This window comes from Cornus florida, unplaced genomic scaffold (genome assembly GCF_030987335.1).
Source record: "Cornus florida cultivar Cherokee Brave unplaced genomic scaffold, ASM3098733v1 CherokeeBrave_3.0.0_Hap2_Chr02, whole genome shotgun sequence".
NCBI classification, from domain to species: Eukaryota; Viridiplantae; Streptophyta; class Magnoliopsida; order Cornales; family Cornaceae; genus Cornus; species Cornus florida.
Window position 1 is genome coordinate 3,509,229 of NW_026775572.1, and position 144,179 is coordinate 3,653,407.

At 34.4% G+C, this 144,179-nt stretch overlaps 12 protein-coding genes across 16 annotated transcripts; 4 read left to right on the forward strand and 8 right to left on the reverse strand.

The window, feature by feature from the left end:
- Positions 1-16,309: 16,309 nt before the first annotated feature.
- On the reverse strand, positions 16,310-16,669 carry LOC132289203 (uncharacterized). Its single transcript, XM_059789931.1, has one exon. It carries the CDS (start codon positions 16,667-16,669, stop codon positions 16,310-16,312), a length of 360 nt encoding a protein of 119 aa, XP_059645914.1.
- A 928-nt stretch (positions 16,670-17,597) lies between these two features.
- On the reverse strand, positions 17,598-33,666 carry LOC132293156 (protein RRP6-like 2). The gene is made up of 14 exons (XM_059790503.1): positions 32,788-33,666; positions 31,336-31,491; positions 29,954-30,112; positions 29,795-29,878; positions 26,955-27,034; positions 26,800-26,850; positions 24,160-24,268; positions 21,247-21,329; positions 21,030-21,075; positions 20,614-20,701; positions 20,288-20,457; positions 18,848-19,186; positions 18,664-18,765; positions 17,598-18,391 (listed from the first exon to the last, which is right to left on the reverse strand). Exons 1-14 carry the CDS (start codon positions 33,463-33,465, stop codon positions 17,762-17,764), a joined length of 2,775 nt encoding a protein of 924 aa, XP_059646486.1. The 5' UTR covers positions 33,466-33,666; the 3' UTR covers positions 17,598-17,761.
- Positions 33,667-40,322: 6,656 nt separating this feature from the next.
- LOC132289214 (uncharacterized) lies at positions 40,323-48,279 on the reverse strand. The gene is made up of 10 exons (XM_059789941.1): positions 48,218-48,279; positions 47,810-48,038; positions 45,146-45,250; positions 44,743-44,912; positions 43,892-44,025; positions 43,584-43,761; positions 42,178-42,736; positions 41,509-41,621; positions 41,130-41,373; positions 40,323-40,822 (listed from the first exon to the last, which is right to left on the reverse strand). Exons 1-10 carry the CDS (start codon positions 48,277-48,279, stop codon positions 40,595-40,597), a joined length of 2,022 nt encoding a protein of 673 aa, XP_059645924.1. The 3' UTR covers positions 40,323-40,594.
- A 9,365-nt stretch (positions 48,280-57,644) lies between these two features.
- Positions 57,645-63,769, forward strand: LOC132293157 (5-methyltetrahydropteroyltriglutamate--homocysteine methyltransferase). Its single transcript, XM_059790504.1, has 12 exons — positions 57,645-57,779; positions 59,229-59,582; positions 59,672-59,759; positions 60,683-60,810; positions 60,887-61,278; positions 61,365-61,528; positions 61,690-61,770; positions 61,872-62,038; positions 62,126-62,231; positions 62,381-62,631; positions 62,741-62,942; positions 63,050-63,769. Exons 2-12 carry the CDS (start codon positions 59,233-59,235, stop codon positions 63,416-63,418), a joined length of 2,298 nt encoding a protein of 765 aa, XP_059646487.1. The 5' UTR covers positions 57,645-57,779; positions 59,229-59,232; the 3' UTR covers positions 63,419-63,769.
- Positions 63,770-64,967: 1,198 nt separating this feature from the next.
- LOC132293158 (uncharacterized) lies at positions 64,968-75,953 on the reverse strand. The gene is made up of 14 exons (XM_059790505.1): positions 75,816-75,953; positions 75,303-75,331; positions 75,104-75,204; positions 74,069-74,996; positions 73,906-73,973; positions 73,523-73,605; positions 71,223-71,322; positions 70,483-70,568; positions 70,026-70,108; positions 69,143-69,270; positions 68,960-69,061; positions 66,441-66,734; positions 66,233-66,355; positions 64,968-65,567 (listed from the first exon to the last, which is right to left on the reverse strand). Exons 2-14 carry the CDS (start codon positions 75,304-75,306, stop codon positions 65,184-65,186), a joined length of 2,484 nt encoding a protein of 827 aa, XP_059646488.1. The 5' UTR covers positions 75,307-75,331; positions 75,816-75,953; the 3' UTR covers positions 64,968-65,183.
- Positions 75,954-77,634: 1,681 nt separating this feature from the next.
- Positions 77,635-79,123, forward strand: LOC132284972 (blue copper protein 1a-like). Its single transcript, XM_059787121.1, has 2 exons — positions 77,635-77,924; positions 78,331-79,123. The coding sequence occupies exons 1-2, from the start codon at positions 77,762-77,764 to the stop codon at positions 78,780-78,782; spliced, it is 615 nt and encodes a 204-aa protein (XP_059643104.1). The 5' UTR covers positions 77,635-77,761; the 3' UTR covers positions 78,783-79,123.
- A 236-nt stretch (positions 79,124-79,359) lies between these two features.
- Positions 79,360-92,481, reverse strand: LOC132293160 (nucleolin 2-like). The gene is made up of 12 exons (XM_059790506.1): positions 90,687-92,481; positions 87,018-87,107; positions 86,699-86,935; positions 86,137-86,358; positions 85,939-86,050; positions 85,583-85,741; positions 82,472-82,527; positions 82,309-82,388; positions 82,094-82,170; positions 81,974-82,014; positions 81,168-81,213; positions 79,360-79,722 (listed from the first exon to the last, which is right to left on the reverse strand). The coding sequence occupies exons 1-12, from the start codon at positions 92,217-92,219 to the stop codon at positions 79,715-79,717; spliced, it is 2,661 nt and encodes an 886-aa protein (XP_059646489.1). The 5' UTR covers positions 92,220-92,481; the 3' UTR covers positions 79,360-79,714.
- An 8,647-nt stretch (positions 92,482-101,128) lies between these two features.
- LOC132293162 (inactive protein RESTRICTED TEV MOVEMENT 2-like) lies at positions 101,129-102,400 on the reverse strand. Of its 2 annotated transcripts, none has more exons than XM_059790509.1 (2): positions 102,250-102,400; positions 101,129-101,749 (listed from the first exon to the last, which is right to left on the reverse strand). In XM_059790509.1, exons 1-2 carry the CDS (start codon positions 102,329-102,331, stop codon positions 101,280-101,282), a joined length of 552 nt encoding a protein of 183 aa, XP_059646492.1. In that variant the 5' UTR covers positions 102,332-102,400; the 3' UTR covers positions 101,129-101,279. The 2 variants fall into 2 exon arrangements, with proteins under 2 accessions (XP_059646492.1, XP_059646491.1); XM_059790508.1 differs by having other exon boundaries at positions 102,220-102,397.
- Positions 102,401-103,175: 775 nt separating this feature from the next.
- On the reverse strand, positions 103,176-104,917 carry LOC132293161 (uncharacterized). The gene is made up of 4 exons (XM_059790507.1): positions 104,400-104,917; positions 104,007-104,225; positions 103,785-103,874; positions 103,176-103,546 (listed from the first exon to the last, which is right to left on the reverse strand). Exons 1-4 carry the CDS (start codon positions 104,865-104,867, stop codon positions 103,325-103,327), a joined length of 999 nt encoding a protein of 332 aa, XP_059646490.1. The 5' UTR covers positions 104,868-104,917; the 3' UTR covers positions 103,176-103,324.
- Positions 104,918-109,643: 4,726 nt separating this feature from the next.
- LOC132289223 (L-type lectin-domain containing receptor kinase S.1-like) lies at positions 109,644-110,045 on the reverse strand. The gene has a single exon (XM_059789947.1). It carries the CDS (start codon positions 110,043-110,045, stop codon positions 109,644-109,646), a length of 402 nt encoding a protein of 133 aa, XP_059645930.1.
- A 1,093-nt stretch (positions 110,046-111,138) lies between these two features.
- Positions 111,139-117,602, forward strand: LOC132293163 (binding partner of ACD11 1). 2 transcript variants are annotated; one of them, XM_059790510.1, is made up of 8 exons: positions 111,139-111,302; positions 111,428-111,531; positions 111,701-111,776; positions 114,102-114,173; positions 114,254-114,316; positions 115,047-115,390; positions 116,403-116,526; positions 117,310-117,602. In XM_059790510.1, exons 1-8 carry the CDS (start codon positions 111,297-111,299, stop codon positions 117,328-117,330), a joined length of 810 nt encoding a protein of 269 aa, XP_059646493.1. In that variant the 5' UTR covers positions 111,139-111,296; the 3' UTR covers positions 117,331-117,602. The 2 variants fall into 2 exon arrangements, with proteins under 2 accessions (XP_059646493.1, XP_059646494.1); XM_059790511.1 differs by having other exon boundaries at positions 111,140-111,302; positions 115,050-115,390.
- A 2,799-nt stretch (positions 117,603-120,401) lies between these two features.
- Positions 120,402-132,037, forward strand: LOC132293164 (uncharacterized). Of its 3 annotated transcripts, none has more exons than XM_059790512.1 (11): positions 120,402-120,554; positions 121,931-122,708; positions 124,436-124,613; positions 124,778-125,003; positions 125,766-125,905; positions 126,221-126,510; positions 126,608-126,820; positions 126,910-127,401; positions 128,812-129,477; positions 130,167-130,694; positions 131,656-132,037. In XM_059790512.1, exons 2-11 carry the CDS (start codon positions 122,451-122,453, stop codon positions 131,878-131,880), a joined length of 3,216 nt encoding a protein of 1,071 aa, XP_059646495.1. In that variant the 5' UTR covers positions 120,402-120,554; positions 121,931-122,450; the 3' UTR covers positions 131,881-132,037. The 3 variants fall into 3 exon arrangements, with proteins under 3 accessions (XP_059646495.1, XP_059646497.1, XP_059646496.1); XM_059790514.1 differs by lacking the exon at positions 120,402-120,554 and adding an exon at positions 120,651-120,674; XM_059790513.1 differs by lacking the exon at positions 120,402-120,554 and adding an exon at positions 120,728-120,820.
- Positions 132,038-144,179: the final 12,142 nt, after the last annotated feature.

Below are 144,179 nucleotides of genomic sequence, written 5' to 3' on the forward strand. Positions count from 1 at the left end.
CATTAAAGGATACACGGATTCTGATTGGGTAGGTGATCAAACAACCAGAAGGTCCACGCTGGTTATTTTACTTTCGTAGAAGGTAATCTTGTCACTTGGAGAAGCAAGAAGCAGAAGGTCGTGGCAAGATCAAGTGCAGAAACTGAATTCCGAGGTATGGCTCATGGAGTATGCGAATTGTTGTAGATTAGGAGTGTTCTAAAAGATTTAGGGATTGAATATGCAAAACCTATGAATCTTCATTGTCATAATAAGGCAGCCATTGAGATTGCATAGAATCCTATACAACATGACCGCACCAAACATGTTGAAGTTTATCGTCATTTCTTCAAGGAAAACCTCTATCAAAAGATTATACAATTTCTATTTGTCCGTCCGAAAGCCAGTTAGCTGATATGCTCACAAAAGTAGTTTCAAGAATAGTGTTCCATGGTATAATCGACAAGTTGGACATGATAGACATCTATGCTCCAACTTGAGGGGGAGTGTCAGCATGAGCTGTATATGGGGTGTAATTATTAGATTGATTTTGTTATTAAGGATATGAATCTGGTTAGTTGACGAATCTTGTATTTAAATATAACCTTAGAATATGATTGTTTCCTTTTTTATAAGATGTAATTGTAGCTATATATTGCCTCTGGCTTAGAAAAGTTTTTTAATATAGAAGAATTATTCTTAGACACCATTGTCTTACACATATGCCATAAGGATGAGCATAAAAGAATCTTCTCGATAAACCTTCTAATAAAATAGTATTGTCAATGAGTCACGCAATGTAGATAGTTTCTATACATTGAACCTTTTGTGTGATTAAATTGCCAATCATAAGGTTGGATTACCTCCTTTGGTGACCTTTAAAGCTTAGGCCCATCCCCCTTGACATATCTAGGATTATATCCCAAAAAGACACTTAGTCTTTTTTTTATTTCTTTACTTTCCTCTTGGGTTTTCTTTCTTTCTCCTCACTTTTTCTTTTTCTCTCATTTATTCCTTTTTGCCATTTTTTTTCCCACCCCACCACTTCCTCTTATCAATTTCATCTCAATTTTTTTTTTTTTTTTCTTTCCTTTCCTCCTCAAAATTTTTTTCCTCTACAAAATAATTCATCACTGAATAATACCTCTTTAAAAAATTTTGGAGATAGATTGTTTGTTTGTTAGTCATTGTATCCGGATGCAATTGTTCGTTATAGTTGGTTGCAACATTGCGATCTTGTAAGTGGCATGAGAGAAAATGGAAGGACAAACACACACACCATATCGAATGAGAGAACACAAGCAACCTCGTGTGATCTCTTGCGGCAACACAAAAAAAAATTTATAAGTGTGACTGACCATACAAGCGCACATGCTATGGCGAAGGTCCAATTACAAAAGATTAAACATATAGATCTCACTTGTGCGGGTTTTTTTATTTTTTATTATTACTATTATTTTTTTTAATAGACTATTTACACCTACTACATTACAAATATACATTAATATGTATCACATATAGAGTGAAATACAAAGAGTCAATTTTATGAACCCACCGATACTTTGGGATTGTTGCTCTCTCTTGTTATAGAAGTATCCCACCATTTCTCTCTCAACGATCTTCCCTTTACTTCAATTCCCTCCAATATCTCCATTGTATTTTTCGCCAGTTTTGTGCTGTGTTGATCTCCTCATCCTCTGCTCTTTCTTATTACCAAAACAGAGATTTTCAAAGTTTGAATCTTCTATGTAAATGTTATACTCTTACTGTGAGTCTGCAACTACTTCACAACAAAGCCACCATTTGCAGCCTTCCCCAAAATAAAGGTCGTTATCAAGCTCATCCAACAATGCAACTTGGTTAAGTTTGTTTTACAAATTCCAGGATCAATATACCTTTTATTATTTTTATTTTTTGATAAAAACACTCTTTCAGAAATTTAAATCTAACGTCACTCTTATTTAACAAAATATAGTTATACTCCCTTAAATCACACAATCTTTCTCAACAGGTGTCGCTGTTACGCTCCAAGCGTGCTTCCGCTCTCACACTTCACGCACTTTCGCTCAAATTCTCACTGCTTATGACTTAATTCTGCCACTCTCAAGCTCCCGCTATCGAATTCACTCTTACTCTCGCTCTCGCTCCTGCTCCTAAATACTTCCTCCCTTCCAAAAAGAGTCTCTTTAAAAAAATAGTGACTTTCCCAAAAAAGAGGCTCGTTTTTGAGAGTATATTACAATGAAATACATTTAACTTTATCAAACTGGAATTTTTGAATTCAATCATCAGCAAATTCAGAATGACAACAATTAATTCTCTTAAGTATCATTAACTACATTTCTTTACACCTCAACACCACATGGCAAAAAACAATTAGGATTTATCCAACACAGGTGAATTGTTTTGTCTTATGTTTTTCTTGTTTTGAGCTAACCACGTTAAAAAGAGAGTTCTGAGTTATTTTTATAATAGCTAATTGGTTATTGCCATCGACTCTTTTCTCTTTAACCTGTCATTGCAATTTTTTATTTTTTTTCTTTTCTTTTCCTCATCATCATCAAGGCTCAGTCCTCAGTCGCCCGCCGTTCCCGCCAAGGTCATCTTATTGCACACGGTAAAAACAACCTTACTTCGCATCGGTTCTGTTCAATGCCGCCTACGCCTCGACATTGCTATTGTCGACCAGCCTTGCTCAACTCTTCATGGCCGGTTCATGTTCACTATCCGTTCTGGTCAATCGTTGAAGACTGTTGAAGAACAGAACGCGAGCGGAGGGACCGTGTGTCCAGGGCGCGTGTGCCCCCTGGAAAAACAAAAATTAGTATTATTATGTGTAATTTTTTTTAAAAGTTCAATTATGCCCACCCGTCAAAAACACATTTAATGATATATAGAGGGTGATTTAGTCATTTTACCTATGCTATTTTTTTATTATAATTTGCAAATGTTTATTTTGGTATTCTTTGTTCTTATATTTGCTAAGTATTTTAGCTATTCTTTTCGGTTCAATAAATCAATATTGGTATTGAATGATATTTTTGTTTGTTTTAAAAAATAAAAAATAAAAATAAAAATAAATAAATAAATAAATAATTGATGTTACTTAGATTTTTTTGATTTGTTTTCGTCAAATACGCTAAGCCCCCTAAAATTCAATCCCGGCTCCGCCCTTGACTGTCGGCAAGCTTGAACAGGCAAGAATGGATGATTGAATGGAACAACAGACGGTGGGTGTGAACGGGGAGGAAGAATAACTCCGTTTACACTACATAAATCACATAAAAAATAAAAATAAAAAGTTAGTATCGGGAATTTTGACAGGAGAATATGATACTGTAGAGAGGGCGATGTGAGAACCTGATACTGAATGCTAGTGTATTCTAGAAGTCGATGAGAATTATCGATCAATGGTGATAGTCATTGGATGATATTGTTTTTTTTAATCATTTTTTTATAATAATTAATTATCAGCTTTTGGTGAAAATGATATATGTCTACTCTGTATTTGATTTTTGATAGCAATGTCTTGGGTATTGCTACCTAATCACCACCATACTCTGTTCTGAAACCCATTTCGTCGGCTTCGCCGTCCTCTTCTTCGCAACAGCACAACCATCGGAAACGGTGTTCTTCATCGCCGGTCGATTGTTCCATTCAATCATCCATTCTTGCCGATTCATACCCACCGTCCGTCGTTCCATTCAATCATCCATTCTTGCCGGTTCAAACTTGCCGACAGTAGATCTGCCGCCGTTCAGTTCTTCAACAGTCTTCAACGATTGACCGGAACGGATGGTGGGCATGAACAGGCGATGAAGAGTTGAGCAGGGCTGGTCGGCAGTATCAATGTCGCGGCGTAGGCAGCATTGAATAGAACCAAGGAGAAGCAAGGTTGCTTTTATAGTGTGAAAGAACACCTTGGCAAGGACGGCGGGCGACTGTAGACTGAGCCTTGATGATGATGAGGAAAAGAAAAGAAAAAAATAAAAAATGGCAACGACCAAGAAAAGAGTTCGGTGACAATAACCGGTTAGCTATTTATAGGAGTAACTCATAACTCTCTTTTCAACGTGGTTCTCAAAATAAGAAAAACATAAAACAAGCGAGTGTGCTGGACCATTGAAATCGCTCGACTGAGGCGACTGTTGCTGGCAAACCTCAAAAACAACCGGTAGCTTAGTACCCAAATTCAGAAAATTATAGATTCAAACTATTGTATTATAAATGAGTTGTACCACATATGTGACTTAACTATAACACGCCACACAAAAGTAAAGCTTCGACAGAGAAAACATTAGAAAGTTTGGTCAAGTGAATTTTGAAGTATTCTCTCAGACTTCTTCCTAACAATAAGGTCCCAATTGAATCTGGAGACAAAAGGAGCTGGTAAGAATAATAGGATTCTAAAAATACAGAGGAGACTGCTAACGAAGCCTTTGGGTGTGATACTTTTACTACAAATAACATTTTTGTTCGACAAACACAAGGAGGTTAAACTCCAAGCAATTACAAGCAAAGACAGAGGAAGCCATTTAGATTGAAAGCTTAAAACGAATGAGTTTTCAATGTTACATCATCCAATATGGCTCTTCAAAGGAAGATACCAGACGTCCCCTGTAATAGCATGTGGCATGCAAAAGCTCCCCCCTACAAAGTGGCTTTCTTTCCTTGGATTACAGCATTAGAGGAAAAACTCCTGCCAATCCAAAGCAAAGGAATTATAAGTGGGGGGCCAACTAGTGTTGTAGATGTAGAGACTTTGACACAATTTCCCATCTTCACAAGGCAGCATTGCCCACCATAAGGAAGTTTTGACCCTACCATAATAACGAAGACACAAGCACATTAACATTCGAAAATAATATTTATTGTACAAAATATCTTCTCCAACCATTGGTAAGATTACTTCTGACCAAAATTAATGCCAAAAGCAACTACAGATTCCAGTTACACATGATCAGTCCCCAAACACAAACACAAACACAAAGAGAGAAAATAATAGCCAAAAGCATAAAAATCAGAAACAAGTCGTAGAGTTCAAGATTAAAAGTTCTATACCTAGAGAGCGAAGCAATTCTCGACTTCTCCGTCGTAGCCATCCACGTAATGGCGTTTCACAGACTCAACATGAGCAACAAAATAGGGCTCTCCTCCACCAGACAAAGGCTCGTGTCTCTGAACCGTGAATATAGTGCAAATGACAGTAATCATAGAAAACCAGAACAAGCAAAGTTTACCGCCTCCTATATGAATCAAATAGGTAGTAGAGGGGTAATTCTCATCATCAGGCGGCTGGAAACTATCCTTGCAGTCCCCAAAACCCCTAACTGGGGAGGTAAACAGTTTACGCTTCAACAAGTCACACGCATAGACATTGCAGCCGACGCAACAGTAAAGCACACCATTCACCGCCGTCCCAGACCAGTTATCACCAAATGATTCGCCGAACACGTCCCATGTCCTGGTGTCTATATTGTAAGAGACGATGTCCGTTGTATGCCTGGGATGAATCAGAATGTGCCTGTTGCCGCGATCATCAGAGAGAAGTGCATGCACAGGTTCTACAAAAAAATCGGACAGACCTATCTGCCTGTTCAAGCCCCCGAAGACGTAAATCTTACCAAGTGCCACAACAACTGACGCCTGAGCTCGGGCAGCGATCATGGAAGGTCCTTCTTTCCAACCCTGGTGGGGGTGAGCAGTATCATAATAGAAGACGCTAGCATGAAAGATTGCACCAAAAGTGGTAAGGCCACCAATGAGGTAGATTCTGGAGCCGAAGGCCACTGTAGTGAAAAAATTGGGAACTGCGGGAGGCATAGCACTGATAACTGGAGACAAAGTGGTGCAACACTCTGGAAAAGGATTACCCTCCTCCTTGCAGTCAAGGGTATACCATTTGAAGTCAAAAGATCTAGCATACCAATCATATTTACTCACTAAAAAATATAAAGACTTATTTGATTCATCATCCAGAGGAATCCATGACCATCCAGACGTGAAAGAAGATCCCAGCTTCTCTGCCCTCTTCATCTAACACATGGCTGCCTGAGCCGGGCAACTCAAAATCAGTTACACAAAACAATTTAAAGTGTTCAAAAAACTTCCTCCGTTCCTCTTCCTCTTCCTCTTCCTCTGGTGGCTCAATCTTGGACCCCCTTATCCCACTGGGCCCCTTGGTCTGCTTTGCTTGCCCTAATAATAATAATAAAAGAAGAAAAAGGGCTTCGTGTTTCGAAAAAACAATAAAATCAAATCAAAAAGGGGTTCATCAACAGAAACGCTTACGCTTCTTATGTGCTGCATCTGACGCAGTTGCATGCATAAGAGACATTTTTCCACTTGCCTCCCTCTCCTTTGTTTGCACAAACCACAAAAAAATAAATAAATTTAATTAAATTTTAAAAAATCAAATCAAATAATATAAATGGAGATGTGAACATACAAATCGATAAAGGAAAATTATATAAAGTACTAGAAAAAATTATAAATCTGATAAAACAACTTGAAATTCGCAGATCCATAAAATATATATATATATATATACACACACACACAAGTATATATAGATCTGTTTCACAAATATCTTGCTACCAAAAAATAATCTCCAAATAATTTAATTTTCCTACGATTATCATGTAAAAAAAAAACAGAAACTGACAATGGAAAAACGAGCGCACAGTCTGTGTTTGCGCGCGTGAGGAAGCGCTCTTAATTTGTGCGTGTCTGTATGTATATGTATGTGTGTAGAATCACCTGAACAAAAGTGAAGGAGATGATAGAAACCGTCGGAGGTATAGGCTTCTAGTGAGGTCCTGTCCTCTGTGCGAATTCAATTTTTACAATTCGCGAATTATGTTTTTGTAATTTGCGATTTTCATACTAAATTTGTTAGAGTCCCAATTATTTAGAATACCTATATTAATTTGTGCGTGTCTGTATGTATATGCATGGGCTTTGCTAACCACAGTCACGCAGCATTGCATGACTGTGGATTTACAGTCACTTGTCCAATTTGTGTAAGAATCAGATTTCATTTATGATTTGTTTAGGAATTAATTACCATTTATAACTTATCTAGGTGTAGAAACCTATTACCACTGTAACTTTTTTTACTTTATCTTACTGGCAAGTCACGTGAATTAGTTATCATTTATAACTTGTCTAGGTGTAGAAACCTATTCACGAGTTGCTTTTTTTTACTTGACCTTTTTTATAAAAAAATTTTGGCACCTTTTTTTATTTCATTATGTTATCAAGTACTATTATGTTCATTTTTTTATATAATATTTTTCACTTTAAATAAATATAAAAAATTTCACATTTAAAAAAAAAAATAAAGTAAATAATTAAATTTGTTGTATTGGTAGTGTTATTATATTTATGTAAAGTTTGTAATTGAAACAAAAATTTTAGGATTGATGAAGATTGAAGAGTAAATTTAAATGGTATCGATTTTATTTAACAATAAAATATATGACCCAAAAATAAACAAACGCAATCACGTAGACAAGTTATAAATGGTAACTAATTCCTAAACAAATCATAAATGGAATCTGATTCTTATACTACTAGGACAAGCGACTGTAAATCCACATGCGACTGTTGTTAGCAAAGCCTTATTATTTACACTATTACTCAATATATGTATTAATTACTTAAATTTTAGTGTGTTTCAGTTGTATGACGTTACTATACTACGATATATATATATATATATATATTTGAAAATATTTGAAAATCTTTCCAATTAGAGAATATTACAAATAAATCACTCCCGCACCGATACTCATTTCCGTTTTGTGTGACTTAGGTTAAGATGTTTATCTATATATCGAAACCTACTAATGTGATATTTTTACTACTAAAAAAAACTTTCCAATTAGAGAATATTACAAATAAATCACTCCGGCACGGATACTCATTTACGTTTCGTATGACTTAGGTTAAGATGCTTATCTATATATCGAAACCTACTAATGTGATATTTTTATTTTTATTTCAGGTAAATGACACTCACATCCTTTTAAATTTGCCAATATATACTAGTTTACTCAATTTTTTTACAATGACCACATCTCATCGAGTTTATTAACAAATATATTCTCAATTATCACCTACCAAATTGGACACATAGGGAATTGACGTAGTGGACATATTTTAATTATGAATCATCTTTTAATCCTTTACAAGTCAAAAGTCATAAGTCATTATATTGACCAAACTAACACTCATTTATTTTGTATAACATCTCAAAGGTTTGACCGGAATGAGAAGAAGTAAATAAAATGCATTAATTATAAAAGTCTGAAACTCCTCCCGTGTTCATAAACAAAATAAAAATTCCTTCCTCCTTCATAGTCATGCCCACTCTTTTCTTTTATTTTCTTTCCTTCCTAATGAATTAATAGAACCAGGCTTGAAATTAAATAGGCGCTATAGGTTGCTTTTATGCCCACTCGGTTTTCTTTTCTTTCCTTCCTAATGAATTAATAGAACCAGGCTTGAAATTAAATAGGCGCTATAGGTTGCTTCTTTTTTTTTTTTAAAGAGAACGTTGCAATTTACAAGGGTAAATTAAACAGATCTCCTTTATAATTTGTCACAATTGCAGGTATTTTTTTCTATAGTTTGGGAAATTACTCAGACCTCCACTAAAAAAAAACTAGGGTGCACTCACACCCCCTGAGGTTTGCTCTATTGACAACCAGATGAAAGTTAGCCTCTTTTTGAACAATAGCACCCCCTCAAATTTGATAAAGTTAACAAAGACCCCAATCCTCACCTGTAACATCTGACATGTGATGAAACGACCTATATGCCCTTTGACTTGTCAACAACAAGCTTTGAATTATGAAATGACTTAAATACCCTTCCAACTAATTTTAATCCCCTCTCTCATTATGTTATCAAATTCACAGCCCCAACAAAGTAATTACTATATATATATATAGTGTGTGTATAGGTTCAACGTCATTAGAGATTCAATATATAAGAGCATCAAATGGGAATGTCTCTCTCTAAGGACTCTCTTTCCATATATATATATATATATGGGGTAAGCGTAGAAAACACCCCTCAAATATACTCTGAGTAACATTTTTAACCCCTATTTAGAAAAGTGTGCAATAAACACCCCTAATCTTTTGAAATTGTACAAAATTACCCCTCTGTGCAATAAACACCCCTAAATTATTGTTGTAATACACATTTTGCCCTTTTAGTCTTCGGAAAATACCTAACCTTCTCTCTCTACTCTCTGCCGCTAGTTCCTCCCACAACTGTCTTCTTCTTCTTCTTCAACCACCACTTGACAGTACAACCTACTCCCCTTCCTCACACCATAATTCACCCATCAACTCCACCTATCAATCTCATCTACACACATACACACACGTATGTTTCTATCTATATATATATACACACACATCAATCTTATCCATTTATATATATATATATACACACACACACACATATATCTATATATATATATATATACACGGCGGCTGCGAATCAGGGTACCACCGGCTGTATCGATGGCTTGTGGGTTGTGGATTGGAGGTGGCGGTGGCCGGATCTCGATGCCAAGATTGCGAACCCAGGATCAATAGGTCTGTGAAAGGGAATCAAGATGCACTCTCTTCGCCTTCTACAATGGGTCTGTGAACTCAAAATTATCTCAAACCCAGAATTCAAACAACAAGCAATATCCACATTTTCCTTAGCCACCAACGTGCAATTTTCAGTTTGAAACTCTAGAACTACAATAAACTTGCAATTATGAATCAGTGTAAGCAATTAAAGCTTGAGAAACTGTAATTATAGGAACAATTAAGTAAAATTGGTCGTATTCAACGTTCAAAATCGTATTGAAGATACCCAATTCGGACGTGACGGCAAGCCGAAGAAGATGTCGGCGATGACTCAGAGCCCCGAAGAGCAGATTCGATGGCGACTACACAATCATAGATTCGACGGTGTTGAAGTTCGGCGTTTGATGCTTGCATTAGCAACTCATAGCTCTTGCAGAGAACTTAAAATCGAACAAGCTCTCGAGTCTCATCGGTGTTCATGGTCGTCGGAGTTACTTCGCCGATTGGGTCTCTCCCACTGTTTGCATATATTAAAGCTCACCACTTTTATCTAGGTTTGGTGAGATTTTTAGTTTCAGATTTGCAAATGGATTGGACTATGTTTTGATTGCAATTAGGTTAGTTGGTGCCTTTATCCATGGTTTTTCTTTGCCTCTGGCGGATGGGGTTGGGGAAAGGCAACGACAGCCGATCCCTCCATTGTTGAAACCCTTTCCTCCGTTGATCTCCTTCTCTCCAAGGGTCGCGATGCCTTCAATTCCTCAAACCATCACCCCCTCGAATTTTTTTAGTGTTAATGTATATTGTTAATTTTTCTCCAATGCTCTGCGCTCAACAAAGCTCAGTTCAAGCAATTGAGTCAATCCAATGTTATACCCATGTTCGCCACTCCTTCCTTTCACCACCGTCCTTACCGTCGTCGCAATGCCTCACCCAGACCGAATAGCAGAATGGGTGTTCAAAAGGAAGACTCACTGTTTATTATCCATTTTAGTCTTTTTACAAAATTTGGTATTTTTATATATTTTATAAAATTGTTGACTAAGGGTACTTTAGTCTAGTTTGGTTTTAAATGTGCCAGAGGGACTCGATTACATCAAATTGAAATCTAAAGGGTATTTTTTGCACAAGAAAGGTGTGATATGCACTATAAGCATAGTTGAGGGGTATCTTTTGTACTTGACCCATATATATATATATATATCTATATTGGTGCGTATATATAACATATATATGCAATATTGACTATATGAAACCTCAAGCTTCAAACAATGAAGCAAGCCAGAATTTAATGGCAAAACCCATAAATAAAAGTTGAGAAAAACATCAAAATAATAAACTGATTTTTTGAAAAACAATCTACATATAAAGTATAAATACAATGTTTACACACGCCAATTAAACTAATTCCATTGTTATTGTCAGGCATTTCCCAAAATATCAGCATAACGTGAAGTGAGATTAGAGAGTCAACAATGAGATTTGCAGAGGACTTATCACGATCCAAGGGTTAGGGAAAAGCCTAAGGTAATAGAAAGTTTGGTCTCGTACCCAACAAATCCACTCTTACCATTACTAAGCTGCAAGACCCATTCACAAACCCAAACCATAGCTGCACGATTCGAAAGCAACAACACTCATCGCCAACAATCCCTGGAATCTACGACAATCGTTACCCGAATCTTCCCAAGCTTTCGTCTTCATCAACTATCGTCGTCCTCGAAGTGTTTTCGCTGCTATATCATCGCCGGAATCTAATATTTCATCGTCGGAGTTATGCTTTACTGTTGTCACCAGCAACCATTGTCGCGTGTCGATTTAGTTGTCGCCGGAGCCTTTTGTCGGATCTTTGTTGTCAGAATCTTCATTAGAGCTTTTCCCTAGTAGCAAGATGTGGAAGAAGACACGGATCTGTTTTTCGGAAAGACCGGAGAGGTGAGAAAAAAATAAAAAGTCTATTAATATTTTATATATTTTATATTAAAATTTAATAAGATATTTATGGGTAAAGTAAACATTTCACATATTTTAAGACTTTGTTTGGATACAAAATCTGACGGGGTGTCATTGTTCGAAAAGAGACTAACTTTCATCTGATTGTTAATATGGCAATCTTCAAGGGGTGTGAGTGAAATTAACTCAAGAAACTAACTTACATGGACCTTCCTTCTGTTATAGTTAACGCTGACAGTTTTTGTTGATGTCTTCTATTAAATAAATATAAATTCTCATAATACCCTTCGTTGCAGTCAAAGACATTTTAACCTTAAAAGGTAAGAGAATTACCAAAATACCTCATTCCTACCAATATAACCATTGTTACATAGACATGCTCAAAAGACCTCGAAGTAATGAGCTTTAGTATATACCAAAACCGAAACAGCTTACTCAACCGAGCGCAGAGCTTGAAGTCTATGGAGACCATTCAAACCGAAAAGCCACGGGGTCAAATCGGTGTCACTGGTGAGCTTCATTCAACCATTGTTTCTGGTGAAATATAGCCCCAACTTCGGGGATTTGAACTGTAGCAGGCTTCGTTTTGTTTTGTATACATGTCTTTTTGGCAGGTTGTTTTTAATTGATATTGCAAGGGAAAAATTCATCTCTGGAAATTTCAAATTACTAAAGTCAATAAAATCATTATTAAAATAGTGTCGAGTATTAAGAAAGGGGGATTCAGTCACAAAACTACTTATTTCCATGGAAATCACTCTAATGTTTCAAACAAGAGTGAAGTTTTTTTTTTCACAAGAAAAGGTTCGTATATTTACGACAACGGGCAACCGTCAAGACAGTTCACCGTAATTTATCCTAAATAAAATATTAACTTTGAAAAAGTATCAATTTTTTTGTTTCCTCACATCCTAAACAATATATTTCAAAAAATACAAAATCCTAAGTTTTTGTAACGACTCAATCCCGGGTCCGAAATGGGTCTTTACCCGAACCCTAGGACATGCAAGGGTACTAGGGTTATTTTATAATAAATTTGGAAAGTATGAATTTTTAAGGGAATATGTGGGACATGCATTGTCTCCCTGAGAAGTTAACTTACTCTTCTAAGTTTTGAATATTCAAATTTGAAAATTTAAACTCCAAGGACATATATGGAAAGATGTAAAATATATTATTTTAAAAAAAAAAAGTGAACAATTATTTTGGAGCAGACCAAAAAGGAAAACATGACATTTTTTTGGGACAAATGAAGTAATATTTTAAGACCCAACAAGGGCAAAATAGTCTTTTAAATCAATTATAATGGTTTAAAACCCAAAAGGATAAACCATTCATTTACCAAGGACTTTCAATGACTAGGATGAAGTTCGGGAGTAATATAAGTCCAACATGCTGTTAGAACACAATAATTGCATTTTTTTTTTATGAGTCACATAGTAAATACTAGTAGTTATCTTTTTCATTTTTTTCACCTTTTTTTCTCTCCTCCCCTTTTTACTCTCTCTCTCTCTCTCTCTCTCTCTTCCCTCTCCTCCCTGTTTCTTTTCTTTTCTTTTCTTTTCTTTTTTCGCTGCTTTCTCTCACCTAGCTGGTTCTTTTCTTTTTTTCTTGCATTCTCTCTCCTGCTAGTCCTTTTCTTTTTTTCTTTTCTTCTTTTTTCTTTTTTTTTTTCTTTTCCCGCGATAACTCTCTCTCTTCCCTCTTCCTTCAAATTTTATTTTATTGTATAAAATAAATGGGCAACAATTAATTAAAACTCTTGCTCAAAACTCATTTTTTTAAATATATGTAATTAATATTGTTAAGTATGGTGACTTTTTCCAAAATAAATGAAAAAAAAAATTGTAACTCTTGAAATCAAAAAATTAATTAATATTGTTGATTAAGTTGTATAGTAGCTTTTCCCAAAGGAAAAAAGGAAAAAGAAATTTGTAATGCTTGCAATCAAAAAATTAATGTAAGTATTATTATTATTTTTAGCCTTGGATGGTAGGAAAGTAAAAATTTTGCAAAAGTATAAATAAATAAATAAATAAGGAGGGTTGTAATGGGTTAACACGTTTTGACCCGTTCATTTGACCCCTTATCCATTTATGATCCACTATTGATGGGTTAAGAATGAATTACTGACCTATTTATACCTAACCCATTCCAAACATACCCAATTGCCACCCTTAACTCAAACTTAACCCCATGCATATGATGAATGTATATAAGATACTCATGCTCCAATTTATTGAGAAATCAATCATTTAACTATTTACATGAAATAAGCATATTCTTAAATAGTAATTCATGGAATCATCTCAAGGGAGCATACACCAATAACCACAAGAGAAGTACATTGTAAATAGTCACACTCAACAACATACTTTTTCATCATTAACCAACATGAAAGTTCATTTACACAATTTAACAAATACTTAGCATGCTAGTAGTCCAGAAGGCTAATTTCTTACTATCATAAACACGATTCTTACAAATTTCTTCATTTCTTTTCCACCTTTATTCTTCGTTCCCCCTTTCTTGCCATGGAGACTGTATTTCCAGAAGGGATTTCCAGTAAGTAGTAAATTTATATTTTAAACAAAAAAAAAATTATGCCTTGGGCAAGTTGAACCGATTAACTAATACATATGGAATATTCATCTCTAAGCTGGCAAAAACTGAATAGGTCTGAGAATATTCATCAACCCAAACATTAAAACTCGAATATCTAATTAGATTATATGCGGCATTTTAATTATAATCCTGGAAACCTATAACTCACAAAAATTAGGACTTAAATCTCTTAATTCACAAAATCTCAGTCCATAGTGATACAAGTCTATGCCACCCGAGTTTGAATGAATTCTCCTTGTCTATTTATAGGCATTTTTAGTAGCTTCTATAACTGTACCACCTGCAATTTTTTTCTACAATTCTATAACTTTTTGCACTCTACAATTATTTACATAACTCTCCAACATTATAGAATGTTTCAACTCTCTCTATAATACTCTTACCATTCTCAAAGACTCAAAAATTTTAATATACTCTAGATCTGTGTCTCCTCAGCACATACTGAGGTGGAAATTCCACAAATTTATAGAAAATTTTAAATACAATCCATCAAGAATGCAACAATTTTATTAACACATGAGTCATAACATCAAGAACAAATCAGTGATGAATATTATTGAATTCACTAATATGGATTTGCAATGTCAATATTAAAGATACAACATTTGTAATTTAAAACAATGTCAGTCAATTATGATGTATGTATAATTGATGACATGTAAAATTTAACTAATATATATAATCTCAAGAGTAAAAATTAAGGAAAAAATAGCAAAGGTAAGAAAGTGTTGGTTTGATTGTGGAGACATATGTAAACACATTGACCTGATAGTCTGTGGTGCAAGTATTGACAAAATTAGTTAGCTGCAAAATATAATCTAATCAGCTCGCAGACAGTCTGTCTACCCACGGCCCAAGATTTAGATTCTGGGACTTTTTTTATTTATTGGGTCAGTCCAATAGAGTCTCCAAAAAATGGGTCCCATATTTTGGGTCGTGGAATGGGTCGCCAAAAACGGCGACCCTGTTAGCGATTGCAGGCTGCGGACGTGCGGGCCTGCCCATTTTTTTGTTTTTTAACTTTTGTGCCCAGCAACACTGTAGCCCAGAATACATCTAAGGGCGTGTTTGACTGTTAAAAAAATTTCGAAATCAGTGTTTTTGCATTTTTTGGCCTTTTTTTTTTCCTCAACATAATTGAACTAAAGGCTTTTTTGAGCCAAAAAAGTTTTTAAAAATTGAAAAAAAGTGATTTGTTTCCTTTTCAAAAATTTCAATGTTCCTATTGACATTATAGCCGTTTTAGGTACTGTTTGGTTGACCCAAATAGTACTTTAACGGCTATATTAGCTAACCAAACAACTTTTTTTAAAAAAAATTTCCCTAACAAATTGAAATTTATTTTAAAATATGATTTTTTTATTAAAAAAAAAGGTGTCTTTGTTTTCACCTCTATAAATTAATAAATCAAATGATATTAGATATTATATTGTTGACAATATTTCATACATATTGGCTAAATAATTTTATCCAGAAACAATTTAATTATTTATTTCAAAATAAAACATTACACAATAAATATTTCATTACATAAACTTCATAACAATTTAAAAATAAATAAATGCAACATAAATTAAACATTTTCTTCACCAAAACGGTTTCACAAATATTCAATTACATCCTTCCTCAACCGCGTATTTGTCTCTTTGTTACGAATTTGAACTTGGCAAGAGTAGTTGTGTGTTGCTGAGACCAATGGATTTTGAATTAAAGTGGGAATCAAGAATGTCTCCTTCGGTGGTGAAGTTCATCTTTCAACATTGACATGGTGCTCATCTTCAATGATCATGTTGTAAAGGATGATGCACATTTTCATTACAAGGCACAAGTCCCCTTTATCCCAAAAACGCACTGATCCTTGCGTTATTGACCACTTGATCTGCAAGACCCCAAAAGCTCGTTCCACGTCTTTCCTGCAGGCCCCCTGTCTCTGAGCAATAAGTTTTTCTTTTGCTGTAGTTGGGTGTGGGATGGTCTGCATCAAAGTTGCCCACTTAGGGTATATACTATCAGATAGGTAATATCCCATTCTATGATAATGGCCATTCACAATGAAATTAACCGGAGGAATTTGGGCAGTGACGATATTGTTGAATATCGGAGAATGATCCAGCACATTTATCATTATGTGAACCCGGCATTTCAAAGAATGCATGTTAGATCCACAAATCTTCTGAGGCAACCGCCTCCAATATGAGCGTAGGCGTATGATAGCTTCCGATGTGTGTGCCATGCCATGACACCGAACAATTCTTCCACTCCCAATGCGTATAGTCGATAGAAACAAGCATATAGTCGATAGAAACAAGCATACTCGAGAATCCTCTCTCCTCCCCTTCTCGAAGTAATCGTGCTATGTCAACTTCGTTGGGTGGTCGCATGTATTCTTCCCCATACACACCAACAACAGGCTTACAAAATGTCATCCTAATGGCAGTGCTCTCGCCGATTTTAATATACTCATCACAATGATCGGCTGCACAACCATATGTGAGTATACGTATTGCAATTGTCATCTTCTATATAGAAAACAACCCCAAACGACCTGTTGTATCCCTTTTTTGGATGAAGTAGTCATCATAAGATTTGACATCATTCAGAATACGAAGAAATAGTTCTCGTCGCATCATGAATCATCTGTGAAAGTACTCTGGTGGATATGTGCAATTCTCGCCAAAGTAGTCTTTCATTAGTTAACGGTGGCTTCCCACTCGATCACGATAAATGTACCGCCTCTTACGCGGTTTAAAGACTTGCTCTACTATCTCTGGGTTTATTGAATTCAAAATCGAACTAAAGACGTCTTGATTTTATTGAATCAACGTGTCAATAAGGTTATCTGATGAAGAGGATGATGAAGAAGATGAATTAGAGACTGACAAAGGAAAAAAGCGTGACGAGGAGGAAGCCATTGGAATTTTGAGATTGAAGGAGATGTGAAATGATACTTTGTTAGAATGATAAATATGAATGTAATGATGATGAGATGAACAAATAATTGTTTATATAAGATAAAAAATATAACCGTTAGAAAAAATTAATTTATTAAAAATTTAAAAAATATTAAAATATTAATATTTTTAGAAAGCGAAAATGCACAATTAGGCTAAAATTTGGAGACTCTAAAATGTTAGAGTCGGCTATGAAAAAGCTAACGTGGCTATGAAAAATTCTAACATGTCATTAAAAAATGCTAATGTTACAAAATCGTAAAGCCTATTTTGAAGACTCCATTAGAGATGCTCTAATGGTCGAATTGATTATCTACATTTTTATATGGGGAGATAGATGGACAGAAATTTGACGTGAGAATTTACCAATTTCGTTTTTACAGGTATTATGCTGTCTATATTTTTTTCACCAGTATTCTGCTATTGACTATTGACTATTGACTATTTACTTTAATCCTTTTCCTTCTTTTCCAAGAACACGAACACAGATCCATTGGCAGCTGAATGGTCAAAACTTCTTTAAAATGACAGCCGCATTGGAGCTCTTAAGGTGGATTACATGCAAGAAAAAATTTTAAAAATTTAAAATTCAAATTTATATTTATTTATCTCAACAATTAGGATTTCAAAGTACAACATTCCCCGTACCCACAAGATTCACCGAAAAGTCGCACTTCTGTTCCCAGATGCCGGAAATGCCTGACGCCTTCTACCCTGCGGAAAATCTCCAGCCCCTTCAGCTTTCTGAACCCTACCTGTAACTGAACTCTTCTTCTTCCTATCTCCTGCCTCATGCACCTCACTTTTACTTCTATCTTCCCCGAAATTAATCTGATTCCTTGCCGCTTCGTAATCAAATGGCTTCAATTGCAAAAAGCCATCTGGTTGTTGGGGCTTCTCAACTAGTCTGGCTTTTGCAGTTTGATTCATTGACTGGAAGCACTTCTGAAAGCTGGAGGATAGATCAGAAAGGGACATAGTCTCTTCATTATCATCAATTTCAAGAGACGACCCTAGAGTGTTGTCTTCCCTGTGTTCTAACTGTTCATTAGTCGTTTGTGATTCAATCTTTACTGGGTCATTAACATTTGCATCACCTTCCAATCTTATAATGTCTTCTGCATTGGAGCTAGCGGATGGTACAGCCACGGGTTCACAATCAGAAATTTCTAGTGTTCTTGTGGCCTCTTTTACAACCGGTTGCAATTGATCATCCCTTCCAGAAAATGAATGGAAGGGAAGGTTCACAGAAGACTTGATCTGCTCCAACTTGATCTCTTCCTTTTCCTAAGAGTCAAAAGACAAATAAATTGTTTTCTTTAGCGAAAAAATCTTGTTGCACTGAGTAATTCTAGCAAATTGGCTGCAAAAATCCGGTGAGTTTTCATAGAGCTGATCCAACTGCCAGTGAGTGACCAAAATTTTGACAACTTTCAAGATCGATAATGATAAGATCAAACTGCCAGTTGGTATGGCCAAGAACTCAGTTCAAAGACGGAAAAAAAAAATTAAAAAATAATAAAATAATAAAAAAAAATCAATGATTGCATAAAACTCACTTTTTTATTAGGATCAAACTTCCTCTTCAATGATGAATTACCCAAAAGCGACCCAAAAGCACGACTTGGCCTCTTTAGGACCTGAACAGTTGCTCCAGTAACCTTCAGAGATATAGATATTAGCTTTATTTCATTTCCCCAAGGGAAACCAAGACAATAAAATTTCAAAGGACCATTAACTCACTGATTGTGACACGCTAATATTGGCATTTGTATCCCTATGCTGCACAGAAATATTGATACCGTCTCTTGGAAGCCCACCACTACAGCTCTCTGTTTCAGTCCTGACATTCCCATTTTCTACGGAATGCTCGGCAAAGCCTCCCTGTTCACTTCTGCCAACTCCAGTACTGTTTTGGAGCTCCATAGACTCCTCTGTCGGTGGGTGACCAAACATACCGTTGTGTGCTGTGTTGCTGCCACTAGTTCTATCCATTCCTTCTGCATTTTTCAATCTTTCAGAAGCTTCAGAAGGAGGCAAGCCATCTGGTCCATCATAAACCACTAAGTTCTCTTCAGATGCCTGCATATTATAAAAACTATGTCATAAAAAAATGTTAATTATAATAAATATGAATCATCTTGAACTAAAGATAATTAATAAAATAAATACAAAGAATCTGAAGTACACAAGATATGACCCTACTACAAACTCAGAAACCAAGTGACGTGCAAGGACAGTTTACCAGTTGGTGATGACAAAAAATTGAAGAATCATTAACTGTTAGTTGATGAGAAGTTCAATATTTAAAGATTGTAAGCCTTTCAGACCGACCTAGTTTACATGATTTGTGAACTCACAGTTGTTAAATAGAAAACATAAACATGCTACATGACTGGTGGTATTTTCCCCACCTAACATGGTGAGGAAAGTAGAAAATACCCATATCATCGACTCTGAAATTTAAACACAATAGTAGGCCCAAACAACAGCAAATATGCCTTCAAAGATGCAAAGTTTGTAACCATTCTTAATTCAAGTGCCAGAAATTATTCAAAAGGTGAAGAGTATGAAATTCAATTCTCTTCCTTCCATTCAAATATCTATATACTCTGCATCCTTTAGCTCCTACAACTTTCTTAGAAAGACAAGAAGCACATCAGAAGGTTTTTTTATGCTATTCATTGCATATTGAGATGACCTATAAAGTGTAACAAAAAAGAAAAGGATAAAAACAGAAAACGGCACATATAAGATGACCAAGCCTGTTTTGGTTCAGTGCTAAGAATAGAACTTCTAGATAATGAAGCCAATAATCAAACCAATTCAATTTTCAGGCTGGACACTGAGGAACTAAGAAAATATATAATTCTCTATTGGTCCTTTTTTTGGTCTGCATAGAATGGGGACAAGGTTTTGAACTAGTAACTTGGAAAATAATAAATAAAAATAGAAAATTGTAGGATTTGTGTCTATTTTACCCATCTCTTACTTATCTGCATAAGATCGAAACAAATATTCAACTTTCATCTACTTGAACTATTTACCTTAAAAAATATATAAGAATTATCAGTCAATTTTAACAGCCTCATACTGCAATTTAGTAATCCATGCAAATTGAACAAGAAAATATGTAACATCCATAAAGCGGTATCAACCCTAACTCGTAAGTATGAGTCTTACAGTTTCCTTGCGCCCCTCCTTTAAATGTTCAGCAGCAGGCTCAAATGCAGCAGCATTTTGAATAGAATGCTTAATGATGCCAACAACAGAACCAAGATTACGCTCAACGTGTGGGTGCTTTGATTTCAACATTCGCCGCAACTTGCTGGGAGTGACAGGCATGTATTTGGCTTTTACCAAAAAAAAAAAAGAAAAAAAAGGAAGAATAAGAGCATTAACAAAAGTCAATGTCTCGTTTAAAGTACAATAAGAACAGGAAATACAATCACGTGACAAATTTGTGTAGAAACAAAAGAAACAAGATCACCAATTAAGTTTCCACATACCGATTTCAAGAAGAGTTTTGTTTGGCAATATATAACCAGTACTTTCATCCTCTGCACGGGCAACGACATCTCTCCACTCACATAGCCCCTGCAAAACATTCAAGACCAACATAGGAGGCAATTATACAGAGAGGGAAAAGGAAAAAGTAAAATACAAAGAATGATTGCTAATTAGTTCAAGTGTCAACTACAAAGACAATTATTTATACACAATGATTGGATCTATTCATGTACTGATCCAGCAATCCTTCCAGAGCAGAATAAAAGACCGGTCAATTTTTGGATGAAAATCCACATCGTGATAGAGAGAAAAATAAATAAATTAAATTGAAGTTATTCCTTTAGCCCAATTCTTGATTAGAAAATTTATGAAAAGGGAAGATGATACAAAAGAGGAAAACAAGAAAATGACTTACTGCAACAATCGCAAGCTGCTGAGCATCGAGATCAGCACCCGGCAACCTGTCAATATTGCAAAAGGTATGCATACAACTTATTTTCAGTTAAGTGGAAAAAGAAAGGCAAAAGCAAGGACAGAAAAACTAAAAGAGAAAAGGAGCACAATTAATACACATGATGTTTGGCAATTCATGCAATTAAGCACCTCACAAACAGAGACACCAAGCAACATACCCGTATATGTAGAGATATGAACTATCCGTCAAAATCTCTTTCTCATAAAGTTGCATACATATATCATAACTCCGCTTGTAGACCTGTAACCAAAGCTCCATTGATGAGTACAAATAATAATAGAAAATAATCAAACCCCAAGATACCACCAAATCTAATTTAAACCAAATAAAATGAATTTGTGCGTGTGTTCACACATTGAGTGCAAATATGGAACTTTGATAACAGTAACAAAAAAAAAAAACTGTCAAAAGCCATAAGGTTGATAAGTGCATGCCTTTAGTCTAGGAGCTCAAGTGTGGTCCCGCTATGAATGCTAGCCATACGAGAAGCAACATGTTCTTGGGCCAAAGGGGCTATTGGCAGTTAAGATGTGTGTACCTTACAAGGGATAGGCTTGAGCTCAGCCATGCTGAAAGGGTTCTTTGGCACGGACATTATGACATAAGGCAAAAAATATGCTAGGATGCCTCAAAAAGTTCATAATGGACAGTCTACACTGTGGTGTATCATTTGCAAGAATATAAGGGGAAGAAAGATGTGCCTTGGATGTCATCTAAATTGCAGCATACATGTACCTCAAAGCCATTAAGTTACAATTTGGTCCTCCATATTCACCCTGACCACCATGTTCAAAGAAATTCCCATATTGATTTACTTCATCCTATGCACACCAAAAATTGCAAAGACAGTCCTCGAAATAATGCAGACTTCCCATGTCCTACGAGGCCACACCCATAAGCTCCTCTAAAAACAATTTAGCGGAAAACTATAAATTTTATTTCACACTACTTAAAAATGAAAACGCAGAAAACTCGTAACTCCTAGGATATCATACTCCACTATAATATCGCACGATAAAGATTACTTAATGTGCAGATGAGTACTGAATACACCAAAAGATTGTTCTCGCACTTGAGGAACGAGCATATACCACATAATTAGACACCCAGATCTTATGATTTGAAGGTGGATTTCCTCTAAATTATAATATGTATGAATACCACTCAACCACAACAATATCATCATTTTATACTCTACCAGATCCACCCTAATCTCCATTTCTTAAATCTTGGCTTTCCTGCAAAAAAGGCCACATGATCACCTAAGGGTCAATTGAAAAAATGCAACCTACAAGCCTATGTAAAAAAATAGGCATCGCCCATGATATAACAAGCCTCAAGACTTAAAGTGAGTGATACACCGATTCAGCATTGAGTTCAGTAGATATTATCAACCTACTGAGGACAAGGTCATCAACAATCCAAGTTTTGTTCACTACTGCTGCCCATACAAAGAAGACCACAATGAAATATTTCAAAAGGACCCAACAGCAGATGAAACATTCTATTCTATCACAGGTAAGTAAAAAACATTTTACCATGAGAACCTGGAAACTTTGAGCATCCATCTCCTTCAGTCACTTTCAATATGACCATACAACAAACTTACAACTACTAACATATTCTCGGAATACACTGTTATCTTGTCCGTAGATTCCACCGAAAGGTTACTATACATTCACACTCCAATCTTACAAGAGAAACCCAATGAAGTTATAGTCTGATGCAAAGTCATAAACATCCCAAAAAAATATGGAGAAGGCGCGGGGGGAATGCAAGAGTCGCTCGTCATTGCGGCATCTAGGGAGGAATCTTAATCTTACCTCTGCATGCAGAGAGGTTGTTTCCTGTTTCGAACCCATGACCTCATCCATTCCCCTTCCAAAACACTATTCAAACCTAAATTTTGGATGGTGCATCATCTTATACACCGACAATTCATAACCCACAGCCAAAAGGAGACCCTCGATTCATTGGTTAGCCTTCTACCTCTATGACCAAATATATCACCTATTTAGAGTACAATGGCTTTCCTCCATAATAGCCACTTACACAATAATGCCTTCTAAAAGAACCAGAGGGTTTTGAACTCGAGATTGAAAACCTGTTTCAATCACATGTCCGGGATAGAACAAGTGATAGATAAATTTCACCTTCTCTCCATCCTAGGGGAAGAAAATGTAGTGACCTTCCACTTTTTAAATATATATATACATTTTTTATAGGTACACTTTTTTAATATACGACCCATAGATCCTAGTCATTGCTGTTAGACACAGACGAACAAGTATCCAACACTTAATTTATCTCACCAATGGACCAGTGGCCTAACGGTATCAGACCCCTACTTCCCAAAGGAAGGTCTTGGGTTCAAGCCTCAGTGGAGGCATGTGTGTGTGAATACTAACTAAGAAAAAAAAAAAAAAAATTACCTCTAATGAACTTACTTTCCGAAGCACTCCATTTTTTAGATATATTCTTCTATTTTCTTTCACTCCATATTACAAATCTAAGTATTAGAAAGTTAAGAATATCACCTCATATTAGAGATTTAAGTATCTTGCAGTGCACGATATAAAGAGATACATAAATACCAAAGAACACTTAGAGTAAGTTACATTCTAAGACATGATCTATACAATCCGGCAGTTTCAACACAGAATTTTCAAAAGAGACACAGATAATGATGACAAAGATGACAACAGCGACAACAAACCATGATGATGAAACTATTTAATATCAAGTTAAAATAGCTCAATTCTCTTCTACATCAAATGAAGATCTACGGAACCCACTATAAGCAGCTCCAGTGGATGTCATATGGATAGCACCAACGGAAACCCAAGAAGAAAATAAATTTTAAGCAATGACAAAGAAAAGTAAGGTAACATAAACTGCAAATTATAGAAATTCACATTAGCAGAAATAATCCACTAATCAGAAATGTAAAAGCAGTAAGTTAAGAACAGTCATAATGCAGATAAGCAAGTTTTCAAGAGGAGAAATGCATTTTGACTTCCAAATACATGGATTAAAAGCACAAAAGATACATGGCTTATAAGGACCATACCTCTTCCAGCAAAGCATCAGAATTTTCAGACTCAACAGATGATGAGAGCAAACTGATTCTCATTAAATCATAAATATACAACAGATAGTGTGTGTCTTCTCTCGCATATCTGTGAGCATTAAAATAAATAAATACATAAACAAATCTGAAGCTATTGGACGTTGAGCAACACTTGGCAGCATAGTAATTTGAAACAAGTAGATATAATCATGAGCAACATAATGCCTTCAACAAACGTGTACGAAGTGTATCCAAATAGGAGTTAAGTGCAAAGGAAGAAAGGGGGGTGGCAAATGAAGTTCTGAAATTTAATTTCTAGGGTTAACTCTTGTGTAGTCCTAACTCTAGAAGTCTCACACAGAATAATATTAATTATACAATATTTAAGAAAGTTTTGACATCTAAATTTTAGGGTTGAGGCCCATATCTATTGCAAAGAAGTTAAGAAAGAGGGAAGAAAGGGTTCAGTGAATGAGGTTGAAGACAATACTTAAGCTGCACGGAGCACTCGAACCAACCATCTGGTTTCAAGTAACATGTCAGACTATATCACTTCAAACAACCTAGTAATTAATAGTTAATTGAATATGCTTGAAAAACTAAGTACGAAAAGTAATTTGTTATATATTTGGTTATTTCTTCTACCTAATTTATTTCGTGAATAAATTAGGAATCACATTTCCAATCAAGCATACAGTTTGTGCAAGTTGGAAAATTCCCCTTCTAGGTGTCAGTAATTTCAACATAGCAATTGAGGTTGAGAACCATTGATCAATGCAAAAATTATAGCACATTTTAAGATCATTCGCACAATCAAACGCATAATTTTCACTGTTTTGTTACGACTGCGGGTTAATTGATCATTGGCGAGCAGTATCAACTCCATCATGCATGTCCTAAAGGACATCAATATTTTAATTCATACTGAAGAACCGTGTAATAAGCTTTTCTAAATTAACACCACAAAGAGGAGTTTCCTCTTCCCTTTGGAACTATCCATTATGGCAATTTCTAACCAAATTATTGATTGTCCGGGTTAACTGTAAAGCTTCATATAAGGTATGAATCCAATTAATGAAGAAGCTTCATACAAGGAGTTTTGATCAAAACTTTTGGAACCATACGTGAACCAAATATACTTGAAGTGTGATAATCACTTGCCAAGAACTCTAAAAACTGAAATATTCTTGGTTTCTAACCAAAACGTACTTCAAACTTTCAATCCATCACAGGAAAAGAATAAAAATGTGGCACAGAAATAATCAAATTACAGAAGGCAATGGGATAATATAAGAGATGTTAATCTACGTATCAAAGAATCAAGACGATTGGATTATATTGTAGTTTATTAGTTGACGTTTTTATTTTGTAGAATATTAGTAAATTATTCTGATTTATTGATGGAGATCAGTGGTAACAGCCTTTAAAGGTGTATAAAAAGTCGTGGAAAGGAGTGTTCCAAGACCCAAACCTTGATTTTCCATATGCTATACGATGTGGGGCCACAAGGAGTCTTAAATAAGTGCAGGTTTGGGTCAGGTTGCATCATTTATGAGTTTGGTGGGAAAAATGATGCAATTAACCTGGGATTTATTTACCTTTTTTATGTTATTAAGTCATCACTTGAGAATTTGGAGAGTTGGGGGTGTTAATGATTACCTCCATTATAATATAAGTCCAAAAGTCATGAGTGTCGAGGAGTCATGAGTTGAAATCCTGTGAAGGAATGGGATGTAATCTTGGTTGAAGCAGTAATGAATGAATAAAAAAATTTTTTATGGACTACCACTGTGAGTGATTCACAAATTATGTAGGTGTGATTCTTTAGGAGTGATGCCTGCAGTTATTGGTGTGGCGCCTACAGTAATTGGTGTAGGCTGTTGTTATTTCATATCCTTTCTCCTTGTTTATAGACATCTCTACTATCAAATCTCAAATTCCAGCCCTGATTCTTTGGATTTTCAGCCACTGAACTCTTAACTATTAGCTATTTGAAGTTCTACATCATTTATTTTCTTATGCTAAGTAGTATTCATGGATTTAAATGTCAAGCTTGATACTTACAGGGTAGTATACTGGTTAGCATGATCCAAAAAATAATCAATTGCATTTCGGATTTATGCCCATACAAGAACTTGTAATGGAGAGATAAGGATGACAGTGTTAATTAATTGCTTTAAAACATTTTGTCTTCTTTTCCTTGTAGATATAAAGACTCCCCAGTGTGTATTAAAGCCTCTACAAGTTCAAAATTTACCTTCTTCCTTCACTTCCCACGTTATAAATCAACCAGAAAAAGAGAAAACAATGATGATTGAAATAATCAAATATTTCCATTGTGTAATCCAAGGAAATCAATATACAGTGGTGCTTTAAACTTTTAGATTAGTGCTAATATCTCTCTTTTTGCAGAACACGCAAATATTAGCACGTCTATATATCAAGAAATAAAGATACCCCAATTTATGATCCTCATTTCTAATTGAATGCCTTTCTCCAATAAAGGTTTACCCACACCTTACTCAAAGAAGTTCAAATCAGAGAAAATATAAATAAATAAAAGATATAAAAAAGATTAAAAGAAGGGAAAGAATGCTTGAAAGCAGAAAATAAAGACTGAGGTTCCAACAGTCCATGTACCTGAGCATCTCATCAGGAAGAGGGCGTAACCTCCAATCTGCATTCTGGTATCTGCAGAGAGTTTGCTTGTCAATCATACTTAAATTTTCTTTTTCGCCCGCGGGGGGGCGGGGCTAAACAATGAACAGCACATATTGCGTACATATAGAACCTACTCTTTGTTAGCGGTAACTCCACAAAAGTGCTGCAGAAGATACTCCAGACTATTTCTCTCCAGTTTCAACATCCTTGAGGCCTATGGAATATCAAAAAAAAAAAGTTAACTCCATCCAACCTAAAAAAAATAAAATATCACAGCATTTATTTTACGAGTAATTAAAAAAATAATAATAAATGTAAAGCAACCAGAAGGGATTCCTACATATATGCTTCCACTGCCGATCTGGCAAATTATATTACAACATACAGGAAAAATATGTTCCATTGAGAACATAAATTCAACAAAATGAAAATTCTTCAAGAACCACTGGATCCATAATACTTGATATATAATGAAAAAGTTTCACCTTTTCAGTCAAATAAATAAATAGAAAAATGAAACCCAAATATATAATTGTAAAGAAATTCCAAAGCACAGATCAAAGTACTCGATATTATGTCACTAATGATATAAACCTTATGCAGTTTTATTCATTATTCCTTGCTATTTCTACAACACTTGAGAGTAATTTGTGGTACAAAATCTTAGAAGACAACAGGGAAGAGACGTGTGAATGCCTTGACTTGTAACAGTGCTGGCACTATATCTTTTTGGGTAAGGACTGGAGGCACTATGTTAGTCATGTGAAAAAATATACAATAATTATAACAAGTCAAAAATTCAGCCACTAGATAGAACACCACCCAAAAAGATGGCACCAGAAATCAGTGGGATCAGAAATGTAATTTCAACACTTCTAGGACATGTTCTAGAGACGTCAAGCCACAAGTAATATAGTGTTTCAGGATCATAGCGATAAACAATTGCATCTCTTGCAAATTTTTACAAATTAATACTCACGTTTTGAAGCATAAACACAACATTTCACAAGGTATTTTGATGGGGTTAGAAGAAGCATAGATTCTAAGGAGGACAGGAAGAAAAACAGCAGTCAGAAACCACATTTTGAAGCATAATATGTCCCAACATGCAAAAAATATATATATAAATAAAATAAATAAAAATCTTAAACATTTCCCGTGGACTTCATTGGATATTGAAGTATTTGAATCAACATATTGAGCTAATTTTGCTAATACCGATATTATGATAAAGAATAAAAATTTTGGTGGAATTAATCCTGTAATTCCCATGCTGACATGGCCACATATTATTACCCACATATGGTGAACCAATCAGGTTGACTCACCTGGAAGAGAAGATGACACGACTTTGTGGAGATAGATCTAGGTAGATGACTTAGTATTGGGGGGAGATGAAAGAAGATTTCCAGTCATCTCAGACATGGGAATGGGATGTGTCAGACACTTTTAGGCGGACATGTAGTTAAAAACCATATCTAATCATTCAATTATATTATATTATTAATTTTAAATAAGTTACATGCCTATGAACACTATATTAGATAAAAACATTACTTCACTCTAGAAAATAAAATAAAATGAATATTTGGCAGTGTCCATGTGTCCTGATTAGAGATCTGACACGTCCGATGCATGGATATACATACCCGTGTCCAACACACACACACACATACCCGAGTCCAAGTAACACATATATATATATACATAATTCCCAAAAAAAATCTGCCCGTCTAAGAAACAATGTGTTCCATAAAATGGTTAGGACCGAAACCCAGGGAAACAAATGGAAAAAGAAAAGGGGACAAAACTGTTTCCACGTGATCTCTTATCTCTTCTTCCTAGCATAATCACAAGAAAATTTGATTCTCTAAAAGATGCCATGTGCCAGATCTATGTGAATCATCCACACTCAAAAAAGAAAAGGAAAGAAAACCTGCTTCTAAATAATTGCTATGATTCCCGTATTGGTTTACTCCAGTTCCACATACAATGAACTTGGAACACAATCAAAATACCAGTACAAAATTATTTATTGCAACTCTAACCCTTTTTTTTTTTCCCAGAAAGTAACTCCAACCCAATTTTGTATTCATATTCTAACATCAGTTGGATGGTTATGGAATATGCTGATAAAGAAGAATGAAATTAAAGTGCAAATGTTGAGAAGGATGCGTAGTAAAATAAGAAAGGATAAATTTAGAATGAAAGCGTCCATAAGACTGAAAGTGGCAGCAATTGGAAATAGAAATGAAAGAAAATCTACTGATGTAGTGTGACAACATACAACGAAGACCAAATAACTTACACCAGTTAAAAAAAGAGTGAATGACCGCAGCTAGAGGAACGAAACTACCAAAATTAACATGAATCATGGGAGAGAAGGAAACTACATGATAGTATGTAGTTCAAGCAAATCTATGGCCTAAGAAAAAACAGAATTGCAAATAAAACCAACCCCAAATGATAGGACTGAGCTGATTTGAGTGTGTTTATCCCAACAGCTATAAATTGCAATTGCAATGCAACTCTATCCAACCCAAAAAGATGATTATGAAAGAATAAGGAAAGAGGCAGAAAGAATAGTTAAACCACAAGAAATAATAGTATGATAATTATTTCAGTCAAAACAGCCAAGAAACTAGTGAGTGTTGAACTGTTGCCAATACAATCTACTTGTTCTGAAAACGTACAAAAATTTGTTAGGCAGAGGAAGATGCAAATGAAAACTTGGGGGTAGAGGGGGAGAGAGACTCCATCCAACATAGAGAAGTTATACAGACATAACCAAGATTGACTGACACACTTAATCTGGTTCAGTCTGACTGGCCAGAAAACACATACATGGCCGGAAATCAAAATAAAGGATAAGTTACTCAGAGACCATACAATTCTTGCTCATAATAGCATAAATATGAAAATAAGTCTCAAGTGCAGTTCACAGTTCAAAAGAGTAGTGGTCTCAAAAGAAAACCTGCCCGGTGTCAAACAAATTGCAGATATATATGCCAAAGTCCCTTTGAAGCCATACTATATCCCGATCTGCTCCATGCATGACCTAATTAAGTAAAGTATCATCAAAATGAAATGAATCTGCCACCATGTCAAAAATGCACAACATCCAAGTAATTACCTTTTTCTTGGTAGGGTCCTTGAAGACTTCCCTTAAATAAGGACCAATGTGAATGCGAAGCTTTAGCGTGTCTACAACAAAATCCTCAGTTCTAGTAGATATTTGCATCAGGCAAGTCAATCCTTGAAAGGATCGATACTGATTATGTTCCAAATCGACCTAATCAATAGCAACACCAATTCAAAATAAATAAATAAGAAGAAGAAGAGGAAATTATGTGTACATAACTCCAAAAAAATATAGCACTAACACAAAATGTAATTTTAAACAAACTTTAGAACAATCAAAAGCCACTCGTCCTCCAAAGACATTGTATTCTTATTCAGAAGTCGAAAGGCATGCAAACTACATTCCAAAGAACTTTTTGAAGCCACTATAAACAGTCCATATAAGTGATAATAAAAATGCATCACGATTGGACATCTAAGAACAGAACAAGTGCTCAATAGCAATCAAAAGGAACACGAAGAAGACATACTTTGAAAAATAATCATTTTCCCTCTTCTCTCTCTCTCTCTCTACAGATCCTTGGACTCCTGACCTAAGGTTGACCACACAGGCCACCTCTCAAGCCAAAGAGGCACGAAGAGGACAGGTAAAGTTAATCATTTTCCAATATCCATATATTTGGCAATCTAAGCATACTGAACACAACTATCTCAAAATATTCACCAAAATAATAAATAAGTGGAGAATGGTTTCTTTGTCCAACTCCTCCATACCCTTGAACCATCTCCACGAAGCCCTTTGATATGCATCAAAGTTTGAATGCAATAAATAAACCTCTACATTATAAAATAAAACCTCTGTTTAGCCATCACATGATCCAAGAGAACCCAATAGAAATGAGTGTAGGGTAATCCAAAATCAATCCTCAAAAACTAATTCACCATGTGACTTGCGACATTCTTACTAACATCAGACACCCAACAATGTAAAATATCATTAATGAATCTTGATACTTTCACACCAAACATATAGAGATATACGTTTATGTGTGTGCATGGAGTTAGAGCGAGACTGTGTCCACAGATTTTCAGGTTTTCCCTTCATAAACTTCAAGAAATCATGCCATTTTCAGCTTTGAGATGAGTCTGCTGATTATAGAAGGGAGTGTTAAACTTAACAAAAAATTACAAGAAATGTAACTGGTCATCATTCGGATAAGTTGTAACAGTCCTTCCCAACCAATCTTTATATTTTCTTTTACGGGAAGAAAAAAGAAAAGAAACATTACACACTAAAATTCATACAAAAATCCCTGACAATAAAAAAATTCATACTAAAACTCGCATAATTAGCAACAAATATTTTTTTGAAGTATTGCATTTAAATAATTGGGAAAAATAATCCATTAAAAGAACACCACAGTCAACATTTACCGCAAATTCATTCACGCCACGCAACTTGGCAGCTAACTCCTTCAAGTCTTTGACATCTTCCACAAGCTTGAATGGGGTGGACTCCACCGGAGGTGGTTTTACAGGCTCAAAATCCCCAACATCTTTATCAACAAAATCCAGAACAGATAATTTCTCCTGCAATATATATACATATATCAACACAACAAATTTCCATTAATATTTGCAATCAATAAAAAAGAAAATGAATGGCACCAGATGAGCAGTTTGAGCAAGCACGAACAATGTTAATTGCAAGCCAAAACATATAATCAGAAAAGCATCGTCATTTGAACATGAATAATCTAAATTATGGAATAGTCATTCATCATACACATTTGCATTATGTGCCTTATAAACTCTACAAGGCAGTGAGGCACATAATGCAAATAGAGATGACATTGTGATATTGGGAGTCCTCACAATTTATCATGCATAATCAACTAGATGATATTGAGAAAAGCTATAGGCAAAGAAGAATTCTCACAAATAATAAGTAAATCATAGAGGCAAAAAGGAAAAACGAAATTGAGGCGATAAGTAATTTATTCTTTGCCTTGCTATAACTTCTTCAAAGGGGAATGGGGAAGAGAGAGGGAGGGAGGGGAAGAAGGGGGTTTGGGGGGGGAGGATTCAAATCCAAGGTGTCACCAATGTAAACAAGTTGGAGAGTCTATAATGGTCATCAAGATGTGATCGATTAAAAATAGACAAGCACTGCCATTTTGCTGCTGGCAAGAGCAAGAGCTACTAGTTAGGCCTCTGTGGCTGGAGTGAAGCATCTACCATGCTCAACAAGATGCTTTCCTAAATTCCCTGTTGATTCAAATTGCCAAAAGCAAATTTGGGGATTAAGTATATACAAGTGTCTGTGTTTCAAAGTACTGACACAGAACTCAAGTATATGTATGGCCATGACTTCTGTTACTTTCAATTCTCCGATGAGGTTAGCTATGTCATTCTAAGAGTTCATATATTCCAACTGCTAAAGAGGCTATTTCATTTTAGAGTTTCAAATTTAAACATTTTTCTTTCTCTGATGAATTGTACTCTAAACAGGGGACATAATAAGCCTTGTAGAAAATATAATTAGTACTTAGGAAAAAAAAATTATATGTAGAATTCTATGCACATACAAGCTTACTTAAACATAATATGCATATATGAATAACATCACTGCAAAGACCGGGTGAATATTAATTGCAAAACATAGCTTCAAACAAACCATCTCTGGATCTAAATTCTACTCCCCAACAAGAATGTAAAAAATACATTTAATAAAAAAAGAAATCGGACTGCGTGAACATAGAATCATTAGTGGATTCAATCAACTCACATCAAAGGAATTATATTCTCTCACACGCATGTGAGCGCACACTGATATATAACCTATAATCAACAATTCGATCAAGATCACGAAGAAAAGAAACTAACCAGGGGATGTATTAACCTGGAACCATCATCACTCCTCTGCAGCCAAACGTGTTCAAACGGCTGATTGGAATTATTAACCAATATCTTGAACTCGTCTTGTGGCCGAGGGATTGTCGGTATATGAAATGGCACCTTTGGCTTCGTCCCCGTCGTCTTTTTATCCCTAGAAGCCACCTTCACCGCTGAAGAACTCGATTCTTCAACCAGAGATTTCTCCACCACCTGACTTGCCCCCTTCTTCTTCTTCCCATAAACCAACTGAAACCCACTTTCAGAATCCACCGAACTCGTCATTCTCACACCGGTTTCCTCTTCTTTCTTCTGCATTCGCTGATACTCGTCCACGGACACATCAAACCTCTCCATAAACTCGTCGTTAACATTCACCAGCCAATCATATGCTTCTTCCAGATCTTCAGGGAATGTCATATCTTTCTCCCAAACGTGCGCCGAAGACCCGATTGTTTCAAGCATCGATTGCGATTTCTCAGCTATTTCTTTTATCGGAACTTTGAATTCATCGAAGTTGTAGTAGAAATGGAAGTCTTTATCGGAAGGTATACCCCTCGAAGAACCCGAAAGCTTCGCGATTGAAGACGATAAAGGCCCTTTTGTAAGACCCTGTAACGTCTCGGCCTTTTGCTTCAGGGACTGGCCTTGAGACGGATCGATCTCCATAACTTCGCTGCTCGTTCCGATCAAGAAGATGTTGTTGTGTTTCGATTCACAATTAACATTGAACTCGCAAGAGCTGTTTGAATCGTGTTTCTTGGGTTGTGAGGGTTTAGGGTTAGGGTTTTAGAGACCGTTGAAGAGGCCTAGAATGTCTGTAGTTCTATTTGTACATTTCAAGAAAGAGAGAAAGGGCATGAGTTTCGTACAAATAGTTAAAACAAATTAATAAATGTAATGAGGTGTCTGATTATGTATCACGTGTCAGGCGTGACACTGCACGTGTCAATATGAACCTGCAAAATGTAATAAAGGCATGAGTTTTGGGAATATCTCCATGTTCTACCGCAATCCAAACATGAAAGAAGTACAATTTTTTTTTTTTTTTTTTTAAAGGGTAAACATGAAATTTTATTTTGTTGAATTGGTGTTTAAAGTTTATAGTAAATTTATTCTTTTATAATTCTACTGAAGTTACTCTTTTCATAGAGCGAGCAAGCGAAAAAGAGTTGCTCGTTTGCATAAATAGTACAATTAAAACAGAAAAAACATTTTGGACACCACAAGGTGATTGGAACTTGCAACATTAGATCAAAGGCACTTGTTGTGCAATTATTGTTTTGCTTCACATATAATGATAGTATAATGTTGTTGGATAACTTGGATCTTTTGTTCACCCAATTGATATATTCTAAACATAGAGGTTTTTCATCAATTCCTTAACTGTTTTGCTTATTTACCTTTCAAAAATAAAATAAAAAACTGTTTTGCTTAAAGTGTACATTATTTGGTTCTTTTGATAGAGAGCACCTTCCTTATAAATATAATACTCCGTGATTTATGTTCTCTAATATTTTATCTCAAAGCCGAATTCACACCTTAAAAAACGTAAGACATCAATTGTGTAATTGCGTTATGATTTTTTACCCAATTTAATATAAACAAAATGATGAATTGGAAATGATGGAGGGAAAAAACGATAATATTTTAAAGGATTCATGTCTAATATAATAACCTTGCCATTATGAAATAAAAAATAAAAAATTGTGTTGTGTAATACATATCTCAAAGAGAATGAGAAAGGTTCTTGCCAATATATATATATATATATATATATATATCTTATGAAAGTGTATTTTATTTTTTTGTAATAATAATATATACTTTTCAAATAACTACTAACACCTTTTTTAAAAGTCACCTTTTATTATTTATATACAATTAAATCATTTAATTTATTTTAATAAATAAATGTGACTTTTCAAATAACTATTAACACCCATTCTAAAATTATCCTTTTAACTGCACTAACACCTCTTCTAAAAGTCACCTTTTAAGTGTAAACACATGTTTGTTTAACCATATAAAATATATATAATAACTACTAACACCTCTCGTAAAAGTCACCTTTTATTATTTATATATAATTAAATCATTTAATTTATTTTAATAAATAAATGTGACTTTTCAAATGACTACTAACACCTTTTCTAAAATTTACATTTTAACTACACTAACACCTCTTCTAAAAGTCATATTTTAACTTCAAACACTTGTTTGTTCAACCATATAAAATATATATATATGTATATATATATATATATATATTATATATATATATCTAACTTTCATATCACCCAATATCTCACTCCTCTCTATTTCTTTCCATCTCTCTTTGAAAATAATTTCTTCACAAAAAGTTTGTTACAGGTTTCTTCTTTCACAAACAATTTCAACGGTTTTGAGAGGAGACTCGTTTTTTGGTTCATGTACATCAAATTACACACTACAAGAAAAGTGTGCTTTTACGACCAGTATTTACGAGGTTTATTTATTTTACCTCGTAAAAACTGCATTTGACGAGGATCATAAGGTGTTCCTTGTAGTTGTCACATGCTTTCACGGGGTTGGAAGCAGAGTCCTCGTAAAAGAATGCTTTCACGAGGTGTTAAAAGTGCTCGTTAATATATGCATATATTAACGAGGCGATTCTCAACTTTAACGGGATATTAGTGGCTCGTTAATAAAGGTCAACTTTAACGGGATGTAAGCGCCTCGTGAATGAAGGTCAACTTTAACGGGATGTAAGCGCCTCGTTAATGAAAGTTAACTTTAACGGGATACAAACGCCTCGTTAATGAAAGTTAACTTTAACGGGATACAAGCGCCTCGTTAATGAAAGGGGCCACGGTTTAAAATTTCCCTCCCCTCCACTTTTTTCCTTCCTACCTTTTTTTTTTCGTTCCCCCCATTTTTTCCCTCCGCTGATTTATATACATTTTACTATTTGGGCCCTAAACTATGTCGTTTTTTTTGGGGCCAATTAACACGTATTGTAAAACACTTTCCTATTTCATTTCCCATTTCATTTAGCCCTAACGCTCTCTCTCTCCTTCAGCCACTCTCTCTCTTTCCATCACTGATCAGCCCGATCTTTGAATCCATTTGGTTTTCTATCGCAACTCTCACATTCCATCACCGGTCATCACAGCTCTCTCTCCTTCCATCAGTTTTGTTGTATTCAGCTTTCTGAAAAAACCCTAGTCTCTCTCTCTATCTCTATCTCTCTGTGTCTCACGCCGAGGCACCACCGCCATCAACCCACATCCTCACACCATCACCAAGCCCTCGCTCTCTGTTCGAACCCCATTGCCGCAAGCTTTTCCGGCCGAACCTCTTGGCCGCCGCTGCTGCTCTCTCTTCTCTTCTCGGTCTCGCTTTCTCTGGCCGATTCTAGGTCAAGGAGAAACCACATCTCGCCACCGGCCACCACAGTTCCAATTCCGGTCGTCTTCTCCAGCCAAAAATTTCAGGCCGAGTCTCTCTCTTTCTCGTTTTTCTCATTTTTCTCTCGGGTAAGCTTTCTTCAACCTGAAATTTGATTTTTAGACTTTGATTTTGGAATGGGAATTTAGAATTTCCTACATATATCTGTGGTTGTGTTTATTAGGGCTGTGGATGTATAAGTCTGTGATGTGAAAAAGGAGGATGGGCTATGGTAATGGAGAATGGACTAAAAAAAAAAATTATGTGAAGGGCTTGTCCCTGATTTTTGAAATTGAGGTAGATGATGAATTGAATTGGAAATTCTAAATTGAATTGAATTGAATTGTAACTTCTTGGGCCTTTAAATTTCAGATTATATATATATGGCCTTGTGTTGTATCAAAAATTCTGGATTGTACTTGAATTCATAAAAACTGTGAGATGATTTTGATATAAATACATCTCTGTGACTATGCTTTTGAACTGAAATGGGGCTGTGAAATTTAAACTGAAATGATGTATATATCTTATTGCCATGTTGAAAATTCTATGAAGCTTGAGACTATGTTTTGATATATACCCATACATTGTTTTGTGTTGAATGATCATTGGGGCTGAGGTTTTGAAACTGCTTGATATACATGTGTCCATTTATGTGTTTACAAAGCTTTTGGAAAATTGTGAATGCGCTACAGTATTTCGAATTTTCTAGTTAGAGCTATAATTGTGACTGAGATGGGTTATCTTGATTTTTCTGTTAAAACTCATGTATAAGAGAATTGATGAAGCTTTATATTTCAATTCGTCAATTACTCATCCTTAAATAAAATTTCTCACTATTGTTGGTGAAAGCTGCCAACTTTAAAGATATATATATTTCAAGAATTGTAAACTTTCAGAGAGTAAATAGGAATTGAAAGAGAATAGCATGACTAGATACCAAAGTGAGATTATAGTCTACATACCTTCAGGCCTTTTGGTTTCAACATTCGATCTCTCTTTATTTTCACTTTCTGGTTTTGGTGAAAGTGCAGCTCCTTCCATGGTCTGCTCAACTACATAAGTTGCAGTTTTTTTTTTTATTATTATTATTTGTCACAACTTCCTAAAATAAATTTCTCACTAATATATGTTGGTGAAAGCTGCCAATCTTAAAGTTATAATATGCTAAACTAAAAATAACAGGAAAAGAAAATACTGTATTTCAAGAAGTGAATACTTTTAGGGTGTAAATAGGAATGGAAAGAGAATAACATGGCTAGAAAACGAAGTGAGGTGAAAATCTACATACCTGTACTCTATCATGCATTTTGAATATTTAATCTTGTTGTGTTTAGCATTTTATAATTGAATTTTTTTTTTTCTTTTCATTTCAAGTACTTAAAACTTAGCATACTGATATTAAGACTTGTGTGATGCAGTTACCTACTTGGATTTTGTACCATAGACAACGAGGTGGAGGACGTGTCTTAAAAATTGAAAGTCAAGTTGTGCCGATGATTAAAGAACAATGTGAAGAATTACTTGTTGATGTGTTTTTGACAAACATTGGAATTTATTTTGCAATTTGGTACATTGAATCATGATGAATTGTCTTTTGATATTTTAATGGTGTATGGATTATTAAATTTTTTGATATGTTTAATGGTATATGAATTGTTGAATTGTAAAATTGTCTTTTGAAGTACTGTGTAGTTAAAATTGTGACCAATATACAAGTTATATGTGGATGATTGGGTAACATTAATTAAATGTGCTTTTATTAAATATAAATAAATAATTATGTTATTTACATGGTCTTCACAGCTTGTGAATAAAAGTCTTTACATTATTTACGTGGAGAGAATCTCTCCGTAAATGAATTATTAACGAATGGCTAGTGACATTGTAAATTAATTATTAATGAGTGGCTAGTGACATCGTAAATTAATTATTAACGAGTGGCTAGTGACACCGTAAATTAATTATTAACGAGTGGCTTTTTCCATTGTAAATTAGTTATTAACGAGACGCCTGGTGTCTGGTACTTTACTATTTTACGAGCACTGCAAGTCCCCGTAAAAAGTTAAGAGCATTTACAAGGGCATAATAGACGAGGGTGTCATTTGCGTTTTCACGAGGTGTTTGGGCACTCGTAAAAGACCTTTTTTTTTTTCTTGTAATGACAACTCAAAACCCTTTCAATTTTTTTTTTTTAAAGGTATGTTTTAATTTGAATTGAAAAACAATTTATATATTTTATCTTTCTATATAATCATATATATTTATATTGTTTCATACATAATTAGTACACAAGGAGTTATTATATTTTATATGATCTCCTAATAGTTCAGTGATATTCTTTTATTACGATGTAAAAGAAATATGCATAAATATTAAATTTGCTCTATTTTGAAAAATTACATGAATAAAATATATGAAATATTGTATTTTATATGCAATATATGTGTACAAGTATATATAAATAACTGACGCGTATAATCATTGATTGAAATGTGAGTTAATTATCATATAATTATTTCACGAATGAATCATTATATAGACAATACATAATTAGTACATGAGGGCTAAATGATAGACTAGATGATAGGGTTAAATGAACGACTTTGGGATTAAGTTTCTTAATTAATAGTATATACATTATTATTATTTTGAAAAGAGTTAAGTGCATTAAACCTCCATCAACTTTTTTTTCTTTCCCAATAAACATCGTAAATTGAGTGAAAGACACCTAACCCCTTAAACTATTTCAATTGTTGCAAATCATTAGTGGACCGTTTGAAATCTAACGTCCAAAGAAGCACATGACTGATTAGACTAATAAATCAGTTGTCTATTTAAAACTAACACATCTTCAAAATCACGTATTCTTATTTAAAAAAAAAAAAACAGGAACAAAAACAAATGACTTTAAAAAACATGCAACTTTTTGGTCAAATTAAACCAGTTTTCTATATAAAAACTAATACATCAATTGTTGACAAGTTACCTATTTAACAACTAATACTTGTTTGGAACGAGATAAACCAAAAAATAGTAATAATAATAACTTCAAAGTTTAGTTTTTAAGTTATTTATTATTGATTGTTTACGTAACTTATAAAATAAAAACTAAATTACTCAATGAATTACAATCTTAACAACAAACACAACTTTTAAAAGTCACCTCCTTTAGAAAATGAACACGTGCAATGTACGTAGAGAAAAATCTATATTGGATAAATAATTGGTATTTTATATATTATTTTATCTCAGAATAAAATAAAATTGACTTTAATTTTGAATCTTCCAAACCAAAAAATTAATTTAGATTTACGGAATAGATGTTAATTCAAATTAATATGATTTATATGAGGGTCTTAATCATCTTTCTGTTTCATTATTAAAATATTAGAAGTGTTTTGCATTAAGGAGATTACTTTTAAAAAGTGTGTTTGTTGTTAAGATTGTAACTCATTAGGTAGTTTTGTTTTTCTTTTATAAGTTACGTAAACAATCAATAATAAATAACTTAAAAAATAAAATTTTGAAGTGATAAAGAGTCATTATATGATTATTGATACAAGAATATTAGGATTTCAACAAAGTTTTGCATAAAGGAACTTTGAAAATGATGAAAAGTGTTGAAATGATTGACTTAGTGATTTTTAATCCTTATTTATCTTTGAGATTAATGGTCAATTACTTAGCACTTTTTTCTGCAAGTTACCGTCAATTATTTTTAATTTCATTTTAGATTTTTCTTTCTCCATTTGATTCACATGTGCTATTTTACTATCTCAAAATATGATTAAGTTATACTTACTTGCATTGCATGTGGTTCTCTCTAGTGTGTGTGTGTGTGTGTATATATATATATATATATATATATATCCTTACCATTAACATATGACCTGCTTAAATTTGATCATTAATTCAAAATATATAACTATACATGTCCCTACGTGAGGATGGAATTAATGCTTTAAATTTAGAATTAGAAAAAAAAATTAGTTAAAATTTTAAACTATATATTTTTTTCAATTATAATTTCAAAGCACATGCAGCATTTCAACGATTGTAACCTACGAGATTTATTGTGAAGCAGGTTTCTTGCAAGATGGTTCAAAACCATTTGACCACATAAATAAGAATCAATGTGCATCGTTTACAAGAAACAAGTGAAACCATAATGCCAACACTCATCTCCCTCACAGATGAAACAGGCACTCACTACTGCTAAAAATATATATATATATATATAGCATCACAGTATCAGAATGTTTATAGGATCAGATCAGACTCTCATACAAAGTATGTCTGAGCTCATACACCGTATCACCTCTTGAACTCTCTTTAATTCTCCAACCATAGTAACTACTTGCCCTAATTATGTAGGACTATCGGGTACCTTGTCCACAGTTTCAACAGGAACAACTGGAATTGAGTCCCACCATTCTCTTAACCGCCGATTCCCCTGTTCATTTTCAATATACTTCCCCAGCTTTGAAGTCATTATGAAACAATACACCGCGAGAGCCAAAAGGATGAACTTGAATGGAACCACAGCCAACAAGATTGCTAAGCCAGTCATTGACATCATCACCATATTGGCATGCTGTGATCAAGAACAAACAGTTGTGAAATATTTAACCAATTGTGGCAGAGCATGAGAGAGCTTTTTTTCATCTTAAGCAAAAGCCTGAAAAAGGTACGCTATATTCAACAAGAGTAATGTGTACTTTAACAAATAAAAGTCCGGCAAAATTCATGATGATCTCCGTTGGTTGCAAATTGGAACATTTTGCCCGTGTGTGGTTGCTCCTGTCAACTCTTTGGCAGTTCAATTACACTTTATTATGTTTTGCTCAATTGTTTCTACTACAAAATATTAGTGAGAGGTGTCAGTTAGTTAAGTGAAGTACCTTGGGTGCCCTCGAGATCAATATCGAATAGATTTTCAGTATCGTAATGTTCGCTATCTGCATCATGTCCTGTACAGTCCTTAATCCATGTTGTGCCGATACTATACTCTCCATTGTCGTCTTGTTCGAACCAGTGCACACAACTACCTTGTTCCACTTGTCATGCATCCTTCTTCGTCTTGCCTGAACCATCTTAAACACCACCCAGAGTAAGAAAACTGCCAATGCCTTGCCAACCCATTCCCTACATCACCAGCACAATGTTAATTATGCTCTAGAATTTGTGCATGAATTTGGCAATCAGCAGAGATAGGTAAGCAAATAAGTTTTTCTTCGAGTAGTGAGACAAAGTAAGAACAGATACAGCAAACAAACTTACTTGTAAAAAACTAACACAGTTGTGGCAACTGCAATGAGGGTGGTTGATGGTCTTTCCCATGTAAAGACTTCTTTAAACCAAGGTAATACATCTTTAAGTGGTCTTAGAAGTTCCTACAAAAAAAAAAGAAAAAGAAACAAAACAAAAAAAGAAAAGAAAAGGATTTAAGTGGAAAAAAGAAAAAGAAGTTATTGAATAAGAAGGGTGATGCCATGCAGCCTTAGAGCACAAGGCTCCCCCTATTGTGGGGTCTGGAGAGGGTCAAATGTACATAGCCTTACCTCCATATGGAGAGGCTGTTTTCGGTTTTTAATCCGTGACTTCTAGGTTACAATGGAGCAACCTTACCATTGCGCCAAGGCCACCCTATGTCCTCAAAGTTCATACAAACTCATTATGGCATGCCACATCACAGTAACAATGGCATGCCATCATTTTGCTTAGAATTAAGATAGTTTGAATTGATTATTTGTTAAATACTCCAGTAATATTGATAATAAAGCACTCGAGAACTCTAGTGTTTTTTTCCTTTTTCTTTCTTTTCTGGGAACGAGTATCATGATCAGATTCACCTTAGTACACCATTGGTGAATTGAGAATGAAAAATGAAAGACAGTACCATAAAATGGACCTTTTGGCCCAGGAACACGTTTTGTGTCAGCATCTTACCATAAGAACAGCGGCACTCTCACCAATTCCATCCTCTCTCAGCCTCTCGGCAGTAGCTCTGGCAACACCAAATTCTTTTGCTTCCTCTCTGGATTGATTAATAGCACTCTCCAGTGACGAGAGATTGTCAACTTGGCCTCCCACAGGTTTACTTTCCTCGTCCACTTCTTTTACTTCAATATTTGAAGCACATTGTTGGAGACTATTCAGAGACCTTAAAATTGAGCTAGCACTGCATGGATGTCCACTATTAACCTTCTTTAAACTCTCAGCAAGTTCCTCCAATACGTAATCCCCCTTTGGCAACTCATCAAACAAGGCAAAGATCAAGAAATTTTTTGGAATAGGCGGCGATATTCTAAGCATTTCTCTAGCGGCATGGAGCCTTACAATCCCCAGTATAGTCCTTGCATGCATCTCCCATGCTTGTATCTGAGATTTCACCTCAAACTTGGATAAGAATTTGTGCAATAATATAACCTCCTTGATAAGAGCAAGCCAATGATCACGTCTTGTAGAGCTTGTCATCTCCGGGAACTCCAATACAACAGGCTCTTGCCTAGAAAATTGAGCAAAAAGAGTCAATTATAAGCAAGACAGTTGCAAAAAAATGCTAAAGACAACCCATTCTTGATGTAGGTTTGTAGCAAATAGTTTGTCTAGACAAGGATGCCGACCAGGGCATGTTCTATTTAACTATTTATCACTCTTTAAGATTCAACGCTGCAAGTGCTAATCCAATAATTGCACCAAGCAACTGGAAGATGCCTTCACCTATCTGTTGAATTGTGCTCTTTTTACTCCTGTCCCAAAATAAGTGCTCCTCTTTCCATTATTGGGATGTTCCAAAATGCAATTAGTGTACTACTTTAATTTTGATGTAAAAAATTGAAACTTTCCTAGCGTATACTTGGATTTAAAAATCTTTTCCTAGTTAACAATGTGCATATTAAATTTAATCAAGAAGGCAAAGTTTTGAAAATTTTCAAAGAAATCTCCATAAAAAGTTGAAATCCACATAAGGAACAAATATTTTGGAATGCAAAAAGGTTGTTTCCTAGCACCACTGTAGCAATAATGGTTACCTCTCACCATGCACTGGCCTCTCACTTATTAAAGCATGCTAATTCATACTTTTGGTTCATAGGTAACCTACTTGTTGGTTTTTAGGATGGTTAGCGACATGTATATATATCCTGCACATTATCTGGGCAACATCAATGTAAGACCCCAATAAGTGAAAAGCCAATTGATGTCAAGCACAGACGCCCTTTGCCCTATAATGATGATGATGATGGGATGCCAATGACAATGATTATGATTCCACATGTAATTAGTACTATCCTCATATAGCAACAACAACAATAGCAATGATAATAATTCTACATATGAGCAAGTATTCTTACAACTCAGAGGACTCGTAGACTATAGCTTTGTCGAAAAGGGGAGCACCAAAAGGTCCCGTGGCTGCTGGTTTCACACTCTGCTCAATGTTCTTTGAAAGATCAAGCTTAAGTGCATCGTCATAAGATATGACTCCCGAAGCCTCAAAGTAGATGGCGTAATTGGTCAGTGTAAGCCTACCTAAAAATACCACCTTTACAATGAGGATAATCCCAAGGGTCAATCATTCGAAAGGATAGAAGTATGAAGAACTTCAATTTTTCATGAAGCTGAAGAGCATGTAGTTCAGTTGATAGTAGTAAAGACGAACCAGGCCAATTTGTTCCTCCAATATGACGCACTACTCTCTGTGTGCTTGCAGTTCCCTCCACGTGCAGTATAAACTCATCATCCGCGAACTCAACACCTTTTGGAGTTGCTTGCTTTTGCAGATGTTTTATGCATCTGTTCAGATATTAATAATAATAATAATAAACAATAATAAAATAAAAGGAAGAACTAATCAAAGAGCTCGTTCAAAATCATGCACAAAAGATGCAGTCTGATTTGTTTCTACGAGGCAATGATTGAGATGGCCAGGCAGATTTATTTCACTTGTATCAAAATATTGCCATTGACACGTTTGACACTGCCATGACATATCATTTCTAGGGGATAAGTAGGGAATTATATATTTATCTTTTTGCAATACTGGATCAAGTTATAAATTCAACACATGAGATAAAAGGGAAAAAAAAAAGAGGACAGGATGCCACAACTCATTGGTGAAGAGAAAGAGAGAGGGAAGGGGTCTCGAGTCTCTTTTGAGATACTATTGATGCTACCGCCATCTATTTGTCCAACCAACCAGCTGACTGCTCCAACTTCCAAAACAAAGGCTTGGATGAGAACTCTAGCATACCATTCAGCTTTAAATGGATCAATTCAACTGAATCCTTGTCCGACCACTTCCAAAATTGTGTCTGAAGTGCCCAAAACAATATTTTAGTCATTTTTCAGCTGCTAGGCTTTCACCACCTCTTTGACCTGAAACTAATTCTTTTTCCTTTGTAGATATCCCTACTTCATCCATTCAATAATTCATACCCTTTTCTACAGCATTATAATTGGTAAGAACGATTTTTTCAAAGATGGAAGTAAAAGTAAGACTAGATGAATTACTTGTCAATTTCTTTCAAGAATTTATCATAAGCAGGGAAATGGAGCCTGTAAGCTGTAGCTGCAGTAAGAGCTTCGAAAGTAAATCTTCCATTGACAACATCTGCAATTAATGGAACCAGTATTCCCAACCACACAAATGCATCTTCTCCAACACCTGGCTCGTGATCAACCTACCAACATAACATTACTTGTTACTGCACAAAAAATAAGTAAATAAAATAAAATAAAATGAGAATTAATGTGGAAGTCTTACAATCGATATCGAAAGCAGCAACAACATTATTTTGTGTCAGTTTTATCTTTTTTAAATTTACTAGTCTTTATGACATCACACTCAATAAATCCTAAAGGCTGATGTTCAGCTAGAGCATTGCCCAGATGGTTGGAAGAAATGGGAACTTACAAGGAGTGGCATGATATCTGAATAGAAAAGAGGGATCTCGTCTTGTTCTTGAGTTGCATTTGTAGGTGTCTTCTTCCTCTCCTCTTTCTCCTTTGCCACACTCTCCTGCAGATCAAAATAAGATATATATAGAAAATGATAATTTTAGAATCAAAGTAAAACATAAATAAAATTCAAAAAAGGACAACTCCAAATTATAGTGAAAAAGCAAGTACCTTATCACCATTCCTATGTCTTATTTAACAATAATGAAAGTCTTTTGTAGAAATGATACTAAATTACAACAAACTCCAAAAGAAACTACTACTTTCCCTGATTGTATAGCAGCTTGGGAATCCTATATGCGCCCCATTAAGTTATCCCAAATCAGGTGTGTAGAACAATCTCTCCTACATTGTACACCGTATGGGCCTCAAAATTTCCTAATATTACTGATATTAAGGCAAGTACAATCAAATAGACAAGTTGTTAGCTCTTCTGCAAAAGCAATTGAAGCCTAACGGAATCGTATTTGACAAATCACAAGCATTTATTTCCTCTTCCTTCCTCTCTCTTGCCAGCTTGTTCCTTCTACAAAGCTAATTCTCTAATTCTATGCAAGAGTAAAGTGTAGCACTGGATTAGTTGATATGTTTGTTATGAAGTGAATGCCTGCACAAACCTATGCCAAATACTATACATTTGTAGAGGAGAAAGCCAAATTTGGAAAAATAAGTTCCATCTAATTTTGATTTTCCATTGGTCCTATTTTATGATTTTCCAATGACAGAAAATAGCAAGGAAAAATGAGAAGAAAATAACAATCCGATGTTTCTTAACCATGGCATGCACCCAACAGTGAGAGAATTGCTTGAGCATGCCATCTACAATGAACTTCAATGGCAACAACAACATCAACAAAATTATTCAATACTTCATTTCTTACTCAAGTTACACTAGAATTCCCAGAAAAATATTTAAGCTTACCAAAAAAGGCCTTTAGTGCCTTTAGCAACCCTCTTGTCCCTTACTACTAAAGCTTCAGTATTATTTGAACTACCCAACGAGGAATTACGGCCATATCATGTTTTCTAATCATTTCCGCAACAGCTGCATCTTACTTTGTTACATCTTAAAGTCTTTACTAGCCTATTATAGGTTGGCAATATCCCGTGAATGCCTTGTTTCATTATTCAATCATCATGAGATTTTCGATTAGGTTCTCCCAATGCATCTTCCACCAAAGCTAGCGTCTTTTTTCTCTCAACAAGTTGTAAGCTTCTTACACAAACAAGTCATGATTCATGACCTGCTAAATAAAAAGATGGTATAACAGCAATCCATCAAACACCTTGCACTCAATCAAGTTCAGTGCAAAGCAACCCGGTTACTGTAATCAAGATGCCAAAAAGACAAAGGATCTTGTGCAACAATAAACTACAAAAGTGGGAAATTATAAAAAGTTAACCTGCAAATTTGTTCAACAGAGAACTATGTAGTTTGGCAGCTGCCCTATTTATATTCACAGGCAATCATACAAGACATTCCACCATGAAAATTTGATAAATTCATAACAAAGAAGAACCCTTTCTAAATATAGAAACACCCTACTACTGATCTGTAAACAATTTTGTCACCACTTCCATCATGATCTCGCAACAATTCATTTACTACCGATCTTATGTTCGCAGGAACAGTTAGAAAGAACCAAGAAATCAAGAGCTGGTACTCTAACCTGTGAAAGTGTAAAACAAGTGATGCTATCCAAAGCCTATCCCATCCCTCATTCCCACTCTGAACCTCTCTAGGGCAGCTAATGCACAAAAAAAAAAAAAAAAAAAAAATTAAAAATAAATAAATAAATAATTTGTTGAATCAAGTCAAAAGGTACTCTCATATATTAGTATTTAGTGTACGGTAACTAATATACTTGATCCATGCAATCTCAATGTCGGCCGATACGGCGAACTATGGCTCTAACAAGTGGTATGACAATCTACTACACTTTTCATGATCCGTCCTACACACATCTACTTCAATAAGTAATTTAAGAGACTATATTTCCCTAATTGCAAAAGATGAAAATTCACCCAAGGCATCCTAAGTATACCCATTCTTATTATGCTCCAAATATTTTATTTATTTATTTATTATTATTTTCATTTCGAAAGTTCAAGCAAGCGTGCACATGCACAATATTGACCTTAGAAGGATGGAACACTCAAACTTCCAACTTTCTAGGATCATATCATCCCGCTTAATGCCCATTGATAATGTGGACCCATATATTGTTATTACAAAATGTGTCTAATGTTTACGGTACATATACTCATATAGCTGCATTGTTACTCTTTATTGGATATGGGAATCCTATCACATAAATTTATTATCAACCTTAGTGGATTACCTGAATTTAGTTAAATCCTTGATTATGAGGCTAAAAAATGAACCCACTTTATAAATTATTTAAAAAACAACCCACCTTCAGAATTTATTGATCGACTTCCATTCAAATACAGTAGACATGGTTCTGGTGCTGTTTAATTGCGTGAAAAATAAAAATAAAAATAAAAATAAAAATTGTGACACTGACAGTGCATCAAAAGCAAACTCTAATTAAGCACCCATTTTTAACACACTAAAACATGGAAATAATAATAATACTAATAAGGGACAATTGTGCACCTGGTATGAGTGTTCATCATCAGAACTGGGCGTCTCCCAAGCGAGCATCATATCAAAGGTGAAACGACTAAAAGACCCATCATCAATGGTTTCGTTGATGCTACAACACATGTCATTAAGAGCCTTTGCGCAGCAATAATCCACCAATTTCCTCGAGTATTCACCATTTTTGGGTTTCCTTTCTCTCTCAAATTCCTCCACCAATGCATCAACACATGTATCTAGCTTCCTATCAAAATTTAAAAATACATTTTCTAAGACAAATTAATTTTGTTATGGTTAGTAAAACCTTTATAAATTACCAAAATTATATATACACGCGATTCATATCGAGATCATGAAAAACAACATAACATGCTATGTGCACACATATAAATATATATATATATATATATATATATTAATTACTGGGCACATCTCTGAAGAACGTCGTTAGCAAGGGTTGACAGATTTTTATTCTTATTCATCATAATCGCGTGATATGATTGAGAGAGTTGTGAGCAGAGTGGATGAGAGCTCCTTTTTGTACGAGGAATGCATCGGATGTGTTGCTCGCAAAGACTGCCACGTGGAGGCCATGCAACACTTTGGTGCATGCCCACGGATCGAGGTATTCCCGTTGGAGGCTGGCTGGGCTTTTTTTATATAAGCCGGCATAATTTGTTGCCGTTAAGTTTTTCACGGCGTCAAAACTTTAATATTCCAACATTTCATTAATGTAAAAAAAAAAAAAAATTCAAACTTTTAATTTTTATATTTATTTATATTTTCTTAGTGTACTCACACAAATATGTCTTTACTAAAGTTGGAACCCATAACCATTTTTTGAATAGTAAGAATCTACTATTGCTCGGGCACAGACCTGTTAATTTTTAAATTATTTTTAGCACAGTAATATGAATTATATGATTTTGAAAACATGCAAATTCTCAGTACAGGAGGTGATCCTAAGTCTTTATTAGAGAGTCTTCGAAATTGGGAGCAATTCCCCACCCATCACAGATCTGGTGCCGTGTATAAAAAAAATCTAGTCAATAATTGTAATTATGGTACGGTGTATAGAAAAGCTTGAAAGTTGTAGTTCCTAATTTCCTATATAAAAATGCAATTTTTTCTCACCATATACTGTTAGACAGTAATGATTTTATTAATCTATGTTTGTTATATAGACTCTTTAAAAACTGTTAAGTATTGACGTTTTCTTTAATTTTAGTGATGGCAAAGTCAAAATTTTGTAAATATGTAATAAAAAAAAATGCAAAATTAGTTGTAATAATAGCAAAAAGAAAAAAATTCAGTGGAATCAATTGCCCCACCCGTCACATATCCTGGTCAAGCAGTGAAGCTTTGTTTGGATGCTTAAGAGAGAAAAGAAAAAAAAAAAAATAGCATTAGTTATGAGAAATGATATATAGCAATTAATCTCTATTTATGTTTGGATTAAAATATAAAAAAAAAAGAAGAAGAAGAAGATAGTATTCCAGTTTGGATATGATAAAGGGAAGAAAAGAAGAGAAATAATAACAATCAAATTACTATCACATCCTTTAAAATAGATGAAATATGAGTGGAATAATAATTTTCTCTCTTTAATTGTTGAGGGTAGTTTTGAAATTATGAAAATCCTCCTTAAACACCATCCTTTCTCTCCTTATCTTTTCAATTTTTGAGAGATAGAAAATGAGGGATAAGGAGGGATAATAGCTTCCTATCCTTTCTTTTCTCTCATTTCAACCAACCCAAACACAATTTGTACTATCATTTCTTTTATTTTCCTCCAAATCTCTCAATCCAATCATACCCTTATTGCTCAAAAATTGATACAGGATACATGTGCGACATTTTTTTATTGAACATGTACTTTAAAGCACATTTAATTATTCAGTTATATTTTATTACTTCTTCTATTTTAAATAGAGTGTCATATTTGAGGAATAATGATTGTTGTGAGTTACAGTTCTCCAAATATGACAATTTTTTTTTACTTTAAAATAAATTAAATTCTATATTTAATATTTTATTACATAAAAATATTATTTTACTGTAAAAAAATAAAATAAATATTCGTGACACAAGTGCCCCAAGTCCATGTAATCTAAATTTTAATTTACGTCCATAATCGTAAAATGTTGCATATGCATATTAACATGATTGATAACATCTTTTATCATTACATCTTTGCCCTTATTTCATAGATGGTCGGTCAAATGATTTTTTATTTTATTTTATATATTTAAATTTTGTAAGCTAGGATCTCTTGTTGATTGAGTTTGTCAATTAATCAATTAATTATGCAAGTGTTAAAAAAAATTTAATTATGCGAGTGATATACGGTATATATTTATATTTTATCATATTATTTTTCCTTCACTTAAACAGAAACTCGCTTTATTCAATCACATTCAATCAATTTTCCTCACTTTTAAAGTACGAGTGGTCCTAGAACGATGAGACCATGTGAGTGTTGCTGTCAACGAATCGGCCAAAGATCCAAGCTCCAAGTATAAAAATTTACTTGTTTTCTCTCTCTCATTGATATTTTGACACTGCATCTCCTTTCCTCTTGCTTTGACTTGCCTAAATGCAACATTAAAATTCACACGAGCATAAAAATTTACTCCACTTTACAAAAAAAATTATCTTGCTATTTTTGTGTATATATATATATATGTATACTTCGTAATGGCGTTTAGGGACAATATTCAAACAAAAACCAAACCACAAATTTTTTTTTTTATTATTATTTTTTTTTTCTGGCTTAAGGATTGCTCGGCAACTTCCAAACATTCATTAAGCATAAGATAATTTTTGTTACGGATTTTGCACAAATATTATACTACTAAAAACATAATACATTGAATTTCATTCCTATAAATTCCTCCCAAAATTCATTATAGTGTATAGTAATGAGAGCATTAGCATTACATTTAAACAGAAAGGGTTGAGCCAAGGATTCAATTTCTAATATTGTTGACGGAAAAAATAAATAAATTGTTCCATTCTAAAAATTTTTAATATATAAATCAAATCATAGTTTTTGTTAAAAGCATATGTGTAGAGCGTGAAATACACAATGATGCTGATATTCAATCTATCTTTGTTTGTTAGTATTTGACACTCAACAGCCCATAAATACTGTAAATTTGCAAGGAGATATTAAGATGCCTAATAACTTTCATGGTCAAAAATATAAGAAAGAGAAGGACAAAATAGGTTTCAATCGTGGGGTTGGTAACGAAAGGCACATCAAGTCCCTTGGCATAAAAAGTCCAACTAAACTCATTAAGTCCCTTTTTTGGTGGTGGGGGGTTGGTGTAGTTATGGTGGAACCCTAGCCCATATGATAATCGATTTTTTTTAATATTTTTTTAAACTTACTGATGCACAACACTATTAGTTTAACTTAAAGTTCGATTTAATGAATTGCACAATGATTATTCCAAAGTTGCAAGCTTACAAATAACAACATTGTACCTCGATTTAGTTTGTAATTAGATGAAGCTAATATAGCTTAATAACAATTTTATTTCAATAGGTAAGAACCCTAACATAATTAAAAATAAAAAAATAAAATAAAAAGTCAAATCACAAGCATCAAAATCTTCTTCAATGCATTAACGATGTTTTGGATTTTAATAAAGACGCAACACCTTAAATTAAGTAAATAAAACTTATCATATTTAACATGATATCACAAACCAAATAAACACACGCAAGACATTTACTTGAAGGGCTTCAACACTTATATACTCCATTATACTATAAATGTAACTCTGTAAAATATATTTAAACAGTTGTTATTTTATTAATTTAAACTGAGTCATGTGAGACCCTGATGGGAGGGAACATTATTCGCTTGGATCAACTTGTCCGCTGTCTCCACCTTCCGAACCGATAAAAACATGCTGCCCATTTCCTATTTAATCAGACGACCCACATCGGTCACTGAAATGCACCATATCGTGCCCGTTCATCTCGTCGACACAAGCAGTGATTAAAAAAGTAAGCGGTTTGACTACACTGAGAGATTAAACCAAACCAAATCAAATTACAAAACAGCCCACATTCATAACCAAAGATTTTCTTAATCTCCTACTCTCCGAATTAGGATTAGCCCAAACAGAGATAGGGCACCTCTCTCTTTGTTCTCACCCTCCAAATTCTTAGGTCAACTGTATTTTTACTTCTATTTTTGTTTTTCAATTTTAAAACTCATAATCTAAATAAAATAAGGTATTTCTAACTTCATTGACCTGAATATCCCCTAAATTTAGAATAAGGTATTTCTAAACTGAGTCTCAACGCCTAGTATTTTTATATATTATTATAATGGAGTGATTATGTTAATAACAACTCTCAAAAAATAATTTAACTTCTGTTATTAATCACCTAATTGCGAGTTGCGACCATTATATTATATATATATTTTTATTATAATATTAATTATTATAAGGATACATCATACCTGAAACGCTTATTATCATTCATTGTCATTATAATAAATTTTTAATTTTTGGTAATTGGTGTAAAAAGATATGAGACAGGAGGGAGATTAAAAATAATATGAGGCGATTAAAAATGATTTTAAAATATTAAATATAGTAGATAAATAAGTATGTAATAGAAAAGTTAAAAAAGGCATAGTATTGAGAGAAGGATGATGATGTATAAAAAAAGGGATACCATTGTATATTCTCATATCGTATTTTGTTTTTGCGTGTGCGTATATAATTGTATATAGTGTCCCCATCTCACCTACTCACTCACCAGCCAGAAGGGCGTTTTAGGAAGTTTGATAACTATATAGAGATACTTAAAAAGTAATCCCCCAACTACAGTGTTTAGTTGTGCTCGGGCCTCGAGGCCGCCGGGCCCACTACCTGTTACCAACCAACTTTCACCAACTTTTTTTCGTTTTTTCTCCAGAATTTTATTTAATTTTTAAAGAAAAATTATCCCAAAGCTTGGGTGTTACTGTCAAGCGCTTATAATGCGCGTGAGAATAGCCTGAGAGGATCTGAGATTCTGAGCCCACACGTTTGTCACTAATCAGTAATCACTATATGCGTACAACTAAAATGGAAAAATAACTCTTTTTATTTTACTCCTTTTTCTTTTAAAAACATAAAAATGAAAGAATAATATTTGACTACTGATCGATGAATAAGAAATTTATACTTACCACGTATGTGATGCAAATTAACTAAGTGTTTTTATGTTTAAAATAATAAAATCAAATAATTTGATAATTATTCGGATTAAACCTAAATAAATTCAAATTAAATTCGGACTACATGACAAAACTAAGAAACAAAGACCATGTATTTTTCCAAAACTGTTTAATTCTTACAACATACATGCATTTTGATTGGCCATGATGGACAATGAATCAATGATTGATTAAATTTGCAATAATGAAATTTAAGACACCAGTAGAAATTAACCAAGAGAACATACTTAGTTACCTCAACACTTCTTGAATGTTTCTTCGTTGCTCCTTTGCATCTACTTTTCTTCTTCTTCTATTTCTCCAGAGACATGAGTTTCTCTCTAAAAATATGAGCGCAAGAGAGGGAGGAGGAATGAACGAATGAGATTAGGCTTCCATAGGATAGAAACGTGAGAAAGAGAGGAGGAGGAGAGAATTAGAATTTGATTCGAATTCTTATAGGTTTAACCAAGATAGCTATCAATTATTTATTATTTTTATTATTTTAAATATAAAGACACTTGTTAGTTTAGTCTTGCGCCACATACGTGGTGGGTATAGACTTCCTACTCACTGGTGAGTAGACAAGTATTGCCCAACATGAAATATCACTTGTCACCTTTATTAGTAGGGGAGGAAGAAAAAAAAAAAAAATCAATCATGTATGCTCTTTAACTAATTTCCTCCAAACAGATGTGCTAAAATTTTAATTGACAAAAAAAGAATTTAAGAAAAAAAAAACTTTATTTCAAATTCACGTTATATTTGATACATTAGGGTATTTTAATAAATATTTTTAACTACATTATTTCAATTGTATAGAGTTATTTTTTGTTCTTGAGATTTTTTTTTGTTTAAAATAAATTTAAGGTGACAAATTAAAAGATAATAGAAATAATTTATTTATTATTATTCATTGTATTTTAACATGTTGTGAGTAGTTTATTACTAGAGTGAATTTGAAATTATTTGTTATATATATGTTTTAGGAGTATTAATTTTGGCAATCGTTATATATATATATATATTTCTAAACAGGAATTAGTTACAAATAAAATTATTGGAAGTAGAGAGCGAAGTTTGCATTTTTACAAAAGACGGTAATTTAGTATAAAGATGTTCGCTATTTATAAAATACGTAATTATTTTAAAATATTTCTCACAAGTAAGAGGTTTTTGTATTATGAAAATTTTATAGGACTTGGCTGGTAATTAAACTTTATAATTAAAGCATGTAATGAGAGTAAAATGCGCAATAAATGAATGATTGAAGTATATAGTGAAAGTCAAAGATGCAATAAATTAAAGGGACAACGAAAGTTAAAAATTATACTCTGTCTGCCCAACAATGAGCGTATGAAGATTTACATTGTTTATTTGACAAGGCTTTCAAAATTTAAGGCTAACTAGGAAAATTTTTAATCCACCATTTATGCTTCTATTTGTAAATGCAAACTCCAAACTCTTTGCATTCATTTCTTGTATATGAAAAGAGTCAGAAAATTTTGTATCTGTAATCAACTTTTGAGATGTAATGTAAATTTATCTGCTTTTAAATATAGTGATTTGTCTTTTTTACTCTTTTATTCGGGAAGGCAACATAAATAACATTCGACAGATAGCTCAAATATATATATATATATATTGTTTTTTGTATCATCATTATCATTCTTATGCTTATTCCATATAAATTAATAGGTAACATAAATTATTTTTTTCATCATTTTCTATTATATGTCATATCTTCTACTAGATTGAATTTTTAAAATTATTTATTGTTATTTCAATACATTTATAGGTTGGCGTCGAATATGCATTGGCCTAGTCTCTAACTAATTCTTTGATTATAAAAAACCTATCTTCCCTAATTATTCCTAATATTAACGTCGGCATTTTCATTACATAGATTGTTGTTCATGTTTTGTTTTTAGAACCTAACATTCCACCCCATATAACATAGCCGGTCTAATTAGGAAAATGATATAGATGATGAATTCTATTATTCATGATCTGTATCATATGGCTGCTTATATGACAGGCACACACCAATCTAGATTTTTTATTTATAACGATGTAAGTAGTCACGTGTACATCAATAAATCAATTACTACTTCGAACCACAAAAGTAAAATCAATCTTTTATGAAGACAAATTAACGGATGGTGAAAGAAAACATGGAAGACTTGTACAAATATGAACTTTTGTAAATATGATTCTTTATTATTAGGTAAAGGTGCGAAATAATCCTTTGAACTTTCAATAAATGAGTAAAATATTTTTTGAATTAAAAAAGTGAGTAACTCACTCATAGTAGAAAGTGAGCAACTCACCAATAGGATCCATGGAACATGATTCTTTCCCAATCGTCATCTTCACAAAAATGTATCAATCTCTCCATAAACTCCAATACAGGAATGTGCAATAGAATTTTTTCGTCGCTGTAATAAGTTGATTTGTCTCCGCGGGGTTTCTCTTTTTTCGTCGTTGTAAACTGACCTGAGAGTGAGATAGCAGAGAGGAACGAAGGGGCTCAAAATGGGTTTCTTTTGGTGATAAACAAAAGCCAAAGGTCTATGTATAAAAACAGAGGGTATAATGGTCATCATGAGGGTAGTTTTGGAATTAAAATTTTAGATTCAGTCACGTGCAAAATCATGTGACCGAAAAGTAGTTCCGGCGGAGGGGTGAAATGCTCACTTTTGAAAGTACATTTGCTCACTTTTTTTTTTTTTTAGTTCAAAGAAGTTATTTTGCTAATTTGATGAGAGTTTAGTGGGGTATTTCGCACTTTTGCCCTTTATTAAAGTTGCAACCATGGACGGTGGATATTTTTCCCTTTATTTGTTTCTTTCTGGATTTTATAATTAGTATTATATCTATGTACATTTCAAATCTCTTTTTAGAATATCTTTAACATATATTTTAGAGTAAAGTATAAAAAAATTCTTGAATTATGTAGGAATTTGCAAATAAATCTTTTCAAATATATTTTGTTCATTAAATTTAGGGGTGGTTACGGATTGGATCGGATTAGTCATAATCCAATTCGCTCACAATGGATTGGAAAATTTTGAATCTACCACTAATCCGTTAGTCTACGTATCAGATCGGATCTATGAAATGACGGATCGCGGACTGAATTTTCCAAATTAGGTTTTGATTTGGTGAAGCAGACGACAGCAGCAGATCAGATTTGTATGTTTATAAAAGTCCTTCAAGGATTCTCCAGGCTTCAAGAAACAATACATGAAAAGGCAATCAATTCAAAGACGGATAAGAAAGATTTTTTTTTTTTTTTTTTTACAAAAAAAAAAAACAAAAAAAAAAAAACACCTAAAACAACATTCAAGTGCAAAATTCAAACAATGTAAACTGTTGTCCGCAAGTGCAAGCAAATTTCAATTCCTCGTGCAAGACCAGAGACCTTATGATGTAAAGATATTTACATACAATTCATGAATTGGAAATTAATATTTTTTTAATCCAATTCATATCTACAAAGAATAAAAGGAGGACCATAGGTGTTCTCCGAGAATCAAAAAGACCAAGACTTGCTCTGATTTGCTCTATCCGGGCCCGTTTTGATTAACAGATTAGAAGAACTGAAGAAGAGTAGTGAGGCGGCCGCTTTCTCTTTGGCTTTTTTCAGTCTTTGCTCTTCTTTAGCAAGGTTTAGGTTTTATGAAATGAAAAGTCGGTGGTATGTATAATACTTACAAAAAAAAAAAAAGAAAATAAAAAAGTAAGGTATGTCATTTTATATATATATATTAAAAACGGAAAAAGTAAAGATATAAGATATTACTATAAATTAATATTATATATATATATTACGGATTACTCAAGGATGGGCCACGAATCGTATTCACGAATCGGATCGGATTTTTGACAGCTTAATTTGTGTTCCGGTCCGTGAACTTCGGATTTTTGACAGCTTAATTTGTGATCCGGTCCGTGAACTATGGATTTAATTTTTTTGAATCCACCACCGATCCGTGAGTCTGATAATTCAATTTGATCCAATCAGATCGGATCGGATTCGCGAATTATTTGCCCACCTCTAATAAAATTTCCTGAACTATCACATCTAGTAGCAAAATGGGCCCTCGACTATATTTTATTAAATAACAATAACACTCCTTATTGAATTACACTTATTCTATTTTTTTTTTATTGAAATAATTTCTGAAAAAATTTCATACTACTCCATTTTAGTGCTATATTCTCAATTTCGTAGTATAACACTTTTCGATTCAAAAGTAATATTTTGTGACATGTAAAAGTGTCAAATGAGTGTTTACGGCGATGTGTTATGAATGTTCGTTCCTCCATGTCCGAATGTCCCATGCATCAGACAGAATTCTCATTCTATGTACTTTGTCTATGCATCATATATATATATATATACACACACCATACATATACATCAATTCTGCTCAACAATCATTTTGTATGTGGCACCTCACCTCCACATATATTTACCGAATACCGACTAATACACTCATTTATATAAAAAAAGAAAAAAAGAATAACACACCTCACCCCCACGCTATACAGTCGCGCGTTGGCCAATGATACTCCCACAATAATCAACAAACCATTGGGAAACGAGCATTTCCTCCCAGATCTAGCCACCAATTCTATAAATAACCACGTACATTGCATCTCCAACCTGTGTCGTTCTCTTCTCTCTACACACCCTCTCTCTCTCTCTAACTAAGAACCAGTCTCAGACCCCTCCGGTTCTACCTCTTCCTAGAGGTACGCTCACATTCCACGTTTCTAGCATAACTACTTGCTTCTATTGCTAAAAACCTAAATCTCTGTTTATCACTCTGTTTTTCTTCTTAATCTCTCCTCATTTTTCGATCTTTAATTCTTGTTGCTTAACTTGTGCTTGAAGATTGATTATACGCAAGAGATGACTTCGTATGGCTCTTGGCTCTTGCTTGATTCGATTCTAAAGATATATGATCTCGTGTTTTCCTGTTATAGTTTCTTGGATTTTCTTCACAAATCATATATGGATGTACTTATATGGTAGATCTAGTGGTGTCTTATGTTGTAATTTGTAGATCTGGTTTTAGATATTTACTCTTTAATAGATCTGATTCGGAAGGACCTTTGGAGTGGTTATGGATTCATTTAATTCTGTCGGTGTTGTGCGTCTCTTCCAAATTCCTCACACTTGCTCTGTTTTGCTTTTTAGATATGGATTCATATAATTCTGTCGGTGTTATGTGCATCGTCTACATTATGCACAATTGCTCTGTTTTGCTTTTTAGATCTGTATCTCATTTGTGTAGATCTAATCTTTAGTTACTTGTCTTTATTAGCTAAAGTTATTCACACGCACATATTAAAAACATTTATTAATCAGAAACTTATATACGTTATCTGCTTTTAATTATAGTGATCCTCTTGCTTTAATCAATCATACGCATTTTGGAAATCATTTCAATTTTTTTTGAGAAGCATAATTTATCTTTGCCTTTTTGCTCTAAAATGGCAATTATTTAAAACATGTTGAAAAAGTGCAGATGTGGCAGTGACATTTTTGATAATTAGTTTTATAAAATGAAAGGATGAAAACTCCTCATCCTGTCTCATAATGTGTGTAGGATAATACGTAGGTCTTCACTCAACAATTAGTTACTGAATAAAGACAGAGTGATTTTGTTTGATTTGGTGAACCAGAACAATGGCCTCTCACATTGTTGGATATCCTCGCATGGGGCCAAAGAGAGAGCTCAAGTTTGCTTTGGAATATGGCTAAAGTTATTCATATATGTATATATATATATGTATTTAAAAACATTTATTAATCATAAACTTATTATATATGTTCTCTACTTTTAATTATAGTAATCCTCTTATTTCAATCAATCATGCACATTTTGGAAATCATTTCAATGTTTTTGAGAAGCATAATTTATCTCTGCATTTTGCTCTAAAATGGCAATTATGTAAACCATGTTGAAAAAGTGCAAATCTGGCTGCTGTTGTGGTGAAAACTCTTCATCTTGTCTCATAACGTGTATAGAACCTACTTTCCTGTGTGATTTTCTATTATGATGCCTAATATTGTCTGATTTTAGTTATTTTTTATTCCATGTATGTTTATATATATAAATACACGTGTCTTGATTGTTAAATCAACAATTAGTTATCGAATAAAGGCAAATCCTTTTGTTTGATTTGGTGAGCCAGAACAATGGCCTCTCACATTGTTGGATATCCTCGTATGGGGCCAAAGAGAGAGCTCAAGTTTGCTCTGGAATCCTTCTGGGATGGGAAGAGCACTGCCGAGGATTTGCAAAAGGTGTCGGCTGATCTCAGGTCTTCCATCTGGAAGCAGATGTCTGATGCTGGCATCAAGTACATTCCTAGCAATACATTCTCTTACTATGATCAGGTGCTTGACACAACCGCAATGCTTGGGGCTGTTCCCCCCAGATATGGTTGGACTGGTGGTGAGATTGGATTTGACACTTACTTTTCAATGGCCAGAGGTAATGCCTCTGTACCTGCTATGGAAATGACGAAGTGGTTTGACACCAACTAGTAAGTGATTAATCAATCCTCAAGACATAATCATTACTGTGATACTGACTGTTGTATACTGATGAGTTATGGTCTGTACATTGATGCAGCCATTTCATTGTCCCTGAATTGGGACCTGAAGTGAAGTTTTCTTATGCTTCTCACAAGGCCGTAATTGAATACAAGGAGGCTAAGTCGGTAAGTTCTTTGGAACAGTTCTCCTTCCTTTTACTTTTGCATATCCGTTTCAACTAAGCAGTTTGCTAATTTATAAAATTTTGTGGAGTCCATTTATGGAGATTAGCAGCATAAAGGGTTGAAATGCTAAGAGGAATAGATGGTAATTTAGAATTTAGTGGCATATATTTGTCAGAGACAAAGTTGGAAAAGTTATACTACTTGAAAAATTGAATTTGTGTGATCTATGTAAGTTTTAGATTTTATAATGTACGTGATATGTCTTAATCTTCAATTCAATTTCAAACCTTGGACCTGTAAATATGCCACTGAAACATCTTGCTACATTCTTCCTCTAGTCAATTTCTTATTCACCAGGAGAAAAAAATAGTTCATATGTGGATTACATGATCCTTGTCGCCATCTATCCAATACTTCTAACTGTTCTCTATTCCTCTATGTTTGCACTGTGGGATGTGTTTTTGGTTCCTTGGGTGGACGGATGAGCTTTCGTTGCTGTTCAATCTGGTGTCATTTTTCTTTGTTGATCTCCTAATTTAATTTGGTTGGAGTGGCACTATTTGGAAGGAATATGAGAGAAAATCGATTAAAATGGTTTGGTCGGTTAGGAAAAATGAGGTCCTTGACTCCTAGTTAATGGTAACGTTTGGGGAAGGGGAAGACCAAAACTAATGTGGGTTGAGATAGTTTGGAAAGAAACGATAGCATGTAGTTTTTATGAGGCTATGATGTTATATAGAGCGGAATGGCAAAAGAAAATCCATGTTGCTAGTCTAATATGGTTGGGAAAAAGGCTTTGTTGAGTTTAGTTGAATATTTTTGCTAATTGCTATAATTTTTCTCATTGCTAATTGCTGTCAACTTTAGTAGCTCTAAACTGGTATAGTGTCTCTTTGCTAATTTGATTGGCCACTTCCATGCAGCTTGGAGTAGACACTGTTCCAGTTCTTGTTGGACCTGTCTCCTACTTGTTGCTTTCTAAGCCTGCAAAGGGTGTTGAGAAGAATTTTCCTCTTCTTTCCCTTCTAGAAAAAATCCTTCCCATCTACAAGTAAGAATTGTACTTTTGGTTCTGCATATATTTTGTGACCACTCCAAATTTGTTATAACAAAAAGTCCTTCCGCAGGGAAGTTGTAGCTGAGTTAAAGGCAGCTGGTGCATCCTGGATTCAGTTTGATGAACCCACACTTGTGAAGGATCTCGAGTCTCATCAATTGCAAGCATTCACTGGTGCCTACTCTGAGCTAGAGTCATCTCTATCTGGCTTGAATGTTATCATCGAGACCTACTTTGCTGATGTTCCTGCCGAGGCATACAAAACTCTCACTGCTCTGAAGGGTGTCTGTGGTTTTGGTTTTGATTTAATTCGTGGACCAAAGACTCTTGATTTGATCAAGAGCGGATTTCCGTCTGGGAAATACCTCTTTGCTGGAGTGGTTGATGGAAGGAACGTCTGGGCAAATGATCTTGCTGCATCTCTCAGCACCCTGCAGTCTCTTGAGGGCATTGTGGGAAAAGGTATCATTGTTCACTTCATTTTTTTCATGGTTTTCTATATTTAATCACCGTAGACAATTTTATCTATTTATAATTCTGTCATGTAGACAAGCTTGTGGTCTCTACATCCTGCTCGCTTCTCCACACTGCTGTTGATCTGGTTAACGAGACTAAGCTGGACAAAGAACTCAAATCATGGCTTGCATTTGCTGCTCAAAAAGTTGTTGAAGTGAATGCCCTGGCAAAAGCATTGGCTGGTCAAAAAGATCAGGTATTTGACTTTTTAAGCATCCATTGCTCTACATACATACTGTAAATATACGGGCAATTTGTTCCATTGTGTACTCAATCAAGATTGAAGATGGCAGTAATTTGTGCCTTTTAACGACATGATTGGCTGCATACTCATTGATGATATGGGTTCATTTTCAGGCATTCTTCTCTGAAAATGCTGCCGCTCTGGCCTCAAGAAAATGCTCTCCAAGGGTGACTAACGAGGCTGTTCAGAAGGCTGTAAGTGATTCTCTCAGTTTCCATTCTTCAGCCTTGTCAATTGGCTGCACTGCTGTCATTATTTTCGACTCAACAAAAACTTGCTCCCTTTGGCTTTTCAGGCTGCTGCTTTGAAGGGTTCTGACCACCGCCGTGCTACAAATGTTAGTGCCAGACTTGATACTCAGCAGAAGAAGCTTAATCTTCCAATCTTGCCAACAACCACCATTGGGTCTTTCCCTCAAACAATCGAGCTCAGAAGAGTTCGCCGTGAATATAAGGCTAAAAAGTGAGTGGTTTCAGCCAATTTTCCTTGTGTTATTCCATATACCATCCATTTCTCTGCACCATGTTCTGAAAATGCTACTGTCTTTAGGATTTCTGAGGCTGACTATGTTAAGGCCATAAAGGAGGAGATCAACAAGGTTGTCAAGCTACAGGAGGAGCTTGATATAGATGTCCTGGTTCATGGAGAACCCGAGGTTAGTTATGATTTATGCAGGGGCTAGTGAATAAAAGCAATAAGATACATCTCCTTTTGTCTTAAGGTTCAAATAAAATAATAATTTATGCATTATAAGTGCTTGAAGGATTCGTCTTCTGACTATTCAGTGGATTGTTCTTGTTGTAGAGGAATGATATGGTTGAGTATTTCGGAGAGCAGTTGTCTGGCTTTGCGTTCACTGTCAATGGGTGGGTTCAATCTTATGGATCTCGTTGTGTGAAACCACCCATCATTTATGGTGATGTGAGCCGCCCCAAGGCAATGACCGTCTTCTGGTCCTCAATGGCTCAGAGCATGACTGCCCGACCAATGAAGGGAATGCTTACTGGCCCTGTGACAATTCTTAACTGGTCTTTCGTCAGGAATGATCAGCCCAGGTACTGAAAGAACCCTGCAAAGGATGAGAAAATTTACAGAAAAGAAACTGGTCTCTTATTATTTAATATTATGTTATTAATCACTTTTAACATATTTGCCCATTTCCAGATTTGAAACTTGCTATCAGATTGCTTTGGCCATTAAGGATGAAGTAGAAGATCTTGAGAAAGCTGGCATCAATGTCATCCAAATTGATGAGGCTGCTTTGAGAGAAGGCTTGCCTCTTAGAAAATCAGAGGAATCTTTCTACTTGGACTGGGCTGTCCACTCCTTCAGGATCACTAACTGTGGCGTTCAAGACACCACACAGGTATTGCCCTCCACCCCATAATTTGTGCCTTGACTTGGGTTATTTGCTTTTTATTTCCTCAGTTCTCTTTTGGTTTTTTGATGGGCTCATCTCCTGCAAACTGACAGATTCACACGCACATGTGCTACTCTAACTTCAATGACATTATCCACTCAATCATCGACATGGATGCCGATGTGATTACCATTGAGAACTCTCGATCTGATGAGAAGCTCCTCTCAGTCTTCCGGGAGGGAGTGAAATACGGTGCTGGAATCGGGCCCGGTGTCTATGACATCCACTCCCCTAGAATACCATCAACAGAAGAAATTGCAGACAGAATTAACAAGATGCTTGCAGTGCTCGAAACCAACATCTTGTGGGTCAACCCTGACTGCGGGCTCAAGACTCGTAAGTACACCGAAGTGAAGCCAGCCCTCCTAAACATGGTTGCCGCTGCCAAGCTACTCCGCACCCAGCTTGCTAGCGCTAAGTGAGGTGTTTTGGAGCAAGTGATTGGAGTTAAAATCCTTCCAACTTATTATTTTCTTGATATTGACTGAGCAGAAGGAAAAGCCTCTATTGATTTAATAACTGTGCTTGGTGATGAAAATAGGCGTAGTCGGCCCTTTGGGCATTTTGTTTGATTTGTTTCTTTTTTAATATTCTGTTCTTTTGGGGTTCTTTTTGCCTTCAATTCATTTGTAAGGCACCATATTTTAATTAGGGCACGTTGGGAAGGAAATTTATGAAATGTCACCGCGGGTGTATGCGTTAATTTGTGTATTAATGTGTTGTATTACACTATCCCTTTATGATATGAAGAATGTGATTTTTATCCAAATAAATTTGGTCTTGAGCTTTGAACATTGATGTTTCTTTGATACACTTGGATTAAAAGTTTCAAGATATAGTTTAAAAGACTAAAATGAAACCAACACCGCTAATGATCCACTTTTGTCAATTCGAGTCATCAACCAGTGAGCAAAAATGGCTCCTAAAAGTACAAATATGGACCAACCAAACGTTGCATACATTTTATGTTGAACATGCACATTTAATGAGAATTTGATAAATGGTTGGTAGGCAGGCAGAGCCTTCAGGAGATGGCGATACAAGTTCTGAAGACGTGCCCCACTTAATTTTCTTTCAGTACTTACTGTACATAACGAGGCAGATGTGAGAAGTAGAAAAATATCGATGTGAGAAGTAGAAAAATATCACTACTTAATTTTCTTTCAGTACTTACTGTACATAACGAGTCAGATGTGAGAAGTAGAAAAATATCGATGTGAGAAGTAGAAAAATATCACTACTCTACTGCATTTGTGTGTTCTTTGTCGTCTTCTAGGAATAAAATATTCAGTGTCCACTGTGCACGGGCAAATCTCAACCGTTCTACACGCACTGGCACGTGGCTCAGATTAGTCACGTGCACACTGAATATTACTCGTGGAGGAATTCTTTATCTGGAAAAGTCCAAGTGGCTTTCACATGAGGTGCTGTATCACATGTTTAAAATACCAATGTACTAAAGTTATTTACAAAAGTGATGGGGGATGCGAGAGCTACAAACGTGCCTAGACGCTGATATATTATAAAATCAGTAACAAATCATTGTAAATTTTACAATAATCAGCTACCATTAATACATCGATTGGATATTATCAATTAGCTCAAATGACATGCGTGATACATAATGGTCTGATCAACTTAAACTTTAAAATATGAAACAAATAAATCATGACCTTGTCTGAAACCCAACATATGAAACATGTTTGACAGAAGGGTTGCTCAAGCTAGACTCGTCCAAACAAAAAATATAGTTGGGCGGGCACCTTCGAACAAACATGCTTGCAGAAATGGTAAGATAATGAGCACGAGAATACAGGATTTCCGTGAATCGATCATACCCATGGATTAGTTATACATCAATTATTCCCCTTATCAATACACTGGATAAGCAGGTGATAGCCTTTAATCTAACCAACTAGACTGTTAGCACATGCAGTCTGAAAGCCAAGTACACACCAACCAGTTGGTCTCTCAACTCTGAACGATCCAAAATGCGTATATTTCATTAGAAACTACCAATACCATAAACGAATATATTTTTGACCTCCATAGTATTTTTTAAAGATAATACCAAAGAGGAAGCTGAACAAGTAAGCACATCAGCACATGAATATCTACAATTACATGATTTAAATAAAAAAATTTGGATCACAAGTTACAGCACTGACTAGAATGTAACTATTAAACTCACATAACCACTCTTTTAAGATTATTGAGGGCTTTCTTTGCAACCTTGAACTTCTTTTCAAGGGATTCTTCACCACTCACAACATACTTTTTGATGAAAAACTCGATTCCACTTCTAAGTGATTCATACTCAGGAGTGACAGCTATACGCGTGAATATGTTCCAAATGAGACTATCAGAATGCTCAAAGATGGCCTCAAATAGCATGCGGAAATGCATAATTCTTTTGGGACTTAGCTGCATGGTGTCACCTAGTTCAATGACCTTCAAGAAAGAAATAGACAGGGTAAAAGAAGACACCATCTCTGCAACAAATTTTGATAGGTGCATTGATCTGATCAGCTGCATTGACTCTAGCTCTTTGAAGTGGTCCCATAGGCAATACTGTGAAATAAGATCAGCGAAAAAGAAAATAAAAATTTAAGCTAACAAGAAGAAAAAGCTCTCAGGAAATGCAAATTGACATCAATATATTAGCATTACGACACACACTTTGCCACATTTTATCAAAGCATAAAGGTTCAGCCACATGTTTGCCAATTCTACCCGAATTGTAAGATTTTACAAGCAGCATTTCATAAATAATTTTAATATAAAGCTGTAGGCATGCACATATAAGGTGTTTACTTCAGGAACTTTTTAGCATTGATTTTAAGTTGAGAGCTTCCAGGCTCAACTTAAGAATTGGCAATATTGCTCAACATAAATTGTTAATCCACTACAACAAAATTTATGGAAGTACCGCATCGGAATTAGGCACCTTATATGCAATATGTACACAGCTTATGTCAAAACTGTTTATGAAATGATGCAAGCACCTTCTCAAGTCATACAATTCAGATGAGAGCCCAGGAAAAACTCATTGTTATGTTTTAGATATGGTATGAGATCATATTCAAAACTTTGACCTTTCCTTTTCATTACGATTTTAATATCCCCTGTACTCTTCATTGTGATATACTTTTATTACAAGCTTACAAATTACACTGCATAAGATACCAAATAAAACTCTTCCGAAAAAAATTTAATCCTAAAATCGGAAGTAATACCTGTAAAGTGAACTTATGGTTTTTGTCATGGCTGCATAATTTAGTAGCCAGAACAGAGTAATACTTATTATACACTTTCTCTTGTAAACAGCACTCTACCAGAACTCGCATGATCTCTCTATCCTACAAACATAACATAAAGAATTAATACAAATCACGAAGAAAGATAATTGGCAAAGAGTTAAATTAAGCAAATAAGGATACCTACCTGTTTGCCTTGCAAATCCAACCTTAGAATTTTCTCAAATGCATCAATGTAGTCCTCCGCACTCATTATTACACAAAAGATTGCCTTTCTGGCATCTGTGTTCATCCTTTGTGCAGCAGCAAGCTGCAGCATTTTCTGGGCTTCAAGGGTCTCCCTGTCAATGGTGCTGGCAACCTCTTCAACATCGTCTGTCATGGAAGTAGTATCCCCAGATAACCACCATTGGCCCTTCTTGTCAGGATTTAGAAGCTTACTCCATTTGAGTCCTCGAATTAAAACATCTACCACTCTTAACTGCAAATAAAGGATTAACACAAAAAAATAGGATAAGCACACATGCCTGCGCGTGAGCATGCACAGATCCACACACCAAACACAATAACCAAATGCTAATACACAAGATCATATTACCCAATTCTAAACTTGCAATTGACTCAGAAATAATAAGGAACTACCTCGGATGCTACTTCTCAATCGTACACCTTAAAATACCCAATGTTGACCTTGTTATTCTTATAAAATGGCCATCCTCACATTCTCACTCCCGGCTGTGGTAACCTAGATTAAACCTAATAATATTCCTTCAGTTCCGTCAAAAAAAAAAAAAAAAATCCTTGGGTCAACAATATATTGCTTATTCTTCTTTTTCCTTCTATTCTCTTGATTCTTCCACTAACTATAGTTATAAAATTAATCTCGTTGTCTTAAGGTATTCCATTAACATTTAGCCAAGCAAGCTGAAAAATATAGCGGAGGAAGACACAAAGTGATAGCACCATGAAACTCAAGCTGATTTGATACCTGCTGTGGCCTGGTAGCACCAAAGGAACTAGGGAGTAGGGAAAGATGTAGCACAATTACAACAAGATTACAGGGAATTTCTGAACCAAGACAGGAAGGAAGGGAGAGGAGGGGGTGTGTGTGAACTATGTTAAAAAAAAAAAAACACAGCAGTAATAATATTCTATAATGATAACATGTCATATATGATAAAACAAGAAACTTTGCTTAATTCAACTATAAATTTTGTAGTCGCGATATATGGTCATCAATAGTAATATATTGTCCATAACAAGAGGAAGCACAACCGATATATGCGCAAAGCGTACAGGAGCAGAAGAACTAAAAGCTTTAATCAATTCCCCTACAAAACTACGAGAGTGAATAAAAGAATATGATAATCCTCAGATAACAAAAAATCAGAAGTGCTCAATATAATATTCTTAAACTTATGAACAAACAACTCCACACGGCTACATGAGACACAAAAGCACAACCTGCAATGTCAAATGACCTCTTTTGGAAACATAACCACCAATCAACAGCCAAGCCTCTCCATCACTAAATGAGGCATGACCCAACAGTCACCAAAAAGAATATACAAAATATATTACGTACACCTAACCACTGTTTAATGGAGAAAGAGATGACCTATATCATCCCGGTAATCTTGCAAGTACAGCACCAAATATGTAGAGTCAATATCTATAGCCAATATTGACTCTACATATTTTACAATAAAAAAAACAAAATTATGTTTTTCGATATAGTATCATATATTGTCCATATTTTATTATATATACGGTAAAAGAGGGAAAAAAATATACGATGAAAACAGTACAACTGTTAAATCCTTTTTCTAAGGATCAATTGCTATATCAGATTCTTTAAACGGAGTAAATGATGAAACAGAACATGGTGAGATGGACAGACAGAAAAAAAAAAAAAAAAAATAGATAACAACTGCCATCACAAAGACGAAAGCTAATTTAAAATTAATTAGATAGATGAAACTAAATTTAAATTATAGATATTTTAGTTTGAAACAAGATGTTGGACAATTAGCTCCTCCAAAACTCGTCCCGTTTCTTTTAAAAAAATGAAGTACCTAAGAGGGAATCAATTCACCCCCAATGTGAATAGGGTTTTTAATGAATGACGGGTTTGATAAACAAAATTTGTTACCAGGATTTATTAGGGTTTAAAGGCTGCAGAAGCTCGGACATAGAAGTTGAGAGAAAATATCAAATAAGGGTTCTAAAATCAACTGGACTTATAACCTAGCTCTTTCATTCAAAAAAAGACCTCAAACAATTTATATTTTTTGTAAGACAAATATAATCCTCCAGTTATGTGTGTCCCTAATGTTTCTGCCAACTATCCTGTGGCATCCCACACATATCCCAAATTAAATGATAAAATTTTCTACTGTTCAGTCATGTTTAATACTCTATCTAACATGGAGACAGCTCCTCTAGAGGAGTGTCCATGCTCCATAGATAGTACGCCATAGGCTGTGATTCCTTTTAACAAAGCACAAATCACGTAACACGTGGAATATTATAAGCCCAGGGTAGGTCAGAGATGCGACAGGAAAAGGTGGGTACGTGGCATCTCATCTGCCTGGAGTGGGTTAAGAATGCAACAAGATGAGGTGGAGTTCATGGGTCAATCCATTGTAACAAAATTCATAAATAAATTAATAAACAGAATAGCTAATAAAAATCAATTTGGAAGACCTTCTGCAGCCATTTCTTTATCCGTGTATGCTGTTCAGTATCATCTTTTGGCCTTTTCTTGTTGTTCTTGATATCAAATATGGTTTCAAGCATGAACTCCATCTGCAAGGATGGCCGAGTAAGAAAACTGCAGAAGAAAATAAAAAAGGTACGTAGCATTTAAGTATTTCATGAAAGGCATACTCTTCTGCTTGTCAAACGTTCTTGGTCGTTTCCTGAGGAGGCCTTCAGTTCATTTACCCTATTCTGAACACTCTGAATGAAATTTTTCATTGCAGTAGGATCATCACCCCTTAGTTTCATCCCACAACCTGCTCATTTAAAGAGTCTGTTATGCATGACAAATTTTTTTCTTGCATAATAGTCTTATAAATGACACATCAAATATGAAAGTTCATTCAGTGTAATCATACACACACACACACACACAAGCGCGCACAAACCCAAAGAATAGAACCACCAGTAAGGGTAACTCATAATAACAGGAATATCCCTGGTTTCCTCTTAACCTTGAGGGCCCAACACATGGAATATTCCTGGAGCCCCGTTGGTCAGAGTAAATCATAATAACGGGAAGTACCTGATTTGCTCTTTCCCTTGAGGGCCCAACCCATGGAATTTCCTGGAGCCCCATTGGCCAGAGGTAACTTTTTCACATGGCACACAAGTTTGAGAATGGGTGTGTAGCCCATGCGAAGGGTGGGGATACCCCTCTGTGATCACGCAAAACAAAAAGGGAAAAGAAGAAGGAGAAGAAAGAACAAAAAGGAGATGGGAAGGAAAGGCAAGTATTTGAAGTGCAGCCTTTATACAAGCTGGAAGTTAATGTTCATATATACATACATATATATATATATATATATATACATACATACATATATATATATATATTTGCAGTGTTGATGTTCAATTAAATTATATTTTCTAACTACATGTTAAATTATGAAAACCAAATACAAATTTTACCTCCTTTTTCTTCTTTTATTTTCTTTTTCTGTTTTGAAAGTGATTGATTGCACAGAAACAAAGAAAGAAACAAAAAATATTGCTATTGAAAATGGCTTACATTGTAGAATAGTCAAGATTGTTGAAACATCTATCTCTGTCAACCGCTTGCTCAGGATAATCATGAAGTCGTATATCAACTCACTGAAAGGCATCATCATTAGGCACTGCTTTTCTGACAGGATTGCTAGAATGTTCATAACTAAAGTGAAAACATTCTAATGAATTTTCGTAAGGATAACAACAGTTTCCATTTGCTGTGATGTGATGCCACCGCAATGTATCTGATCACAGAACGGTTATTGCAGTGATATCTTACCCCACCCCCCACCACCCACCCCCACCCCCTTCTTTTTTCCCGAAGTGGCCAATCCGGTAATATGCTGAAACCAAATATATGCTTCTGCAAATTCATGCACTTCGAAATTCCAATGAACAAAAAAAAAAAACTCTAATCCGCGACAAGTTAGTTCCACTTCTTGCAGAATCTAGTGTCCAGAATGACAAAGGTTACTAACCTTGAGCAAACTCCGAAAATGTATAAATAGGAGAGTAGAAGAGTCAAATTCCGCAAGGAAAGATTGTCTTCTTCTCGGAACTCATCCTAAATACAACAAAGAAGTAATCAGAGTAAATTTTTAAAATTGCAGCAATAAAAAAAGCCATTACCTAGTATCTTCTGGGTTCATCAAGGGTGCTATAAGGGCCAAACTGGGAATAGACGTAATTTTTAGCATTATTTGCATTATGTTGGTCACCCTAAGAAGCAATGACCCTCACCCTTGGCAACCCAATTTTTCACTACTACACCAAGCAATGCCCCCTAAAGTTGCAGTAATAACAAAGAAGGAATATACATACATGTATACATACATATATCTATATATATATATATATATATATATTTTGATAAGTTACATATATCTATATATATTAAAAAAATCTAAAGCAAAAGGATGCATACAACTAATCATATGAGCTTAAGTTACGCATATGTGTAAGATAGTAATTATCAGCAACCGATTAAATCTTAAAATCGACCACTAATAAACAATATTCACAATAGCAAAATGATCCCTTTATTTTTTTTTTTTTACTTCTATAGTGACTATATACGGACTTGACATCTAGCATTATTACACAAATATCTGCCACAAACTCGAACCGAATCCTCATGCATGGCAGCCTGATTTTTTACCACAACACCAACCAATTGAACCTAGTAAAATAATTCAAATACTGTTGAAGAATTGTGCACCTCAAAACATTTAGCAAGAGAAGCAAGAAGCTTTGCACCAAAGTCAATCCCAACCAAACAAGCCATGCCTGCAACAAAAGCTGCAAAAACAGCAGCATACCTTCACATAAAAAAATACACAATAATGTCAACTGGAACAAAACAAATGAAGAAAATAACAAAAAAACAAGATATAGAAAAATCCACCGTCTTACATTAATCTTACAAGAAAAGAATAGTGCATGAAGAAGCTATCAAAACTAGCACAGTGTTATCTCCACAAATAACAAAGAACAAGTGTTCTGATGTGGAGAGATTCTGTCATCTGCAAGGTATTATTATATGCTTTTCAGAAGTTAAGGTGGAAATTTTGCTCTGAAAAAAGATAAAGAAAAAAAAGAGAAGCAGTTTCTGTGGCCACATATAATCGATATTCCACCCTTATGCACATTGTACCAATTGGAAGTGAGGTGCCAACTTATGTGTTGTAACACATCTAATATGCTGATCCTAAAAAGAGCTTTTCAAAGGAATAAGTTGTAACACATCTAATATGCTGATCCTAAAAAGAGCTTTTCAAAGGAAACCCATTGTGTTTGGGATACTAAATCCTTCCAAACCATCTCAATCCAAAAAGGACACAGGGCAGACAACTATTAGTGAAAAACTTAACTACATATCGACAGAAGAACTTCACACCTATATTAATTATTGAGAATATTAGATGTGAGACTAGTGATTTTTCTATAAACGCGGAATTGCACCAAGGGTCTGCACTAAGTCCATATTTTTTCACAATAATATTAGATGAAATCACAAAAGACCTGCAAGAAGATATTTTGTGGTGCATGTTGTTTGCCGATGACAAAGTGCTATTGGACATTTCTAAAGAAAATTTAGTAATAAAATTAGAAAGGTGGAGAAACATGTTAGAATCAAAAGGTATAAAAACAAGGACTAAAACTAAATATATGGAATGAAAATTTAGTAAAGAATCAAATATTGATAATATAATATCACGCTTTAAAAACAAAGGATTATTCAAAGTCACAATTTTCGATACTAAGGGTGGTTATGGTGAGATATATGATGATATAATAGTATTTAAGAGCATGTTAAACAAAATGGAGACATGCTAGCAAGATCTTATGCAATAAAAGAATAACAAATAAATTAAAAGGAAAAATTGATCAAGCAGTTACTCAGCCAACTATTTTATATGGCTCAGAGTGTTGCTTTAAAAAAAGAAACATGAACAGTGTATTTATGTACCGAAAATGAGGATGTCAAGGTGGATGATAGAAGTGACTAGAAGATATGATGTTACTAATCAAAATGTGAGGGAGAAATTAGGAGTGACGCCTATTAGTGATAACAGAAAACAAACTTAGGCAGTATGGATATATCCAAAGAAGATCTATAGATGCTCCAATAGGAAGAGGAAAACTAATTTGTATGGAAGGTAAGAGGCAAAGACGGTGAATGAAGTTAACTTTGGATGAAACCAGTTAAAAAATTAAACATTACATGAGAGATGACTTGTTATAGAAAATAATGGAAAAAGAGAATTCATGTGGCTGACCATTCATATGGGATTAAGGCAAGGATGATGATGATGACAATGTATGATCAAGAATCTTCAATCACCATGAGCGGAGATGCAAAGATTCATGTTTCTTCCATAGATTGCCAGAGAGTCATCATCTAGCTCTCCAGGTTCATGACAAAACAAACTTTCCGAGATGATCCAAGTCAGAAGTCAACTGATAATCCAATTCACCAAAGAGACAGAGAGAGAGGGAGGGCGAAAAAGAAAGGAGTTCATGAAATTCTCCGGCTCTCAAGATAGAAAACCAAAACAAAAAATTTTAAGTTCTACTTACCACACTTTAAATAAATTTCCATGTTATTGATACCATTACCCAAAGCAATTCAAAGGATTATTGTTGCCAAGTAAATGTACTGGCAAAATTAACAGAAGTCCCTTCCCGAAAAAGGAAGGGATGTCCACTCAAGCACATCTTATCAAGCTGAAATTCACTTCTTCCAACTTAATCAAAGAACAAGAAGACTTTCAATTATAGAGAAAAATCAATTAGGGAAGAAACTTCCTATAAGTTGGAGCTGTTGTAATGCTATTCAGTATTCAATAAATTTGTTCCCAGTACATACTTGGCACAACAAAAAAAAAAAAAAAAAAAAAATGCAGCAAATTATATCTTTACTTGCTCAATATCTTTGGTTTATTAGAAGTGAACTTGATCAAGAGAAGGGAAAGAACAAGAGTAAAATTAAAGGGGAAAAAGGAAGGATCTCCTAACTGTTCATTGCCACGAGGACCTCCAGAACACGATCCCAAAACCTCTTCACTGACAATCTGAGAACCAACACTGCGACCAACAGACTGCAAATAGGGAAGAAGATTAGAGAGTTGAGGTTGCAAAAACAGCTAGTCTATGCATATTCATCTGCAGTCAAAATTAGATTACCCCCAAACAAGATTTCGTCAATAGCTTTCTGTCCCACAACAATACGCAAAAAAATCAGTGACATTAGGGCATCTGAATACCTACCCTAATTGTTATTTAAAATTTATAAGTGGAATACTCATCCACCACAACAACGCTAAACTTCCAAATTACTGTGAAGGTAGCATGTAGACATAGAAAGACTAAAAAAAATTAAGGAAAAAAAAAAGGCTTACACGGAAGATCGAGGATATTTCCCCTGCAATAGATTCCACATTAGATTCAGACAGCTTATTTAGAAGACCTGGCAGCAATTGAGATTTAGTAAGGACATCGAATTTCAGAATCAAAGGGACTATTATATACCCAAATTCAGCCCAAGACTCCAAATTTTCATACCTCGTACACGCCTACGAATTTGGGAGACCTCTTCTGATTCACCTCCACAACGAGATCTCAAATGAGGAGCTACATACATTGCCGTTGCCACTAGTCCAGGTGCTTTGGCAGGAACTCCATCCATTGCTGCATCAGCACCAAAAGTTTTCACTGGTTCAGATACTCCAGTGGGCGTGTCGCCTACAATCTCAACTTCTGATTCTTGCTCCAATGATTTCATCTTTTTACGCTTCTTACGTGAAGAGCTCTTCTCAAGGCTTTCCTGGGCAGCTTCTTCAGCACCTGGCTTGAGTTCATCCTCAGAAAAATCAAGAATAGATGGAATTCCTTCAAAAAATATATTGATTCCGTCATCTGCTCCCCCTAATTTACCCTCCTTCACCTTGAGTTTCTTTGCAAGCTTCCTCTCCAACTTCAAATCCTCCTCAACAGAAACAACACCTTCCTGCATGTCCATTTCAAGATATTCTTCAAAATTTGTTTTCTTTCTTTTAACCGTCTTAGATGCGGTAGAATTAGGATCTTTTAAAGAATCAAACTTGTTCTTAGATTTCTTCAGCTTTTGGGGCTTCTCAGTGCCACAATCTCTCTCATCAAAAGTTCCGATTGGCTCAGATAATCCAACCACTTGGTCACCAGCCATTTCACCTTTCAGATCTTGCCCTAATGATTCAATTTTCTTACGTTTCTCTAAACCTTTCTTCCTCTTGATGATCTTCAGCTCAGTAGAATCAGGAAATTCAGAAGAATCCAATTTAGCCTCGGAGTTCTTCAGTGAGGTAGGTTGTTCCAACCTGTAATCTGTTCCATAGTTGGGATGTGTCATCAAATCATCCTTCTCTTTTAAAATTTGAGCAAACGAATTTTGAGATTTCTTCCCTTTCTTTGACTTTGAACGTGAAGAAGCTTTCTTCAATTTGCGAGTTTGCTATAAACATTAAACAAATTTAAAGATAAATTTCATCAAATTGATATACAACAGTTTTTCAATAAAAAGAATATGAAAAAAGGAAAAGGCGTAAAAAATTGTTATACTTGATGCTGGATCCATGAATCAAACTTCTTTTTCTTCTTTGCTGACCGAGCTTCTTTTCTTTGCACTCTGCGAGATTTCTCAGCCGGCTTACCATAGGGAGCTGGATAAAAAGCCAAGAAAGTGAGATTTTCTCCTTGATTCATTAATGTCAAAGCAAATTTGAAATAGACAAACAAGTAACAAAAACAGAGATCTTACCCATGGTGACAAAACTTCAACAAAATCAACTGCCAAAAAAATAAAAGTAGCATCAGTTTGCTCTTCTGATAATTGCTTGAACAATGCTTATGTAACAATAACTCAACAACTAAAACATATATTGTTCATTCTATCAAACGAATTAAAGCTTCAGAGGACTTATTCTATACACTATCGTTTACTGTATTAAATAAACTGAAATGTGAGGGAAAAAATTAATCATGTATGTGTTTGTTTAATGTATCAAATAAATTGCAGTTTGAGAGAATAATTTACGCTGTACTCTTAGAATGAGAAATTACACTGTGAAGAAGAACCTAGAACATCAAACTCTAAGTGAAACCAGGAAAAAAATATTGATAATAAACAAGCATTCGTTCAAATTAGGAAGATAAAGACAGGTAGAGAATTATTCAACAGTCAAACCCTAGAAACCGCAGATGAAGCAAATCAAATATACAAATATATATATATATATATACATACACTCATCAGTAGGGAATTGCTACTAACCTTATTGTTACTGATTCGTTCAGTCTAACGAGTCGACAAGTCAAAAAGGAAATTCGCATCAGATTTTGATATCAGAAGTCAATCAGAGGTTAATGTGAGTGCCAAGAAGAAGAGAACTAGAGGTTTAATTGGGGTTTTTGACTGGATCGTAAAAGTAGGGTTTATAAAAATCAAAGTTAACTTGAGCCTACGTACCAAATAAAATGTTTTTCACTCGAGCCCAACCAATATTATTGAGTCTGGAAAAGTTTAAGGCCTAGCCCAATAAGAGGTTGCGTGCCCACTTCAGATTCGACTGGCTATAGTTAACTGAAGTCTAACCCATTAATGAAGCCCGATTGTTAACGATCTTTATGGAGACGAGAAAAAACCCTAATCCCTACAATTAGAGAAGAGAACCCACATGGAAAAAGAAAAGAGGTACACGCTTGGGCTCAATACTTTGAGTCTGAAACTTCCCTCAGCCTAGATTTCCTCGGACTTTTGAACCATGTGACCTAATTCTCGAGCTTTTGAATCACGTGTTTATTCATTTATCCAAAAACTCGAGTTATTAGATAGTGTTACATACTCACCCATTTATACCCAATTACTTTTTCATTCGGATTCGATGTGGGACAAATGACCCTTGTTACACCAGGCCTCTTCCTTAGTCCTTGTGCCATTCTTTTTCACCGTCTCTCTCCCTACACATACAAATATATACATAATTTATATCTATATCTACATATAATTTCACACTTCTAAACATGTCATACGTGTCCGACACTTCATGATCGTATCCATTATGATCATACTTCATGATCAAATCCTACATTATTACCATACATCAGACCGAATATAATGTAACAATTTTTTTTTTTTTAATATTTGAATGACATCATTTTTAACTTATGAAACTTTTGTATAGAATATATAAATTAATTAAAATTATATGTTTGTCCCATTCAATAGATATATAAATGAAATTTATATTTGTATTAATTGTGTGTACTCCTAATTTTTTAAAATTCATATTCGTATCCGTATTCATATCGTATAATGTCGTGTATGTATCAAACTTTCTTCCTCTATCTCTCTTTCTCTCCTCCAAGATCTGAATGGGTTGTGTTTGTTAAAAATGGGCTTTCAAGTACATTTTATAAAATTTTAATCTACAGTTTCCATATAATAAAGTGTTTTAAAATTATTGTAACTTAATTTGATTTTGATCCGAATTAACTCTATAAAGTAATAAGCCTCTCCATATATGATCAAGCTTGACTTTTTATTTCATGAGAACAATCTCATTCATAGTCGAGCTCAAGTAGCATTTGTTGAATTTACAACACCATCTACAGAAAACTCACTAAAATTTTGAAAAATTCGCCAATAATTTCAAAACAGCTGCGGGAGATAATACTTAAATTATAGAGCCTTGACCAAGAATTGTTTCGAGTACTATTCTGTGAGTATGATACATTTGTGTGTGTGTGTGAGAGAGAGAGCGAGAGAGAGAGAGAGAGAGATGTTAATGCTTATAGTATAGATTTTGATTGCTATTCTATGGTCATTAGATCAATGTAGATGTAAGGATATTGAAAATTTCAAAAACTTGCTGAACCAATCATTTGTTAATATTCAGATGAGGATTTTATTAAAGGGAAAAACAAAAAAAATTACCAGGCATTTAAGATAGAAAACCATAACAATTAGCTAAAAATAAGGTTTGGTGTGCCACATTTAGACAGAATCATGTGGCCACAGTTTCAGCTGCCAATGCATTTATACAGAGACACCCATCCAATTTGCTGTCAGGTTTTCTGGTAGCTCTTCTCTGAACAACCCATTTCTTCTGTCATCCAGAGCTGCCAGAGAACAATCCTACTCCTTAACAAACATTATAAATACATGTCCTGTAATTAAGTTTTTTGTACATTACATTTTACTACTACAATAATTCCAAAATGGCTCGCCTAAATGTTCTTGCCATCGCCCTCCTTGCTGCTCTCATTCCCATTGCCACTCTCGCCAAAGAGATCGTTGTCGGAGATGATGCAGGATGGATTACAAAATTTGATTATGTAAGTTGGGCCAAGAAACAGGACTTCCAGGTCGGAGACACTCTAGGTAACCAATTCAATCATTCCAAATGCTTCATTAATCATCCTGTGTCACGTCCTGTGTCATTACATTGCTTATGCAACAACTTCTTTATACACTAACAATCTACACGCAGCACAGGATCCCCTCCACACATGAGGGGATTCAAATTCTACCTCGTGTACCTAAAGGTCACCAGGTTAGAACATTCCACATGCTTCATTAGTCATTCTATGTTACATTATGCATCATTACATTCGTTATGCAACAACATTTTTATTTTATTTTATGTATATGTTACACTAGCAATCTACACGCAGCACAAGATCCCCTCCTATGTGGAGGGGATTCGGATTCTACGTCGTGTACCAAAAAGTCACCAGGTTAGAACGGTTCCACGTTATTGACTATATATAAAATTTGAATATTGCAGTTTTCAAGTATCCTCAGGGGGCTCATAATGTGATTAAGGTGGATGAAAATGCCTACAAGAATTGCGCTATCCCACCGGCAGGTCCGGCAAATCCGGTATTGGCTTCAGGAAAGGATGTGATTTCTTTGGATGCACCAGGAAAGAAATGGTTCCTATGTGCGATACCCGGGCATTGTGAGAAAGGTGGACAGAAGTTGGAGATTGAGGTGAAAGCAGGAGGAGGAAAGACTGCAGCAGCACCTACTGCAACACCTACAGCAGCACCTAAGTTAGCCCCAGCTCCTACCGATGCCAAGTCAGACAACAAAACAGCTGCCACTTCTCCAGCGGCCGCCACGCCCTCCGGTGACGGGGCTCCAGCTCCTGCACCCGCAAGCTCAGCAAACGGACTCAATGGCTATCAGCTACCTTTGGCAATTGTGGGGGCAATTGCAGCTCTGGCCATCTTTTAAGTGCAACTATTAGTTTATTTTTATTTCTTCAAAAATGGGATTTGATTTTCTTGGTTTGGAATGGTAAATATTTCTAAGTAATAACGCTTTGAAATATTGCTGAATCAAATGATTTTAAGAGATTTGAACAAGTGTTTTGTAGTTTGGTTTTGACTTTTTCTTTTAGTTGGAACCAGCTAGCATCGCTCATAATATTCAAAAAAAAAAAAAATTGCAATTTTAATGGCTTGGAAGGAATAATTTTCCTTCCATTTTTTTTTTATAAAACAAATTGTATAATTGAATCCGTCTATGTCAATAGATTGATATATAATGACTGTTTTCGACCTTTTCATGCCATACCTAATGGAATATTTCGATCGGCTGGAAATATTTTAATGTGAAAGGAATGCGCAACATAAAATAATTGAATCGTCTTTGCACAACAAACAATGACAGAAACATTTTGACAAACTTCAAGTACTCAATCAATATGATATAATCTCTGACCCAAATTTTTAGAATTTCACTAGAGCAAAATTGGATCACTTTTCTGAATTCTAACTTTATGAATTTAGGATTTCAAACTCCGACAGTACATAATAAAATGATATCAAATTTCAATCATGGACACATTTTAGTTAGTTTAGTAGCATCAAATTTCAATCATGCACTTTATTCAACAGAAGACTACCAAAAAAGATGGGAATTAAATAGAAGACCTAAACAAAGAGGTCTTTACATGAATTAAGAAATAAAATAAAAAAATGATCCACAACAATGCATCAAATCGGTAACATTGATTCATGAACTCTTGCCTGAGGTGTCAAACAGAGTCCTCAGACAACGCTTTTATCAGCATCTTTCACCGGACTTTGAATAATTTCAATGACTCTCTATCAAATGTTACAAGTAGACTGTCCGGAACACGATTTCGAGAAATCGCAGTTGCATCATCGAACTGGAAAAGGAAAATTCAAGGCAAGGGTTAGCTGTTCAAATATCTAGACAGGTCATTTGAACATAAATGGAAGCACATTCTCATAAATATAATAATAATCACTAATAAGGACGCAAAAAATAAAAAATTACACAATAAATGGAGTCCTGTAACTGGACTGAAGTGCAATTGAACTAAGTTATAAGAAATTGCAACCGCAAGATATAAGACATCATTATTATATAAATGATTAGAAAATGATGATTACAATCATACAGTTAATCCTCTAATTATTATTACTTAATAACGTAATAGTACTAACAGTACTAACAATTGATAATTTTTTTGGATAAACCAGCTTGGTTCTACGGTGGATGATTAAAAAAAATCTGATTATTACTTTGTTTAAACAACTCCAATTACATTATAAAACTATTGGAATGAAAATATAAGTAGAATTTCAAACACATGCCAAAAAAAAGTTCAACAATTTATTGCATGACATATGTTGCTCAATGAACCATTCAACCAATCAAATAAGCAAGCAGAATGAGTTGTCTATAAACAACATTTTATTCCATAACTAATTAATTTAAATACTTCCATGAAATGTTTTTTCATCTTTAAAGTAAAATCCAAAGGTTTAACGGGCATGTTGCTTATATACCACAATATATTTAAATATATAGAAGTTAAAATATTATAGAAAAAATATAGGTTATATCTCAAAACTTTTGATTGTCCAGAAAGGACATTAAAATGAAGCAAAACAAAATTAAATTACCACATCAAGTAGGTGCAGAGCTAACTTATAAACATATATATGTGGGTGTATATATATATCACAGAACAAGGGCAAGATAAGAGATTAAGATTGAGACTTTAATTTGAGAAACATAAAGAGAAAAGTGATCGCGTACTTGTGGGGCAGGATAGAGAGAGAGGGAAGAAAAGTGATCGCGTACTTGTGTCGCATGGGAAAATAGCGCCAGTCTCTAGAGTGTTGGAATATTGGGTTCATGATAATTTTTCAAATTAGTTGAAGTACAAACGCCAGTCTCTAGAGTGTTGGAATATTGCTTTCATGATAATTTTTCAAATTAGTTGAAGTACAAACTTTATCCATGTAATTTCATACATGAAAAAAAAAATTGATGACTTTCAAATGGGAAATTCAATATCACTGGTCATTAGCCCAGTTGAATTTACAGTACAGCTACAAAGACAGAAACACGTTTTAATACTCAAATAAAGTACTACGTCAAGCATGAAAAAACAAATAACAGAAAGTGAGAAAACATAACATTCATCAATATGTTGTGTCCATGGGACCAAAAAAAATATCAGGAATGGCAACTGTCGACAATAAATCCCGGGGCAGATGGCATTACCATTGACAACTATTAGAATAACAACAAAAGTCAAACATTTTATTTTGGAGACAAGATAGACATGAATTCACTTACATCTATGGTATAAACTACTGCTTCCACCATAAGGTGCTCCTCTTGTCTGCAAAGGAAAATTCACACACAATATTGATCAGGGGATTTCATATTAAGAAAAGGATCAATGTTATTAACACCATTGCTTATCAATGATGATCATATTTATTTTTTCAGAACATATTTGGTGTCATACATGGAAAAATGCACGTCAAAACATAAAAGATGAAAATGATTTAAAAGGTAAAAACAAAAATAATAATAATTTGGAAGGCATTTTTGAAACTAGTATTAAAAAATTCCTCGATAATGAACCATTTTCTGGAAACTCGAGAAAGTTGCTTTCCATGATTCCATGGAAATTTCCATATCTTGTCATGACTTAGCATAATGATGTGTTTTCAAAAACTTTTGTCTTGTATTATTTTAAATGACTTGAGAAAAATTGAAACAAAATTTGAAATAATAAATGAAGTAGGCACTTAACATCTGATATAGAATTTAATAATCAAATTTATACTCCGTGAATATGCTGGGTTAAATATTATCACAGCTGATGAAACCAAGATAACGTGTTTTCCCCCTTTCTGATCTTATAGCTACTTCAGATGAACGTCGAGCATAAACAAAATATTTTACTCTTGGACTCTTAACTACTTTATGAAATCGTATTATCACAACACTGGCACTACTGCATGAATGAGATGTATTGTAGCGCTGCAAATTGCCAGGTTTGAATAAGAAGAGACAAAAGCTCATGTCAATTAAATCAACCACCAGTATCTCCTTGATATAATCATCTAAAAACAAGTTTGTATGCTTCATACCTGGTAACTATTAGTATAATCACGAGTCCCATCAAGTGATCCTGCCAGCAAAAGTGAAAATTATTGCAAACAAAAATCTCATGGTCTGAAAACCACAATCAACATGACATATAATCTTACCAGAAGCATAACCAGCACCTTGTTGATGGTAATAGGGCAAAGATGTTGCACCAACTCCTTGGGACAATCCACCATAACTAAAAATATATAAAAAAAAATAAATTGAAATGAACAAAATGTACTGGGCGGATGTTAAATTGTAAGTGCTATTTATCACGAATGAGAATCAAAATTAACTTTTAATAGTACAACTAATTAGAAATACGTATCAGAACCTTAGGCTTGTAGTTGGGAAAGAACTTTCCAAGCGTGCACGAGGATACCCTCTGAGATCTGAATAAAGTGAATCATCTCCCTGCATTCGTCAATTTGAAGGTATTTCAAAAAGGCACACAAGTTAACAGAAAAGAACAATATTCAACATAAGTTGTACAGTACAGAAAATGGGCGCTTCCTCCCAGGTGATGGGTAAGGATGATCCTGATCAAGAGAACCTGCGCATGAAAGGAAAATATTAGGTGGAATCAGATACTTCACAAGCATATCCTTGTGTTGCTATAAATTAAATTGCAAAACACCTGAAAAATATGGTACAAACATGGCTATCAGTAAACACTTGAGTAGGGAACCAAAACTGTAAAAAATGCATATGTAGTTTCATAAAAAGGTTCCAATTTTATCTTTTTAAGTCAATCCTGAACCACATTTTGATTCCAGGAATATAAACTAACATTTACGGATAAACGTAATGTGACAATATTCTTGTCTGAGACTCCAAAAGATAGCTTAACAGATCTTATTCAACTAACATTACATTGGGCTTTCTTCCTATTATTCACAGCACCCAAATTTTGAACTATCTCACTTCCAGCTATTTTCTGGGAAGTAAAATACAGGTGGTTTTATTCTTATAGTGATGGCAACAGGACAGGTAAGGAAGGAGATCCTCTATCCCGACCTTGCCCTGCCAGAGTAGTATGCTGCCCTGTCCCATATCCATGACAAGCTTTCGTTTTTCGTCCCATCCCAGAACCCAGGAGTAATACTCAGTTTCCATGACAAGCTTTCGTTTTGCCAGTGACGTTAACAACCTGCAGCAACAGAGCTGGTAGTGCTACTATAAAGAGAGAGTGGCATAAGAGGAGATGGGAAAAAGTAAACCCAATCTCATCTCCATTTATAGGAATGAGGACAGGGTGGCCATATCCAAGTTCATCCCAATGAGGGGGGAGGGGAAATTGCATCTGGAACCTGTGTCGGACGCAGCTGAGGGATTGTGAGAACAAAAGGCAGGACGAGCCAGGTATCAATTGGGTGATAAAACCCCAGGAACAAAAATTGAAGGCTAATAGTTTTCAATAGAGTAACTATGGAGGCCATGTCCCTACGAGCTTAAATAAAAGATCTTCAAGATCTCTAAACAATTTAATAATATATATATATATATACACACACGCAAGTATATTTACCTTTTACAATCTAATGCATGAGAAGGTGAACATATCTAATACCCAAGGGTCACCTTCTGTTGCATTGCAGTATGGCCAGAGATTGTTGGGATTTGATGATTGGGTTGTTTGGGGTTCCCTGGGTTATGCCCTGTTCCTCTAGAGGGTTGATTGAGGCTTGGAGAGGTGTCTCTGTTGGGGCACTCATCCGGGATGCTTGGCAGGCTACCCCTCTCTGTGTTTGGTGGTGCATTTGGCTCGGGAGGAATCGAAGATACTTCGATGGCAAGGAGAAACCCGTTTCTATGCTTAAGTTTTCTATTATTTCTACTCTCTTTTGTTGGGTCTCAGGGAGAGATTATCGTTCTGTTGAGGAGATTATTATGTTTTTGGCCTCTTTGAAGGCTTGAGGCTCTCTTTGGTTTTTTCTTCTTGTATCCTTGGGTTTCGCTCCCCTTTGAGCGCTTTTTTATAAAATTCTTACTTATCAAAAAAAAAAAAAAAAACCCAAGGGTCTCAAAGGGGACATAGAGGACGGGCAAATGAAGTTCACTTATTCAATTGACTATTTTTTAAATGTTGCACAAGTTCTACCATACCAAAATGTTCAACAATAACAGCTCATAACATGTGTGATGCATTTGAAAAATAATTCTCACTCCGTTTTGAAATGCATTTCATACTTTTGTTGTTTCAGTTGGAATGTAATGTACAGGTACCACTTTGTGTAAAACATTCAGCATGACAGTAATGGGAAATTAAAGCAATGAAAAATAAAGTTAAACAAAAGAAAAATGAGAAAGAGGACTTAATAATTAATCAAATCCTGAGGGAAGAAGGGAAAGATGAGTGGAGCACAGAGGAGCCAATCAAAGTTTATATCGGTGGTTGCTGGAAGAATCCATTGGCTAAAACTTTGAGGCAGGAAGAAGACCAGAATTATATATAGAGAGAGAGGAACAGTTCTTATGAATATGATTATGCATTGAAAAAGATTTCTGTTCTTTTATTTAGCAATGCAAGATGTTTACTGTAATTGCCAAACATACAAAGAAGATGAATAGATAAATGTGTATGTTGTATAAGTTCTCCTAATGCATCCCAAAACACCACAAAAAATACAAAAAGTTCACAAAATATCCTAAAATAACAGCCAAAATAAAATAAAAGGCTTTGCATACCATTTTCTGGGGAGAAAAGAAATGTCTGTTCGAAATTAAATGGATTTAATGATCTTTTGAAGTCCCATTATTGGCAAATTCTCCATGTGTCTATCAATAGTAAGAAAAGACATAGCAGCTCTACAGGGTGACCTGAATATGTCACCTAAACAATTTTTATTTTAGGAAAAGATGAAAGAAATCTAATTATTAATGCACTAATGCAGAAAAGTAGTTTAATGAAAGTTACGGCAAAAGGACAAAAGCATGAAACAGCATGGGCTGAATGAGAAAGGCATGATTCCCTTCTATCAACAGAACATTTTATTCTGCATCAAGAGGTAGCTGGAGCAGACCAATCCATTGTAACCATCCAAAAGTAGCTACCACAGGGTTGGTTAAGTTACTGATTTAGTGTCAATTTTGTTCTTTTCTATTTTATTTTATTTTATTTTTTTTAAAAAAAAATTCTAAAAAATTGCTTAGTCAATTAAGCATGTGTCTCAAATCCACTATATGTTTAGAACAGTACAAATTCACAATAATAAATATATGACATTACCAACGGGCCAGTAGCCTAGCGGTATCAGCCTCTTACTTCCCAAAGGGAGGTCAAGGATTCAAGTCTCAGCAGAGACAAGTGTGTGTGAGTACTAACTAGGAAAAAAAATATATATATATAACATTTAATCAGGCACATATTAACCCCATGGTGCTGACAATAACAGTTCTCTGTCATTAAATGCTTTAGCATTTCACTCAGATGTAGTTTTGTTTTCTTCAATTACAAAAGATTGAATAAATGAAGTCGAACCGGTGAAGTAATCAAAACAAAAATTTGCGTTTACACCTCATAATAAGATACAAATACAAAATTACAGAAGTCTTTCAAAGATCTTATATATAACAAGGGAAACAAAGTTCGGACAGTAACATATTACCTATGCCTAAACTTGTTCGTGACTGCGTCCATGATGCTTGTTCCCTCAAGAGTTGTACAAGTTCGGCAGTTGTAGAAGACCTTTTATCAATTCCAACATTCTCGTAACCACTACTGTACGATTTTCCTTTGTTTCTGGGTTCATGTGGCCTTGTGACAGCTGAAACAAGAATTGATCATATACGACAAAAATGTTACTAAACAATATCACATTATCATATAATACACTGAGTGATCTAAAACACAGTTTCCATGTTTTGGATGCGCCTTGTAAAACACAGTTGGTTGGGGGTAACGTATTTTCTGGTGACCTGGTAAAAAATATAATAATCACAAGAAAAAGAAACAGAAACTCACATTGGGCTACCTTTAACTTCACTTTGGAAGATTCCTTACTAATAGGATTTGAGACTGGTTTGATTTCCTTGCCCTTTGGTAGTGGTTTCGCAAGCGATACCTTCACATTCACCTAGACAATCACAGTTATACAAATCCATTATAGGAAAAGCAACCAAGTAAATGAATTAAGAACATTATACAGAAACAATGCAGAACCTTGGAACCATCATCATTAAATGACTCACGACGGAATGCCTCAATACATGCAAGAGCAGCTTCACGCGTTGTATAATTAATAAATGCAAAGTCTTTTCTCTTAGATGAACCTAGATTTCGAGCAAGAGCAACATTTTCAATCTCACCAAACTTTTTGAAATAGTTTCTCACGTTCTCTTCAGTCCACGAGGAAGGTATATATTCAGCATAAACCGATTTCACCTGGATGAAGGCAAGATAAATGAACCACTTATCAACAATGTTGAGTGAGATGTCCCCCAAAAAAATTACCCGAACACCAACACCACACCCCACCCCCACCCACCCACCCAAAAAGAAAAAAAAAATTACAATCAATACAATATATATATATATATATTTATATATATATATATATATATATATATATATATATATATATTCTAATAAAAAGAAGATCACAACTAACATATTCTAACAAAGATCCGAATTACAGCCTAAACCACTGTCAACTGCTATCAAAAATTAAATCAAGCTATAAAAATTAAATCATCCATCAAACATAACACAGAACTGGACAGACCTTAAGCATTTCTTCTTCATCTGGCTCCTTCAAGGGTTCAGCCCAAGCAACTTTTATTTTCTGATGCTTCCCAAAGACGTCCTTTTTTTGGAGTTTCTTGTAAGCATTTTGAGCATCTTTACAAGTTTCAAGTTCAAGAAATGCATATCCACGATTACACCCAATCTTATTAGGATCATCCATAACTGTAACTTTATCTATTTTCTCAATCCCAATTTCCTGCAGCAGCTTAAGAACCTGTGCAGACATAAATCTTCTTTTTAGACAAATCATCCAAACGGGGAGTTGCTGAAAACCAACATAAAACATAAAAGCTTACATCTTCACTCTTCCAATGCTTGACAATATTACCAAGAAATATTGTGTCATTGCCCTCAACAAGCGATGTGCGACACTGCTTTCCACAAATCTGGGTTGTAGTTTAAAAGCAAAATAAAAAAAAGGAAAAGGAACAGAAAGAAATAAAAGAGCTGTTAGGAGAATGATAATAAAGCTAATATTCTGCCTTTCCCAGTTAGTATATGACAATTTTAGGCCGAGCAACATAATTAGCATATCTGGTCCAACACTCCAACTTCGACAATAAATTCTGTGAAAACAATAAATAATAGTAATATAGTAACAATAACAAACAATGATGACAATAATTATAATAGTTCCAACAATCAAACATAATGAATATTAATATTTAGGGGTGGCAATTTGCCCCATCCCGGCAGGTTTCCGCCCCTAATTGGACAGTATGGTATGCCCCGTTTAGGGGTAGGGGTAGGGGCGGGTGTGGTATTATATGTTTTAACCCAACTTGGGGTGGGGGCGGATATATACTTAAACCCATCCCGCCCCGCAATGATTATATAAAATATTGTTATTATTTTAATAATTTAATAACCTTACCCTTCTAATAAATTACAAAAAGTACCCCATATATATACATAAGATACATCTATTAGGGCTCCATCATAACCCACGGCCTCTCCTCGTGATTCTCTCATCACTCCTCACATCAGCCCTCAGCCCTCAGCCCTCAACCCCACTCCGCCGTGATCTCCGATGATCAAGAGGCCCGCCATTTTCGACCTCTAAGAGCCGGCGACCTCCAACAACCGGTGTTCTCTCTCTATGGTAAACTCCCTCTCTCTCTCTCTCTCTCTCCCCACCCCCCCCCCCCCCCTTATTTCTCTCTTTCTCTGTTTTTTTATATATATATATATATATATATATTATTTAATATATCTGTTTCTCTCCTTTTATTTCTCTCTCTCTTTGTCGAGATTAGTACCATCTGTGGATGGATGTATATAGATTAGAGCATTGAGCACCATTTTATTTATTTATTTATTTTTCTGTGATAAGTATTGAGCACCTTGTGTGGTTGTGGGCTTGTTATAGAGAGTATACATTATTACCGGGATGGGGCTGGGATGAAAGAAGTTGTAGGGACCCGCCCCGTTGCCATCCCTAATAATATGATAGATACATATTGTTTAAAATGACGACAAAATGGATAGCATAAGGACATTAAACAAGAGAATAGACATTTTGCCAGCACAATGTAGGATTGAATCCAGGATTGCCAACCACAAAAGAATACATTATCTAAAAAAATAGATATCAGTGTGGCTGCTAAAAGTAGTAGGAAGAGATATGTAAGAGCTGAGGATCAATACGACAGCATTCAACAATTTTTTATAGTTAAAAAAAGTAAATAAAGCATCAAAACGTAATAAAGATGAAAAAGACCACTTTATTTCAAACCCATGTCATCATTTCCATTTTTATATCATTTTACATCTTAATATTAGAAGATACTTGTCCACAAATTCTATTATATGAGAAGTCCAACGAGGAAAAAGGATGCAAATTTGTATGGAAACCCATAAGATGTAAATGCTAGTCTCAGAAAACTCTACTTAAGATGTGAATGCTATTCTCAGAAAACTCAGTAGAGGTTCTTGTAACTTGCTGAAAGAAAAATAACACGTGAAAGCATTTATATTTGTGAACCTTAGACTCCATATTACAATGTAATATGTACCAGTCCATCCCTCCAAACAGCCAAAGTTCAAAGAATGCCTCACTTCTTATACAATTGTGAGATGTATTCCAATAGAGTAATTAAATTAATACTCATTTAAATGATATCCAATCCATTCAATAGTGTAATTAAATTAATATGCATTTAAATGATATCCTATCTTTGAAATTGTAAATCATACCATAATGGTGACTCAAAAGACAGGTTGACATTTTTTCAAATTGAAGTTATTAAAAAATGATTTTAAAAAGTTGAATATAATTGGTGAGATGGCGTGTAATATAAAAGAATAAAAAAAGATAATTCATGTGGCTAGCCCCATCCATATGGGATTAAGGCAAGGAGGATGAGGATGACGATGCTGATGATACAAAAATAGAAGGTGTATATATATATATATAGAAATATAAAAATATAATGTGAAAGTGTGACATATAATATTATAGAACACTTTGTATGTAATCATATCATCTAATGGGCCAAAAACCTGCCATTTATAATACTAGGCCCTTCGAACTTATCAAAAGTTTCATTAATCTTCTCACTCTTTTTCCATAAAGTGACCCTAGTCTCAAGAAGGGAAGTTTTAAATCGTTGCCCTACCAATTAATTTCGTCATCCTAGTGAGCATACGGTTTTTAATAAGATTTAAAGCCAAACTTTTGGCTGAAGAAGAATCTACAAGTATTTTGAATACCCAGTTATTTCTTCCTTTTTATCTCTTCCAAAAAAAATTTGTTCCATTTTTTCAAGATCTTGCTTTCTGTTGCCAATTTGACATATCCATCTGTTCTTCCTATTTTGCACCATTTTGATATACATGAAAATAACTCGCTTAATCACCATAAACTCCATTGTTCTTTTTGTGACGTTTCAGTTTTGATGGAAAATATAGACTAAACCTCTCCTTGACAAAGGATATCCCATTGCCACCTTCTCCAATAATAAGGGTTCCAAACCTATCTTACGAATAATAAGAAAGGGGCAGGTTTTAGTCCATCTGTCTTCTTTAATGAATAAGATTCAAGAGCTTAACTGAACCTTCCTTCTACGCTTACGAAGACAGGCAAATCCAAGACCTTTATGTACAATTGTATATGATAGCATAGGGGACACTTCCTTGAAGAAAACCATAATCCCGTCTACATTGAAGTAGATTAAGCAGTTCAGGCTAGTGAAATCCGCTATCTACCATTGGCCTTTGTGAAAGCTTCTCTTTAATATGTTTGATCCTTTTCCAAGCCTTAGTCTTCACCGTTATTATGGATCCTCCAATCCTATAGTTTGATACACTACTCTAAGACCATCAGTCAGATTTGGTTATTGCTACACAGCCTACACCCTCTCTAGACAAATGATTTTATTCAACATCTACTTTTCTAAAATACTTATAATAAAAATAAAAATAAAAAAAACACACACACACACATCTACTTTTCTAAAATAAAACTTTATAACGGTTTCTCATATTTTTAAAAAATGAAAAACATTCCCGAGGGTTTCAATTACTATGTTCCATCTGGATAATACCACACAAACACACATTAACGTAATTACACATTAAAAGCATTGTAGAATAACCATTCTTACCATCATCAACACAAATAAAATGATTCGATGTGGGATTTTCATTTATCAATCATCTTATAGCAAAAATAAAAATAAAAAATCTACTAAATATGATACTCACCTCAAAGGCCAACCAGGAAACCTCTCTAAACTACTTGATGCTGTGTTTTGTACGCATGACGGAAATGAAATAAAAATAAAATGCAGAATGGAGTGGAAGGAATGGGAAAGATGAAAGGAATGGAACAGGAATGATGCAGGAACAGAATGGACATTCCCATAGCACTTTTTGATTTCAAAAAGGTAAAAGGAGGCACCAGATATACACTATATTCATTCTAAGTACAATTAATCAATGCATAAGAAAGCCAAGATTATTACCTCAACTTTGGGATATTTTGCCAAAGCCTTCTTAGCATCAGCTGCTGAAGCAAAACGCACAAATGCAAACCCCTTATTCTTCCCTGTTTTACTATTCATCACTAATCTCACCTCCACAATAGCACCAACCTCTTCAAAAATTTTCCTGACGTCTTCCTCCTTTGAATCCTTGTCCAAACCGCCAATGAAAATCTCAGTTTTCCGCTTCCTTCGCCGCTCCAATGCCTCCATTTCCCCGCTCAAAACTACATCAACCATCCTAACTTCTTCCTTCAAACCGCTAACTTCACAGTTCTCCACCTCTTCCTCACCACCTCTAGAATTTACATTTTCAGTTTCACATTCGTCACTCTGATCTGGGATTGAACTCTCATCCTCTAACTGAGTTTCAGTTACAGAAAGAGTCTTTTCACTTTGATTGTTCTTAGCTGCTACAGAATCTGGAGCTTCAGATAAATTTTCAGTCAAAGAAACATCAAGGTCTCCTTCACAAGCCTCTGGCTTCTCCAGAATGGAAACATGAGTATTTGCATTTTCAACCTCCATTGAAACGGAATCATTAAGGTTAGTGTTCAAATTTTCTGCCTCTGGCTTCTCTGGAATGGAAACATGAGTATCTGCGTTTTCAACCTCCATTGAAACGGAATCATTAAGGTTAGTGTTAGAATTTTCAGCCTCGACCAAAACAGTGACATTAGATTCGGAATTCCCAACTTTCTTTGAAACAGAAGTACTAGAATCAGCATTGTGATTTTTGATTTCCATTGAAACTGACTCTAAAGGTTTCGGGTTTTCAACTTCCGTCCCACCCAAAACAATAGGGTTAGGGTTTTCACCATCTTTGGCTGTTCCTGCTTTCTCTTCCGTTTCTCCATTCACCATCTTTTGCACCCTTTTGGGCACCTTTTTCTTCACCAACTTCTTTACAATTCTCACAGTCTTCTTCACCACAGTTTTCCCTCCCGTCTTCGACACAGCTTTAATCGCAGCTTCTTGACCACTTCCATCAACATTCTGAGGCACAACGGCTGTATTCGAGGCAATTTCAGGCGATAGCGACTCCTTCGCATCTAGGGTTTCACGGCTTTTGACAGTAGTAGTGTTCTCGGATAAAGTTTCAGATGGTGCGGTTTCGTGTTCAACAAAAGTAGGGTTTGTCACATTAATATTCTCATCAATTGGTGCTGCTTTGCGTTCTGTTGTGAAAGTAGTTCCTTGGGTGGATGGTTCTGCAGAAAAAATGATTTCTTGGGTGGATTTAGAAGCGGTTATAGCAGGGGATTCTTCAGTTTCAATGGCGGCTTCTGAGGGTTTTACAATCGGAACTTCAGTAAAATCTTCACCGGAATTGGGGATAATTTTGGGAGAGGTTTTCGGGGTGGTTTCAATTGTAGGGGAAGAGGATGGTTTTGAGTTGGTGGTTGTGGAAGATGGCGTTTCTTGGGAGTCGGCGGCAGATTTGGCGGAAGAACTAGGGTTGGATTTTCTGACGGATTTTCTGACGGGGGTCCTAGTGATACGTCTTGGAGGCATATTTTCTCTCTAATTGGTTCTCTCCGTCGTTAACGGTGGTCGGAGAATAGAGAAGAAACACGCAATGCAACGTCGGAAAAAAATTGGGTACCGGACTAATATAACGCACCCGACTAATATATAATTACCGAATTGGTACTACAAATCTACAATATACAGCAGTCGGTATCTCGAATACCCAATACACATTCTTCTTCCTGATACAAACAATTTATAACAAGACTTTCTGTGGATTACTTACCTAATTGGTAGTACTGCATGGTCTGTATCTGACCTTTTTTCCTAGGGACTTTTACGTATAACTGGTCGCAGCAAAACTGAATTACCAAATCATTGATGTAGTTTGCATATTTACTAAAACATGAACCAAAAGTGAAGATTTTCATTGTGAACTTTTTTATAAGCTAAATTATATTTTTACTCTTTATTTTATGCACAACTTACCTAGAGAACAACTGTTAGAAATTCTAGAATTTTGTCAAATAGTACTAAAAAACTGTTATATTTCACTATAAATCGGTAATACAACACTTAACCTTCGTCGAAGAATAGAAGAATTTAGATCTATAATTATTCTTATACAGAATATTTTAAAAACTAGACGACAAAGATTTTAATTAGGTTTATGAGTAGAATATAATTTAATAACTTAGATAGCTCTATAAAACGACTTGGAGAAAATCTAGATTATATTAAAAACTAAATATACCAGAATTCTAGTCCACATAATCTAGATAACAAAATAATATTAGTCTCAATTAAAGACATAAATAGTGATATTAAAAATATTTTAGAAAATCAAAAAATAATTATGGACTATTTAAAATTTTTGAAAACAGATATCCAAATATTATTACAATAGTTTTATGAGTACTAGTAATCCTAATTATCTAGTAGCTTTAGCCGACCTAAAATCGACAAAGATCCCGTAGGATTTACAAGTTTTAAGACCGACATACAATCAACTAATATAAATATGAAACAAAACAACTTTTTAATCCAGTTATTACTTCAGTTATCTGAAAAAGTTAACAAACTTGAAGAAAAACTAGAAGTAATACAAGAAAGTATTCCCAGAGAATCTTCTAAAGAATTATTTGAATTATCAAATAAAATAAAAGATTTAAACTTATCAACTAATTCATTCTCGACTAAAACTACCAAGCGGGTAAATCTTTTACAATCTCATAGAGAATGGCCATTGTTATTAGAAAAGCCAAAGAAATAATGAGGGTAGAAGATCTATATGATAATGAACATGATGTTCAAAAATATATCGAAAAAAGAATGAAGAAAGTATCTAATAAAATTAATATTTATTCTAATAATTTATTAAATTTTCAAAGCAAGATATACAATCATTTTAGCCAACGAAGGATAAGCATAGTAAATAACCAAGTAATTTTAGATCTTATAACCCCAGAGGCTTGTCAGGAGCTGGAAAAAAGTAATTTAGAGCTTATGCATTTAGGTGTAATAATGATCGGAATAGTAGGATTAAATAGATCAGAAGTAGGAATCAGAGCACTCGCATATATTTATGATGATCGATGGAATAACCATCAACAAGCACAAATAGCTAGCGCTGAAATAGATCTAGCAGCCAACGCAACCATTGTAGGATGTATTCCTAATTTTACGATGACCACTAGAGAATTTAGTAAACATATAAAAATAGCTATATCCACAAAAGGGTAGAATATGACAGGACAGTATGAGAACTTATTAATTAGTACTTTATTTATGGAAAAACAGTTAATCAATATAATTTAAAATTCAAAACTCAATTTAGTGAAATAATTAAACCTTTTAGTAGCAAATATGTCCAGATGATAGAGGCTAGAAAAGTAAGTAGTATAACCCACGAATGAACTAAATGAAACAACCAAAAAGGTTCCTGAAAACAATATGATATATGTAAAAAATAGTGGAAAACTAGTATAAGGTTTAGTAACAATAAAAGACAAGATAATTTAACAGATGACATCGAAGAAGAATTCTTAACTACTTTAGTAGAAATAAAATCTCCCGAGGAAATAAATGTCGATGAAATTTTAGATAAAATAATGTATGATTTTGACAATTTAGAAGCAGAAGACTTACAAGAACAGTACCCAGAACCTAAATGCCAACTTATAGAAAGTATTTACCTACGACAAGAAAATAACGATGATATTAACAAAAATTTATTAAACGTAGGATTTAAATCCTTTTATACAATATATGAGTTAAACACATTAAAAAAAGAATTGAATGTAATAGAACATAGAGAAGGAAAAGAACCAGAAGAATCAACCTCTCATGCTCAACCTACAGAATCAGTGGACCAATAAATGCATTCCGCTAGTAATACCAATATAAATGACGACTATAGTACTGGACAAAGATTACAACCCTCACAAGAAACGTATGTAGAAAATAGAAATATACCAGATACGTCTACCTGGATACCAAATTGTATAAAGTATGAAAACATTCCAGCACATGACACAGGAACTATTTTAGACATATCAAGACACGATCCACAAGATTAGGCAAAAGTAATTGAAAACTAGGAACAAGACTATATTAGAACATGTATTCTAACCAAATTTGATAATAGAACACAAGCCTTAACTTATTGCGAAACCCTACTTAGAGGAACAATCTATGACTGGTGGCAATCTTACAAAATTAGTTATGCTAATGATTATGCCATCTTAAAGGATATTTTTACAATTCAGATGTTTACTGGCTTAGTAAAAAGAGTTTTAATAAGAGAAGATAAACTATTGGAAGAAACCCAAGTAAAGCAAAACGAAGCTTTACGTAATTTAGAATTATTGTAGATTTGTGACTTTAGATATATAAAAGACTATACAAATAAGTTTTTCGAATATTTTGCCGCCACAGGAAAAACCGGAGACAGAACGTTACTAGATAGATATCTTCAGAAATTACCAGGAAGTATAGGAACTAAAATATGGGAAAAGTGGTTAGAAAATCCCAGAAGAGAAAGGTTAGCCATAAGAGATAAAGTAAATCATGTTTATAATATATTAAAAGCATAATGTAAACTACGAAAGGAGTCTAAACAGATTAAAAAACAATTCTATTTTACATGTAGACAATTCGACTTTCCGCCACAATACGGTTGCATGCCCCAAAAACCTATAAACAAAACAAACCTAGGAAATATAATTTGCGAAAAAGTAAAACATATCGTAATAAAAAAACTTATGTTAAAAATAACCCCAGACCTTTTAAGAAACGTCCTTGGTATAAAAAACAAAAAATAAACAAAGATAAGAAGGATAGTAAAGATACTAAAGATGGAAAAATTAACACTCTACCCACAAGAGAAAGAAGTTGTAAATGTTTTATTTGTGAAGATCCAGGTCATATAAGATCAAATTGTCCCTATAGATATTAACAAAACCCTATTAAAAGAATTCAAGAAAAAATCAATATCCTCGAAGATATTGAAGAACATATAAAAGAACTATATGAATTAGAAAGTATTTATGACTCAGACAATGATAATGAAAGCATATATAGCATCAAAAGCATAGATAATGAATTTGATCACGATAAAGATCTTGAACAAGGGCTTCATTCTATGGAATATTTCGTCTACACTATAAGCAATTCATCATGTCATTATGATTCAGTTAAATTTTATTTTTCATCTTACAACTGTAAACAATGTAACTCCTCTATTAAAGAAGGTCATTACTGTAGAGACCATTGTAAAACTTTGTTATGTAATAACTGTTATATAACTATGAATGTAAGCGAGAAGATACATTAGTTAAATCTATAAATTCAATACATAAACCCTCTAGTTTAATCCAATTCCCGGTAACCTTAGAATTTTAAAAAAAAAATTAGTTCAAACCTCAGCTATGTCAGATACTGGAGCATCCAAAAGCATAATTAAAAAACATTTAGTACCAGAAGAAGCCTTGGTAAAGTTAAACTATAATGTTAATATAAGCCAGTATAATAATGAGAAACTCTTAATAACTCATTGTGTTCAAAACATTCCTATACTAATGAATAATGGAAAGTTTGTTTTACCCCAAACTTATGTAGTTAATAATATTCCTAGTACTTATGATTTTATTTTAGGATTGAATTTTATAAACTCATTCACTTGAGGATTCATGTATACCCATACGAGTTTACAATTCTTTAAGAAAGAAACGTTTATTCCATCCAACCCCCCTTGAATTCCTCAGAAAGAAAAATGAACTATTACTTATGTCAATACTTTACCTATGACAGAAGAAACTACAGAAAACTTATTTGATGTAACCGAATTTTTAGAAGATGTTTCTGAAGCATTAATATTTCTTAGCCAACTTGATGAATTAAAGAATTTCCTTAATAATAAAGCTATACTAAAAAAATCCTAAATTAAATAACTACTGAGATTTTAGGAGAAGATCCCCAGAAATACTGGTATAAAAATAAAATCGAAGCAAAATTGAATATAATAAATCATTTCATAACTATAAAAACTCAAGATAATCCTCATACCCTTGACAATCAAGAAGAGTTTCAAAAACAAATCAAAGAACTTCTATTACTAAAGATAATACGAAAAAGTAATAGTAGACATCGGAGTCTAGCTTTTATGGTACGAAATCATGCCGAGATAAAAGAAAAAAAGCTTGTATGGTTATAAATTATAAGAGATTAAATGGTAATACTTACAATGATAGCGATAAAATTCTTAATAAAGATGTTTTAATAAATCGAATACAAGATATAAAATGGTTCTCTAAATTTGACTGCAAATTAGGATTTTGACAAATCCGTATGGCTGACGAATCTATCGAATGGACTGCATTCACATGTCCTGAAGGACATTATGAATGGTTTGTTATGCCTTTTAGATTAAAGAATACGCCACAAGAGTTCCAACAAAAAATGGATACCATATTTAATAAACATTCAAAATTTTGTTATGTTTACATAGATGATATTTTAGTCTTCAGTCAAACTAAAGAAGAACATAGAAAATATCTTGAAATTATATTAAATGAATTTATAACTCAAGGACTCATTATGAGTAGTAAAAATATGATACCTGAAAAACAAGATATCGAATTTTAAGGCTTGTATATGAAAGAAGGAAAAGTATAATTATAATCACATATTGTGCAAAAGATTTTAGATTTTCCTGATAAATTAGAAGAAACTAAGTTATTACAAGCATTTTTAGGATTATTAAATTATGGTCGCAATTTTATTCCAAAATTAGGACAATTAGTAGGACCATTTTATTCTAAATTAGGAAAAAATGGTCAAAAATATTTTAATACTCAATATATAGAATTAGTTAAGAAAATTAAATCTTTAGTCACTCAGTTAGAACCCTTACAACTCCCACTTGAAAATAGTTATAAAATAATTCAAACAGATCCATCAGCACAAGGATGTGCATGTTTACTTCTTCAAAGACCTACAAAAGAATATTCTTGAGATGAAGAACAAATATGTCGCCATGCTAGTGGAACCTTTAATAAAGCACAATCTACTTTACCATCAGCAGATCTAGAAATTTTAGGAGTCACAAACTCTATTGAAAAATTTCAGATATCCCTTGATAAAGAATTTCTTATAAGAACAAATTGTGATAACATAGTTAAATTCGCAAACAAAGCAAATCAACAGAGGATGTCTGCAAAAATATGGATTTCCTTTATTGACTGTATTACTGGAAAAAGGTTTTAAACCCATATTTGAGCATGTTAAAGGAAAAGATAATTACTTAACAGATATTCTATCTCGGTTACTAATTGATTGTTTATATATATAGAGGAATGGAAAAGAGTAGCAACAACAGCTATAGCCTTATACGAGGCACTTTAAATCCTCTTTTAATTATCCAAAACCCAGCTCAACAGTTCCGCGTTAGACATAATCTTTTTCCAGACTAAAAACTTATTTTAGATAATATTTGGTTTTCTCGAAATAATCCCAATAGAACCTTAGTTAGAAATCTAAACACTTTAAGTGAATATTTTATAACTTATAACAAAGCATATCATACTCTTCAGCAAGAGCATGAGACGCTTATATCTTATTTCAAAAAGTTAAATTTAGCATATCAAAATACGACAGCAAACCCCACAGCTGAACTAAACTTTTATGAGCAAAGGACTAATGAAGATGAAAATTTTCAGAAAGTTTAATTTCTGCAAGTACAAACCAAGTATACCAATTTATTACCCATTTTCTCTCCAACTTACAGAAAAATCCTAAGACAACAAGTCGAGCTCTTCCCTGAAGACATCAAAGAACTTATTCTTGAAGAAGCTAAGTCTGATGGTTTCAAAGAATGGATTGATATCCAGAACTACCTCAAAAACAACAGTCCACCCAATGGAACCCGATACCATTATTATTTCCCACGATTTATACAAACAGACACCTACATACTTACCATAATCCTGTTAGAAATAGACCTTGTACATTATTTTCCTATTGATATTATCAGAAAAACCCGTTTCTCAACAAGAACCACCAGATGCTACGTAAGTAAACTCTTAGAATTAGGAATGATTCATAGCATTATCATACCCAAAGACATGCCTTTAGAAGTTTTAGAAGTTTTTAACTTTCTTGATCGATTAAACTAAGTTATTATTTTCAAACAAAAACAAACCCAAAATTTCATGCCAGAAAGTCCAATTCTCCTTCAAATCTACAGCACTCCTCCAGAATGAGTAAAAAATGGAGCTGTAATTCTCGGACAACATAAAATTTACATTCATTCTGATCCAACCGAAGTCAAGGTTCTGACAAGACATATCGATTTTGTAATAACTTTTGTAATAATATCGACCCAGCTACCTTTAACCATTTGATGTACTATAAAGCTTATCGACAGCTTAACCTAAGCTATAACCCAAGTTTTAGACTTTTCGACCATAATGTAAATATGGAAATTTTCATCAAAGCCAGAATTCCCATGTCATCCGATCTCCTCCAGAGATTAAGATATCTCCAGAAATTGAAGAAATAATAAATGAAGAAAATATGTTGATTGAGCAGTACGAATTAGCCTACAGAGATGAAGAAACAGGCTCACCAGACATCTCACCAGATAGTGATACCGACAGAAATTTGTCCAAAATGGCAGAAGTCTAAAAGAGCATCCAAAGAAAAAACAAAGTCTCCATCAGTGTACAGACTCTTCAATAGTATCAAGACAAAAAGTAGATTCGCAACAGTATCCAAAAGCAGTTAAGATCCACCGAAAGAAGATTCCAAAGACAAAAGCAAACAGTTTAAAGATAAGGATGTCCCTCAATTAATCAATGAACCTTATCTCCAAAGCATCTTACATCTCAGCCATCCATGTCGCATCTACAATCTCAAGTGTTGATTTACATCTCAGATTTCTCTATAAAATGAGGCCTTCAGCTCAAGAGAAGATCATCGAGTTTAGAACAATCAAGTCTAGTACCATCGAGCACTCTAGCTTTCAACCATAGTTTCCAGTGTGTTTTCCTTTGTGATTTCTTTCAGTGTGTTTCCTTTTGTAAAATATTGTGTGAGAGTGTATCCATGTATAAACAGTGTGTATCCATGTATATATTTCCCATGAAATAAATCATCCAATTTGCTCTTGTTCAAAAATCCATTTTCCTTATTTAGTATTTTCACAAAAGACTTCTGTCGATAAAAAGATCAAATATACAGTTTTTATTTAGCCAGACCATGTAGATCCTAGATTTTTTTTGAATCCAACCAGTACAAGCAGCCTTAGTTTTAATTTATTAATTTCTTCTGTGAGTTAACTCGAACTGTTGGCTTGTTGGCCTGTTCTTGCCAGTATTCAGGCGTTTTTACAAGGCGTTATCAGGTTCGATAGTCATTTCTGTGATTTATTTGTTAATTTTATCTCTATATTATTTGCATGCTTTTATCCGGTTGGCTTGAATTTAATTTTGGTATCAGAGCCAATACTATTTCGTTAAATTTAATTTATATATAAGATCTTTTGTCTAAAGAAGTCTCTAAGTCCATATTAATTTACTGTAAAAAATTTAAAAGTTAAGAAAAATATTAAATAGTTTGTTCAAGTATCTTTCCATATGTTTATTTTATGTTTTAAAGCTTTTATGATATAATAACATATTGTATTAGGTTATTATAATAACATAAATTATTGTGTGGTCCAAAGTAGAAAATCAGCGCATTTTATAGATATAATTGTGTAGTCATTTCATTTTTAAGAAAAAGTTTGCGTGGTCCCCATTTTATTGATAAATCAAGACTTTGACCTCATTGTATTGATTTGGGTCTTAAGCCCATCTATTGGTAAAAATCCCTTTTTCGTAATTGGTACCACACATGCTGTATCTGATAACTCTACCTAATTTGGAAAATGCTAAATTCAAAAACTAAGCTTGCACAGTGTAAATAATTTATAGAGTTGCAAGCACATAGTTTAGATGGTTTTAAGGTTAGAGAAGTGAGGATTAAAGTCAGATTAATTGCAGAGGTGTAAGTTTTTGCTAAATAAAAAAATAAAAAATCTCTATTTTGTAAAATAAATTTCAAATTTTAACACTAAAATTGACAACAGAGTAATAAATTAATACATAAATCTTTATTTCAATAAATACTGTCCAACAAGGACTCTTTCTGATAAGAAAGGATACTTTCTCATCTTTGGTAGCTACCATAAATATTAGGATTGATTAAAAAAAAAAAAAAAAAACCCCTTGATATCTATATCATTTTTAATTTGTTGATCACTTGCAAATTGCTATATGCTTAAGTCACAAAGCAGTAATAGTGAGATCATGTCATCTCAACATAAATATATATATATATATATATATATATATATCGTAATTACATAAGAGGACCTTGTAAAAGATAATGTTAAAATTGAAGTATTTTAGCAATAAACAAACTTAGCTATTGCCAAATAATTTTATTAGGTGTACACCCACCATCTATTATAAAGAACATATAATTCAAATTTATATCAATAATTACATATTGAGAAATTGGAGTTTAATGCCACCCACAGGCACTAAACAAGATTGATGATACTCAACTTGAAGGCACGCAGTATTTATACACAAAATAAGCATTAAGAACAGACCCCATAGCCACCACCATTGAAAGGCCCATTGCCATTTGTGCAAACCTCTTCAATCTCAAAGCTGAAAATTGTGGCTGAAACTCATTGTTTGTAACATTTTTAGAGGATTCGATCTTCTTAATGGCTTCAGTTATGGCAGGTTTATTAGTGACTTGATCTTGACTAGTCTTTGGTTTTGAATCTTGATTAACTTTGGCGGGTTGAGCTTCTTTGGTGACCGAAGTAGCGTATTTGGGCATTGAAATGTAAAGAATGCCTCCCATGAACTTTGCATGAATCTCATTTGAATTACAGTCCGTTGGAATTTTGAATTCCCTGTAGAAACGACTCCGTTTCATTGCACCGGTGGGACGCTCTCCCGATATCTTTAGGAATCCATGGTTACTAATTTGTACTTTCAGCTCATCCCTTTTGAATTCTGCAAAACTAAGAAAAACCATCACTATCGAATTTGAATTTCATGATTCTGTTATTCATTTACTTTTATTTTTTTTAAAAATTAACAGTTGGAAATCAACCTCTCTCTCTATCTATAATATTTATATATACCAAAGTTCTTGTAACAAAGTAAAAGTACTATACATGGCTAGGGAGGGAGACAGAATTTATTCCAGAAGGCGTATTAACACATGATAAAATAAATTCCTGAGAGCACTTTAACGGAAAAAAAGAAGAAAAAAAATCAAAAGTGAAATTTCAGAAGTGTATTTCATAAAATTAATTGAAAGCATCACAAGAAAATGACAATGCATGATAAATAGTGTGAAATTCCACGGACTAGTCTCACCCAAAGGATGATAACACCACTATATATATATATATATTGTAAGAATATCATTTTGTATAATGCATACTAGCTAGGGATCATATAAGGGACGTATATAGTACCAGGGAGATGGACCGAAAGAGTTTCGCTACCTTCCTCGCGGCGCCAAGTGCAGAAAGGTTCAAAATCATCGTAAGAGGGCATGGGGACGGCTCCAGTACTCTTGGTTTCCATTACAGGCTTGCTTAATTTGCTTTTTCTATAGGGGTGTGATAAAGATGTTTGTGATGTGCTAGACTTAAAAAGGAAAATGAAATGCTCATCTCTTATATATGTCTTTTATACACAAGGGAATATATGCATAGTATGATAGGGTGTCTAAAGGTTTCTTTTAGGTTTCCTCATGAGATAGAATTATTCTGTTTTTGTTATACAGGGTTATGAGTTGCTTTGTGTCTTTGGCAATTGATTCTTACTTATGTGTGGATGACCTCCTAGTCCTGAATGAACAAAGGTTCCTTGTTTGATCAATGCTTTTCTTTTTGAGCTTTGGAATTGTTAAGGTTTTTTTATGACATTACTCGATAACTCACTATCAAATTTTTTTTTTTTTTTTTTTTTTCCTTTCTTTTTTTGAAAGCTGAAGCAAACATGCTCGTTGACATCATGTCTCTAACAGGTTTTGAACTCTCAAACCTCCTCTTTAAAAAAAGACATCACACCAACCGGTCCCCTGATACCTCACCATTAACAAATTGCCACCATGTGAGTCTGAAGAAGTTTCACAATTTGGGCTAAAGGCTAAAGCCAAATTTGTCATTTTAAAAGCAACTTTTTGCTTTTATAGAAAAAGTGCTAGCAGGGAATCTAATTATTCATTAAATTTTCACCAACATATTGGCAATTAAGGTAAGAATGAGTCATCATTTGGTGTGAAAGTTGTCACACTTGCAATATAATGTATGCCATTTTTTTTTTTTTTTTGTGATTCATTGGACTGTCCTATGAATCACTTGTTCAAAATAGGTTATCCGATATAATTAAATGATATTAATCGAGTAAATTTATTTTGGTTCCCATAATTACACAAAACTACATATTGGTGGTTAATAATAAATATGCACAAGAAGAAAAACAGATAATCAGAATCTTTTGAAACAACTCTGTTTCCAAAACACTATTGAAACAACTCTGTTTTATAAAACACAATTTGGAGCAAATTATATATCATGAAGAAACAGTTGTTCCTGCTCTCGTGGCCAAAGCAACAAGAAAATCTGTGTAGTCCCCTGATGAAATGCTTTCACATATTGAATCTTTCAATTCCATCCCATATTTCTTCTTGAAGACCCCTTGAATCTCATCCATGTCAACCTCAGCCCTGCTCACCATCACTCGGGCCAAACCGCCATTATCTGCTGTTATGCCCTTTATACTTGCATACAATGTCTTCAATTAATCATATTTCAAAGGTTAATTAGGTTTACTCTTTAGAATAAGAAGGATAACAAATGGAAATAATTTCAATTGTGGCTTGAAACATTAAACATTTTTCTTTGGATGAAGTTCAAACATGTAGTATTGATAGTCTAGCAGTCCAAACATTAGAGAAATGGTATGATTTTTAAACTTTAAGGTGGCCTAAAAAATCCTATGGAATATGTAAAAAATCAGAAGAGGTCATTACCTTTGCCAAGTATTTTGGTGAATTGTATATGCATTTCACTACTGCTTTCAATGCATCTTCAAATTCCCCATAGTTCCCATTTTTTAGTGACTGCAAAATAGATTGTGTTGATCAAATGGACCTATTATTTCAATCCCAGTAAGTGCAGACTTGGAAATAGACTTATATATATATATATATACTGATATGCATTATAGGTTTGAGAAAACTCTGAAGCCTTACCTGACTATAATCATGTCCATAGATATGCTTATAGCTAAGAAATGTGAGCTTGAGTTGTGGAATGCTCCTTTTACTGAGTAATTCTAGCACAACAGCTTCGTCTATCGCCCCAGCTCTTCCCTCCCCTGTTTGGTAGAGCCTTCTTGCGTCGTACTTGGCGATGCAGTGGCTAACTTCTGCGTGGTGGGCACTATGTGATGCAGCCATTGCCACCAGTATCTGTCACACCAACCCATCTCTCTTCATAACTGTATGTGTGTTCCATAAAATCAAACATGTATGCATATTATATATATATATATATATATATATTAAAATTTCTACATTTTTTTTTTCAATACCCAAAAATCTTTAATTAGTCATGTAATGCATATGTATGCTTGGCTAACTTACCCTTTGGAATGGGTGAGGAGGCTCAATGCTGATGATATCTTGATCCAACTGCCTCTTAAATCTTGTGTGGTAAGCTTGTTTGATGAGAAGAACATGACTTGATTTTCGACACGCCAAAATTTCTACTAGAGCCTTGTAGTTGATGTCACTCTGCTCAAGAGCATCCCTAGCCACTACCGCGTCGCGCTCAATTGGATCAAGCATCCACATGGACATGGCTGCAAATATCTTGGATGAAAATCCAGACCGATCACTACTTTGGCTGCTCATTTGTGCCTCCTTGAACCTATTAATAAGGTCTTCCCCATACATTGCCATGTATGTCTTTCGAATTTCTCTACGTTCAGGTTGATTTCGGCTAGCCAGAGCTCTAACCAGATGGCTTAGCCTTCCCCATGAATCATGAATCTCCTTGCAGTCACTCTCACAATTACCATTGCTTGATGAAGCCTGGTTCTTGGTGGCCATTTGAGGAGAGCATTAGTGGTGTGGTGCACAAAATGTATGAGGACCAATGATATATGTGTATGTACTATGTGTGTGTATATATATATATATATAGGCAGCAAGAATTTGGGGACCATGGAAAAGGTTGAGCTTTTGCTGCCAGAGAAGGATGGTTGGTGGTGGAATCCCATGTGTGAGAAAAAGTAAAAAGCAGACACTTTTCTGAGAAGTGAGAAGCAGAGTGATGTGGAAGGGGTTTGTAGTATTATACAAGTGGCAGGAGATGTTTTGTCTTGTAGTGAGGGGTTCATTGGTTTCCTTGTAGACCATGAGTATGAATTGTGCTGTGTCCTAGAGGCATACTTTTTTCAGGACACATTCCCATTCCCTTATAAACCTTTATTTATGCACAACTACTCTCTCTAGATGTTACATGTGTTCCTTGCAAAAAGAAAAAAGATATATTTATGAATTATGGTGTAGTTCTCTGTATTTTTCTAAGGCTGTGGCTATGGTCAAATCATCTTTCTCAGACTAATTTCCACACCAACCATGATGATACTAACTCTTAGTCAAGTCTTTGAACATTTGATGAGTTCTAACTTCTAAGCCTATAATAATAGGATGGGTTGTGCGTGGATCCCACTCTCTTGAATCCAAATGTTGTAAAATCAACAAATTAAGAAAACGATCTTTAAATCGATTTTTTTTAATCTATTTATTACATTAAAGGGATGGAAATCCTATCGGTTAGATAAATAGGGTTAAATAATATTATTTAAAATACTTAGATACGGACAATGTTCTCTTATTAATGAAGAATAATTATTTTAAATCATTTAAGAATAATCTCGAGTTTATGAATGAGAGTATTATACAGTCGGCTTTCTTGAGATATCTAATTTTTTATTTTTTGGGAGGTAAAGCCTTGGTTTCATACTTGGTTCCACCATTTGGATGGAAATAGCATGTTCCTTCAATTATCAATGATAATTGGAATACCTTTCCTAATCAATCAGCAATATTCATTACAAAGATTGGCTCTCCAACCTTTTACTCTAAGGTCCTGCAATCAAAGTTGATTTCAGAGTCATTATCAAATGCAGTATGTTTGGAATCAAATATCTTTGGAAATTATATTTCAAACTAGTAAAAGACGAATGAATTAAGAGTTTAAGCTACTAAAAAGTGGATAAAGTTTGGTAAATTACAAAGTTTATTTGAAAAAAAAAATTATAATAATTTTTCATGAAATTTCAGACTACTATTTATTTTGTCATTTTCAAATCCCTTGGAATACAATCCCCACAATCTGCAGTTGAATCCCAATCACATGTCTCCAATAAAAAAACAAAGTTGAAGTTGTACAGCATAGATCATTTAACTGTATGAAATTATCACTAGGCTAGGTTGGTCTTCACTCTTCAGAGTTTGGAGATAAGTCTCCTTCAATTCAAGTCTTTTTTTAGCTATAGAACTCCTTTTATTTTGAACTTAAAAATATAAAACTGTTTTGGTGTAGGGAGAATCTTATGTCACAAAGAAAACATACCATATAAAATGGATCAGATTATTTGTGCAGTGCACAGTGTGGTTGGACCTGTCTTTTTGCTTCAAATTTTGCATTAAATGTGTTATCAAATTTGAGGATTGTTGTGACTTTTCATTTTCAATTACTCTCTCTCCCGCTTAAAATAGTTGTTCATTTTAAAAATTGTAACTCACAATTTTAATAATTCATTAGCTAAAATTAGGTTGTATTGTACTTAACAATAAAATACTGAGAGGTTAAAATGCTCCACTAGACTATATACACACTAATGCTAGGGGTCAAACGTTGGTTATCTCCATTTGTTTGGTAAAATTTTTTTCTCATAAATATATATATATATATATATATATATATATATATATATATATATATATATTGTGTTCGGTAAAGGTTTTGGGTCGAATTCTTCAGGCGGGCATGTAAAATAACTTGTCAAAAATTGATGTGTAAGTTACTTTCATTAGAGGCATGTAAAATAATTTGTCTAAAATTGATGTGTAAGTTACTTTCATTAGATTTTCATAATTTTTTTTCTTAGTAAATATTTTACGACAATCAAATACCAAATAAAAAAATATTTTACATCCAAACAAACAGAGTCTTAACTCAAAAAAATTAAACCGGTGGAAGGTTTTGTCTATCCCCTGTACCTAAAATTCACTCTATTTTTTATCTAATGTGTGACGTAACTTAAGCCCCTAGCAATTACATGGATCAACTAATTTAGGTAGGACTGGTTGAACTGAGGTTCAATTTGTGTTTAACTACATTGAACTGGAGGATTCACTAGTTGATGGAGGTTATTATTTTTAGTGTTAGCAGATTGGAAGATTATTGAAGGAAAATTAAAAAAAGGAAAGACAAACACCAAGATTTTATCTATACATGTCAGGAACAAATTTTGATTAGAAGGGAATAAGAAAGAAGATCATGCCCTAATGTTGAGATAATGTACCTTGTCACACGCTAATCATTTAATTTGGTTGTGAAATATGGTATTATTGGTACATAGTATATACTTTTTGTACACAGAAGCAAAGGAATTTACAAGAAAATGTGCAAGAAGACTGAGAGACAAGCAGACAACATCCTCCTAAAGTCCAACTAAGGTCCTTATCGGGCGTACTCAAACTTCAATACACCTCACTACTTGCTTGACCAAGAAAGGTATCATTCTCACTCCAAGTTTTGGTCTCTGCCCTGTTTTCCTTCCATTTTTACCCTTGTCCATCTACATTTTCGTCCCATTATTTGTCTTTAATTGTTCGACCTTTCTGCCAAAAATAAATAATAAAAAATTGCCCGAGTTAGGAGAAAGGGGGTGAAGTGAAAACTTAATTGTTTGCTTGGTTAATAATTTTAAAATTAATTATGAAAAATTCAGAAAATAGAGGATAGTTTTTAGAAAATTAAACTAAATAAATTTTTTTTATTTTTTTTTAATTTTTAATTTTTCTAGTTTTATGTTTCAGTTTTCTGAAAATAGAAAATTATTTCTCTAGTTATAAACCAAGTAAGACCTAAGATTGTAAGGCGACCCAGGGGCGGAGCTCGAGGGGGCACATGCCCCTCCAGGCCTGGCCCCGCCTATTATAAAATATAGTGATTTTTATTTTAATTTGTATATTTATAAGGAAAATTTCTATATAATGCCCCCCTAAAATTTTAAATTTCTAAAATTGTCTTTTAAAATTTTCTTTCCTTTTTCTTTTGCACTTAATATTCATTTGATTTCCTTTAAAAAAAAAGTTAAATTTTCCTTCTTTACTCAAACTCTAATTTTTTTTTTTTTCCTTTCAAATTTCTCATTTTAAAAAATGATGTATATAGTATTTAATTCTTTTTTTTTTTTTTTTTTTTTTGTTCTTCTTATTTAAATTATAATTTTTTTTATTCACACCACGCCCCCTCTAAATTAAAATCCTGGTTTCGCCCCTGGCAAGACCCATTCATAAAGGCTGCAACTCGGGAGGTTGAAGGTACTTAAACACAACTTATGATATGAATTGTTTAACTTTAATTCTACTTTTAATCCAAATTACTCAATCCGACCCTAACCTAATTATTTTTTAACTTGGTTTGCTACCCTTATTGAGATTTCGGGTAAAAAAGTTATGTTAATTTGGGTTACTCATATGACCAATCACTACACTAAAAATTTAATATGATCTTTAATTAGTTTTAGATTAATTTACTCCAAAACACAACAAGTTTAAAAAAAGTTATTGCAAATTTTTAATAAATTACAAACAAATTCTTACAAAATATAATTTCCAAAGTGTTCATACAATAAATTAAGATTTAAAGAAAATAAGTTGAAAAAGAAAAAAAAAGGTGATGATAATTTAAATATTATATATAATATATTTTGAATATAAATATATATAAATAATATTACAATTCGGGTTTGGGTTGACCCAGTTGCTAGCACTTTAATTCAATTCTAATTAAGTTGAGGTTAATTTTCAACCCAAACACGACCCTAATTATAAAAGTAATTGCTTAGGCCCATAAAAAAATTGTACTGACTCGAATTGGGTACTGGTTACGCACCCAAGTTGCACTCCTAAACAAGAGGAATAAATGATGAAATAAATGTGTCACACATTGTGTAAATAAAAAAGAAGAAGACATGAACACGTTTTTAAAGGGTTGAAGAAACACTAATTAAAAATAAAATAAGAACAAATTTCTGTAAACCCCCAATACTATCAAAAAGTGATCAAAAAACCCTAACCAGTTTTTAAAACCCCCAATAATATAATAAAGTTATCATTTTACCCCAACTCTATCAATTGGGCGTTAAGGGTATATAAAATGACTAAATTACCCTTATTATATTCCCTTTTATTTAAAAAATTAAAAAAATCATATTTTTGAAATTACAATACTATCTTTTAGGTCAAAACGACCACGTTTAGTGCCAATATTATCCTTTAGGACAAATTATTGTATGAACCATTATCACCTTCACTGGAGTCTTCCCCTATTGTCACCAACACCGATCTCTGTTCAACGCTGATCATTGGCTTCGTAGTCTAGCTCCGCCATCACCAAATTCCAAAATCGATGATGTGAATCTTCATCGCTCTATAGGTGGCTTCGAAGATTGCTTGGTTTGCCGTCAAATGGGAGAATTTAGAGTATGGTGAACTGGAACGGGGAAGGAATCTGCGATTACCTGAAAGGGCTCGCCGGCGATGGTGACTGTGACTTGGAGTGGTGCTGCCTCATATAATAATTTATCATCCTTTAGGGCAAAAATCTGTATATTTTTGCTCCGGCGCCAAATATCCCAAAGTCCCCACCACTCTCGTCGTGTTCAGCACCTCCCCTTGCCTATACAACTTCGCTAGACCAAAATCTCCCAATCGACCTCTCATGTCAGGCCCCAACAAAATGTTGCTCGACTTAATGTCTCTGTGAATCACCACTTGGTCCCAACCATGGTGGAGATGGTTCAAGCCCTTTGTAACGTCGGCGAGGATTTTTCTCCGATCATCCCAACCCAAAAGCGTCTTGGGTTTGTCGAATATCCATTGATTCAGGCTACCATTCGGCATATAATCGTACACAAGTATCAATTCGTTGCCCTTTTGACACCAACCTCGCATTTGAACCAAGTTCTTGTGTTGAAGACAACCCATACTCGAAATCTCCGCTATGAATTCTCACAAACCCTGCTTCGAATCGTGGTTCACGTACTTCATGGTGACGACTGTGTTGTTGGGTAGTGTAGCTTTGTATATTTTGCCGAACCCACCAGTCCCGAGAAGCTCATCTTTGGAGAAACCATTGGTGGCCTCACTGAGCTCTTCGTATGAATATCTGTGCGGCTAGTATTTGAGCTCCCAATCTTCAATCTCATCCTCTTCTTCTTTCGTAGTCTTTCGCCAAAATCAATAAAACCCAGATAAACAAACAATGAATACAACAGATGCAATCGTAATTCCGGTAATAGCTCCGGGAGAGAGCGAAGAGGATGATGATTGAAATTTAAAAACCGATAAAGTCGTAGCGAAGTTAACTTTGGTAAAACGTGAAGTTAACTTTGGTGGGTTTTTACTATTACATAGTTGGGGGAATTTTCGGTATAACAGATTTAAATACACATCACTTGTTTGGCACATGTGATAGCAGGGGTATTTTCGTCACAAAAGTTAAATTGTCAAAGCAATCGTTAACCACGCGCTGGGTTAACGGCCCCAATTAACAGAGTTGGGGTAAAATAATAACTTTATTATATTACTGGAGGTTTTAAAAATTGATTGGGGTTTTATGATTACTTTTTGATAGTATTAGGGGTTTACAAAAATTTGCCCATAAAATAAAACAAACAGGTTAAGTTTGATTATGTACAAATGTTTCTGCTACATTAAAAAAAATATATGTAGTCATAAACTCATAATTGAGAGTAATGCCAAACTAACTTGAATTAACAAAGAAAGACATGCTTAATTTTACAATTAATTTTAATTTCATTGATACATGAGACGAAAAATGGGTTCTCACGTTGTTTAATCTTATTTTCGATCGAACATAGACAACTCATCCAAAGTTCCAAACGGAGCACAACCTTATTTTCACCGCCTCACAAGGGCAAATTGGACATCTAACACATTATCAGATTAAGCAGGACTCTTCATTAATAATTATCGAAATGAAAATATTGGAGAAACCGGGGGTATTTATGAACTAATACATTCTCCTGCTCACATTCTCCTCCTCAGCTCCAAGTTGTCTCTTCTCTTCTTTTAAAATCCCTTTCCACCTGTAAGTTGTAACACCTCCTCCTTAGTATATTACAAAACTACCAACCGATATATAGATATAGAGAGAGAAGTGAGTAGATAGAGAGAGAGAGAGAGCTTTCGCTGAAATATTTCCGTTGTTTGATAATGCAGGTCAGTTTGTCAAGGAGTCAATGCCCTACTTTTGTAATTTTGGTCTGAGATCTGCGTTTCATTACTATGCTATGTTTGATGTTTGAACTTGTTCTTTTTCTTTTGATTTCAATTTAATTTTTCAGACAAGAACAGTTCAAGTAGGGAATGTTTCAGATCTAGCCAGTGAAAGAGAGGTTCAAGAATTTTTCTCGTTTTGTGGAGATATAGAACACATCGAGATCTGCCGGTTTGTTCTTTTTCAACCTTTTATATCATATATATATATAGACACGCCCATATGTATTGAATTCAACGGTCTTTTGCTGAATGCGCCTTTGATTTGTTTTTTGGATCTCTGTTTCTAGTTTAGTTTTTTTGTACTGAATTTAGGTTGTTATGTTAAATATTGGGTGCAGTGATGCAGGACAATCGAAGACCGCATTCGTGACATTCAAAGATTCAAAAGCGCTAGAAATCGCGTTATTGTTATCGGTAACTCCATCAACTCTTGCTTAATGCATTTATTGTTTTCTAATTTGTTGCTTTGGCAAATATTGAAAGCACCCGTTGTTTCACATTGATAAACTACATACTTGTATTTTCATCTGAAATTGATTCATCTTAGGGAAATTAAAAATTTCTCATTATTAAATAAAGTCCAAAAAACTCAGTTAATACTAATCATAATAGGGCCACTTTGGCGGCTACCAAACACGTAAATATTTTCTCAAGTTTCCTTTCTCAAAAGTACAAACTCCGAACGCAATACCCAAATACAAAAGGCTTTTGCACGTGGCGGCTTGAATCAAACAAATAAGAAACCCTTTACTGATGAATTTAGCTATAAAATAATCCTTAGTCAAAGATTGATATAAGCTCTATTATAGTGGGTGCGCTGAAATCAAACAAATCTATATGTAAAATTGATGCAAGCCAAAGTATAATGGCCAAATCACAAAGAAAGTAAATATATTTTAAAATATAAATATCTCACTTTAGTGGAAAATCATGAGTCCCAAACCTAAGCTTTGATACCATATGTAAATTAATTTGTGTAAATGTTTTAGTTTTGGATGAATGATAACTGTAATAGTCTCGACAAAGACATTTTTGTTGGACGTTTATTTATACTTCTCATTTATAGACCATGTTAAGTAGGTTACTAATGTTGTAGTTCAACACATGGAAGGGATTATGTCGTTTAATGACGTACAACCGCCATGACTTGCATTAGTAGTTTATTTATTATGGTATTTATGATTACCAAATGAAGGAGATGATCAATTTAATGTATCGTGCACATAATGCTTATTTTATTAAACCACACAGGAGGTTATCATGTGGTCTAAGCAGGAGAATGTAGGATTTTTTAAGGCTAACGTGTATTGAACACTTAATATACTTCTATTAAGACGTTGTTTAGTGGATAGAAATTAGATTGATATTCTCATTGGTTAATAAGAGAAGTAGTTTCTTCCTCTTCTTATCCTACTTTGATGGAGTTATGGTTGTAAAGGTGATTGTACTACTGTTAGTTGTTTCTCAGGAAATAAAGCATTAAACAAAATTAACCACACATCAAAGAAATAGGAACAACACATTTTGTAGCAAGCATTAGTTTTGATATTGGGATGTCAAGATACAATTTAATGCTTATTTGTCTTTTGATGAAGAATTTAATGTAGTGGGTTTGATAGTGATGTATATATGTAAGATGAGTGAATACCAAGTATAGAAGTTTAGTGTCAGACTGCCAGTGCTGAAAAATCTCTGTACTTCATTGGGGAGTTGCTGGAGACATAGTATGGGAACGGATGGTTAGGTTCTCTTGTTTCCTTTTGTTCTTTCAGCATACATCCTTTCTAGAAAACTGCTGCTGCTGCAATGTCAAAATATCACAAATACTGTTCTGGAATGATGGATGGCAGGAGCTTCAGGTCTAGGTTATTCATTTTATTCCCTTATGTGGGATTAAACATTAGTGAAGACAAGGGTAGTATGGTCCATCAAAACGTCAAGGATATCTGACTGATGAATTCAGATAATTATGTGCAAGGTGATGATATCAATATAAACATAAAGGGAGGTGATTTCCATACTCCACTTTTCGACAATTGCACTCCACTTTTTGTTATTGTCCCTACTGTCGTAAATATGAGAATCAAACATTTATGAGCTTATGGACATTTTAGTCCTTTTCTTTAAGAAAAAGACAAAAAGTGGAGTGCATTTGTTGAAAAGTGGAGTGCGAATATTGTCTCCTATAAGAAATCTTACCCAAAAAAAAGGAAAAAAGAAAAAGAAAAAAAAGAAATGGAAGGAACTACACGTGGGACATTTTTTTAAATCGCAGAATTTGAAGTAGGGATGATATCTGCAATTTCTTTCCCTGGTCTCTCTCTCTCTCTTCCCCCAATAATTTTATGCAAATTTCTTCTAAAAGGCTGAGAATTTGTAAAATGCTACCCTAGCTAAAATGCTGAGACCATAATATTGACTGTCTTTCTGATGGTAATTGAGCCACGTTCATTGTTTTTAAAAGCAATTTAATTTAAATTAATTAATATTTTGTTGTAGGGGGAGGGGCTCTTCGAATAGTTTAGGACAATTGTATGGTTGACTGTTATTCTTGAAGAAGTGTGTACTAATTCAAAATTGTGTTTTCTAAATTGTTTGGGCTTATTGTTTATTTTTAGCATAGTTTAATCTGAAAAGGGCATCATGTGGTTGGTTAATTTCTGTATTTTATGTAAGTGGACATGTGGAATCTTCTGCTCTCAAGAGTGAAACTAGTATATTTTTGTTTGCATTTTGCAGGGAGCAACAATAGCAGACCAGATTGTCAGTATAACTCCTGCTGAAAACTATGTACCAAAAGCAGAGATTCGGGTAACTAAATTCACAATTTCTCCAGTCAATTTTCCAATTCCTGTGATCAAAATTTATATTCTTAAGTGAAATTAATGCAGGAAGTAAGGATGGTGGATAATGCCATGAGCATGACTCCTGAAAATGTTTCACCAAATGCTGAGGTAATATAGTGCACCGATAGGCATTTCACTTAATCTCTAGCAATATTGCACTATTACAATATTTGTCACGTAATTCCAAGTATTCCTGGGTTGACTTTAATAGGAATCAGGGTTACCTCATGTGGCAAAGGATGTCCTGTGCTGCTTACGCAACACATTACATCGGTTACGCAACACAATACATCGGTTACGCAACATACGATTTAAAATTGTTGCGTGATCTAAGGTAATTGTTGCATAAGCGATTTGAAGTTGTTGCGTAACGAATTTAAGTTGTTGCGGTGGCACAAGACATCCTGTGCCACAGGAGAGGATCCAGGTTCCTTTAAGAGACTGCCTAGACAAAGGAAAACCTGTCGAACAATTGTGTCGATTTGTTGGGTGCTTCAAGTATGTGGCTTGTTGGAGTCTACACTTCACGAAAGCTCTGTTATGGGCTAAACTATTGATCATTTGATGGATTGTGACTGATTTCTGATCAAGGCACATGGAGATATCACAACATTAGCCCCACTCCCCTTTATGATATGACAGCCGCGATCAATGCCTATAGTGACCTTTGACCTTTGATGGCACCTCTCAAAAATTTCCTATATATATCTATTTATATATTTTTTGGGTAAGCTTTTTCTATATATTCTTCAAAAATGGTCTAGTCTGTTGGCACTTAAGTAAATGATTCTTACAATGATCTATGATTAAACTCAATTTCATGATCTGTTTATTCTAGCAGGGCAGCACTGGTTCTCCTAGCAATGGAAGAGTGTATGTTAGTAAAGCACAAGACGTTGTTTCAAATATGCTGGCAAAAGGTTCGGCTATTGGACAAGATGCTGTGAACAAGGCTAAAGCATTTGATGAGAAGCATCAGTTGACAGCCAATGCTTCTGCCAGAGTCATCTCCTTTGACAGGAGAGTTGGGCTTACAGAGAAATTAACAGTTGGGATTTCAGTGGTGAATGAGAAAATGAAGTCTGTGGATCAAAGGCTTCAAATGTCAGATAAAACAATGGCTGCATTAATGGCAGCAGAGAGGAAACTAAACAACACAGGATCAGCTGTCAAATCAAGCAGGTATGAGAAATCCCCCCTGTAACAATTCCATGTTTTTTTGTCTGGTTGCATGTTCATGCTATTATCTATATAGCATCTAGTTCATTGCATCTCACTTACTGAAGCAACTGCTCATCACAATTATACTGTTGCTCAATACAACATTTATAACAAGAGTTGGTTGTCTCTGAAAGACCTGAGAAATATTTCGTGTTTGTTTGTACTTACGACATGAACCCAGTGTTGCTGGCACCTTGATTGAAACAAAGGCTTTAGGCAGAAGTTTTCCAATGAACTTACCAATCTGTCTGTCACATTTGACATCATGTATTACATTTCTCTGATAGTTAATTTGGGCCTAAGAATTGTAATTGTAGGGAGACGTGCTTTGCATACGGGAGATATGTTATGTAGGCTTATGATAATTGTTGTTGCCTGACTTTATTATTCCTTTAAAATAAATAGGTTTTTAGACTCGAGAAACAGTTTGTTATATTTATTATCACCTTCATTGTATCAATGATAAGTTACTGTCTATTTAACAACAATTGTAGTATCAAGTGTGGCAGTTGGATTAATTGTTATTCGAGGAAGCCACGCATACTAATAATATATCTATTTCGGTTTTATAATGATTATAGAGAATACTCTACTACCCTACACAAAAGTGAATGAGAATTGCAGAAATTCATGTCTTCACTCAACAATCAACATATGATTCATCGGAAGAGTAGAGAAAATAAGAGAAATGGAGTGATTAGAGGAGAAAACAAATTTCTCTGGGCTTATGAACTTGATTTTTGACTTTTGGTTTTTGCAGTTTTCTCTTTGATTATTCTCTAAAAATGGATGTGATGGATCCTAAGTATGCCTTGCTTTGTCATCTATCTAGGTCCACTTTTGTTCTTAACTTGTTTTGGCAAATAAGCAGAGCATGATGGTGAATTGTATCACTAAAATCCATATAATTTTGGACATCAAGATCATGATAATACTGCTAACAAAAACAATTGGCATTTTTGGAACTGGGCAGGTATGTGACTGCAGGAACAGCTTGGCTCAATGGTGCTTTCAGTAAAGTGGCCAAGGCCGGGCAGGTTGCAGGTACAAAAACTAGAGAGAAATGGAGTATGGCTGTATCAAATTTGACTGCCAAGGTTGGTTTTTCTTTCTGATCTATGGTAATTTCAATTTTTTGCCTTCTCTTATAATTGAAGATCCATGTACTAAAAAAATAAAAAATAAAATGAAAAATGAAAGAAGGAAACTAGAGAGAGAGAGAGAGAGAAGAAGGTGCAAGTATTGTTATGATCTTCACTACACTTGGGCACATCACTCCCTCAAAATGCGAGCCATTTTCATTTTATGTTAGTCTAATTGTGTCAGAAGATCTAAGTTGCCTGCTGAGTCTCCGTTGGATGGTATACGAATTTGTCATAGTTTTAACACTGAAAAATCAGTTGCCACTGGTTGCAATCTTTAGGGAAAATAAATTTATCGGGTAGAACTGTATAAAATGCAAGCCAAAATGTTGCTTCCTACTTTCCCTTTCATTCCATTTCAAATTGAAAAACATTGGCTGCTTTACCTAGAGTACATCCCATCAATTGCTTGTTTTCTGAATTACATCCCACTAATTCTTTATGTTTTGAATGGAGGCGCAAAAAGATATTAGTAACAGAACAATGCTTACACACAGTATTTGCTTATAGTATTCGAAGCCTATATACCATGTGAAGTCGAAATGCTTATAGCCTACCAATAGCATTAGGTACCACTAACTTTGTTGTGTTATGAAGATCCATTAAGTGTGCTGCGTGCTAGTTATTAGATCAAAATTGTAATATGAGGCCAATATATCAATGCTTCTTGCTCTCTCTATGGGCAACCCCTAAATTCAAGCTACCAGAGTTGTGATGCTACTGTTCTCATGAATGCAGGATTCTCCGATTTCTGCATAAGACCAGGAAGTTGGTTGGTTTCCGTTTGAGGGATGTATTCTAATATTCAAAATGAAGCCTGTGGGATCTGGGATTGGAAAAATTTGTGTAACGTTCCCTATATCTCCCCTTTTGACTTTTGTTTTCTATTGTAAGTCGTGTCATTCAATTCATAAGTTTATTATATTTTTGTTTGATTTCGAGGGTAGTGTGCCTATGGGTTCTGTCATTTTTCAGTGTAAGACTGGTTTTGCATTATAAAGAAATTGAAACTGTGATGGATAAGTTTCATATTTGGCCCTTGTTCAACCCCTCAGTTAGAGAAAATTATACATAATACCTGAATGATTCACATGGCTTTTGTATTCCTGGATTTTGATGTTCCATAATGAGCCATAAATAATATGATGGTTATTATCATCTGGTTGAATATTTGTAATTGAATTGGTGGATATTATAGTTATTTTCATAGTTAATGTGTGAAATGATGCAACGAATATTTGGGAAATGTTCTGAGAAAAGACGATGTAATTCTAAAATAGGTGTCAAATATGTGGAACAAAGAAACTATAAGGAATGAATGGAAAAGGCAGCAAATTCAAACTGTAAGTATTCTGAGAAGGCAGCAAATTCAAGCATTGATTGTATATTTGCATGGTATCAGAGTTGCATCATCCCGGTCAACCATAACTCCAAACGGAAGTGAATGTGTTAGTTTTATTCAATTTTTTTACTTGCCTGTAGAGTTGTGATTGACTGAACCGGACCATGTAATCTACACTAAAATTGCGGTTAATATGAACGCCCGCGGTGTCTTATATTTATCAGAGTATTCTAATACATCAGAGGAGGTTGCCAGGTTTGAAATCTCACAGCCTCTGAATGGGGTTCGTTTTTTATTAATTTTTATATAGTTGTGTTTGTGAAAGAAGCCAAAAATGTGACTTGTTTGCTGTTGCGTTCAATAATGTGGAATTTTATTATGATCGACTTTAAAAGTACACGTTGTGTGCATGTGTAGCCAAACTGTTCGTACCAAACCTTCTAACTGCATCGATGGCTTTGAATGAGAATAAATACATATACCGTTCATGCCCCTTCTTTGGCCATTTATTTGACCATCTCCAAGATTTGATACGAAGGATGAAATTTGTTATGGAACAGAAGAGAGGAAGAGGGAGAGGATAAGAATGCCATGCCATTCAAAATTATCTAGCTAATTTTTTTTTTTTTCCTCTCATTTTATTTTCTTTTGGATTGAAACAAAACGAATTAACAAGGATGACTCATTTCTCTATCCTATTCTCTAGTGTATCTCCAATCTCTCAGAACGTGATGATGAAACGGACATGATACCATCATCTAACGGTATTTACAATTATGTCACTAGAAAGGATTGCAAAGTGATGCACATTATGGTCAAAACATCTTCCTATCTCTCTATATTTTTAGAAAGAATAATCTGTTAAAAAAAAAAAAAACAAAGAAACGAAAAAAAGAAAAGTTTGAAGCAGTTAAAAATAAGCCAGTGGGCTGATCGTCTATGTAATCAACATATGTGGTATGACTTCAAAAATAAATAACGGTCAATTTATGTAATTAAATCATTTCTAGTCCCTCCAGTATATTGTCTTGAATGTCTCACAACTCACGAGTCATATTTCGAAATTTATGACCAATCTAACTATTAAATCAATTTAATACGATTGAAAACGAATATAATATATATAATAATAAATAACACCTAAAAGCCTTTCAATCCTATCAAATTTATGACCAATCTACCTATTAAATCACTTTAGTATCAGGGCTCTTTTCAGCCGTCATTATGGTTTTGTCTACTACTATTTCCACAATTACATTATGCCAAAAAAAAACAAAAAATCAAAGCATACTAATTTTAATTAATTTGTGGAGCGGTTCTGACTGTGGCTTGTAACGCTGTGTTTGGAATGGGAAAATTGGATTTGGTAAGGGATTTTAGATGTTTGGAACTCATGGGATTTTAAAAGATTTGGAATTTCATGGGAAATCTTATACCTTAAAAATCCTAGAAAAATCGGAAGGATTTGAGAGGATTTGAAAATTGATTGTATTATGTTTTTTAACTTATCAAATTACCCTTCATATTAGTTTTTTTTTTTTTTTCCTTAGAACATGTGTATCACGCACTATTTAAATCAAGAGTGCGGTTCGAAAACGAGATTTTAATGACCTATTTCCAAAATCTCTGCTGCTAACGTCGCTATGTGTTCTATACCAGTCTTTCACTAAATTGAATACCTGATGAAATAGTACACAATTATTTTTCTTCAAATTCTATTTTTTATGAAATTCAGTTTATTCCAATCATAAAAATAAAATTTTATTTTAATTAAAATTCAAGTCCTTTTCCAATACCAATTTCAAATCCCAAAAAAATTTGGTTCAAAAAACGAATTTAATAAGATAGAAAAAAAAAAAAATCACAGCATACTAATTTTAATTAATTCGTGGAAAGGTTCTGACTTGTGGCTTGTACTTATGTTCATTGAGGTTTAGAATAATCATTGCTTACGTGTCCTTCTCTCATTGGTGTGTGCCGCTTCTAAGATTCATTTTTGTACACTGTCAAGACTTCTTCAAACGAAAAGTCCATGATGATGTAAACAGTTCACATGTTCTGATCAACTTGACCTGCATGTCAACACACTCTAACATCAACACCGTTCACGTGTACGTAAATGATACAGATTTAAAAGACGAGTTTGCCCTCAAGCGTACATCAAATACTTATGGGCATAACAATAATTTTAGACTTGATTCTATCGACCGACACGTCCAAGTTTGACGGTTCGCAAGAACCAATGAGAGCGTCGAAAACGAAGGCGGAAATCCACGTGGCAATATCAGTTTTCAGACGCGTGTCGATCGAAAAAAAGACCGAACAAGAAACACCGGCACAAACGTAGCCAGAATCCGAAGGCAGCTCAACGTTAGGACCCAACTCTCGCGTACGTCAATTCCTATACAGGTCAAGGGCATTTCTGTCAAAACAAAATATTTTAATTCCCATATTGCCCCTTGAAGCTGGAGGAGTTGGGGGTATCAGAAACTCCTCCTCCTTTATGCTTGGCCTGGGTGGGTATATTCTGCGGTTTGATTCTCTCTCTTAAACAGTGTTTACCACAACGTAACGTAATAAAGAAAGAACAGATAGACAGAGAAAGAGAGAGAGAGAGACTCCTATGGGCCCTCAATCTAAGGTGATGTTCATCTTCTCACATTCGCTTCTTGGGTTTTCTTGATTTCTTCTCTATTAGTTGTCATTTTGACTTTGGAATTGTTCAATTCAGTTTTTGGGTACTCGGTGTTTCTCATTACATGTAATTATCAATTATTCTTTTGTTTAAAAATTTTGACTATTTAAAGATGGGTAGTGTGTGTTTTTAGGCCACCATTTTTAGGTGGTTTGGTGTCTTGGTAGACTCTGTGTATTTAGGGCTTTCTTGGGTTTGATTTTGTCTGATAGGTACGATCTATTTCCATGTGATTTGATCAAGTTGTTGGGTTTTGTTATTGGTATAAAGATATTCTCTTCTGTAACCTGTCATTTTGATGCATAAAGATTCTCTTTTTTGACCCATCATTTTGCATGCTAATTTTTATTTTTATTTTTATTGTTTTTGTCTAATGTGACAGTTGGAGAAGCTGGGAGATAGCTTCCAATGTCAGTTGTGGGTTTTTATGTTTTTGATGTTTGATTCGACTGATTGGAGAGTCGTTCAAAAATAACAAAATTGGGTCATAGGATTTATTTGAACTGAAATTTGTGCATGTTGGACAATGCGTCATGCGATTTATTTGAAGCGAAATTTGTGAATTGGGTTGTTGGATTTACATGAAGTGAAATTATGATATTCAATCTGAGATCCAAATTAATTAATTTTTTTTCCTTGGGTATCTTTGTAGATTAAATCAATCACTATTGGGTCAACTACGGATTCTTTTGCATTTTTATTTTTATTTTTATTTTGTTTGGTAGATAATTCTTTTGCTCTTTAGTTATTTCATATTTGTTTGCTTTTCTCTCTTTGACAGAAATTGCATTGTAGTTTATTATAATTAGTTCTTTTACTCAACATTTCCTTTTTGATAGAAGGATAAGTAATAAATACTAATAATAGTTTTACCCTTACAATGTTGCATAGTCATTGTTATATTGCTGAAGCTGCATTTTCTCTCTGATTGTGTGTATTATATGTGCACTAAATGCATGTATTTTTTTTTGCGTTTGTGTGTGTTTGCACGTGTACAAGTTTAGTGAATTTCTTAAATTCATATTATTTATGCCACCTTTCAATCACTGATCTTTTAGAATTCCGTTATACACTAGAAATCCTATATCTAATTATTCTCTGTTGTTCAGAAAATGCTTTGTGATGTAAATCCCATTGCTTTTTTAAAAATTGATGGATATTTTACCAATAATTAGAGTTAAAGGTATTTTGGGCTATTGATGTTACTTGTTATTGTAAACTTAGCACCAGATATAATATATCATTGCGTGTGTTTGTACAAATTTTTTTTTATTTTTTTATTGAGGCAATAAGTATTACTCACAGAAGACTTGCAATTGCAGGTGTTGATTCCTGTGTTTATTAGAGATTCTTCTGTGCCCTATGATCTGTAATGGGAGTTTGTGAATGGCTACTTCAACTCGTTTGTGTTTATGATAAAAGTGGTGATGATGATGTTGGCATAAGGGTTGACAATGGCTATCTCTTAATGTTTTGATGCCTGAACTGAAGGATCTGCTAACATGGAATAGACTAAATTGACCTTTTCAAGTGCCATATTAGTTGCAGTGCTATCTGTCTTTCACTAAATTCTCAGCAGGATTTTAAGGAATATGGCTACTTACATTATGTTGTGAAAGCATGTCTGTTTGTAGCTGTTAGGAGTAAGTGATATTTATCAGAAGGAAAATATATATATATATATATATATATATATATATATATATATAAATGTATAAATATATATTAGGAATAAGTGGTGGGAGTATTAAGTACAAATTGTGAAAGGGAATATTTATCATCAACGAAGAGTGCACTATTTTTTTCTTTGGTAAGTAGAATAATACTACTCTGAAGTCTCTGATGGAAGAAGCTTTGCTTCAAAGCCAAAAGAAAACTCGCAAAGTTTTACTGGGTGGGTCTCAGAAAGATCTGTGGCTTGTTGTGCGAGAGGGCTCTGTGGCCGATGTAGAATTGGCTTTGGCATCACTGAAGAAGAGTGGGGGTAACATAAATTCAAGGAACACATTTGGCCTCACGCCTCTTCATATTGCAACATGGAGAAATCACATACCCATTGTTAAGAGGCTACTTGCGGCTGGTGCAGACTCTAACGCAAGGGTGTGTTAACATTCTGATCCTTTTTTATACTCCAATGTCTTTTATGTATATATATGATTGCATTCTGAAGTATTTCTTTGATTATGTTTATCATCATTTTCAAATTCTATTGTTACTTTTTTGTCTGTACTGCTGCCAAAGTTATCGGGATTAAAAGCTTTGCGCAAATAATGGCAAAGGTTAGGTTTTTATCTATTTCATTCCTCTCACCACGCTGGATTAATGGTACTGACATTGAGTAATGGCATTCTCGTCTATTTTGGTTAAACTAGGTTCATTCGCTGAATGCCAATTTCTTGCTTTTTTTATTCAAGAATAATCCTGTTTTATTAATTATTTAATTTATTGTTGAGTTTTTGAACTATTTTGCTTTGAATTTGATGGCTTAAAGAGAACCCTATATTTGAATGAAAACAAAATGTTAATAATCCATACATTTTTTTAAAAAAAATTTCGAAATTGGCTAGAAAATGTTCCAAGTCAGAGAAATTTCAACTGAAATCTTGGTTAACTTGTTAAGGAACTGGGGCTGCTAGTTTTCATGGGAAGCAGAGACATTAAATGTCTCTGCAATTTAAAAAGTGAACCAAAATTATTTCTGTGCCTTTGCTAGTAAAGCCATACCACAGAAGGCAACTAATCCCTTAACAAATTGTATTTCTGTTCCTTTGCTAGGTATGTTTATATTGCTTCTGAGTCTGCTTTCAGGAATTTTCTATATTAGACTGCTACTTTGAAACCGAATCTCATGGCTTTGACATCAGATGTTTCTTAACTTGCTGTTAGTTTGTGATAAAAAAAAAAAAAAAAAAAAATTGTACTATTTTAATAGATTCTCAAACTAACTTAGAATCAACAAAATCAACAAACTAACAAATTGTTTCTTAACTTGCAAGATGGTATGCTCCTCAATGTTAATATATGATACAATATATCCTAGTGCTTATTTGGTTGGTCTCCTTAGAATCTCCTAATGGCAAGTGGTTCCCTGTTTCTGCTGACTGCTTCCAGACTCATCCTTTATGCTACTGAGCTTTTGGCTCTGTATGATTGCAACTTACAATTGTGTGGCACTTTAAAATTAAAGTGGATCAAAACATTTGTGGCTGCTACATGTGGAAGTTCATCTTAATCATTTGGTGTATACTGCTTAAATTTTATGCTTCTATTATTCCCATGATTTTAAAGTAAAGATAAGAATATTGCGGGATAATACCCTCTTAATTAATCGGAATTATGGCATTAAAAAATGGCTATGCAAGGGGCAAGGAATTGAAATAGTTATAAACATAGTCATTTGCACTATTACAGGTTTTTATGTGTAAACATTCACTTATAGGTTCTGTGCTGGCTGTCCGATTAATGCAACCCTTTGTTCTGCAGGTTAGATATTGGATGTTACCAAAGAAAAATTTAAAGTCATTAGACTATAAATTCAACACTGACAAAGTTTTGTGCCTGCATAAGTAATACGGAAAATGTACACATCGAAATACATCGAAATATTTGCACAAGCATAGCGGAAGGGGAACCTGAAAGAAAGATAACCTTTAATCTATTAAAAGTTGATTTCAGGCAAAAATATTGAGATCACAGGACATATGTTGATTTTTGCGATGACAGAGATCACTACAGATTTTGAGCGATAATGGAATTCTTCCATCCAGGTTTAGTATGTTGGGACTAGGTTTAGTTGCTCTTTGACTAACCATCATTTTCTTTTTCAGGATGGTGAATCAGGATGGAGTAGCCTTCACAGGGCTCTACATTTTGGTCATCTTGCAGTGGCAAGTATTCTTCTTCAATCTGGTGCTTCTATCACATTGGAGGACTCTAAATTCCGAACACCCATCGATCTACTTTCTGGGCCTGTGTTGCAGGTGGTAGGAAATGCAGATAATTCAGGTATAAGGCTATGTTGCAGTTTATGATTTCTTTATAAGGGCCATATGTTTGTTGCAAATCAAAGGTAACTGTCTTTAGCAAAAATGGTTTTTTTTTTTTTTTTTTTTTTTTTTTTGTGTGTGTGTGTGTGTGTGTGTGTGTGTGTGTGTGTGTCTGTTCTACAGCGACTGAGGTGTTTAGTTGGGGAAGTGGTGTGAACTATCAACTTGGAACTGGAAACGCCCACATTCAGAAGTTACCATGCAAGGTTGATTCACTTCATGGATCATTTATCAAATTGATTTCTGCTGCAAAATTCCATAGTGTAGCAGTCAGTGCTTGTGGAAAAGTCTACACTTGGGGATTTGGAAGGGGGGGCCGCCTTGGGCACCCTGATTTCGATATTCACAGGTAAATGTAATTTCATTAAGCCATTTGTGCAAAAAGATTTTAGCTTCAATAGGAATTTGAAAGCAAGATTTTCTTTTGGTTTAACATTCAACCAATTTTTGGTTTTTGACATAAACTGTGGTTGGTATACAGTCTTTTACATTTATATATTGAAAATGTTCCGCCAAATTTTATTATGTCAACTTCATAAATTTCTTTTGTTGAAAATGAATAAAACCTTTTATACACACTCGTTCACAGAGAGAGAGAGAGAGAGAGAGAGAGAGAGAGAGAGAGAGAGAGAGAGAGAGAGAGAGGAGGGAGAGATTCAAATTACAACCTTTTATATATTGAAAATGTTCCACCAAATTTTATTATTCATTAATTCCTTTTGTTGAAAATGAATAAAACCTTTTATACACACTCGTTCACAGAGAGAGAGAGAGAGAGAGAGAGAGAGAGAGAGAGAGAGATTCAAAGTACAATTTCATTACAATGTGTTAATGTCTAAAAATAATAAATAGGGACGGAGGGAGGGAGGGATTCAAAGAGAGAGAGATTCAAATTACAATTTCATTACAATTTGTTAATGTCTAAAAATAATAAGCACTCATTTCATAGGTACAAACTCCATTGTACATAATTGGAGAAGTTCAATTCAGGGTTAGAAATATTAACCTATAACATCCTGTTACTAAAAAATTTCCAATTTATAGATGTTTGTGTTTTTGTTGAAGAACTTGTACGCCATAAATCAATTGCTTTTTATGACATTGTTTGCAGTGGTCAAGCTGCAGTTATCATTCCACGACAGGTGACTTCTGGGTTAGGGGCTCGCCGAGTGAAGGCAATTGCAGCAGCTAAACATCATACAGTTGTTGCAACAGAGAGCGGGGAAGTGTTTACTTGGGGTTCTAATAGAGGTAAAAGTCTTTGGGTCTTTAATGTCATGCAGTAAATGTTGAAATTTCATTTTGTTGTTATTGGGATGTCCACTTTATACGGTTGTAGAATTTAGAACTCCGGAATCACTCACATAGAACTCCAGAATTGATCACATATTTCTTCTTGATTAGATGAAAAGAAATACATCATTCTACACCCAGTTAGTTTTACATTTCAGGTCAATATGAAAATGACACGAGGGATATACGAGCTTTATCCTGTCAGTCAATATTCTGCCAGTATCTATATGATTCCTGAAGTATTTAACTTTTTCCTATGACATTATATTGCAGAGGGTCAACTTGGCTACACTTCTGTGGACACCCAACCTACGCCACGGAGAGTGAGTTCCCTGAGGTCAAAAATAGTTGCTGTTTCTGCTGCTAACAAGCACACTGCTGTAGTTTCAGAGTGCGGTGAGGTTTTTACATGGGGCTGCAATAAAGAGGGTCAACTTGGTTATGGCACCTCTAACTCAGCTTCAAATTACACTCCAAGAGCGGTTGAATACTTGAAAGGCAAAGTTTTTGTTAGAGTTGCAACAGCAAAATATCACACAATCGTTTTAGGAACTGATGGAGAGGTATACTCAAGGCAGATTTATGGTTCTTACTACTAGCACTGATACCACTGCTGCTGCTATTGACTAGCTAACCCTGCTCGGCTCTGATGACTGGCAGGTATTAACTTGGGGTCACAGACTTGTCACTCCAAGACGTGTAGTAATCTCAAGGAACATAAAAAAAAGTGGGAGCACTCCACTGAAGTTCCACCGTAAAGAACGGCTACATGTGGTTGCTATAGCTGCAGGGATGGTGCATAGCATGGCTCTTACAGATGATGGTGCACTATTTTATTGGGTTTCCTCTGATCCTGATCTTCACTGCCAACAGGTTTTGACTGAATTATGTTCATTTATAGATTCATAATATTTTCCCATTGAAACAAGTAAATGGCAATTCTGTTTTTGTTTTTATTTAAGCTATATTCGCTGTGTGGAAGTAGCATGGTGAGTGTTTCTGCTGGGAAGTACTGGACTGCTACAGTAACATCTACAGGTGATGTTTATACGTGGGATGGGAAGAAAAGAAAGCATGAGCCACCCACTGTGACTCGGTTACATGGCGTAAAGAGGGCTACTTCAGTATCAGTTGGAGAAACACATCTATTGGTTATTAATTCTCTCTATCATCCTATCTATCCTCCTAATGTTGTCAATAATTCTCAGAAACTGAACCAAAAGGTTAGAAATGAATTAGATGAGTTAAATGAAGATTTTATGTTTAACGATATGGAGTCCGACAAAATTTTATCTGCTGTACAAAACGATGATGTTGGCAACAGGCCAATACCAAGTTTAAAAAACCTTTGTGAGAAAGTGGCAGCTGAATGTTTGGTGGAACCACGAAATGCTATACAACTACTTGAAATTGCAGATTCACTGGGAGCAGATGATCTTAGGAAACATTGTGAGGTATTTTTCTGATGACCTGTCTCATTTTCCCTAGTGTATGTGCATTTTCTTTTGAGAATTTTTAGAACACTATGCTGTTATTTAATGCTGCCTATACAAACACTGGCTTGTTAATTGACTCCTTTGTGTCACAAGTCACAAAATTCTTAGGAGTCCCAAGTTGGCGCAACTTTTTTGCTTCTTGTTGTTTGTGCGTCTTTATCTTTTTTGTTAGAAGACCATAATGTTTTTTACTTATGGAAAGGGAAAAAAAAATACACAAATTACATATTAACTAACTAGTACATGCTCTACTGGTTCAGTTGTTGTGGGGTCAAGTAATACAACCTATGTTTAAGTTTCCGCAATGACATTCTTACATGTAGTCATGTATGACTCCTCACTCAACAAGCACCCAGACACACAAACTATGTGTAAAGATAGTAGAAACACAAATCAGAAAAGAAATTGTATTTATGCCTGAACTTTGGCAACTTGTTGCACAACATAGTTCAGTTAGGTTTTAAACTTTGCTTTTATAGTTGACAACAGCTTTTAAGTCATCGTGGTGGAGAATGGATACTACCTGGCTTACTATATATTAATATATTTATTTTGGTAACACTTGTTTTATTTTATTTGATAAAATGATGTGTTTGTAATATAAAGTGTTCAATATGGGCACTTAAGTTGTTTTGAGGTAATAATATAACAAAATGAACAAAATATGGTTAAGTTGAATAGCTAGATAGGCTTGCTAGGTGCATGTCCAACCAGATATGTGGCACATATCCATAGCCCAAACTTGTGTCTCTGACATAGACATTTCATGCATTTAGAAGAGTCCATGTAATATAGTCTAAATATCATTAGATGTATAGATATTTGTACAAATTAGTGTTATGTTGCTCATGAATTATGAATTAACAAATATTGGAACTTTTGTCTATGCGAGTGCTTGTACCTATGGAACTTGTCTCCTAAAGAAATATTCAAGTAGTATACTAAAAATATAAAATGCATAATAGCGAACAAAATTGCCAATTTCATACGGTTTTAATTTGAGACTAGTTGCATGGTTTCACTTCCGGTTAGCTGGCCCTATTCTTGTTAGTATGAACAAAATCAACAATTAAGTGTACTTTATTGTACCTGAGTATACCTTTTCAATAAAAGTCACAATTTCCATATCACCTTCTGTATCTGTATTACTTTTGTTGCCATGTTCCTTGGTTATCTGTTGAAAAGGTACACTGATACATTCTGTCCTATGGATCATAAATTATTGTAATTGGATCGATTTTGGCATAATGGATTCTTTTTGCATATGTATTGCAATGTTATTGTTTGTTTGTCATCTCTATGCTGTTCTAGATTGCAACATTATTCTCCGAAGCTACTGATGGAAGCTGTATCAAAAACTTTCTGCAGGATATCGCTATTCGCAACCTTGATTATATTCTCTCTGTCTCAGCTCATGCTATTGGTAGCACCTCACTTGATGTTCTAGCTAATCTTGAGAAATTGTTTGATTTGAGGTCATCTGAACCCTGGAGTTACCGTCGGCTTCCAACCCCAACAGCTACTGTTCCCGTAATTATTAACAGTGAAGAAGAGGATGGGGAGAGTGAATGTTTTAGGACTCGTGACAGCAGTAACAAAAAACAAACCTCTAAGAAAGAAAGAGACCAGAAGATAGATTACTTCCTAAAACCCAATGATGAAGTGGATCAAGAAATTTGTAAAGAAGTCCGTGCTTTAAGGAAAAAATTGCAACAGATTGAAACGCTTGAAGACAAGCAGTCCAAGGGTTATCCTCTCGATGACCAGCAGATTGCAAAGCTTCAGACAAGGTCATCTCTGGAGAGCTCACTAGTTGAGCTCGGCATTCCGATTGAGACAATGAATGCAAAAACATATTCAGTTTTATCAGACGGAAAAGGAAGTAAAAAGGCGGAGGTATCAAGAAAACAGAGGAGAAAGAGCAGACGAAAGGTAGGACAGCTGGAAGCAGATTCTGGCAATTATGGGACTGGAGTAGAACCCAACCCCGTCAAGGGTTTCTTAAATGCCGAAATCTCTCAAGTAAAGCAAAAGGTGAGGTTTCTAAGCTTCCACTCTTATTTTATGTAGAGAGTACTCAGTAGTGTTCCTGTGTGTGTGTGTGTATATATATATATATATGTATGTTTGTATGTATGTATTTCAAGAGTTATCTCTATTTAACAAGATTAAAAAGAATATTCATTAATGGGACTTTTGCTCAATGTAGGATCTAAAATTTTGATTGTAGTGTTGTAGAAAGGAATAGGAGCGTTGAGTGAAATTATCATTTGGGAATAGCCAAACCAGATAATTATTTAAAAAAAAAAAATGGAATAAGTAGGAGATTTTGAACCTACATGCTGATGTCTTTTGTTGACTAAGCTATGCGACTGAATCATGAACGTGCCCTGAAATTGTCTACTCAGCATCATGGTGTTTTAAGCATCTGTTTATAGATGGTGATTGACTTGTTCGAAATTGGAGCGAGAGGTGTAGAAACATTGCAGTCCCTTTTCGAGTTGTAGCATATTGAATGTCAAACATTTTGCTTGACCTTAATGTTTGGCTCATTTCAGAATATGACATGACAGCTACCAGCTTCATATTTTAATCTTCACATTATTGCATCTTGAAGTTACGATTGTTTGAATTGAATGCTGCAAGCTAGCGAAATTATAGAAAGATCAATGAAAGAAAATTGATAGTATTTTTACTCGTCATTCATTTGTGTCGGTTGATAGGATGACAACGCAGAGTTTGAAGGAACTGCGGGCAACCAAGTCATGGAAGAGTCTCCGTTCTGCATTAAGATGAACCTTTCGGACATTCCACGAAGTAGTAGTCCGTCACCAAAAGCATCTAAGAAGAAAAATAAGAAAGGTGGGCTTTCTATGTTCTTGAGTGGCGCCCTTGATGACATTCCTAAAGATGCTGCTCCCCCACCAACAGTGCCTAAAAATGAGGGGCCTGCTTGGGGTGGTGCCAAAGTTTCAAAGGGATCTACCTCTCTCCGTGAGATACAGGATGAGCAGCAAAAAACCAAAGGGAATCATCCCATTAGGAGCAAAGACCAGGTTGAAGATCCTTCTGACGGCAAAAATGGAGGAAAATTTCGACTGAGTTCAATTTTGCCTTCCAATCCTATACCTGTGGTTTCAACTCATACATCACAGGTGTCCGATGGAGAGAGAAGCACACCTCCTTGGACTGCTTCCGGGACCCCACCGTTTCATTCTCGTCCATCGTTTAGGGACATTCAATTGCAACAGGTAAGGGATCTCTCTCTCTCACTTCTCTGTGTGCGCCTCTCTTTTGGGAATCAATTTCAAATATAAATGTGTTTGAAAAAATGGTTTAAAATTCATATTAATAGGCTATAACTAACATGTAATACCTGTTTGAGGCACTGTTTGGAAACATGTCTTAATTCTTTTAAAAAACAAAAAAGTTGCAAAAGACACAGTGGTCCATGAAAATTCTAGCACACAATTAGATAAGAATAAAAATAGAATAAGGGGCAATTGTGGATGTTTGTGCTCGTCTTACCTACCAATAAAATAAATTAAGGAAAGTCTGGAATAATACGAAAACAGAGTTGCTTTAGGTGGAAGCTCAAGTTCAAACGATGGGGCTACTGCTGCTTCTACACCACGTACTGTCAGACCACAATGCCACTATGTCCTCTTGTTTCATACTAGGGACGTCTTGTAAAATGCCATCCAAATGGGTCCTTGACTCCTTATTTTATAAAGGACAAGACTTGTCTACTCACCGGTGAGTACATCATTCGTACTGACCACTGATGTGGTCCAATCACAAATGACAAATAATCTGTAATTACAAAATCAAGAAAATGATAAATAAGGAAATTAGAGAGGGTGAATGAATTTATTTCCAAAAAAAAATTATTATTCTTATTTATTACTTTTCTGATTTTGTAATTACGGATTAATTGTGCATGTGTGATTGGACCACATGAGCTACTCACCGGTGAATAGGCAAGTCTTTTCCTTGTATAAATATCTCCTTTGTCTCTTTGGGTTGCTGTATCAATTGTCAACTTAATGTTTATCCGCTCATTACTCTGCAATTGAGTTGTCTTTCTGTTGCCTAACCTGAACTGAATTTTTGAAATATTTGGACTCAAGTGACTGCCTTTTTTTTTTTTTTTTGGTTTCCTCATTCATCTACTAATAAATTTGTGGGTTCTGTTTGCATTTGTCAAAGCAGGGAAAACATCATCAAAATCTTTCCCATAGCCCGAAGACTAGAACAACTGGATTCTCAGTTGCTACTGGTCAGGGCTCACCGTCAGATCCTAGTGGTCCAAACCGCTGGTTCAAACCGGAGATCAATGCACCCTCATCAATCCATTCTATTCAGATTGAGGAGAGGGCTATAAAGGACCTCAAACGTTTTTACAGCAGTGTTAAAATTGTAAAAAACACCTCTTGAAGGGTTAGAGACTTGACTTTTTTCGTCTTCTTTCCGTGTCCTTCATTGATTTATTTATTTATTTTTCGTGGTGCACTGCTGTAATTGACTGTATAGATGATCTTACTGTACAGTCTTCTTTTATTTTTCCTTTTTCAAAGAAAATGTTTTTAAGGTAGTCGTCTTCATTTTCTTTCCTTCGGTTCATATTTCGAGATGGCCTTGGGGAGGTTTGACGAGGCAACCTTACTTCCATATGAGGAAAGGCTTTTTCCTGTTTCGAGGCAGTGGACCTTCAGGATTTGATGATTGATGATTTTACTCCAAATACAAAAAATTACTTTTACATAAAGTCCCTTTTCCACCTAAATACAACAACGTGGACTTTTTCTTTTGGACCTAGTTTGCTGTATATTAATTCTATCTATTGTATGCTTGTGGTCTAATTCATGGTATGCCATTTTTTAGTGTTTTTGTGCGTGTGTGTGTCTGTTTTTGAGTGGAGAGGAAGGAAAGAGGAGACGAAGGGAGAGAGTTTTCATTAGGAAGTAATGTCTGAGAAGCGCCTTTCTGCCGGAACCACTTGGTCTTCCCACTTACGAGTGGTCAAGGAGGGAAACAAGTCTCTTTCCCGTCTTTTCTTTTAGGGAAAAAAACATTTTTCTTTTAATATTTATGACGAGTATAATGGTAATGAATGAGTCATGTGTTTTTGTGTGTCTATATATATATATATATATTTATTTATGTTATGCAATTAACGATTTTTTTTATTATAAATATTTATGGGGAAGGGTCTTGGTGCAAAACTAAGGTTGTTTCATTTTCACTTGATCATGGAAATATTCATCAGTAAAAAAAATCTACTTTTTACAGTATTTTTAATATAATTAACTATTTTTATTAACAAATCTATTACTCTAATTTTCACACTATTTGATCTTGTAATTCTGATTCAAACTCACTTCATATTTGGTATTCAAACTCATATGAAATAGCTTCAATATTTACACTTGAAAGGAAGTTTGAAAACCTATAATTTTGTGAGAATTTCCAACTGCTTCCTTAAAACTGTATCACTAGGTGAAACCTAGCGCTTTGATACTAAGCTTGAAATGTAGAATTAGAAATAAGCTTGTAGAATTAGAATGACTTTTCAAACTTTAGCATCTGAATATATTTTTTAAAAGTAATGTGGCCTGTATTAAGGCCAGACATATAATACATCAACATTCTATTAGTGTGTAATTAAGCAAAAGGTTGGGAGACCAAAAAGAATCAAATTATGTAAGTTCCCAATAAGAGAGAAAGTGGGTGGGACACATCCAAGACTAATTGCCAAACACACAGTGACACAGAGTCATGGATCTTCCAACCCTTTGGGCCAAAAAGAAGGGACAATTTTGGTCAAAAAATCACGTGAACAATGATATCCCATTTCGTTCCCCTTTCTTTGCCACTGAGAGCAAGGGGGTCCCTGTTTGATATATGAGAAGAAGTGTGAAGTGAGACGGAAAAGAAGGATTGGAAATGTAGTGGGGTCATTTGAGGGAAGTTCAAGAAAGTAAAAGTTGAAAAGAATAACTTTGATGTGAAATCCCCATGAAGAACAGGAATTTTTGTTTGGAATCACAATTATTTGAAGCTAATGATGTGATTCTATAACATGTCTAGGTCTCTTTGTATTTACATGACCAAGCAATGGTCATGTGCTTTATTTTGGTGAAATCAAGCTAATGATACATTTTTTTTTATTAAATATACTTGTTAAATTACCGTTGATTAAAAGAAAATACTAAGTCAAAAATAAATGAAATGAAAGAACAATAACAATATTATCGATGAACACTAACTTGGATGATATAAGTTCTCCTTTTAAAGAGGAGGTTGAGTGTTCGAACTCCAGCAAAGACAAAATATAAGAGAAAAAGATTACTTGTATTAATTATTACACAGAATCAACTATAAAATGTATTTTGAAATGCTTATAATAACATTTGGTCTACTAGATGTCCAATTGGATTGCATGTTATGGTGATTCCTTTTTCTTTCTGAAGTTGAATTGATAAGGATAGTAATTTGATGGAGCCAAATACATCCCTTACCATCATGTAGGGAAGATCCATGTCTTAGTTTACAATAAACCTATTTCATGTATTTGGATTTGAATGGTGGCAAAAGTAGATACATGGATATGAATGGAGACTATTGATATGAGATACATGGATGATTATTGATGTGATCTTATCACAATCTTTTATCTTCTATATAGAAATGTTGAATATTATTGAATGTAGGAAACAGAGAAGTGATTGAAAGGTATACAAAGAGGGATGAAAGAGTAATATTTAGGAAAAGGGAAGTGTCATTTCATTTTGGTTAGTTGGTTGTACCAAAAAAAAAAAAAAAAAAAAAGAAAGAAAGTAAAAGAGTGAACCTATCTATTGTTTGGTAAAAGGAAAATAAATAGGAGAATTTGAATATTACTCAAGTGGTACAATAGTGTTTCACAGATTTCAATAAATGAGAATAATAACATTCTTTCATTCTTGACAAGAAACATTTTTTTTTAAATTTCCTCTCATAATTTTAATGGAAGTAAATTAGTGTATTTTAAATCTCACATCCATTTTTTTGTTACACGTGATGAAGTGAAATAATATTGTAAGTATTACCTTCCCTTTTAAGAATAGAGTTCTTAATTCATACCATCTGGATTAATGTTTATATGTAATCTTGATGTTTAGAGTCATGTAACTAAGTTTGGGTGGACCATTTAATATTCTGAAATCTTTTAATGCATAAAACACAGTTAGTGACTGCCAAATTATGGAGAAAGATATATAAAACCTGGATGCTCCTCCAAATTCAAAGTTAAGTAGAAAAAATGATGATTACTCTATATTTAATATATATGGGGATTCCTATAGCTAATAGGTTATATATTTTACTAAAGTTTGGTGTGGTAGGAATTTTTTGTATCTATTATCTATATATGCACAGACTATCACACACACACAGAGTATTGGTGCTGAGATCATGCTTTGGTCTGTGGGCAATGACACTTCACCTAGTTGTTATAGCTTTTCTTATATATATTCCTACTTTAATTAGATATTTATATATATATAGATAGATATATAATGGATGGACTTGACTTGATCGAGGAATGAGCAGGCCATGTATGTCCACTGATCCCATAGCCCCATGCCATGGCCCCCTTGGTCCTCGTTATATTCAGTGCTCTTTTTCCTGAGAAAACCTGTAAAAGTCTCACAACTATCTTCTCTCTCTTGTTAAAGCTTGAGAACAAGACAACTTCATCACTCCAAAATCCACCAGCTTTTCATTATTTTATGCACAAATGACCTGTCCATCATGTGGCTGTCCACATGTACTAGTCTTTATAATTTGTTAATTATATATGTCTCTCTCTAAATCTCTCCACTATTTGAGATATCATTTGGTGGGTACTGTAACATGAAGATTAGGAACTTGAGTGCTTGCAGCCTTGTGGTTTTTGATTGTTGAATCATGAGAGAGAGAGAGAGAGAGAGAGAGATTGTAGCTTGAAGAAGAAGGAAAAGGGGGTGTCTGGAATGAAGTTTGATCCAAGATCCTTCCATATATTTTCTCAATTTGATGCTTAATTATGGATCTGTGAAATAATATTCATGAAATGATCTCGGACCAGGCTTCATTCCTCACACCACCCTTTCCTGCAGAGAGAGACACACACACACATATAGTTAAGTTCTCATCATCATGATTAAATTATACTTCTGTCAAATTATATACTATGACTGTATAAGTATATATATATATCAAGAAAACAAGTAAGCTATAATCTTGATTAACATGTATATATAGAGTTTGTTTTGATCTTTCTTTAGCAATCTAACTTTTGGTGTCGTGATCTTATATAAGTCTATATGTGGTAGGATATCAATCCTAAACCCTATATAGAAATCTTCTACTTATAGCTAGCTATCATCCTTTTTTTCATTATATAAAAATACATAATTGCTGCTCACTTAGGCTTTTCATTCTTATAATTAATGGTCTCTCAGCTTTAATTTGGAGGATACAAGGTTTGAGTTACATATATATATATACTTTCTAGCCGAACTGTATGGACAAGGTAAGTCCCCATTCTCATCAAATTGTAGTTTGTGAACATCTTGTAACAAAGAAACAGTTAGGTAGATTCTTACCATCTTGATCAATCTTTATATATATATAGATCACAACTCTCTCTCTCTCTATATGTGTGTGTATTGATAATATATATATATATATATATTTATATTTATATTTATATGAGGACTAATAGACCCTAGAAGGGTGTGTTTTATGTATATATATGTGTGTGTGTATTGATGATATATATATATTTGAGGGCTATAAGCTACATAGACCCTAGAAGGATGTGTTTTATGTATATATTATGCATTATATCGATTTGGTTGCATATCTTTTTTCTTTTCATCTATCTTTCCTCATCTCTTCCTCTTTCTCTTCTTCAGCTAGTAATTACTGTTCCATTGTTTCTAATTGCCTCTTTTATGATATGCATTTGATTTTTTTCTTTTTTTCTTTTTTTGGTTAATGCAACTGATTCTATATATCTTTCAATCTTTATCCACTCTCAATAATTAATACTAATATCTTCCTTGATTTATGAATGGCAGTGGAATATCATTATCAAGAATAACCTCCTAGAATTAATCACATGTAGGTTTGATCTAATTAATTACTTGACTCCACAAATTAAACCACAAAAATGGCAGAAATTAATTTAATCAGTTGTGTGTGTGTGAGAGAGAGATGCAAGGTTACGTTTTTTCATTTACTTATGATTTTTCCGCCCCTCCAATGGTGAAAACATATATACGTACAGGACAGACCATCTACTTGTTTAATTAGAAGATTTGCAGTACTGGGCGTTACATTTTTTTTTTTTTTCTACCAATATATGTCACTATATATGCATTTAGTTCTGCAACATTTTTATGCATAAGAGTTGGTGTCTTTTAGTCCATGACCATTTGTATCATCAAGTATCTCTCTCTCTCTCTCACACACACACACACATATATATGGTTAAGAATCCCCATCAATTATCTATCTATCATCGATCTAATCATCCCACAACATACCATGATATTGTTCTATATGCATGTGTGATTAATTAGTAATGGAATCAAGTATAATTAGCTAGAGGCATCAAAGTTGGAGGGAACTGGGGAGTATGAATTACTTATCATCGTCACAAACAAAAAACACAAAAGAAAAAACTGGGAAGTATGACAATTTGATATATATATGTATATATATATATATATATAAATTAAGCCACATTTATATATGCACAGGAAAGTATTACACACATTGGACGCTCTCTCTATTGCACAGCATTTTACTTCACAAGCTCGATCTCTTCCTTTCAGTCTGATGGTGAGCCATATATACTCCATCATGTACATGCCTGTGTCTGCCCAAAAAAACTCCATCACTATTTCCTAACTGTACGCCAAAATTCATTTTCTTGTATTTATGTTCATGTATATGCTCAATTATACACTTGTCTGATCTTCCGGGGATATATATATATATATATATATATATATATATATATATATATATATATATGCTCATTTAGGGCCCAAATGAAGTGACAGATAAATTTCATTCACAAAATGACATATGATTATGTCCAATAAATTCTTTTGTTGCTTTAATATTCTGATTTTATGATGTTTAATCTTCAACAGTTTTATTTGTTTTTAATGCTTTCAGTACATTTCTTTTCAGTAAATGATGTCTTCACATTTCAAGTCCACAAATTATTACTATTTGGTGCAATTTAGCTTGCAGTCCATGCATTCTAGTGAAACATATATAGCTGTGTAGTGAAAAAATTGACCTACATATTTTGCTTCTCATAAGGAAATTAACCAGTCATCTGAAAAGAGTATGCAAACCATTTTTTTTTTTATTTTGTTGTTTTTCCCGTTGCAACAGATACTTATACAATACAAAAACTAAAGGGTCGGGTGTTTAGTTTTCCGAAAACAATAATTCTCTAACTTAGAAAATAGAAGTTTGTTTTCCGAAAATTATAAAAGACATTTTTTAAAAATATATCTTTTTATAATTGAATTTTCATAAAGCAGTTTTAAAAAACTGAACCAAACAACGGTTTTGTACAGTTTTAAACCATCTGCAACTTCCAATAATTCCTTTAGGCTTTTCTACTTTTTTTTTAAGAAAAACATATATAACATTTGAGGTTGAGAACCCCAGTCTAAATATGTAATTGCAATATTGGGCCTAAGCCCAAGATGGCCCATAGACCACCGATAAACAGGTCCTAACTGTAAATTAAAAGAACTAGCCGTTGTTAACTTTTTCTTTGTTTATAATACTTGCCCATTTTACCAATAAAAAACTTTTTCTAAGCAATGTTACGAAGAAAAAATAAAAACTACAACCACAAATGGGGTTGAGTTGGATATAAAATATATTATTTATATTTTTAGTGTTTGATTATTTTACAAAGAAAATAAAAAAATTAAAACATAATAAAAATAACTTACCTATTAATTTTTGTCAAGTTATTTTACACTCTCCTAATGGACTAGACCTTAATTTTGACCTAAATCTTTACCAAATATTAAAAAATAAAATAAAAAAATATTTTTTATCTAAAAAAAAATAAAAATTTATGTCGAGACAAATAAAACCTAAATGCTCGACTCAATTAATTTGAATAACGTGGGCAGGTACATGCATTTGGTTTTATCAGCTTGATGAAAAATGTGAGAAGATTTCTGGATTGTTTGAGCTCATAGTCGTGTCTTTTAGTGCTATCATAAACATATGCATGTTTATCATTTCTTTTTGGCAAAAGTGCAAAAAAACTCCCTGAATTATTCAGTTTTTTGCAAATACTCCCTTAAAGTACCAAAGTGTGCAAATACCCCCCTGAGACTCATCGGACGGCATATGTTGATTTGAAATAACCGAAATAACCTTACTTAGTACATTATATAAAATAAAATAAAAACCTAATTATAAAATACCAATTATACCCCACTAATTTAAGTTTATGTTAGAGAAAGAGAGAGACGTACAAAAAGTTAGAGAGAGATGGAGGCACAGACGGGGGAACTGGGTCTACCATGATAACAGATCCACAATAGACTGTGAGAGGATCGACAACCAGAAAGGATTCCTGTGATACCCCCGAATTTCCTAATGCGGGTTGGCCAGGCCCACGCCCGAATACCGGAGGATATCAAAACAAATTGATAATAAACGAACACAGAGTACAAAAGAATAAAGAAGAATAAATAAAATGCTGACAAGAAACTAAAATGATAATCTAATAATAAACCTCATAATATATTTCCATTAATTAATAAACTCCACTGATACAACTGATCCTCCAAAATACAACTCGGGAATCCATACTGTGTGGACCCCTAGAAAATCCAAACTAAACAAATGACAGTAATCTAAAACAGGAAACTGAATTATAAAGGAACTCCTATGTAGCATCGGAAGAATGAAGTAGACTGATCCCCGCTCAGCACGAACAACCTCTACTCGTGACGAACACCTGAAAAATAATGGTGGGTCAGGCTCACAAACAAGTTCTACTCTACTACAGTCCAAGCAGAGATCCAATACACGTATACATCCTAGTCAATCCAACAATAACTAGTAGTCCGTATATATATATATACACACACTAAACTATAGGGTTGTCTCAACCTGAATAGTAGGCAACATGCAAAACGCACATATAGTGGGCATGAGTATCTAGACCTACCAGGGTACACAACTACACTATATCTAGCTACACATCCCTGGCGATATACGCGCCTTAACCATTGATCATGAGACTCAAGCTCATATCAGGCACCATACTTATATATATAAAATCTAGTAACCATCCTATATAGTATAAATTAATCCTCCATAAGTCATTCAACTTGTTCAGCTGACCTGACTTGAATATAAGTAGGACTTAACATTTTAGTAAATCCATTCCCTTATATAATAAATTAATCATCCATAAGTGTGATACCCCTCGGATCTGAGACACGGGTTGATCAGGCCCAGGCCCGAACCCGAGGGAATATCAAACAATTAAAGTATTTTAAAACGAACACAGATGACAAAAAGAACAATAAAGATAGAATAAAACTGAAAGAAACATTAATTATAAAAACCTCCATGTACAACTGAAAATTGAAACTCCAATGATCCAAAACCTCAAGTTACAACTTGGGAATCCACTGATGGACCCCTAACTAAAAGTTCAACTGAGAATGAAACTGAAAATAGATAATACTAGAAACATCGAGAGAAGTCCTACGTAATCAGATGAAAGTGAGACTGTCCTCGACAAGCACGATCAAGCTCTAAGGCTGGAACAGTCCTGTACCTGAAAAGAATAATAAAGGAGTGGGTCAGACCCACGAGCAAGTTCTAATCTAACTGCAATCCATACAGTGACCCGATACGCAGATACACCGTAGACACCTCACAATATCTATCTAGTCCATACGTATAAATATATCCACACTAAAGGACATTCACTAGTCTATAATAGGGGTCTCAACCTGAATAGAAGGCAACATGCGAATACACACCCAAAGGTGGGCATGAGTACCTAGACCTAACAGGGTACACCTCAACCTATTATAACCAGCTACGCATCCACTGCATATACGCACCCTAACCAACGAGTCTGAGACTCAAGCTCAACTCGTGGCACCATAAACATATATATAAAGTCCGTCCAAATCTAGGGTAAGCAGTTCAACTATTTATTAAACTGACCTACAATAAACCAACTAGTTAGTCACTCAACTTATTCAGTTGACATGATTTAACTACCATCCGTTAACCCAGGAAGTCATCCAACTTGGTTACAGCTGATCTGATTTAGCCACAATTAGGATTCGATATCTTTCAATTCATTCCATTAATCCATTAGGTTAGGTTTATGCGTTTTGAGCTAAACCGTCCCTAGTATGTCACCGTCCCATACCGGTACATACAATTCTCCATATCCATGTAATTTACAACATATATAACAGTTCAATAATTTACAGTCCAAAAACCACCATCCAATACTTGCAGAAGGAATCTTAACAATCTAGCAAATAAAATCCAGTAATAATCCATGTAATTGCATCGGAGAATAAACTATTCTAACAATTAACATCCAACACATGCATAGCTTAAATTTAATAAAACAATGACCCTATCATGTATTTAAAATTAGTTCTATAATAATATTATAGTCCAATAAATCGCTAAATTAAACTAAGCGATCTAGTTCCCTCCATCCGGTAACAGAATACTAAGTCATATACTTATACTGTGTTGTAACCTTTAGCACAGAGCCCCCACTATGCCACAAGTCCAATATATTACTTTAAAAGACTTCATCGCACATCAAAAATAAATTTAAAATCATTTTATAGCACCCTAAATCATCAGATTAAAATTAATCAACAAATCTCCTTCCAGCCGTTAACTGTATGCAAAGTTGTCAAATAGCGTACTATTAATTCCATTTAAACTAAGGGGTAAATTTATGCAATTCAAGACCTTAGTTACAAGTTAAAATTATTATTTTACACCCAACTAAAATTTTAAAACTGATTAATAACCCAGGTTGCCCAAACAGTGAACATAGTACGTTGGAAAAACCTAAAAAAAAATTAAAATAAACCAAAAAGAACAAGGGAGCCTGCTCCAGAATTTGGAGCAGGCTCTTTTCCAGCCTAGAGCCGGCTCTAGGACTTCTTAGAGCCGGCTCTACTTTGTTGTGGGAGCCGGCTCCCACTTCCATGGAGCCGGCTCTCACCTCCTCTGAGAGCCTTCGTCCCCGGTGCGTCGTTTCAGCTCTTGTGCTCCTTCTCCGGCTTATTCCTAACCCTCTGTTAGTTTTTAAAACCAAACTTAGGTGTCATATTAATACCTAGTAGCATCCCAATGGCTTGATAACAACAATAAAAAACAATTACAGAGATTAAATTTGCTACCGAACTAACTCGCGTTAGGAACAAAACTGAAACTATAATTCTATTCCAACCTCTCTATTTCTCTTCACAAACTGATCTTAGGAGTCTTATATCAACCCATTAATATCCCCAGGGTTTGTTTACAGAAGATAGAGGCAAGAATCGTAACTAAAATCTCAAAGACTTTAATATGCTTTAATAAATAGAACTGGGAACAACATTACACGAACTGTAAACAGATTTGAATTCAATGGAAACGAATCATCAACAAGCATACATTAAACACATAAGTTTCATTTACTAATTAGTTAATCTCTAGAGACTATCTAGGTGCACAGAACACGAGCCAAAGGGAAGGAGAAAGAGAAGAACTTACCTGTACAGTTTTATAAACAGAACCTTGTCGCCGTTGTTCTAAGCTTTCTGGCAACCACTGACTACCTTCTAGCCTCCTCTGGTTCTGATCTAATCCACCAAACACCTCCCTTGGTCCTCTCTGTTATTCTCCTTGACAGACCGTTACGATACTCTGTTCTCTCAACTTCTCTCTTTACTGTATACGGGAATATGGTGAATAGGGTTTTAGAAACCCTCGGCAGACGTATACCCATATATTTATAGAGTTATACCAAAACCCTAAATTAATTAAAGCCCTAACTAAATCCTAACCGGCCCATAAACTTAATTAAATCCTGTGTTGGCTAAAGAAACTAAACCCTCAATTATGAAAAATAGTTAATTGAAATACTTCCTAAATTACTTCCTAAATTAAAACCTTTAATAATCAATAAAATAAAATAAAATGCAATTTAAACAAATAAATAGATACCAATTAAATACACGTCACACAGGTAAACAATTAAATAAAATAATTAAACCAAAATAATTATGCAAAAATACAACAAAAATAATAAATAAATGCCGAGACTATCCTTTTAAATTAGGGGTATTACATTCTTCCCCCCTAACAAAAGGAATTCCGTCCTCGGAATTCGCCCTTACCCTTTTCCAATATTTCAGGAAACTACGAGCGAATGACATCCTCCCGTTCCCAAGTGGACTCGGCCTCATTGTGATGGCTCCACTGCACACGAACCAAAGGGATAACCTTATTGTGAAGGATTTGATCCCGACGGTCAACAATACGACATGGTGGCTCCAAATAAGTTGCATCCGGTTGCAACTCAATCTCCCCAACATCGATATGTTGATACCGATCCTCATCACGCAGAAATTTCCGCAACATGGAAACTTGAAACACATTATGGACGCGATCCAAATTATCCGGAAGTGCCAACCGATAAGCGACAGCTCCAACTCGATCCGTAATCATGAATGGACCGACAAACCGCGGTGACAACTTCCATTTCTTCCCAAAACGCATAACACCCTTCATAGGAGATACTTTGAGAAGAACCTGATCCCCAACCTGAAACTCCAAAGCACGAATGCGACGATCAGCATAGCTCTTCTGCCTACTTTGGGCAGTACGCATGCGATCTCGAATAAGAACAATCTTTTCAGAGGTATCCTTGATGAACTCAGGACCTAAGAATCGATTCTCTCCAACCTCCATCCAACAAACAGGTGATCGACACGGTCGACCATATAACGCCTCAAAAGGTGCCATCCCAATAGTCTTCTGAAAATTATTGTTATAAGCAAACTCCACAAGTGGCAAATATTCCTCCCAGTGGCCCTTGAAATCCAGAACACACGACCGAAACATATCTTCCATAATCTGATTCACCCTCTCAGTCTGTCCGTCAGTCTGAGGATGATAAGTAGTACTAAGGTGTAACTTCGTACCTAAAGCCTGCTGAAAACTCTTCCAAAATCCAGATACAAAGCTCGAATCCCTGTCCGATATAATAGACAATGGAATGCCATGTAGCTTCACAATCTCTGAAATGTAAAGCCTCGCCAACTGCTCCGAAGTGTAGTCAGTGCAAATAGGCAAGAAATGAGCTGACTTGGTCAACCTATCCACAATGACCCATATGGAATTATGCCCCTTGAAAGAATTTGGCAACCCTTCCACAAAATCCATAGATATGCTCTCCCATTTCCACTCCGGAATTGGTAGTGACTGTAGAGCTCCTGGCGGCCTTTGATGATCAATCTTAACCATCTGACAAGTACTACACTGAGAAACAAAAAGAGCAATGTCCCTCTTCATACCTGCCCACCAAAACTGCCGCTTCATATCCTGATACATCTTATCGCCTCCTGGATGAACAGAGAACTCAGAGTGATGAGTCTCAGTCATCACAT

Coding starts and splice junctions, on each gene's coding strand:
- LOC132289203 (XM_059789931.1), bottom strand. CDS start 16,669: ATGACAATTGCAATACGTATACTCACATATGGTTGTGCAGCCGATCAT.
- LOC132293156 (XM_059790503.1), bottom strand. CDS start 33,465: ATGGAGATCGATCCGTCTCAAGGCCAGTCCCTGAAGCAAAAGGCCGAG. Junction 26,851..26,954: donor GGAGTTACCGCTAACAAAGA/GTAGGTTCTATA, acceptor AACTCTCTGCAG/ATACCAGAATGCAGATTGGA. Junction 19,187..20,287: donor AGGAGGGGCGCAAGGAAACT/GTAAGACTCATA, acceptor TATAATATGCAG/GCATCTGAAGAGAACTTAGT.
- LOC132289214 (XM_059789941.1), bottom strand. CDS start 48,279: ATGATGAATAAGAATAAAAATCTGTCAACCCTTGCTAACGACGTTCTT. Junction 45,251..47,809: donor ATGATGAACACTCATACCAG/GTGCACAATTGT, acceptor TTTGATCTGCAG/GAGAGTGTGGCAAAGGAGAA. Junction 40,823..41,129: donor TGATCTCGAGGGCACCCAAG/GTACTTCACTTA, acceptor TCTTGATCACAG/CATGCCAATATGGTGATGAT.
- LOC132293157 (XM_059790504.1), top strand. CDS start 59,233: ATGGCCTCTCACATTGTTGGATATCCTCGTATGGGGCCAAAGAGAGAG. Junction 61,279..61,364: donor TGAGGGCATTGTGGGAAAAG/GTATCATTGTTC, acceptor TCTGTCATGTAG/ACAAGCTTGTGGTCTCTACA. Junction 62,232..62,380: donor TGGTTCATGGAGAACCCGAG/GTTAGTTATGAT, acceptor TTCTTGTTGTAG/AGGAATGATATGGTTGAGTA.
- LOC132293158 (XM_059790505.1), bottom strand. Junction 73,974..74,068: donor AATTCGTAGGCGTGTACGAG/GTATGAAAATTT, acceptor AATTGCTGCCAG/GTCTTCTAAATAAGCTGTCT. Junction 69,062..69,142: donor AACGTTTGACAAGCAGAAGA/GTATGCCTTTCA, acceptor CCATCCTTGCAG/ATGGAGTTCATGCTTGAAAC.
- LOC132284972 (XM_059787121.1), top strand. CDS start 77,762: ATGGCTCGCCTAAATGTTCTTGCCATCGCCCTCCTTGCTGCTCTCATT. Junction 77,925..78,330: donor CCAGGTCGGAGACACTCTAG/GTAACCAATTCA, acceptor TGAATATTGCAG/TTTTCAAGTATCCTCAGGGG.
- LOC132293160 (XM_059790506.1), bottom strand. CDS start 92,219: ATGCCTCCAAGACGTATCACTAGGACCCCCGTCAGAAAATCCGTCAGA. Junction 85,742..85,938: donor GAAGTTAAAGGTAGCCCAAT/GTGAGTTTCTGT, acceptor TTCTTGTTTCAG/CTGTCACAAGGCCACATGAA. Junction 82,528..85,582: donor ACGAACAAGTTTAGGCATAG/GTAATATGTTAC, acceptor TTTCATGCGCAG/GTTCTCTTGATCAGGATCAT.
- LOC132293162 (XM_059790508.1), bottom strand. CDS start 102,331: ATGGAAACCAAGAGTACTGGAGCCGTCCCCATGCCCTCTTACGATGAT. Junction 101,750..102,219: donor TCTTTCGGTCCATCTCCCTG/GTACTATATACG, acceptor TTAGTTTTGCAG/AATTCAAAAGGGATGAGCTG.
- LOC132293161 (XM_059790507.1), bottom strand. CDS start 104,867: ATGGCCACCAAGAACCAGGCTTCATCAAGCAATGGTAATTGTGAGAGT. Junction 103,875..104,006: donor ATGGACATGATTATAGTCAG/GTAAGGCTTCAG, acceptor TCTATTTTGCAG/TCACTAAAAAATGGGAACTA. Junction 103,547..103,784: donor CACCAAAATACTTGGCAAAG/GTAATGACCTCT, acceptor GATTAATTGAAG/ACATTGTATGCAAGTATAAA.
- LOC132289223 (XM_059789947.1), bottom strand. CDS start 110,045: ATGGGTTGTCTTCAACACAAGAACTTGGTTCAAATGCGAGGTTGGTGT.
- LOC132293163 (XM_059790510.1), top strand. Junction 114,317..115,046: donor ATGTTTCACCAAATGCTGAG/GTAATATAGTGC, acceptor TGTTTATTCTAG/CAGGGCAGCACTGGTTCTCC. Junction 115,391..116,402: donor TCAGCTGTCAAATCAAGCAG/GTATGAGAAATC, acceptor GGAACTGGGCAG/GTATGTGACTGCAGGAACAG.
- LOC132293164 (XM_059790512.1), top strand. CDS start 122,451: ATGGAAGAAGCTTTGCTTCAAAGCCAAAAGAAAACTCGCAAAGTTTTA. Junction 125,004..125,765: donor CCTGATTTCGATATTCACAG/GTAAATGTAATT, acceptor CATTGTTTGCAG/TGGTCAAGCTGCAGTTATCA. Junction 125,906..126,220: donor TACTTGGGGTTCTAATAGAG/GTAAAAGTCTTT, acceptor ATTATATTGCAG/AGGGTCAACTTGGCTACACT.